The 139682-nt window shown below is 47.6% G+C and overlaps 7 protein-coding genes across 8 annotated transcripts in view; 3 read left to right on the top strand and 4 right to left on the bottom strand.

The window, feature by feature from the left end:
- Positions 1-14897, top strand: part of DZANK1 (double zinc ribbon and ankyrin repeat domains 1) — a gene marked incomplete at its 5' end in the record, with an annotated part of 23548 nt that extends 8651 nt beyond the window's left edge. The window contains 11 exons of the mRNA XM_082481304.1: positions 1323-1445; positions 2472-2636; positions 3276-3504; positions 7240-7343; positions 9467-9541; positions 10475-10571; positions 11769-11857; positions 13092-13172; positions 13753-13880; positions 14355-14429; positions 14687-14897. Of these exons, the coding sequence (XP_082337430.1) occupies positions 1323-1445; positions 2472-2636; positions 3276-3504; positions 7240-7343; positions 9467-9541; positions 10475-10571; positions 11769-11857; positions 13092-13172; positions 13753-13880; positions 14355-14429; positions 14687-14852 (1332 nt within the window). The 3' untranslated portion in view covers positions 14853-14897. The remainder of the gene's footprint in view (positions 1-1322; positions 1446-2471; positions 2637-3275; positions 3505-7239; positions 7344-9466; positions 9542-10474; positions 10572-11768; positions 11858-13091; positions 13173-13752; positions 13881-14354; positions 14430-14686) is intronic.
- Positions 14898-15122: 225 nt separating this feature from the next.
- Positions 15123-16919, bottom strand: BIRC5 (baculoviral IAP repeat containing 5). The gene is made up of 4 exons (XM_082481303.1): positions 16783-16919; positions 16575-16684; positions 16251-16368; positions 15123-15976 (listed from the first exon to the last, which is right to left on the bottom strand). The coding sequence occupies exons 1-4, from the start codon at positions 16906-16908 to the stop codon at positions 15893-15895; spliced, it is 438 nt and encodes a 145-aa protein (XP_082337429.1). The 5' UTR covers positions 16909-16919; the 3' UTR covers positions 15123-15892.
- A 3147-nt stretch (positions 16920-20066) lies between these two features.
- On the bottom strand, positions 20067-39643 carry KAT14 (lysine acetyltransferase 14). Its single transcript, XM_082481253.1, has 10 exons — positions 39347-39643; positions 36752-36870; positions 34501-34622; positions 31833-32014; positions 30838-31257; positions 29299-29870; positions 28628-28764; positions 27948-28123; positions 24549-24739; positions 20067-21928 (listed from the first exon to the last, which is right to left on the bottom strand). Exons 1-10 carry the CDS (start codon positions 39600-39602, stop codon positions 21755-21757), a joined length of 2349 nt encoding a protein of 782 aa, XP_082337379.1. The 5' UTR covers positions 39603-39643; the 3' UTR covers positions 20067-21754.
- Positions 39644-39681: 38 nt separating this feature from the next.
- On the bottom strand, positions 39682-45711 carry PET117 (PET117 cytochrome c oxidase chaperone). The gene is made up of 2 exons (XM_082481250.1): positions 45567-45711; positions 39682-40024 (listed from the first exon to the last, which is right to left on the bottom strand). Exons 1-2 carry the CDS (start codon positions 45660-45662, stop codon positions 39875-39877), a joined length of 246 nt encoding a protein of 81 aa, XP_082337376.1. The 5' UTR covers positions 45663-45711; the 3' UTR covers positions 39682-39874.
- Positions 45712-59576: 13865 nt separating this feature from the next.
- OVOL2 (ovo like zinc finger 2) lies at positions 59577-68043 on the top strand (the record flags this gene model as incomplete). The annotated part of the gene is given in 5 exon segments (XM_082480835.1): positions 59577-59792; positions 59794-59902; positions 60655-60845; positions 63091-63280; positions 67733-68043. Coding segments are annotated over 5 exon segments (1017 nt in total).
- Positions 68044-71571: 3528 nt separating this feature from the next.
- MGME1 (mitochondrial genome maintenance exonuclease 1) lies at positions 71572-82228 on the bottom strand. Its single transcript, XM_082480659.1, has 6 exons — positions 82210-82228; positions 80063-80226; positions 76087-76689; positions 74690-74912; positions 74091-74223; positions 71572-72979 (listed from the first exon to the last, which is right to left on the bottom strand). The coding sequence occupies exons 3-6, from the start codon at positions 76622-76624 to the stop codon at positions 72845-72847; spliced, it is 1029 nt and encodes a 342-aa protein (XP_082336785.1). The 5' UTR covers positions 76625-76689; positions 80063-80226; positions 82210-82228; the 3' UTR covers positions 71572-72844.
- Positions 82229-82720: 492 nt separating this feature from the next.
- Positions 82721-126351, top strand: SNX5 (sorting nexin 5). Of its 2 annotated transcripts, XM_082480446.1 has the most exons (13): positions 82721-82767; positions 92104-92208; positions 92708-92818; positions 94435-94556; positions 94886-95009; positions 95662-95757; positions 96641-96746; positions 96826-96901; positions 97731-97770; positions 97855-97941; positions 98998-99157; positions 99865-99950; positions 100985-101528. In XM_082480446.1, exons 1-13 carry the CDS (start codon positions 82735-82737, stop codon positions 101030-101032), a joined length of 1194 nt encoding a protein of 397 aa, XP_082336572.1. In that variant the 5' UTR covers positions 82721-82734; the 3' UTR covers positions 101033-101528. The 2 variants fall into 2 exon arrangements, with proteins under 2 accessions (XP_082336572.1, XP_082336573.1); XM_082480447.1 differs by lacking the exons at positions 98998-99157; positions 99865-99950; positions 100985-101528 and adding an exon at positions 126257-126351.
- Positions 126352-139682: the final 13331 nt, after the last annotated feature.

The following is a 139682-nucleotide window of genomic DNA, read 5'->3' as shown; positions in this document are numbered from 1 at the left end:
TGAAGAGAAAAGTCTTGTATGCAAACCTTACGGTACATTTCACTTCTCCAGGTTGTGATAAATACAGAAATGAGAGAAGAATAATGATGTGCAAGTTAAAATCTTCTGATTAAATTTGAAACATCCTGAATTCTAAAACTGTCAGTAGCTAGAGGCGAAGTCTCTTGTATAGCCGCTGATGTGTCATTTCAAAGTGAATTTCAGCAGGAATCTGTACTTACCTAAGATAAAGATATGTTTAACTTCTTCACTGAATGTAGTTATTAATATGTAGCTGCATATGTAGTTAGGCATATGACTTGAATCGTGAGAACTGTAGTAGCTAAGAGAGGAAGTTAAATGCTTACTGAATTATTATTAAAAGCAATCAGAGATTTTACTGATAATAGTGATTAATTAACAATAATAACTTCTGAATAATTAGTAATTAATATTTTTAATAATGCTGATATTACTATTAATGGTTATTAAATAATTTGAATTTAGAAGATGTTTAGACTTGTGGTCTTCCAAATGAACCTACTCCAAGTTACATCATTCAAATTGCAACGCAGGCCACAGATGAAAATAGGGCTATTTTGTGTTTGCTTACTTGCTGTTGTGGTGTCTGTAATCAAAATAATGTTCCTCTGGTTCTGTTCCTTATCCATATTCCTGACTTGCAGAGAAAATAAACTGCATAAGCCCCGAGTCAAAACCTAACAAAACATTATAAGACCTATTGATCCTAACTAGGATCTGTAACCAACCTCTAGAAGTTTCAGCTGAAAAATCTGTTTTCTTTTGCACATCCATATAAGTTAATTGTTGTAGGAAAGCTAGGTAATATATAACTTGTATGGGGTAAAAGAGTGCAAAAAAATATTTATGTTGCAAATATCAAACTGAGAGGAAACTCATTGTCTGAGCTTACTCTCCCTGCCATACTACTACAAAGAAAGGTACAAAGAAAAATAGCTGTTGTGTTCTGGATTTGAAAAGATACGTTACCAGCAGAGAAACCTCTCTCTTAACTTTGAGTATACTTATACACAGGGCCATATTAATAAATACTCAGTGTAAAAGGACGTGATTGATAAGGATTTTTTTTTTCACTCAGATTTAAAAATCAATTAACGACATGGTTTACTGTGATTTTGTAATGAAAAAAATTACCACTTAGATCCAAGTCAGTCTGTTCCTTATTCTAAGTTGAAATAATTCTTTTAGTCTGAATATTACTTGATGTTATCAAAGTAGCTTGCTTTCCTCTTTCACCTTATTTATCTTGTGAACTCTTCTTCAAAAGTATTTTCTCTCTAACGCTTTTTTTGTTTTATTAGCCCATGTTTAGAGGAGACACTCCCCCGCTTTATCCCAGCCAGCAAAGGAAGACAGTTCCATGCTCAAAATGCAATCGTGTTAACCAATCTGATGCCCGTTTCTGTGACTGGTGTGGAGCCAAGGCAGGTGTTCTTGATGTTTGTGTTGACAAATCTGTTTTTACTCATCTGTGACCTGCAGCAATATCAAACTTATCTTTTCAAAACTCATGTCAGTTAGTACATAGCTTATTATAATCAAAATACTTGCTTAGAGCACACAGGATTATATAAAGAAAAATTAAAGGCTCAGATGACATCCTGACCCCGTGTCAGTCCGTGACTTAAGGGTATAGAGATGTAAACTAATTACCATGGGTCAATGAGCATCAGCTCATTGCATCGGTTGACACGTAATAGCTGTGTGCTCTGCCAAAGTAACTTATCCATCAAAAGTTAAAGTATAGGCTAACCTAATGCAAGTTTTCCCATATCTACTCTGGGCTATGATCACCTATACAGTTAATCACCAGAGATGAGAAGATACATACAATTTTTTTTTGGCTCAAGGCCCCATTAACTTCACTGAGGACAAGTATTTTCTCTTACCTGCTGCTCAGTAGAGCTTTTGCACAGTACAGTCAATGTAAACAATATCCTCTGGCATATATTTTTATAAGTATAGTGTTTCAAGCTTAGATCATACTTGGGGAGAATATTTTTTTTCTTCGAGCTGAATCTACATAAAATTTTCAACACTCCCCTATATGCATACATAACCATTGGTCCTATACTGTACCAGGGGACTTGGGGTGGTGGGGGCAGTGTTAGAATTGAACAGGAAAGAATTGCAGTCAGTATTCAATATCAGAGCACACACGAGTAATGACAGGGCTTTGCTAAAGAAAAGAAATATTTTTGAAAGCGTATATTAAAAAAGTAACATATCAAAATGCTAGATCTGTCTGAAAAAATGTTTGCCTCCATAGCACAGTGCTGAGATAGCTGAAGATTTACCGTCTTGCATCTGCCAGTGTGTTAGCAGTCTGGTATCCTGGTTAATATTTGTAGTCTAATAGCTTTAGGTAGTGCTACTTTAATTCCTTTTATCTTTCCTGAACTATGCATCACATGTTTCTGTAGTGACAAGTGTTTCATTCAACTTTTCAGCCTGGACCTCCTCCTTCCTACTTTACTTGTTTCAAGTGTGGTACAAGCAACCGTCCATACGCTCGCTTCTGTGGGTCCTGTGGTGTCTACATAGAGCCCCCATCAAGGATGGGTTCTCTGGATAGGAGTCTCGTAGATGCTGGGGACTCACTGGGGTTTTCTGAGGTAAGACAAACAGTATTACAAAGCTGGGCTTGAACACAGCTAAAAAGCTAGTCCGCTGTGGGTGTAGATCGGCACAACTCCATTCATTTCCTCTTTGAGACAACGCTGTGATCTGTGAGCATGCTGAGGGCAAAACTGAGGATATGTTTATTCTGAGAACTGCATTCTGCCAAAAAGTAGCCTTAGCCAAAGGCCTTCATCCAGCCTTATTTGAAATAGGAAAGTGAGAAACAATCAGCTTTTCAAGTCTTAGCTCTTTAAGTACTTTTACCTTATTACTTGTGAATTATTTGTGTCCTGCTGATACAAGGTATTCTTTCATGCATATGTAACAGTGCTTTGAAAACTCTGTTTTAAGAAAGACCATAATACTTAGCAAGGCCAGCTTTTGTCCTACAAACGCATACATGTTGTTCTGCTGGCAATCACGAAGAGTTTTGCTTTTGCTTGAACTTTGTGATAAGTTGCTTCATTGTTACAGAATGACAATTAAAATCAAGAATTGTTACTGCTTCTACCCGCTAGCTTTTTCATTCCTTTACAATTTTGTATTCTGTTCTAGTTAGTTTCTGCTTGCAAGCCATTTAATTATATCTAATTATATTACTTACACTTTTCCTTCCCCTCCACTCCCCACAGGCTAAACGATTTCAAGCTCAAGTTGCCTGGCAGCCTCTTCCTATTTCCTTGCCCAAATCAAAAGCAGAACTAAAAGAAAGAGAAGATAAAGGAACCCAAACCATTGGACTTTTTTACCCATCTAGCAAACTGTTGGAAAAGAAGGAGCTCGAGCTGATTTCACAAAAAGAAAAGCTGGAAAAGATGAGCGATCATAAGCCTCTCCTGACAGCCATTAGTCCTGGAAAAGGTTAGGAGTTTTGATTTTATGTTTTCTAAACAAAGCTGCAATGTATGAGCTTGGGCTTTGTTGAAAAAGATTATAGTCTATGGAATATGGCATCAGTAGGATGCTGATTTGCATCTTTCAAGTCTGTCTTCCCACCAGTCACTTGTAAATGCAGTGCCTTAGAATTCAGACCACTGATATCCATCAACAGCTAAAAGAGAGCCGATCAGCAATATCAATATTATGGTTACTGACCCCTGTGAAGCCTTACTAGATTGCTGGTAGTTTGATTTCCTCAGATCCTCCAAGGTCAGGGACAGGTGTCCTATATAGAATTGGAAACCACTGAAAAATCACCCCACCCCTCGCAATGTGAAGCTCAGTTACTACTGCGATAGCACCTGCTGGGAGTATTGTTAAACAAAACATTATTAGCGTTTATAAATATATAAAGGGGGAATGTCATGAGGATGGAGCCAGGCTCTTCTCAGTAGCAACCAATGATAGGACAAGGGGTAATGGATTCAAGCTGGAACACAAGAGGTTCCACTTAAATCTGAGAAGAAACTTCTTCTCAGTGAGGGTGACAGAGCACTGGAACAGGCTGCCCGGGGAGGTTGTGGAGTCTCCTTCTCTGGAGACATTCAAAACTCGCTTGGATGCCTTCCTGTGCAACCTCATCTAGGTGTTCCTGCTCCGACAGGGGGATTGGACTAGATGATCTTTTGAGGTCCCTTCCAATCCCTAGCATACTGTGATACTGTGATACTGTGAAAACCCCAAGACAGAGGGGGTCTTGAAAAATATGATGAGGCTTGCCTACATGAAGAACTTGTATGGGGTGCTGTTGTGGAATAAATTATAGAAGTTTTGGAAGCAAAGGAAACTAAACTAAAGAAAGGGATTCTTAACAGGATTACAAAAACCAGGGTTGGTAGAAACCTTGAGAGCTCTTGTAGGCCCCGTCTTCCAGCCCCACAAAGGTAACAGTACATCTACATTACTTACTGCAGAGACCATCCATGCACAAACTACTGTATTGGTACTGCAAATAATTTTGTTTCACAGTCCCTGGTTTGCTCAGTTAGTTCTTTGTGGAATCACTTCACTGATTGCTGTCATTAAAAAGTTTGCAATTTTTAGAGATTTTAGTTTTACTATCCTGGGAAAACTCCAACTTCAGCTTTCCAGATCCCAAAACCTTGAAGATAGTGCATCTGTGTTAATTAGGGACCTAATAAATGGCCCAATTTGCAAAATTGTCTTTAATCTCACAGGGCAATCCAGCTGTGCAGTCCACAGAATAAGTTGATTTTAAATCACTACAGCATCAAACCATGGCTACTTGTTTTGATCTGCTTTCCTGTCTCTAGCTTTTTTCTACAATCAGAAGGTCAACCTCTCAGGCCATTATCAGAGTTATTTATCTATTGGGTAGAAAAAGTCATTAATAAATGTTAGAATTTCCTGGTTTTACTCAGTATAAATATCCAGGTGATGCACTTTTATTTTCAAAATTATCACTAGGGAAATATGTTTTCCTGCTCCTTTGCTCTGAAATGTAGCGTGTTCTCTTAGACATCACTGTAGGAAATACAATACTTGATTCAACATGTCAGGGAGCTTAATTTAGTCAGAGATAATAAAGGATTGGCCCGGAATAGTGCTGAGAGAAAAAAAAAAAAAAGTTACATTCATATATCTCTATCAGAAGTACAGTTCTTGACTTGTGAGTGAGAACTTCTTTCACTGGGAAAGGTTGGGAAGAGATTCTGAACTGCTTTTGAACTATGTTAATTTTTATCTTATTTAGCAGAGGTAACTTTGTTGAAGTTGCACTGTGTAATGTATTCTCCTTTAGACCCTGCCAAGGACTGAGGAACATAATTCATTCTATAAATCAATAAGTGTCTGTTGCAGGCAAGTCTTTCATGCTGTTTCCTTCCCTTGTTGCTGAGCTGTATATATGGCTTGAAACAACATGTATCAACACGACCATAAACTATCACCCAGGAAAACCTTGTTTATATACGTCAAATATGGCCATTGTTTCTTCAATTCAAATAGTATCAGACATTGGATATTAAATTTTTTAAATACAAGGGTTTCTTTTTTCATTTCTTGACCTACCAGCCATTAACTAACCTTCTTTTCTTTTGTGAAGATAAAAAAACCTCAACAGTTAGGACAGTAAATAACATCAGTACCAAAACACTAATCCTCTGATGTGTACTGTATTTCTTTTTTTTTCCTGTACTTTCAGTCTGTTTTGAACAGGAACCAAGTAATTTACAGGGTAAACTTGACAAAGAAGCCTCCCCTTTTCTACTGTAACAAACAGTAAATCAGTGTGCTATAGGTGTAATCAGCTATTGACAGCATGAATTCCATCAGTGCTGCCAAAATCCTTTTAGATGTAATAAAACATCAAACATGCGAGAATACGTTCCCAGCCATCTGGATTTTTTGAAATAAAACCTGGGGATCTAGCCTACTTATGAACCAGTTTATTGCAAATAATACCGACTTCTCTGGAGGGATCACTCACCAAGTGAGTCTAGCTTAGATTTTTTAATTACTATTTTCAACTTGTATTAGCTTTTGCATGTGAGACCGTGGGAGGGAACAATTTATGTTGCCCTGTGGATCCTTCTTTTTATATTTCTTTAAAGCTGCCTAACAAATAAGACTTACTGGTTTAGTTTGTCATAGTTTCTACCAGTTCAATCTTGGAAGAGACCTCCAAGCACAAAAATCCTTGTCCACTTGCCTTTTCTTGTAAAAGTCAGAGCAGCACTTTTCTTCTGACTTGGCTTCTTTTCACTCTTTTAAGCTTCACTTAATATAAAGGGAAGGATAAGATCAGAGCAACTTCACTGTGTAAGTTAAAGAAGGTTACCAAGCCTACACAATTTATTTACAACAAAATATATCATACTCTGTATTTCCATAATACTCTGTATTTCCATAAGTATGCTCAAAAATAAAATTAGCCAGATCCTGATAACAATCATTTAAGAATGAGAACAAGTCCTTTTGTTTCTTTCTCTGATGAAAACAGAGCATTGCTTTGGAAATACTTGGAAATACTGCAAAAACTCTCAATGGCTTAAGATGAGTTTTGAATCCAGGCGCATCCAGCCCCTCAAGTTTCATGCCCTGTAACAGCATAAAGGAATGCTGACTCTCTCCCAGAGATCCTGACAGGCAAAAGAGCAGGGAAAAGCTTAAGCTTTTAATATGCTCTCCCATATGTAATTGAAAGGCATTTATTTGGGGAATAATTTACACAGACCAGAATGCTGTGTAAGTTGAGTTACTAAATCTGCAGTTTTCAGATTTGGCTTATTGTTACCTGTCAGTGATCTCAAACCAAAGAAAAATCAGTTCAATAATGCACAATTGCTTAGTTGCAATGTTGTACTAATATTTTTTTTTTCATGATCTGGAATAGTGCGAGATTCTCCTTCACACAGGGCCAGTTTTGATTCCACAGGACAATTCCAAGACATGTTTTTGTTTTGACTAGAAGTGCCCCAAGAATGAATTATAACCTATGGATAAGAAAGCATTTCACCTTTTCTAGGGTATAACTTGCTGCTTCTTTTCTTGATCAGATGAATTTTCTAAAGAAAAATTCAAATTTTTTTGTCTCAGTGAAAATATGCTACCTTTTAAATCATCCATCACATGAGTAGAAGAAATGTTAGTCACAGTTTCAGGGATTTTCCTGCTGCTTACCTCTCCTCTGATCAGGTTATTGGAGAAAACAACTGGATCATGTCTGCGCTCACCTTCGAAGCTATGCTCAGAACAACCTTGAATTCAGAGCACTGATTGGAGAACCTCGAATGGGAAAGGTAGGAAGGAGCTTGAGAGTTATATCTTCCTATGCAGCCTCATGAAAAGATTATTGTAGCTGCTAGATAAACACTGGGAAGATAGATGTCTCCCTTTTCTTTACACCTTGAGCTGTTTGTGTGTGTAATTTGTTTTGTTTTGTTGTTCCATTTTTTTGTTCAGTCTTTTACTGAAGATTTTTTTTCTGCTTTCTTTCCTATGGCAGTTTCTGTTCATCTCTCACCTCACAGCTATAAGAGAAGTGATAGAAGCCAGGAAGCCCTTGTTCAGCTGTTTCTATAGTATCCCACAGCAGGCAATCAAGAAAAAGAAGAGATCACTGACATCTATGTAGTTGGTCAGTTAAATAAGCCCTGCTAGAAATGGGATGTAATGATATGCTTGCCTCTGCTCCAGGATGGATTATACCAGCAGACAGCAGCAATTATCTTTGGCTACATACATAGTCTACTTCTAGTATAAACTACACCAATATTACAGGAACAGGGTATTGCTTTTCTTACTGGAGATGTAGTCTTCAGGATGTCACCAAACTGCATTAAATGATTAAAGGGGTCATAGCGAGAAAGTGGAAACTGGAGGTTCTTCCAAAAGAGTGCTAGAAGATAGGGCTGGTACGACAGAGATCATTTGGTCCCTGTCCTGAGGGAGGATCAACTCTGCCTAAACTGTTCCTGACAGATGTTTGTCTTGAAGCTTTTCAAACTCACCAACAATGGAGATTTCACAATTGCCCCAGGCAGTCCATTTCTGCGCTCAATTATCCTTGCTGTTCAGCTGCAGTACTGTATTGCTTTCTTTGGCAGCCCTGCTGGGTTGAGGAGTTGCATCCCCTCACCCTGCTTCCCAGGTGCTGCCGGCACAACTGCTCGTGGCAATGTGCTGTGGACTGGATCAGTGACTGATCAAGGCTAAAAATAGCTCTGGAGGGAAAAAAGGGCATCAGTGCTAGTATGAAAGTAGGTTGGCAGTAAGCCAAAGTGGGATGCAGGTAGAAGTAGGGTTGGGAACTTATTGAACTGGCATAGCTACTGGGAAACTTTCCCAGTGTCTGACTTAAGTCTCACTTGTTACAGTTCAAGCTCACTGTTTCTTAGCCTGTCCTGACTGATGTGACACACCAGTCAAAACCTCCCAATTTTAGCATGTAAAAACAACTACAGAAAAGTTTGTGAATACTGGGATTCAGAAATCTAATTGTTAATTGGCAGATTACACTTTTGGGAGGTATGACAATCCATCAGATACTTCACATCTAAATTCTATACCCACTGAGACCTATTGGGTCCACCAGTATGTTCAGAAGTTGTACTACAAGTATGAATATAAAAGATACCTGCTTGGTGGAGAAGAAGAACAGGTCCAGTGCAACTTGTTTCCTTTGCTAGAGGATTCAAAAGGATATGCCTGAAAAATACTAAATTGCCTAGAGAAGGCTATTCCTGCTGCTTCTTGGCCTTTTGTCATCCTATTGTCTTGAAACCACTGCCCTCAAAAGTAACAGAAGTGATTCAAAGTAGATGCCAATTATCTGGGCTTAATACTGCTTTTTCAGTTTTCACACAGATTAGAACTATAATCAACCTTATCTCAAAATTTTCAACCTGCTGCAATATAACCTTGTCAGCTTCATTCCACTTCTTTATAATCCCCTGTGCACTTATTTATACCTAACTTCAATAGTCTTCTTGCCAGCAGTACTGCCTCAATGAATTGATATAGAAAGTTGCGCCCATGTTTTACTACAGACTGTGCTTCTACAGCCTGGTGCAACTAAAGTGGCAACCAGTTCTCCTGGAATAGGGAGTCCTAAGGACAACACAGCCTTTCACACAGCTGCAAAATCTGGGTGGAGAACAACTGAACTTTCAGGAAACGTAGCATTATTACATCTTTTGGATTCATTTGGCATTTCAATCATTCTGATATTTCCAGTAACTCAAAATACCACCTGCCCCTTGCTCAGTTAGATGGGGAGTGTTGGTACAATATCACAAGTAGGCAAAGGCCACATGTGTGATTTTGTGTATTGGCTCCAAAATAAACATTAGCAAGACTTACTCCTAAAACTATTTCTGTGCACTTTTTCTAAGAGATACTAACTGTTGCCCTTTCCCTCTAGATTAATTCTGCTGCCATCCATGAGGATGACTATGAAGTCACCATTACATTGAATTACGCTCTTGCTATTAAGAAGGTCAGTTCGGGGGATGAGGCCCGTTATTAGGCAGCTGGTCTAAAGCTGTCACTAGACCAGTCAGTGTAATGCTGATATATTTTAAATTCAGGTCTAAACAAGAAATTCTTTTGTTCAGAGGGTGTTAACTCATCACTTCAGAGAAAGGAATCTTTTTCTTTTTCTGTTGGAGCTAGCTGAACAGGTATCTTCATCTGATTAAGCCATACTTCATGGTTATGTTGCTATCATCTTGCATTTCATTAGTTTGCTATTAATATTAACATTCTTCTTTCAGCTGATGTTGTTTGATCATTCTAGCACCCCTTAGCTCTTGAACGTAGAGACTCCTTTTCTTCAGTCTGCATATTGTGCTCTTAAGAAACAAGCTGGGTAATTTTCAATAGTTTGGAGATAATGTTTGCCAGAGCTCCTGTTAACTGTATTCAAGCACTCAAAATACCTCCAGAATTACCATGTTCCAAAAAACACCCACATATTCATTTCCAGTTTTTCAATGATTAAAATCTACCATTTCAAAGATCCAAAATTCAGACTGTATCTCTTGTGAAGAATCTTTAAGAGCTTACCTTGCCAAGGGGTGCCTGGAAGGGTGTATCACATCATATCACAAGTGAGGAGTTTATCGGATCTCTCAAGTGGTAGACACATTTTCATTTGGATGAGATTCTTCATTTCATTAAGTGAGGTTGTGTCACTTTTTTCTTTTTTTAAATCAAAACAAATACCTAACACAAGGTTTAGAAAAAAAGGATACATTATTTCTGCCTCAAAACAGTTTAATTATTATAATAAATTGTCTTCTGCTAATTTGAGACTGATATTAAAAGCCTATGTATTTTTTCATATGCAATACCACTGTTTTGTGCTACTAAGATTATAACAGCATTACATGATAATCTGATTAACTGGCTGCATTTGATGATTCTACAGGGTATTCATACTAATAAACCAGTGAAGTTCAGCAGTCATTACCTGAATACCGTAACAGAAGTCAGAGGTGGACAGGATGGCAGTCAGACTAGTTTTGGTGAGATTTACGCCTCCCCCCCGCCCCACGTCTTTATGATAGACCATAAATATACTAGTCAAGAATACAGGAGCAGTGCTTGGGAGGTTAGACACCGAGATAGGCAAATGAATATATTGACACATTCTGCACCTACTTAAATTGATCTTTAATTCTCAAAACGTGGCTAAGTTGAGATTTAAGCAATGTACAGACTGTCAAAAGCTTCATCCCTTGAGGACAGTTGGCGAGGCCAGCAAACTGCAGCCACAGCTCATAGCAGTGTCTTTCTTATAGCGATAAAATGTTAGATGCTTTGCATATTCTTTTAAAATAGGAGCTGTAAATGTCAGTATTATCTCTACTTTTGAGTTTTGCCAGGGACTTCATCTTCAGCAGATTTGGCAAAGATAAGAAATGATGAAATACATAGTTTTCAGAGATGCTTAATTTGCATCTCCCATTGGTGTCAGTGACAGCTCAGCATTTTAGGCATCACATATTGGACTTAGTTTTTCATTAAATCGACTAGTTGTAAAGTCAGCATTAGAATTCAGAAATTCCTGTAGTATAATTTGACATACTTCAATTCACGTATAAATTTCAACCAGTTTGTGCTTCTAATCTGAAACTTGGCAAGTGGCAGCCACAGCACTAGGAGCTGGTTTTCTGGAATGTCAATGATGTGACCGATTCCAGGCACTCTAGAAGCACCAGCTCAAAGGGTCCCTACATGCTGTGTAATTTCCTTAGCAACCCTCCTGCACACTGGTGGATTACGTCTCTTAAAAATAATGGACGTACATAACATACCTACTCGAGGTCCTTTAGTCTTGTTCTTAAATATTTGGGAGCTAAACAGTTTTGAAAAGTTGTAAGGTTTTTGGTCAAAACAATTAATGAATCTGAGTCAAGCCTGTTGAATAGCTGCAGCTAGTTAAAAAAAGACTCAAACCCCCTGAACTCCACATTTCATTGAATCTCCATTTCAAAATAGCAAATTTTTAAGTCTGCCTGAGCATAAACCTTTTGTTAAAACCAGTCTGATCTGCAACAAATATTTCATCACTTTCTCTTGTAGAAAACTGATAAATATTGCTTTCGTTTCAACACAAAATAAAATATTTTTGTGGATAAATTATTTCCAGAGCTCTCCCCCAAGTTCTTGTTAGGATACTGACTTTACTTTCAATTAACACTTGTTTCCCTTTCTGGTAGGCAAAGATGATCATAATATTTTCCATTCAAGAGGCAAAATAAAGAGAACAAAGTCAAGAACACTTACAGAAAAAGAAGATAAGCTCTCCGTACGTATCTTCTGCCAGTACAGGAAAAACTACCTCTAGAGCAGCACTAACATGAAGGAGGGCATCCGAGGGTAAAAACAGAAAGCTTTTAATGCTGACTGGGGTTGGGGGGAGGAAAGGGGACAAAAGTCCCACTTAATATAAAACCTGAAAAAATGTAACTGACATTACAGAACTGGAAATAACCAAACTTTGTTCCTACTGAGAGCTCAATTAGGTTGCTGCTTTCATTTTTGGACCCATTCTGCTTTACTGACACAGCATTAGGGCTAAAGACTGTTGCAGATTGATTTTGTTACAGGTTTTTCTCAGAAGCAACATCAGATGGACACATTGCTATCTTCCCTTGACCCTTACTACCTGGTTTGACTCCATAGGACATAACCTTGGCTGTGCTAGAACTACTATTTGCACAGTCAGACTGTGACCTAGACAGGGGAAGATGATCTACGCAACAAGCTTTTAAATCAACTCAGTTTTCCCATAAAGCTGAGATGTTAGCACCACTGAGGGCTGGCTTAATGCAAGAAGCAAGGCTTTACTTCCACTAGAGAAATATCCTGGAAGCACTGCTTACTAAATGGATCATCAGTAATAGCACAGAAAACTTCAAAAGGGAAACATGCCTTAATCTCAGGTTGGATCACTTAGCCAACAAAATGGGTAGGAGAAGATACAGAGTGTTGTGGTATGAGTCCAGAGATAAAAATGCTTGGTCAAGTGATTGGGCTTTCAAAAGGGGAGAGGAAAGAGGTGGAAAGGTGGGAAGAAATCAAAAAAAAAGAAGAGTTTTGGGTGGGTGGGTTTGTTTGCTTCAAGATTTAGTTATCAAACTTCTGCCAGGCAAAACATACTAATTTTCAAAATAAAATACTTGCACAAGTTCTGGAAGCTTCAAACTTTGATTCTACAGCAAAGGACTTGTGCCCATGTTTGTGGTGGTGAACAGATCTTTGTACAGTCCTGGAGAGCTGCACTGATGTAAAGCCAGTCACTTGCAGACACATTTGCTGAATCAAGATCTCAGTAGTGAGATATTTGCCTGGGTTATCCAACACTTGCTCAGATTCAGAAAGAAGTTCCCACAGAAGCGTTATGAGTTAGCAATGCTGAGGCTCAGCTACATTCATGCCACCGTGAGCATTTTCCACCTTTACTCACAGGCAGAACATGGCCCACCTACTTGTATTTTCACTATGTGAAATGTTACTAGCTGTTTTCTGTGTTTACACAGCCAGAGTCCAGACAACTCCTAAACGAACTGGGTCCAAATGGGAAAGGAAGAATCACCTTGGTAGAACAATTGCTCAGTGAAGTAAGTTATTACTTGCTGAAGTTTCCCTTTCCAACTCTTTGACCATTTACTGCAGGAGTATTAACCTGGTACACAACTAACTTCATGCTTAAGAGGCAACATCCTTGCCATACAACTGTCTTCAGGTTGAAAGAGCATTTTGGAGAAGAAATAGTCTGTTTTCTGTTTATATATGTTCTCCCCAAATTTCTGTTTGGCCAGTGTGTAAGGCATTCTCATCTGGATTTGCCAAGGCCATATATATTTCTATATAGAAAGAAAACTATATTAATTTTATTATTTCAGGTCAAGTCCTCTGTATAGCAAAAGAAAGCATAACCTCTACCTTTTTGCTGTGTAGGTCCGTCCTGACTGCAAAATCTAGCTTGACTGCCCTTGTTACACACATCTACTCTGGCTTCAAGCTAGGACAAGCATTTTCAGAAGAAACGTTAATAATCAATACCACAACTTGAACATTTCTCTGTTTTGAGCCCAAAGACCATATGCCAACTTAAATTGGCATAATATTAAAGCAAGGTGGAAGCTGAAGAATCTTTATGGCTTTAACAGCTTACCTTCCCTCTCCTGTGCGCCCTAGGGAGCTGACCCAAACTGCATCAGCGATGAGCACCAACCTGTTCTCACAGTTGCTGTCCTTAACAAGCATGTGGAAGCAATCTCGCTTCTTGTGGAGAAAGGTGCCGACATTGACCAGCAGTCAGGACCGTAAGTGAGCACCGATTCTCTGCCTCGGGCCTTTTGAAGCTTTATCAAAAAAGCGCTTGTGCTCCAATTTCAGAGAGAATTGATTAACCTCCCACCTCTCCTCCAAAAATCTGTAGTCAAGGAGCTACTTTCAAAGCCAAACTAAAAAACAAACAAACAAACAAATAACAACACAACCTGCAAATGACCAAAGATAATAGTATTCACAGTCCTTCTTTCAGTTACCAGTTTTGAAGATTTCTCTTAATTTGTTAGAAAAGCTGCTGTTCTATGCAATTGCTTCCCCTATCAACTTCCCCCACTTCAGCTTAATACGATAAACCACATCAAAGCCTACCCCATAAAAATGACTGTGACTCCTAGTGTATTCTGTCTTCCTATTCACTTTCCTTAGTTTAATTTGCTAAACTATTTCTCCATGTACCAGGACAGTTTCCTTAGGTAATGAGTACATTACTCATTCCTCCCATGCAGGCACAAGAACACTGCTCTCCATGAGGCAGTTCTGCTTGGATTGGAAGGAGAGGAGTGCATCCGAGTCCTGTTACAGTAAGTACTGCAGCTGGGCCTCTGGCTCAGCTACAGGCTGCCTACCCTCTACCCGCACAGACGTAGTCGGCAATATTGAAGGGCCAGAGCCTGGCTGAGGCTCAGCATTCTTATCTCACTGTTGTGCCTCTGCAGGAAGAGGCATCCAGAAATTCTGGAGTGACTCCACATCAACACTTACCTACAAGCCACTTCACTAATTCCAGTAACTTGGAATGAATTTAAGTAGCTTAAAACAATCTGTTCTTTATTTACAGCTGTGATGCAAGCATAAAAAAGAAGAATGCAAAAGGGCAATCGGCATATGATTTGGCTGTTACAGCTGGAAATAATGAAGTTATTTCATTGTTTGCAAGTAAGCTTGGACAGGGAACGTCGGACAAACTTATGAAACCCAGGAGCGTTGGTCTCATCAGCGTGTGATTGCAATCGCCTTTTCCCCAAGACGGAGCTGGAGGTTCTTTGAGTTTGGGAGCACCTAAGCACACATATGCCGTTCAGTCTGTGGACTTCACAACCCCATACAATCAACTCAGACCCTGTAACAGCCAACTATTTTGTACTAGGTTCCCCCATTCCTTCCCAGCAGTTCCGAGTACAATTCTTCACTGGCTGTGCTCTGTTCTGCAAGATTTCTTTTGCTTTCCAAACTTGTGCAAGGAGAGGGACCAACCAAACCTTTCAAGGCAGAAGGACATTTTAAGGACACCTGATGAACACTGCTTAAGACAGTTTAACACTTGAACAATAGCACTGCAAGCTGTACTTTGATTAGCTTATTTTCCATTTGAAGTTGAAACTGCATTCAGTGTAGCTCATTGCATTAAAGGTCAGATTCTTTTCCTCCAGGAAACTGAGAAAAACGACTTTGCTGTTTTGCCTTCAACTTTTATTTATAAATGTATTAACATGAGGCAGCAGCCAACTACAAATAGAAGTTTACAAGGATACCAGGCATACCAAGATTTGATATAATTAGACATTATTATTATCCTAAGTCCCTGAAGGAGTTTTAAATCTCCTTCCCCTTTTTATTTCCAAAAGTATCCAAAAGCATTGGTATATTCAGCATAAAAATGGAAGTGCCTGTCCGCTCTTGCAAGAAACACAAGTTTTTGCACTAGAGCTACCATCTCCGAAATGGAAACAGCTAGGTTTAAAAAAAAAAAAAAAAACAACAAAAAACAGAACAAACAGAACAAATAAAACCACAAGTAGTAATCCTTAATTAAACCAACAGGAAGAACAGCAGAATGCCTGCAGAAGAAGATTACATATGCAGTGCATCAAACCCCTGTTACTTCCCCAACAGACTCGGGTGAGTGAAGGAGAATTCAGTCTGTTTCTCCCAGAGAGGGCCATTCTGAAAGCAGTCTCAGGAAACGCAGTCATTCCGTCAAAGTGGCAGCGCCAGAGCACACATACAAGACAGATGTCACCGGCAAGTGAGAAGCTAGAGTAGCCTAGGAGCCCAGATTCTCTATTTCACGACGCACAGTCTTGGCTACATCTTCAACCTCCGTCACCTTCTGAGAAATTTCTTTTTTCTGCAAAATAATAAAAATAATACATTACAGTCTACCACTAAATTGAGCATTGTTCAGCTTCAAGGGAAAAGTGGGCTACATCTCCCACAAGGCAAAGGCCGGGAACGGACACACCATCTGATCCAGCACGAGTCAGGAAGCAACAAACCCTTTTTTCTCCCTGTGTCGAGGAACCATGAGGCCAGCTACACAAGCCCAAGGCCAGAAACTAAATAACTCCTCCAGCAGCACAGGCGGGGGGTAGAAAAACATCACAGTACCGATGTGTACGTACCATTGCATTTTTCATTCGCTCTCTGTCCAGCTTCAGGAACTCCTGCAGTGTCAGGTTAGTAGGGACTTTCTGAAGGGAGAGTAAAGCACAGCCCGCAGAGTGTTTTTTGTGTTCCTTCCTGAAAATAAAAGGAAAAAAGGAAAAAAAGAAAAAGAGAGAAAGAGGCAGCTCACAGTAAGACACACACAGCCGTTCTTCCCTGCCGGGCATCTCGGTGGCCAGCAGCGGTTCCGCTGTTCCCCCGCCCCCGCCCCGGCTGGAGCGGAGCTGCCACCGGAGGCGCCGATCGGGGGCGGGGGGCGAGGGGGACCCGCCGCTACTCACAGGGGGTCGTCGTCGGGCTCCCAGCCCTCCAGCTCCTTGAGGCAGAAAAAGCACTGCGCCACGTCGGGGCCGTTCTCGCTGGGGCAGTGCAGGAAACCCGCCGCCGCCATCTGCGGGCAGAGGGAAGGCGGGAGGGCTCGTCAGCGCCGGCCCCGCTCCGCCGGGCCCCGGCCCCGCTCCCCGCTCCCCGCTCCCCCGCCGGGCTCACCTGCTCGGGCGTGCAGGCGCAGCCCTCGGTGAAGGGCCAGCTGCGGAAAGTGTTGACGCGGTTGAGGACGAAGTAGAGCTGCCATTCCTCGGGCAACAGCACCGCCGCCTCCGCCTCGGCCGCCATGGCTGGGTTCGAACGGTGGCGGTTGGGCGCGCGGAGCAGGGCGGGAGCGGGGCGGCCGCGAGGGACGACGGGAGCTGTAGTCCCGCTGCCGAGGCCCGGCCCGGCGCGGCGCGGCCCTCCCTTCCCGTCCCGGGCGGCCGGTGCTCCGGGCAGGTCCCGGCGGGCGGTGCCGTGGCTGGGTGAGGGCTACCAGAGCCACGGGGCCGGCGCGGCGTCAGCCGTCCCCAGCCCAGCAGCGGCTCACTCGGCCGGCCCGAGCCCCAGCCTCCGCCAGGGCTGGGCCTGAGGCCGGCTCCCCTTCCCTCCCTGTGACGGGGGACCGAGCCCCGCCGCCGCACGCCACCCCACACGAAGGGGGTTTGGCCGGGGCGCAGACCGGCAGCGGGGCTGGCGAGGGCGGGCAAGAAGCACCCTTGGGATTCCTGAGGAGCCTGAGGTATGGCGTGAGCCAGCAGGACTAAGGATGCTTTTTTTTTTTTTTTTTTTTAAAGCCTCCAGCACAAATCCAAGAGGAAGGAGGACAAGTTGGCCAATTTGATCTTTTTTTTAAAAAAAAAATTACTCCCATAAGAAGGTGCCATGGGTTTCCGTGTTGACAGAGCTGGTAGAGAAGCACACTGGGAAGGACCCTGTTGAGGCAGGAACCGGCACAGAGATGCTCCCGCTGCTCTGTGGCAGTGGCTGCCTGTTCTTGCCGCAGGCAGCTGTCCTTCCCCTCCCGCCGGCAGCAGGAGCGGCTCAGCTCACCCTCTCCGCCTGACTTAACGCTGCCCGCGCCTGGAGAAGGAAGCAGGACCCGGCCATGTGGCTGGCTGCCACAGGGGCAGGAAGCAGCTGGTTTTGTGGGGAAGAACCAGCTACTCCTCCATCACAGCGGCAGGGGCTCCGCTTCCTGCGGTGCTTGCTCAAAGTCTCCTCCAGAAAATAACACAAGGGCTAGAGGGAAGTAACCCCCCAGACCAGATTACCTCCTGGAGCAAGCTGATGTAAGCAAAGCAGACAGAGACAAGGGATAAAAAACGGCTTAGCTCAACCACTCACTAAAAGCTATCAGCACAAGCAGATGGGTCTGCAGAGAAACACATCCTCACACCATAGGTAGCAATGAATGGACCAGGCAGACTTTTCCTTCTTCCCCGAGGCTGGATCTGAAACTTGAAAAGAAGCATTCAGCTCATATGTGTGCAACATCAGGGCTCTTGGGGAAATAGACTTCTCTTTCAAAGTAAACTGCCAAGTATTACTTCTATGAAACTACTGACTGCTATGCAGAATGATCCCAGTATTTACCCAGCTTAGCCACTTAGATCAACAGGCACGATAAGCTGACCACAGCAGGCAGCTTCCTGATTGTCAAGTATCAAAGCTCAGACAAGCACGTGGTAAGGTTCGGGCTTTGCTACCCTATTAGGAAAGGGTGAGGTTCCACCTTTATTCTCCAGGAAAACTTTGTTCTGTTAAACTGGGCTGCGTTTGGCAACCGCAATCACTGCTACAGTCACTGCACAGCTCAGGGAAGCGTGGAGTAACCGTGTCATTAAGCGGAGTGGATGCTGGCTTTCTAATCACAGCTAACATAACTCATCACGTTGGTCTCTGAGGCACAAAGAGGCAAGCAAAGGGCTAAGAGCACACAGTTCGTTTCAAGCCTTGGAGGACCCTCATCTGCTGCAGAGAAAGCTAGATGCACGTGACCATTCAAGCCATAGCCTTAAGCTGCTAAGCTTAAAAGCCGTTGGGGCTTCTCATTATTCAAGATTTTGGGGAGGAAATGTTCTTGAGAGGAGGCTGGAAGTTGTCCTTGTGCAGGCACAAAAGAGAGATGGAGCTGCAGAGGCTATTTTATAGGTACTTCAAAGGCTGCTTAATTCTGGTGCTGACCTAGTGAGGGCAGGTAGAGCTCGCTGGCAACCCCGGCGCTTTTCCCCAGGGCTGCCAGCCCCTATCAGATTGCACACTTGATTTCACATAGTACCTGTTAAGGAGGCTGGCCTCAACCTCCTGTCCTCAGAAGACTCTTGCTGAAAGCAGGGGGTGAATTCCTGCTCGCCAAACAGTCCTTCCATGCTCTGTGCTCACCCGTAGAGCCAACAGAGTAAAAGAAACTGTCTCTTAGAGACAGCTGGAGTTGCTAAGCGGAAATAATGCACAGGTACTGCAGGCTTCACCAGTGTCCTTGAGGTCAGGTTTGCTGGGATCCCTTTGCAAGTCAGGAAGGTCTTCTTGGGTCACGGCTATTTATCTTTGCCCAAACCATCAACAAAATGATGCTCCAGCCAGCCATGCTTGCACCCTGTTCTCACCAAAGACATTAGGATCAACAGGGAAGGATCACAGTAAGCAGTTCAAAGCCACGCCAGATTTTCACAGGCAGCACTAAGGAACAGGGTGGGGAGTGTCCTCTACATAAGATAATGCCAAGGGATCAAAACTCAAGCCTACAGTTCCGGGAATGTGGGATATAATAGGTATAGCAGTTAACTGGCTGATTTTCCAAGAAATATGGGCAAATTAGCAAGAAACAAACCACGTCCACATAAAGGCAAAGTGATTTTGTGTTTCTGCAGCCTGCAGAACACCAATATTGATCTCCATGCCCTGTAACCTTTAATAAGCTCATTCTTACCAGTCTCCCTGAAGAAGGCAAATGATATTTCTACTTTTCCAGGTGACAGACAGATGCAAAATGGGTGAAGTGCAAAGGCTCAAAGGCACTTTATTGCCTTTGAGGATCTGGGGTAAATAAACCACCTGGATAAAACAAGCGGGCTGCAGCACAGCAGGAAGCCCAGGGCTGTTCTAACACCTTCTTCACTTCGCATCCTCCCTCTGAGAGACAAAGCCCCAGAGGTGTAAGCACAGAAGAAGCAGCTCCTCAAAATCTTAAGAGTCACCTTTGAGAACATGATGCAGAACCGGTCATCTTCAGATTATTTTTTATCTCCTAATTCTGACTGGTAAGGAAAGAGCCTGCTAGGGCCTAGGGCCTGCATGCATGTGGATGCCCAGTAGAGAAATAAAGTTTCTTGTCTTGCTCCATGGCCCATACATGTGCTTTGATTCCTCTATTGGGCATGCTTGAGTTAGCTAGATTTCAATGAAATAAGATGGTGGAGAGACAGTTTAACAAACAGTATGACTAGAGAGAAGCATTTCCAAGGGAAGGGCTTTAATTCCATTCATAAAGACAGATATTTTTTTTCTTTCCAAGTACAGCTAACTCATAACATCAGTAACACTGAAAATTTTCACAGAGTCATGAAGCAGGCAGAAATGTGCACAGATGTTAGGGCACACAATGCTTGGATGGTTTTTTTTCCCTCCCACTAGAACGGTTTTTGTTTTGGTGACGATTTACATTGGCTATACAAACCCATACTTTGTGTCCATCTCTCTGCTGTTACCAAAATGAAGACTCCATTAAGGCAACTACTACTATAGCCAGGTACCCAACAGGTATACACAGCGGATTAAGAACAAAGAAGTCACATTTGTTGTGTAGCTCTCTGTGGGACTTGATGTGAAAGGAACAGCACCGTGGATGTGATTTGTGTTTAAAATGCACGGACTGACCTTCAGTCAGGCAGCAGAGCAATCTGCCAATTTACTGTTCATCTGCAATAAAAGTCAGGGAGAGAGAGAACTTGCTAAACTGTGTAAAAGGACCAGACCCCAGTACCACATAAACTGTTTGGGGTTTGTATTTTTTTTTAATTCTTGGTTCTTCCTATTTATTCTTTGCTCTCATCTTTACTTATACTTAGAGCCATGAAATCACAGCCTAGATGCTCCCAAGAACTGGAACTGACCCACCTCTACCCTCTCCTCCCTCCAAGCTGCATAAAGCTTGCTTCCACAAACCAGAGCCTGCGTTTCAAATGTCACCACCGACTTTTGTTCTGCGTTTCTTCTAGCTAGAGCATCTGTAGCAGGAGGAGGTGGATGATGGAGCGTGCGAGGTGGGCTCTGTGGTTAGAGGTGTGCCCAAAGGGCTGATCTGCAGGATCAACAACTGGCAGATAGGCTGTAAGATTTCAAAGAGCTGATTTGGCAGCTGTTGTGTCCTACCTTGCCTAGCTACACACCCATTTGACATCTTGTTTCTGAACACAAAACACTGTGCACTACAAGAACTTCACATTGAGCACAAGGGCAACGAGGGGAAAGGGAGGCAGCAGGGAAGGAGCAGAAGACAGACATCTCCTCTGAGCCTTGCATTCGGGACCACATTAGTTCACAGGCTCTTCATTATTCCTAAAACATGGTTCCAGTATTGCTGTTCTGGCACGTGTAGAGCTTTCCTAAAGTTAGCATCCAGCTAGATGCACCAATATCTTATTTCCCTTCACAGATTCAAGACACGGTTCCTAACAAAGCAATCAAATCACAGAAACACCGTGGATGATTTAAGCTTAGATGTTCATTTCCCATAAACAGAAACAAAAAACCCGCAACTTTTTTTTTTATAGGTTTCAAAATTTGAAATCCATGGGCCCCCTCTGAAGTGACAAGTATTTTTTTGTTTGGGCTTTGTTTTGTTTGTCAATGAGGCTCTCCAAAGTAACAGTGGCAGGAAAACTCCCCATAAAGAATTTCAGTCTTCCAGTGGTTTCAGCATGTCCCAGTTGGCATTTTCCAGGCCTCTCCCCTTGGAGCGTAGGAATCAGTCCTCTTTGATTGTACTTTCAGCACACAACATAGCACTGTTGATGTCTGAAGTCCTAGGGATAAAGGCGTTCCAGCTCTCACGTGGCAGCCAACGTCCTCCGCTGAAAGCCGTGGTAGTTCTTTAGTACTTTGCTTGACAGATTGGGCTTTTCACAGACCCCGAGACAGCTCCAACAGATCAGCGCCGCAGCCTGAGAAAGAATGCGTGCTTGCACTCCTTGCTGTCCAAGGGATAGTACTTGTCATAGAAATCCAAAATGTATTCTTCAGTCTTAAATCCAAATTTTTGGTAGAGCAGCATAGCAGGGTTGCTTGCAGAGACGTGAAGGGTTACGTCTTTGCCCATGCAGGTCTGCCAAGGGAGGGGGAGGAAAAAAAGGAAAAAAAAAAAAAATAAAGAGAGAATCACAGCAAGAGAATGAGACAGCCTCTGGGGGAATGCGGAGGTGAAGAGATTCATCAGTAGGCATTCAAGTTCCTGAGGAAATGTGAGAAAATCGCAGGCCTCGACACAGAAGTTACCACACATAGCAACAGCTGAAAGGTGAAGAGAGCCCCGCTCTTTCTCAGAGCCTTTGTTTCTGGGAAACATGGACTCTCACAATGAAAGCAGGTTTTGGATTATAATTTGTCAGCTTTCCATTGTCAATTGCTAAGTAATTGTTAATTAAAAGTAATCTTGGTGTACAGCACTGATCTCAAATACTTATTAACAATGGCCTGAAGAAAAGACAAAACATGCCAGAGGATCAGGCGCTGCACTCCTCCCCATCAGCAAACAGACCTGAGCGCTCTGGGACCGCGCAAGCAGCCCCAGCGCACCTCTGGGCTGCCACGCTGGAATTCCTGTCTATCCCACCCAGCTCCTCTCCCATCCTTCAGGGCACAGCACTCTCCTCCTGAGAAGGCAGGGAATTCAGTTCAGACAGCAAACGGCATGGCTGAAGTTACCGTAAAGATCCAAATTATTCTAACCAGCAGCTCTCTAATAAAGTTGCTAATATAACAACTTTTTCCTGCTTTCATCTAGTTTGTTAATAGCATTCTGTATATACTGAATGCATTGTAACTCCAAGTGGGAACAGTAGCACCCTTTAGGAAATATCCAAGGTAGACCATTCAAAGGGAAAGCGCTCTCAGAGATTTAAAAAAAAAAAAAAAACACACACAAACAAAAAACAACCCCACACAACAAAAAACATCATCAGGATTCATTTTTGGGAAAAGGTAGTTGGAGTGAGAAGATGCAGTTAGTTCCTCTCGATTCAATGCATTAGAGGGTAACTTCTGACAACAAACCCATCATCAAGGCACCATTTGCATCAAAGCGTTTTCTGTCATATTATGCCATTCCCAACAATCCATCCCCAAACTCAGCACGCTGATCCAAGAGACAGGGAATTACCCTTAATCCAAACAGTGTATGAAAGCGGCTGTAGCTACAGAGAGCAGACCCCGGTGTCAGCCCAAGCAGGCTGCGAAGCGGCACATACGATCTGGCAATTGAGGAACACGAGTTCACAACCACCATTTCCTCTCCTATACGACTAAATGCCTTCTGCCACTGACAAATAGTCAGCAATGGAAAAATAAATCTAATGCGAGCTGAATGTACAATGTTGATGTCTCATTGCTAGCGAGCCTAATCAGCCTCAAACCTGCCTGGCTCTCAACATGATAATTTTACGCTAGTCTACCTGCAAGCAGAATTAGGTTAATTGGCTGTGATACGTCCTACAAAAAGCTGCGATGATTTTTCCGCAGCTGACTTGCCAACACATCCCGACTCCGCTGGAGAGACACGAGTCCAGCTGCTGGATCTCTGCAAACCTTGGCACATCGCTTGCGCCTGTTCTCACTAGGTGTTGACATCTCTCGTCAGCAGACTACACTTGAGAGCAATTTACTTAAACACTTTAAACAGAGGTGCTCGGGAACTCTAAGGGGTGAATTTAAAGTAGACTAGTTAACGGCCTGTGTCAACACGTAGAGCAAACAGAGGTGGACATTGCAGAGAGCTGCGTAGGTAGAAGAGCTACCCTCAGTGAAAACTACTTTTCCAAGGTACAGATCACGGTTCCCAAGGCTCTGCCAGCACTCCCTACCTCTCTTCAGCCAAATGAGAGTACAAGGGAAAACAGTTTCAATGGTGAGTTTTTGCTAGTGCTGCTCATCTTGACTAAAACAAGTTAAGGAATGTTTCACATCACCAGCTCTGCCAAGAGACTTCAGGGAGTGGTAAAACTGTGGGCCCTGGTGAGGTGCAGCTGGGCTCTCAAAATGCCATCTGTCTGCATCCTCACCCAAAATTAAGCTGGCTTTCCTGCAATTTAATTCAAGAAAGTGAATGGAATTAAGGCCACCTGAATAACAGTATTCATTCAGGGGTTTAATGAAGTTGAACTACTTTAATACCACCCATTTAGTTAGCTCAGATTAATTTTCCCAAGTGTCCCTGTGGAACAAAGCCCAGTACAAGCTAGTTTGAGCAAATTTGAATGAGGTTGCAAACACTTATTCTTTATCTTCAGTTCAGCTGGATTTGAACCAGCGTATTAGAAGTGAATGATTAAGATCAGTAAGTGATTTAATGCAACGGCCCTGGTCACAGAATAAACCTCCAGGTGTAGCCAAGAAAGCTGCAACAGATTCTTACTGAACCTCCCCACTATTATCTCATCTTCTCCTTTAAACCCCAGATTTACGGTATTACTGTTATGTGAATTATTGACCACTGAAGAACACAAACTTAATCCCAAGATAGTCAAATTCTACAACATCTCGCTAATTCTGAGGATCTGACCAGTATGGTTATTCTTCTAAATACATTTTAGCTCCTGCTTTTGAAGTTATTTCCCCCCCATAAATATTCACACGGGCTGCTGACAGCCTGTGCGGGTCTGTAAGCAGAGAAAGGGCAAGGGGAAAGGGAGAGCTAGTTCTTTAGCAGAGACATGGGACTTTTTCATTACCTGGATAAGATGGTAAATCATGAAGGTTGCAATCCCAGCTCTTCTCCACTCAGGGTGGACTAAAAGAAAAGAGATGTAAGCTTCATTGTATTTCACGTCTGGCACCATAAAGCCAAAGGCGATGATAACTTTCTTGTAAAGGACGACAACACTGAAGTCTGGATACTGCAGGCATTCTGACAAATCTATTCCTACAGAGAAAGAGAGAAACAGCAGCTGAAAGCATTGCAAACCAAAAGAAAAGCAGACTATACCGTGTCACACTTGCATGGAAATTCAGAGTTTTAAGTCCTTTTAGAAACACTCACTTGATCCCTTCCCTTTGCCTTCATTTCAAAGCCCTGAGATCGAACCAAATCTACTTCAACCAACCAAACAAAACAAGATCTTGCATGGAGAAATTAACAAAGCTGATTTCCTCCCAAATGACCCGAAGATGAAACTAAAACTCAAAAAGCGGGTTCTCTAAACCAGAATGGTTTTAAAAATAAAAATAATAATAATAATAAATAAAAAAAAAATCACACAGCCTCAGCACCCAACTAATATTTCCTCGGTTTGTGTTCTCAGCCGTATCAGCAGACTCTGCTGAGGACCCAGTTCTAAATACGCACGGGGATAAAGATACTTGCAGGAGCAAATGCTTGCTGGATTGGGTCCTAGTAAGTATGTGCCCCTTGCCTAGGGCTCCTAAGGGCTGCAGTATCATTAATGGATAAGGCTTTGCCTCTTCATTCCACCTGGGAATGCCAGGCCAGCACCAGGCTGGTGTATGCTGCTCCTATTCCAGTCAGCAAATGCTGAAGGACTTGTCTGCAGACAAGCGAAAGGGGGAGATTTAGAGCCTATCAGCCAGATGCACCGAGTGAGCCACCCAGCTCTTCCTGCAAACTCTCTCCAGACACTGCGGACACGAAACCGGGCTTCAGCTTTGGTAGCATTACTTGCCTAAAGTTCCTATCTCTTTTCTCTGCCTGGCCTGGAGCTCCGTGCTGCTTCCTCTGTTGTGCTTACTCAGCTGTTTGTGGAGCTGCACTGCGAACCTGACCACAGCTTTCAACGCTATCAAAACATTTGCTTTTAGCATGCAAATTCTCTAATCTGGGGCGTGAAGCAGCCTCGAAGGCAGTGGTGCTTCCATGAGTCAGAGGCTGGACAGAAACGCCTGAAGCTGGTAGCTTCTGAGTGGAGTTTGTTACCTCGCCTAATCCCACTGCTGCGGCAGCCTAAGAGCATCCACGCAGCACGTTAGGGCCAAGCAGTGCAGTTCACGGCCCAGAATAATTTGTGTGGACAGGCCCTAAACGAGGTGCAAGACGTAGCGGTTCTGTGCCATAAATGTTAGTTTCAACCTCAAATTGGCAGTCGCAGATATATTTGGACTGTGGGATAACAAAAGAGCAGAGTGTGTTTTCCAGTAATGTTTATCACTCTTGATGAGATGCAAGACTTCATAAGGTGCCAGGCACAAATAAGCGGGTGAATTATTTTCTTGCTCGAGAGTAAGCTGGGTGGAGTAAGACGTGGGAGGAATCGATTGGCAATAGGGAGCCGTGTTAATTATCTTAAGGCTGCAAAGGACTGTGAAGTGCCTTACAGCGTGTCTGTACAGGAACGCTACATTGCCCTGAGCACACTGGCGTCGATGAAATGGTGCCGTCCCCTCAGCACGCAGTTATTCCTGTAGGAAGATGCTTAGCTCAGTACGGTTTACCACTCGTCTGCTTGGGAGATGTTTCCCGTTAGGACATGAAGGCACAAGATACCGTGAGAGACAACAAGGAGGAATCTTGCTTCACATCTGCTCATTTGCAGTAACTACCTGCAAACTTGTTTCTCACAAGGCAGAAACAAGAGCAGCTCTGTCCGGAAGGATACGGAGAGGTGGAAGAACTCATAGGCCTGGGCTTACCCAACCTGGTGAATAGCTTAAGCTTAAGAACTTGGTCAACGAGAGCATCACTATTAGAAGGCAACTGAGCACACCCAAGATGTCATTTACTGACCATGGCATCCCCCAAGCATACATGCTTCGTATGTCTAAACTTAGGTGCAATTACAGCTGTTTTTCCAAACTACTAGCTTAATGATGCCCTCACAGCTGCATATCCCACCACCCCCAGAACTGCACCAGCCTGTTGTGAAGATAAACCCTTCACGTTCACAAAAACACTGTACTTTATCTCCTGAAGTATCACCGTCTACCTCTCCTGGTAAAACAGAACCAAGGTGCAATAATCGTATAATCCCAACCTCAGAAAATTTACACCATGGAAGAGATTTTGATTCCTGTTTGGAGACCGATGGGAGTGTCAGCTTTCTGATTTAATGATGAACAGTTCACAGTCGGGTGGAACACACCCACGCTCCTTATGTTAAATAAAACAGGGTGAGTCCTGAAGAACTTAATGAAGTTGCAACCCAACTTGGCCAGAACTTCAAATGCATTATCAGAAGAGCAGAGACAACGACAAAGGGGTTCAGCCTCTGTCAGGATTGCGAGTGTCTCTTGTGAGCTCCAAAACAGCTTGTGAAAGGGAAGGCATGCCACGTTATCTCCCCCTGAATTGTGCAATTTGCACAATGAGTAGCACAAAGAGCTCCAATGCTGACTGTAGCGTATGAGCACTGCTGAACTAGAAACCTTGTTGAATCACTATCTGCAAATCAAAACATAAAGCAAACAGTTACTCGGAATAAAGGTGTGTACTGTTTGTACTGGGCTTTTCTAAATTAGTCTGCTGCGTTGTTTACTGATCAGAAGCTGATCCATGCAGTAGATGAACATCACAATTATTATTTCAGAAGACCTAGAGACTAAAGTGTCATAACTGCCCCCATAAAGGGCAGTCACTGTCACAAAGAGCCTACAGTTCAAGAAGTGACACGTAAAAAATCAATACCCAAGCTTTCCCATACCTTGCAAATACTGAGGCTTGAAGAAATAAAGGACACCACAGTGAATCTTGCAGTTTTAAGTACAATTCCCAATTTCACTCCAACATATCCAGTGGCTAGGAAGAAACTTTCTTATGAAGTTAATGAGCAGTAGATCTCTAGTACAAAACTGTTTACTTCAGCCCGATTCTGCAAAACGTTTCACTGGATGCTTAATTTTAGTAACTGACTACTCCTATTGGCATCAATGATGTCACTCAAAGCAACCTATTTCTTTAAGTGCTGTGTTAATTAGGGCCTAATTGCTCAGTTCTAAATGATCTTGCAAGACAAAGACACCAAACCCATGTCTCCATCTCAACTTGCGTTCCTATGACATCAGATAATTGTTTTCTAAGAACCCAGCCAGACACCAACTGAAGAAAAGGTTGGCCCAAGAACATTTTTTTTCTGAACAAACCCACTTCTTTCTTAGAAAACCAAGCGCTGAAAGAACCTTACCAGGCCAGAAGAATTCGTGGCACATGGAGTTTATAGTGGGGATGTGATTAGGGCGAACGTAGCAGTAATCAATGGGTGCTTCTGGCTCAGCCTTCCAGTTGAGATCATTCCTGTGTGGATACGCCCGGATTTCTGCCAGGAGCCTGAGTTTTGGGGGCTTTGTCTCATAATCGCGCCTGCCAGTAACATGAAAAGCAAACACAAAAGGCGAGTGAGCAACAATAACTGCCACTGCAGCTGAATGGGTACTGCCCATAAAATATATTTCTGACATGCTCAACTTGGAACAAAAGAACAGAGTCTTCCATTCATGTGGGAAAACAGCACCCAGCTCAGCAAAAACACCCTCGCACCAGAGGCCAGGATGCTTCCCGGATCCACAGCACGCCAAGCCAGGCTGGAAAGCCAGAACCAGGAAACTGCAGTTCTGACCCAAGAGCAGGTGCAACTTGCACTGAATGACTACAGCGATTCCCTCTCCGCCCTGCCCTCTCTTGGAGATTCCCCTTCCGACGCAAAGCCAGTTTAACCGCTCAGCTACCTAATTTAAACACTATCCTTTTGGGGTTACCATAGTATACTGGGTTGTACTCCAGGGATGAGTGAGGAGCACTGCTTAAGAAAGGTGTCCTCTCTGTGGGCTGTCGGTTCACAAGGCAAGAGCAAATTCAACCTCTGACCTGATGTAAGGTTTCAGGACGCGGGACGTGTAAGGACTGACAATACTGTGGTCTGTCAGCAGGTCTTCTGAGCCGACCAGTCGATACAGAAACTTCGTTGAATGCTGTCGATATCCCTTCATGGCAGGTAGCATTGTCTATATGTACAAAAAAAATGCAGAGCATTTCGGGAAGATTAGTCAATGACTTAACACAGGGGAATCACATCAACAGAGGGAGAATAAGGGCCTTTCAATCTGCCAGGATGGACTGGACCCACAGTGTGACAGTCACACCTCACAGTACTTTGCTGTGCACTCTCAGATTTAGCGCCCAAACCCATGAGCCACACACATCACTCTGAAAAATGCCTCCTATACAACATGAAAGAGCAACCGCCTGTTTGGGTACTTCCAGGCCTCCACCATCAGCGTTTGGGCAGGGCTGGAGTACAAATACATAGACATTTGTGGCGCTGACACTGACAGACAGCTGTGCTGTATGAGCATGTCCCAAGAAGAAAGGGGCTTGTGAGAGCATTGGTGGGGACACAGCCCCAAGTCAAAATGAGTCTTGTTCGCATAATCTTTTTCACTTTGGGAGTCAGATAACCTCACGGTGACACTGCTGTCTGCAGCAAAAGCTCTAAAATAACCAGTGCCAAAAGCTCACTTAGATTTGAAAACACTCACCTGGTATCTATCCAAGATCCTGAAGTCCTGGCTAGTAGTTCTGTATGTTGCTTGCCCTACTGGGGACCTGGAAACACCTCCTTCTTTGGCTCCGTAAATCCCATCAACCAAGAGCAGTGCAGCGTTCACAACTTGGTCCAAGTCAAAGAGCGGCAGTCCTCTTTCCCTCTTGGCCTGCCTCACTATCAACTTGCGCCTCAGTCTCCGGGCCTCTGGGGTCATGCTCATGGCATTGGGACAGGCTTCCAGTCTCTTCAGGAGCAGTTTTTCCTCATAGATGCTAACAGAAGTATGCTTGGGAGCTCTGGGTTTAGCATCTTTCTCCAGCTGTGGCTTCCTCTTGTCTCGCCCCCTCACCTGCAGTGATGCATTTGACTCTTCAGGATCCTCATTATCACCTTCCATCCTTTCCGTTTTTTCTTCTTCACTCTCCACCTCTTGCTTGATCTGCTCAGCTGTCTTCACTTTTTTTCTACTTGCTATCATAGTGCCAGCACCAGCTGTCCCACTGGGAGGGGGCACGTACTCTATTCCAGGGTCTATGACTCCATCTCCTTCCATCTCCTCATCGTCTGTTCAAGAGATCAAAATAATCCAGGAAAAAAAAATATAAATATCAAAGCCCCATTTCGAAAAGGGTTGTCACAGGACTTTTCTGCTAAGGAGAAATAATACGGGTTTACTCAACACACTCCATTTTCTATACACTTCTGGACCTCCTGATTTTGGATGGGAGACACCATAAGGAGTCCAATTTCAGGACCCAAATGAATCCTGCTCCTAAGGTGTCTTGTATTTTGGCATTCAAAAACATGGCACTCCTGAGCTGCAAGCTCATACTCTTTGACAAGTGTTATATTTTTGAAAGTTCCTGAAGACTGAGGATCAAATGGTCACGTTGGTGAGCTCTGTCTTCAGCTAGCATACCCTGGAAGAGTTCTGTTTAAACTGAGGCAACAGTTAGGAGTCATAGAAGCACAGGATTTGTCCCTCTAAAGAACCTGACTATCCTTCCAACAAGAAGTGCTTTATTCTCAACTTCTCCAATTAGATTGAGGTCTGGCTCCTACAAGCCTTCAGCACCACTGCTTTGCAACCTGACTGAAATGTAACATTTGTCGATTGGGATGCTTGAACTTATAGAACTACTGGAACATTATCAGAATTAAAATTTCTCTCATTTAAGAAACAGTTGAGGCAAAATTAGGAGTTGCTATCTAGCATCGTAATCTGTGTTGCCTATGCTGAGTGGTGCAGCAGTTGCTAGGTGAAATCTATGCGCTGTTTATTCAGGATCCCTCAGAAGACCATAATGGTGGTTCCTTCTGGCCTTAGAAGTTGGCAATACAACTATGGAAAACTAATCAAGATTTACACACAACTAAGACAAACAGAAGTTTACCAGTTACTCTCCATCTTACCTTGAAAAGATCCTGCAGCTCGTTACAAGTTTCTTTTTTTTTTTTTTTTTTTTTTTTTTAAACATCTTCCTTGACAACTATGTACGGCTTATTAAAGAAAAACCATGGCATCTCTTACCATGAAACAGAGCCTGTGGTGGCATGACATCTGGGATGAGATCTGCTTCCGAGAGAAGGCTGGGAGTAGCTGAATGCGAGGCTGGAGTGCCAGGAGCAGAGAAGTCCAGAGATGGGGAAGGAGAAGGGCTTGTCAGAGGAGTGCGATCTGAAGAGCTCAAGGAGGAGAAGTCAATCACCTCTCCTTTCTCAAGGACAATATCAGGACGACGGCCTCGACTGGTGAATTTAACGGGAGTGGAGGAAGTACTCCGGTCTAGGAAGCCGGCTGCCTCCTTCTGGGCTCTCCGAATATCCTTGGCTTCCTGAGTGCGAGATCTCTTCTCCTTCAGCTCCATGGCCGATTCGACTGGATTGCGGCTTACCCGCTTCCTGAGTCCTTCCACAGTAATGATAGGATCCAGAGGTGGCTTTGAAGCTGCTAAAGGAGTAGTTTGTTTATTCTAACAGGCACTGAGCTCCTGCAGTCACTGGATACATACTATACAGTCAAAAAAAACCCACACTGACTTCAAATCTTAGAAGACGTATTTTCAAAATATACAAGAAAGTCACTCCAGGACATGTAGCCAATGCACCACTGCATTGGCACCAATGCACAAGACTCATTTAAGCCCCAATTTTGCTCCTCTGCACAGAAGGGAATTTTCATCTACTATGCACAAAACATAAAAAAACATTCCCAGGGTAAACAGGAGCAGAGAAATTGTAGATTTCAGCTACAAAAAAACTGAACAAATTTCAAAAGCCTTTAAATGGGTTGGCACAATGCAAAAAGGCAATAAAATATAACAGGCTTCTCATACTACAGCACATGCAACACAGTCCTCTTAAATCAAGCATTACAGCACAGCTAAACTAAGAAAAAAAAAAATCATGCCCTGTAACTGTCCATACACACAAACATATTGTTTTAAATAAACTTTTCTCATGTTTTCCAGCTCTGTCAGCGCTGGCCCTAGCTAGGAACCTACACGCCATCAGGGAAAGAGTTACCTTTTGCCTTTAGTGCAGACGCAGACAACTTCTCTCCTTCAGGTTTCATGGTTGGGGGTTTATTATGAACCAGTTTCCACCACCCTGGTTCTCCAAATTCCTGTGCCCCTGAGCGGAAAAACAAGGGGCTCCCCACAGAGAGACAGCCAGCGACTGTGCTCCACCATGTTGAAGTCTTTTTCCTATCGTGGGAGAGGGGAAAAGAAGTGTTAGGTCCCCACTCTCCAGCTGTGCTTTCATCCTGAAGCTTCCTCCCTCTGCCAGGATGGAAAGGGCAGAGTGCTTCTGCCACTGATGCCGGGGGACAACGTATCCCCTACACCCCCATCCTCAAAGAGGCTAAAATTAATTAATTTCTTGTCATAACAGAGAACCCCTCTGAAGGGCAAGCTACAATGTACTGGTGGGCTCTGATGCACAAAGCGCTGTGTACATATGCTCCATAAATGTCACGCAAATGCAGTAGGCAAGATGGAATTTTTCTTTTGTCAATGAGCTGCCACAAGCTGAGCCTCCAGAGGAGAGGTCTACCCTGCCACTGGAACCCCCAGCTTTTAAATGCTGATGTTGCTACCTTGGTTAACAATTTGATGATGCAAGAACAGGAACAGAACCCTAGGGATAGCTGTGTCGACCTGACATTGCAGAGCCATATTCCATTACTGAAGACGGCAAACAGGAGTCTGGGTGTGCAGGACGGGAGAGGCAAGGGAAAGGTAGAGATAAAGGCGTCACTTCACAGAGAAGGAAAGACAAACTTAATTTAAATGCCTGCCTTGACTACTTTGAGATTTCATTTAGCTCCCAGAGCTGTAGGACAGGACCCCTAAGGCTGAATTCACAGAGGGACTTCAGGTCTGATCATTCTAGCAGAATAGCCGCAGCCTTGTCAGACACTGCAGAGAAGCAGAGTTAGGGATCAGAGAAATAAATCTCCGAGGACAATTTAGCTGCAGGGAACGGCAAGGTAACACAGTATGTATGCTTGTCCCACAGACATATCCATGCCATATATACTGGAGCCCTATCTCTGCTTGGAGATTTCTGCCATAAGAGTTCTGCAGCATGGGGAAGAGGATCCCTACTAGTCAACGCACCAGCCAGCCACACTCACTGAACTATTTTTGAAGCACCTTTTTGACCACTTGGAGGCAGGGAGCTCATTTAAGCCTTTCTCTCTGCAGGGCAGTGTACTCTACTGGGCATCTGAGCACTTTTTGTTCCTCTAAGAACTGGTCACAGGGCTAACTAAAACATTGCTTAGGGAAGAAGCAAGAAGAAATATTAAAAAATTGCCCTGTAGCCAATAACTCCCTTGGCTACTGGAGAATCAGGTGTAGAGTCTAAACCCTTATTTGCACGTGATCTCGGGATTCCTCCTTGCCTTTGCACGCCTCCACTGGCAAAAACTTCAGTACTCGGGCTAGGCTAGGCCAACCAGGTATTCACTGCTGTCTGAGCGTTGCCAGTTACACACCTTGGGGTACTGACCCTCAACTGTGGAGGGTTAAACCTTGCGGCCCTCCAGTACCTAAAGGGGACCTACGGGAGAGCTGGGGAAGGACTTTTTACCGGGGCATGTAGCGATAGGACAAGGGGGAATGGCTTTAAACTGGAAGAGGGCAGGTTCAGATTAAACATTAGGAAGAAGTTTTTCGCTCTGAGTGTGGTAAAGCACTGGAACAGGTTGCCCAGAGAGGCTGTTGAGGCCCCATCCCTGGAGGTGTTCGAGGCCAGGCTGGACGTGGCCTTGGGCAACCTGGTCTAGGGGGAAGCGTCCCTGCTTATGGCAGGGGGGTTGGGACTCGATGATCTTCAAGGTCCTTTCCATCCTAAACCATTCTATGATTCTATGAAACTCAGGTGCCCCAGATCAGAGTTGGGAGCGTTACAGTAAGTCTGGATAAACTGTGCTTTAGTACGCCAAAAATGTAAAGCATGGCACACCTCGAACCGCTACAGACAGGGTTCAGCTGTCCCTGCTCCATCAGTGGCTTGTCCGGGCAAGTGAGGAGGCTACGTCTGAGGCCAGTAATCACTTCATCTGAATTTAATCAGAGCAGGGAGTACCCAGTTCCCAGGGCAGGTCTCAAAAGGCAGCAGCAAACCCTGGGAGGTGACGTTTCCCTGAGTGAGGGACAATGGGCCATCAGCTGCCTTCCTGTCAGGGTCTCCCTAGCTTCCAGAGGGGACCAACACTAACATTTCTACTAAGATCCAAACCAAGCTAACAGACAAGGCACCATTTTCCCTTTTGGAGAAGTGGGTCCATGTAAGCTTTACAGCCAAGTAACATGGTACTTTGCTGCACCTCTTGGTTTTGTTTTGTTTGTTTGTTTGTTTTTCTTTTAAGCCCAGTGACAAAGGCTTTGCAGGTTCATATGCTGCCTACAGGAATATAAGAAATAACCCCAAATAAATACATTTACATTGCTTTTGTGTGACATTCTTTGGGTTATTTTTTTCCCCACTAAGAAATGCTTATTCTTTCTCAAGAGTACCCCTCATGCTTACGAATAGGTTCTCAATATTAAATCCTCCAATTTTTTCACTAGCGAGGCTCAACAGAGACATCAACAAGTTAACCAAGATTCTTTTTCATCTTTATAACAGGTTTTAATTCCCTTGGCTCACCAACCAGATGGGCAGGGATACATCACTTCTTTACCTGTTCCCTAATAAGAAAGTCCAGTGTTTCTCAATAAAAGCACAAATATCTTCTTTCCATCTGAAGTACCCCTGACGGCCCGTTCCCTCCAGAGACAAATTGTACATTGCCAGCATGACAACCTGGAACAGAAAGCGTTGGATACAAGTGAGTCTTTTTCTGTTTCATCTGCTGAACTGCCCCCCGCAGCTGCCACACACGCACACAAATCTTTGCTCCCTCATAAATATCTTATTTTTGCAACATCTCATAGGCAACTTCTGCAATCCATCTTCTTCCTGCTTTCATGCTGCCCGTTCTCGTCTTTCTATTGTTAGATGCACATTCTCCCAGAGATTTCTCCATCCCAAGGGAATAACAAGCTGCCTAGTTATGCAGGTTTATGCTGAATACGAGCTTTTGCAATGGTTGTATAAATGAATTATACCACAGCTGGAGTCTGAATGTAGAGTGGAGGTAGGGAAAAAAATATTAAAAAAAGTCACAAGTAATCCCACAATTTCATCCATCTAGTGACAATGGTCCTTCTAAATACTTACTGTTATGTTTCAAACGGAACTGACAGTAAACTCTCTGTTCCATGATAACTCCTAATTTTTCTGGGTATACAAGAACTAAGTTTGTCTCCCAGTGATCTTCATTAAAGACAATCCATTTACAGCTCATTGACGTGCTTCACACCCAGATTTAGTCTGACCTATTAAGTGCCTAAACTAAAGGGCAGGTTTGAAAAATATCACACCTCTTTGTCAGTAAATGCTAGGTGGCTAACTTAATTATGTTTATCCAATTCATTTGAATACAACTCAAATCGTACAGCTGGGCTGGGACCATCCTTCAACAATCACACAGCCTCAGTTGGATGCTACTTCCAACAGGAATTTATTCTTCACTGTCAGGGAAGTTTGAAATGTATTTTTCTTAGGGAGATGGGTCTCCTCGCAGTGTGCCATAGCTTTCTGGAATACATTGCTGAAGATGCCAAAAAGAGGAAATACAGACAGCTTTAATGTCCCCTGTACCCTATTTCCGCTTCACAGCCCCTCTTAGACTGATAACTATTTGCCTAGGACTTTGTGTTTTTTAAGTTAGGTGGGACAGTGTCTCAGGACTTCGAAACCAATTCTCTTTTCAACTGGCTAAAGTTAAGGATCTGTTGAGGCCACATACTCTGAAAAAAAAAAATCCAGAAATCGCTGTCCCAATTTTTCCTACGTCAGGTAAATTTGACCACTTCCCTCAATTTGACTTACCCAGAAGCAGCAGCAGCTCTGGCTGCTGGAAGCCTAGGGAGATAGTTTCTTCACTAGTCAAATTTCTTCCTCACCTGTTTTGATTTTGCCTGTCCCTTCCCCATGCCACTCTGAAGAGACCTAGGCGTAATGCTAGCAGTCTTTGCTCTCCAGATCTGTAATTTGGTGAAACTCTGCCAGTCCGCTAGCCACAGACTGCTACACCAACGTTTTCTCTTGCGCAGCCCTGCACTGGGCACCACAAGAAAGCACTGCAGGAGATACAACTGATGCTTTAAAAGATCTTATTATGAGACAGCACACCACTACTGCCCCAAAGGATGCAAACAGATGTCTCGCACTTACTGCCCGATGCTCAGCACGTGGAAACACTTAAGCTACTGCTTGATCAAATTCATTTTATGCAGAGACAGCCAGCACTGCCTGCCCGCCCCTCCAGCGCCCTGCTTAGAGCAAAACGGTGCGCATCAGTTTACCCACATGGTCGCTGCTGTATAACGCAAATTATGTTGATTGCTCAGGTGTGCAAGTGACTGAAATAGCAAATTCCAGCAAGGACTATTGCTGGAAAGTAAGCAGCCAGGTTGGAGCTTTGCGTTCAGGGAGCTGGCAAGCTTTCTGGTTGTATGTTGCCACCTCACTGGTTTTACACTTGCTCTTCTACTCAAAAAGCTGTTCATACCTAGCAGCCAAATTGCATTCGGTTTGCTTTTCCAAACCAGCCTGAAGCTATGAATTCATGAGCAACATAAGGGGAAGAAAAAAAAAAAAAAAAAAAAAAAAAGAGGAATGTGGTTTGTACGATTATCTTTCAATTTACCTGCCAAATGCCCGAGTTCTAATATGCAGGCAATCCTTAGCTAATTCATTTCTGAAGTTCATGCATACGTTTCTTTGTTACCTATACCTGATCCTCCATTTCTAGGTAGCACATACACAACAAACAACAATTTTAGAAAGTCCCGTGGTTGTTCTGCTGGCACAAACGTTTCACTTACTTGTTGCCATGTTAATCTCAGCCGTTCAAATTGCTCCTTCCCATCTTCCGAGCAATCGGAGCAAGTAAATCTGAAAAAGTTATCTCCTTTGAGGTAGCTGAGCTGTTCTCTCAGTTGACCTGAAATGAATAGGCAAAAATCAATTTTTTTGTCCTTTTATAGGAAAAAATGTCGTAGGGAATGCAAATCTCCTTTGCAGCATCAGGCAGAAAAGTACTTTTTGCCTTTTTTTCCCCAGAGTCCAGAGACTTAGTTCCCAGGAAGCATCAGAACTGGCTGCAATGGAAGGCACAGATTCATGTCACAGCTGCAGCAGCCAGAGACCAACTGAAAAGCACAGGCACAGAAAAGGGGCGTTCTACTTAACATGTGAATGCAGGTACAAAACCAAGGATTTCCTTGTTTCCACTGCTTTTCTCATTCCGTCTTTCTTTCCCAGGATAACCTATATACTTCAATAAATAACTGTTTTCCCACTCTATTTAAAACAAAACCCAAACCTGACCTGTTAAGAGAAGGTATGGTACTGTAAAGGCTATCAGAATATACAAGCTTTCTCTTCCACATCACCTTTCCAGTCACTGCTAAGTCTTTACAGCTCTCTCTTTCCCTGTCCACAAACTGTTAATAAAGTAAGGCTGCCAGTCCCTGTTTACAGCAGCCTCTAGGATGCACTGCAGCAGACATGCTGTGAAGCTTTAAGGTATTTATTTATCTTATCAGGGGAAGATTTTCTGTCCTTGAGATGGAGAGACAAAAGAACAGCCCAACATTATCAGGAAAGAGTTCTTCTTTACTGCAGTTGATGCATTGGCTCCCAAATCAGCAAAGCACTTCAGCATATGCTTTGCTGTGTAAAGCTAACTCTGCATAAACATTTGTCTGAACAAAAGTGATCCGCTGGGATAGAGCCACCTGTAAAACCCCATGCATCCAAAGTTACAGGCTCTAATTCTATGTTTCTGCAGCAGAGGAAAAAAAAAACAAAAAAACAAAAAAACCACCATCATATGAATCAGAACTTATAAACTCACCAGAAGTTAATTCACACAAATATGAAAAATTAAAAAATAAAATCAAAGGACATGGAAACAGCTAAGACTACAGCATTTCTGAAAAGTCACACACAAAAGGTCGTTCTCTAAAAGTATGGCATCTCTTTTACTGTATAATGACACCAAATCAAACATTTGTAATATACGGATGCTGTTTCCGTAGTGAATTGTAGAATCTCACTATTAAAGTTGCACCTATGTCCGATGGGGGGAAACACCCCCACACTTAGTAGATTAACAGAATTTCTACATGGCAATTTAATATAAAAAGTGATAATTTGTCTGAGCGTGTTGATGATTTTCACAAGTGACAATTGATATCCATATAACTGAACAATTAGCAAAGAGAACAGTATTGCCCTTTTCCAGCTCATTTACTTTGCACATTTGTATCTAGTTACTGTTGCTCTGGGATTGGCTTTTTCTGCTCTTTGGATTTGTTCCACAGCAACGAGAGAGAGGAACATCTTTGTAAAATAAAACAAATTGAGTGTTAAATCAAGTATTCCAAGATGAGATATCTCATGCTACCTTTAACTCTACTCCATTTTTTCATTTATCAATACATTTCAAGTTAATATGTCCCTTTAACTGCACACTACCTTAATAGTAGGATGCTGGTTCCATTACATTAACATCAAGACACACCTTGAGAGGAAATTTCTACACTGCAACTTTTGGCAAATTCTAAGATGGCAAAAAGGCCAGCTCTGACATATCTGCAGGGCAAGTGCCACCTGAAAAGTTTGCTATTTCTAGCCACAAAAGTAACAAAAAAACCCGCCAAACACACCAAAAAACAACCAGTTCTTAGCAATATCTTGCTTTTGGATCTAATAACAGAATAATCCAGAATTTAGAAAGTAAAGTTTAGTCTGTTACGTTGCTAACAGCATATATCTTATGTCAAGCAGCAGGAGCAGAGGGATCAAGTTCCACAGCTTGCTTCAAACACCTCCCAAAGTTAGCTGCTACAGGCTGGACACGCTTCTGTGAAAGCTAAATTAAATTCACATTACCCAGAAACCATTAAGGTTGAGATTTAGCCATATGCTCCACAGATGTGACAAACTGACCAGGAAACAAAAAAGAAATAAAGAAAAAGTATCACTATCCCAAAGCTCTCTTCCTCCACAGGAAGAGTTGTACAGCAAGGGTCGTTATCTTTATCTGAGCGAGCAGAGAGGCCAAGTTGTGTGGGCAAAGTCCCCTAAACACACCAGGAGCAAGACTCGGGAGGGTGTGTGTGTTTCTGAAGTCATACCCTTGTTCTTTACTAATCAAAGAAGACGGTCCCATTTCTTTCCAGGAAATGCCAGCTTTGGACACCCATGCAGTTCATGGACCAAAGTCCCTAACACACACTGCTGGCATCAGGCTGCTGGGCTCCAAGCAATGCCGAGACCTCCTTTCTCCTCCAACATAGGATGGGATACAGCTAAACAAGGGGTGCCCCATAAAATATGCAGGACAGCGTAACCACCTGGCAAACAACCACCCCAGTGAGGTAAGCAAAACACAACACAACCATCAGGCTTACTTGCTGGAATCCACTTCTGGCACTTCTCGCAGTAATAGGACATCTCCTCCATCCAGGACACATCACCTTCGTCGCTGTTCAGAGAGTCCCCACTCTGGTCATGCGATAAGTCCACCGAAGCCTGGTCCTCAGATTCGACAATCAGGAGGGTCTCCCCTTCCACCTCACCCTCCTCCAAGCCCTCTGAGGTGGAGGTCCTGGTGGCTTCATCATCGTGGCGGCTCAGCAGCCCACTCATGTGAACGTTATTAGCCATCCTAGATGGTGTTTGCAAAACAAGGAGCTGTTCCTCCCCACATTAACAAGTCCATCCACGCTGGATGTGCTGGTCAAGTCTCCACAGTCAAAGTACCGATGACAAAGGAAATATTTTGTGTCTGCCCTACAGCTTTTGGAACTGGATTATAGCCTATACAAAAGAAACAGTCTTTCACAGATTACCTCTGTTAGCTGAAACACCTGCAAGTAGTTAGATACCAATTATCACCAAACGTCTTTAATCAAACCTCTAATGACTCAGGACTGTGCCTAGGACTGCTGGGACCCTTTATCCATTAGCACCTTGTCTCTTTCTTCCATAAGCCGCTTGGTCAAAGCAATCTGCTCTTCTAGCAGGCGAATGTTCTCCTTTTTCTGATTTTGACGCTCAAGATCTCTGAGAACTCCACTGTGCAGCCTCTGAAAACACAAGGGACAGGGTTTATCACAGCCTGTTGGGCGCTGAACGGGCTTAACCCCCACCCAGCTGTAATCCCTCCTGCAGAGCTGTTCACCATGCTGCCTTTGCAAGTCCTCTGCCACCACCTGGTAGCCACGGCCACTTAAGGTGGTTTAAATCTAAAACTACAGGAGCTGATATCCGATATCGATAAGCTAGTGGTACTACACCAAAAAGCACTTGATTTCTACTCACTTCAAATGGGTGGGTTTACTAAACAGCAAAGCTATTGAGAAAATAAATGCTATGCGCCTGTTATACCTGTGCCATGCAGGATGGACATCATCTATGAAGTCCTGTTACCTCTGCCCTAAATCTTTACCAAATCGAACTAACCTCCCCCAAACTTCTCTTCTGCTTGGAGAAGCAGTTTGCTTTGGTGGAAAACTGGAAGTGATTTTAAGAAAAACTGTCATGTGTCTTCATCTGCTTCTTTCTGCTCTGGCGTTACTCTTAAAGAAAATACCTTGTAAACTCTTGCTGCAAGGCTGACAAAAGTCCCACAGCCTACTTATGCCAAGGTCTTGAAAAAGCAAGGCGCTCGATTCAGAAAATATCCCCTTTACCTAACACGTTTGTTATAAATAAAATGTGCAACACAGACCAGCCGTTTTCAAACTAGTGCGTAAGCCCCGCAATGGGTGTAAAAAGCTCTAAGAAAATCCCATGTTCTCTTTGTTTCCTCCATTTGCTTCTCTCTCCCTGCTACCTGGAAGATTTATTTTTTTTTCCACTCTGACAATTAGGTGAAACGTTTAACCTTTACCTCTCACCAGGGGAATGCAAAATAAGTGAAACCAAAACTGGTAATATGGATTGGGGTGGAGAAAAGGAGAGGAGGGACTAGCTGGGAACCAGCTGCTCTACTCCAGACGTGCAGGTAAGGAGCAGAGGGGTGATGAGATCAGACAAGAGATGGAGGAGATGGCAAGGCTGACGCTAACTCTGGAAGGAAATGGGGACCACGTGAAGTGGTCGGTTGTGCATGTGATACAGTGCCACTGTAATACAGTCCCCTGGCAACTTCAACTGACCAAAGCTGGTGCTGCTGCCATCCTTCCAGCCCCACGCTCCCCGCACTGCTTGTCCCACCCCAGGGTCAGCCCGTCCGGACAGCTAAGCCAGCCAAAAAAAAACACTTTCTTTTTCTTTCCTTCACAAAAGCAAGTCATACTCTGCCGGTTTAACTCCCTGAGCTGGCTAACCGAAGACAAGTGCCAGTGCAAAGGAGAACATGGGATGCATGGTCCAATTTGGTGGCTTGAACTCCTGGGGCAGGCGCTATGACTTAAGATAGTCAGACACCGATGAGAATTCAAAGCAATAGTTATAAGCTTATCAGAAAATATGATATACGATGACAGAAACATTACAAGTGAGTAAAACCCGTGAAATGATTGTTGAGAGCCAGTCCTGGCTCACATCTAAATCGAGCTGCCTGATTGCAGTAGTGTTTTAGCCCAACTAAAGATGAGAATTTTAGTTGAAGTTAATTTTAGTTAAAGCATTATCCACCTGCCTAATTTACCAAATCATGCTTAGCTTGGACTCAGGAATTAGAAAGTTTCACAGGTACCAAGGTTAGCCACTGGATACTGGAGATATGAATAAATTATTTAGCCTAATGGGAAAAAAAAAAAGATTAATAATTTATTTGACCTGTTTGAACGATGCCAAAATGCACCTGCAAATAATTTATTTGAAAGCTGACCCTGAAGTCATTTTAGAAGATGTTTGCGATTATTATTTGACAAGTTATCACAGGGTTTTATCCTTCATCTAGAATGGCAATAACTGCACATTCCAAAGGCAATTATTTCTCCTGTCAAGTTCAAAATAGAAAGGTTTTGTTTAAGAAATATTTTATCTCGTTAAGAAAATGCACAGACACACATGTCAGCCAATAATCAAAACTGTCTCTGGAAACTAATCTAATAAAACCAGTTCCTTCCCTTTGGCTTCAATCAACTGAACAAATTAGTAATCACTAAAGACAAAGTTCATAAACTTATTATTTCATTACTATCAGTTAATAACAATAAAGAAAATATGTGGGGAGACACAATGGAATAGAACAATTACATGGAAAATGTGATTCTTTTTCCTTCACAAAACACAGCTATTCTGCAATCTTTCTGATGGTGAAGGTATTTACTTTGAAAATGCACAGTTTGCAAAAGACACCTTTATAGTTTGAGTATCATGGGTGACAAAGAGCTACGAAAAAAGTTAATCTTCTCACCTTCCTCTGTTCTCAGAAGTTAGGCCTGCTTGTCTTCTGCAGCAGTTTAGATAAACGTGTGCAAGCTCAAATCACTTTGGGCCTGGCATATCAATTTACAGAAGTCAAAATTTTATTAATTTGCATAAAGATAAACCTGAAATAATCCCTACACCAGGACTGCAGAATACCCGTGTTACTTATTTGCATTACATTATCTAAGTAACTGGGTTTCTTAAGCCTGAAGCCATTATCCCTTGACTTGAAGATGGAGAATTATAAAGAGAAAATCTCAGATTTCATTTATAAAAGATAAGCTTTGAGCCTTAGTGCTTCTGAATTGCGAGTTAAACTACTGGAAAAAAAAAGAAATGATCATTTTGGCTTTGCTTCTGCAGCAGCATCATCTTGAGGAATGCTAATATCCCTGCAAACATATACAGATTATCATAAAATCCAGCTTTTGGGGAGATCACTTCAAATTCTAGAGGACTGGTTTGTGAACCCATCCCCGTACATCCAGGTCAGGCACCTCTGAAGTCATGAGTTCCCTGTGCAGAGTTCACAGGCTGTGCCCATGCCTGGGTGTTAGGGTGGACAGCAAAGAATAGATGCTGGTTGTGTCCCCCAAAACCCCAAAAAGGTTTTGTCGCTGACCAAACCTGATGGATCCTTTGACCCCGCCATCTCTAGGACACTCAGCAAAACTGCCAATCTTGCCGGCAGCCTGACAGTGGTGACACCAATATCTTTCACAGCAATGGCTGATGCAGCTGTGGAAAAATGAGTTAAAACAGAGCCACGGGGAGACAGCTGCCCACCATTGTCTCCTTTGGGAAACCTAGGATCTTCTCAGGCCGAAGCTTGCAGCAGCGACCTCGGGTGTAACAACCAAAGCATTTTAACATTATTTTGCAAATCAAGCAACAACGACAGCGTAGAGCAACAGGAACAAGCAAAGGGCAGCATGTCCACTATCATCAGAAATATATGAAGCAAGCAGAGGGCATTAACCATATCAACTCATTTGGTGATCCACCACTCCTTTTACTAGAGTCATATTTCACACACCGGTAGAATGCACGCCGTAAACTTGCCGTTGTGCCCTTAATTAACCTGTGTTTTGCACACGAGTTATAGCATGGCCTCTACATACTACGGGACCGCTGTCTTGTTGAGTGCTCAGCACGGATCCTGGCCAGGGACTCGGCCTTTAGTTTCACATTCCTTCTTCAGCCTGTTGCCCGAGGCTTTACTTAATTCATGATACACAGACCCCACTCTGACGGTAGCGTTACTCATGTACCTGTGGTCCGTTTTATGCCTGTTGCCTCTATCGAATATGAATGTTGTGTAAATGTTAATTTATTTTCATAGTCTGTGAGATGAAGGAGAGATACCAGCCAAAGACTAAGGTCAAAAACATCCATTCAGTTCAGGTGTCTCGCCGAAACACCCAAGGGTGATTTTTTACAGAGCATGTGTTGTCCCGCAGCACAAAATACAGCTCCCATTTATTTCAGCTGTAGTTTAGGAGCATTTAGCACGGTTCCTGCCAGACCTTTGGTGACTCAAGGCAGGCACCCGGAATTAGCTAGCAACCACCAGGAAAAATCTGAGCTTAGGTGATCTACCCAGCATCTACGTCAGCTCCAGCTGAAGCAGGACCATTACCCACCACCACTCCGAAAGATCAGCCTTCCTCTTCTTGCTGCTGCCTGAGCCATTCAGTGTTTTCCAACTTCTACAGCAAATTAACCCGCCTCTTCCCTTACCCAGATCAGTCTCATCCTCCAAGATCCACCATGCACTGACAGAAACAACCTCTTGAGGGAAAAAATATAACCCTGTAATTACAGACTGCATCGTAAAACCCGTGCAACAGACAAAACTGAGCTGGGGTACGGACCAGCAACTTGAACTGTGATGTTTTGTAACTTCTGACTACTTCAGACCTTTAAAAATAGTAATTTAACATAAGATTTTTGTGTCTGTGCATTTTCTGGACTTTTTGTAAATACGGTGGTGAAAATCAGATGTGTCCCCTCATATTAGTACCTATTTGGCTTATCAGCAGGGTCTAAACTTGCATACTCATTGCCCAAACTTCTGCCGTGTGCAATTTATCCATTCTTCAATCACACACCTTTTAGTCCTGGGCAGGCCATGGACTCACCATCATCTGACCTGACACTTTTGGCTGTGGGGCTCTCTTGCACGTAGGGTGCCTGCCAGGATTTTTGTAAAGGTAGCACAGAAAAACTTCCCTGTTTCATTACCGCATGGTTATCTCCGTTAGCTTGCACTCTGCCTGTCCTGTCAGACCAGGATGGGAGCCGGGGCAGGCTGCACGGCACGGGAACAGTGCCATTTGCCCTTTAGCGGGAGGCATTTCTGGAGCTTGGAAAAAGCAGAGCGCATGTGCTGCCAGAGGGACAAGCACCAGCGGGACAGCACTGCAGGACAGGGGAGAACCCTGGGAATGCTGCCAGGGCGGTGCCCTTGGGCCCAGCGGGTGCAGGATTGCATCCTTCCTGTGCCCCAACACCCCCAGCTGCTGCAGAGGCTGAGGAAACCTCCTCCACTGAGCCTGTCCTGCCTCCCCCTGCAGCTCCCAGCTGCCGCTTGCCCCCGTAGGCGAACACACAGGATGGGATACGAGAACGGGTGCAGCTTTGTGAGCACGGAAAGGGCAATGGGGAAGGGGCAGATGGTAGAGAGACAAACATCAGGGGCAAAGCAGGGGGGACAACACACAGGCAGGGCACTGCTGTGCGGGCACGGCCCTGGGCTCCAGGCTAGGCACAGCCGAGCACCCGCAGCCCCCAGCTTCAGGCAGGGGCACAGATGGTGGCAGGACGCTGGGCACAGGAGGCCTGTCTTCGGGTGCTGGCAGGGCAGGGCGCTGCGGGCAGGAGTGCGGGCAGGAGTGCGGGCAGGGAGCAGGAGGCAGAGACACGTGGAGAGGCTGCGGGGTCCGGAGCGGGCAAGGGGCGGGGCTTGACGCAGGCAGGGGCGGGGCGTCAGGAGAGGGGCGGGGCTCTGGCCTGGCACCTCGGGCCGAGCCCACAGGTGAGGGGCGGAGCTACCGCCAGACACCTCAGGCCTCCAGATGAGAGGGCGGGGCTGGGGGCGCCAGGGGCGGGGCCTCGGGCGCAGGGGCGGGACCTGCCCTGCCGGCGGGCCCATGGGCCGCCATAGGGGCGGGGCCCCGCTCGCCCCCTCCCCCCCGCTCCCCCGCCCCCCCTCTCCCTCCCTTCCCGCGGCCACGGGCCACTCACCTCCCGCTCCCGCCGCTGCTGAAGGTGCACGGCCACCACGGTGGCGGCGGAGAGCAGCGCGGAGACGGCCAGCACCGCTCGGGAGCTCCGCGACATCGCCGCCGCCGGCGGCGAGGGCGGGCGGCGCGTGCCGGAGCCGCCTGCTCGCCGCGGGGGAAGGGCCGGGCGGCGGCAGCGGCGCGCGCGCGCGGGTGCGCGCGCGCGGGGGGGAGACGGCTGGGGGGGTGGGGGAGAGAGGAGTCGAGCCCCGCCCACAGCCGAGCCCCGAGCGCGTCGAGCCAGGCCAGAGCAACGGAGCGCCGATGCGGGGTTGGGTGGAGCGACGCCTCGTCCCGCGGGGCGGGCGGGGAAGGGCCGAGCTGCGCTCCGGGGCGGCGGGAGGCGGAAGCGGTCGCTCCCGGCCGCCTGTCCCGCACGTGGAGCAGTCCTCGGGGCTCCCCGGCTTTCCTGCTGGGGTTTGAAGCGCCCTGGCGCCTCCGCGGGCCAGCCCCGGGCCCACCCCAAGGAGCAGGCCGCGGCCTTGGGCCTAGTGCCTGAGGTGTGGCACCTCGGCCTCGTCGTGGTGAGACGGCAGTGGGAACGGCGTCCTCAACCCAACCCAACCCAACCCAACCGAACCCTTACTGACAGGCCGTGGGCTGAGCTTTTGTGGGAGGGTCGTCACCCTGCCGTGGTTGGGTGCTTGCATCCTTCTGACCAGGAGCACCAACAGGAGCTGCTGAAAAAGGGCCTTTGCCCCATTGATGCGACTACTGGGGGGAGCCACCCCGTGGAATGGGGTGCAGCCAGCTGGTCCAGTGCCTCCCGGTGCCTTTCCCACCGGAGGGAGTGTTTTCTGGAGCTTCCTGCCGGCGTGCGCTTGCATTTCCACTGTGGTTGCAGCTCTGAAAAACAAACAAAAGGAGATTTCTTCTGAGTTCTAGAAATATTTTTGCTTTTATTGCATGAAGACCTCCAGTTCTGCACTTTCCTTGCCCAGAAAACCCAAATTGCATAGGGCAAGCAGCTGGAGAAAGCAGCTCTTCAATTGTTTGGTTTCTTCTCATTGTTCAGTGTGTGGCCTTAGGCCCCGTGTTTGGCAGTTTTCGTGCTCTGAAGACAGCATTATTCCTCTCCCTGGGGGCTTTTCCCTGGCACCTCCTCACTAGAGTATCTGTTTTACAGAACATAATTTACATTCCCAGTGCTCCTGAGTGAGGGCAACAGATGGCTATCGTGAATGACTTTGATCCACCATGTTCAGATGCGCTTTGGCTGGAGGACTTCAGCCTTTCAGGGCACTTTCACCCTGTAACACTTTAAAGCAAACTTCCCCCTGGCTACTGTGGAGCAGACAGAGGCTCTGGTCACGCTCCCGAAAAGCAGGGAACTTGTCAGCAGTCACTATTATCTGCTGCATTACAACCCAAATGAGAACATCGGAGGTGCATATTAAGTGACTCTTAATAAATACACCAAACAAAAGGATGTCTAGTGGGGAGGTGGGATATACCATGAGGTATATAAAACCCTGAGGGAGGTAAGGGAACAATCATGCACCATTTCCCTCAGTCCAGGGGTAACCAGTGGGTGTGTGGGTTCAAGCTTAAACCAAGCAAAAAGAAGGTTGCACCATGTGTGAGTTGTGGAAGTCATTGCCCCTGGTACTGCAGAAGCTGAACTTACCTGTGGATTCAGAAAGGAACTAGATGCATTCCTGGAATGCCCTCAATGTCTGGGTGCTGCTTTTGTCTCATGAACTCCTTAAACCACAAATGAACGGGAAGGTGGGAGGTTTATTGTGAAAGGTGTAGGCTTATTCCCAGCTCCTTTCTGTACTTTTCTCTCCAAGCATCTGCCACAGCTCACTGCCAGGCAGGATGGTGGGGCATAAGGAATCTCAACCCTAGCAGGTACCACAGTCCCTGTCTCAGATATTTCCAGGTAAAACATGGAAGAGTTACAGAGCGGTTGCTGTGAGGGGATGGCAGGGTCGCACCCTCAGCCCTGTCCAGCGTGGAAGAGGAAAACCAAATGCGGGAAGCCAGTCCTTCATCATTATAATCTTTTTCATCTGTCTGCTGAATGAATGTGATTAAAATGAAAGGCAAAATTAGCGGGAATGATAATATTTCAATTGAGTCTAATAGTTTTGCTCACATCGGTGTGTTTACTGTTATTAAGTCTTATGCATAAGTGCTTGTAACGCGGCCAAGGCCACTGGAGTGCCAAGAACAGGGTCGAGCCAGATGCGCAGCGGATGTGAGCCAGCGCAGTGCCCTTGGCGCCGTGGAAGGGCGCAGCTCACCGCAGCTGGAAGCCAAGCACCTCTACCCAAGCCTGGCATTAATCACTTGAGGGGCTGAAACCCCAGGCGGGAAACGTTCAGGCTGTGTTTTCACAGCCTGAGTTTCTTCCGTGGTAGTTCAGGTGTTCCCACCCTTCTCCCTTCCCTCCCGAGGGCTAGGGCTTGCTGAAGTGCTCGCCTGCCCTGCGGTGGCCCTGCTCTTCTCCTGCTGTGGGTGGTTGTCCCTTTCCCACACTCGGACCGAGCTCGTTCAGGGAGGCAACCTTCTGCAAAGCCCATCCATAGACCGGACTAGCACCTGGGTCTGACTTAAAACCCTGCAGCAGTAACGATGTGCAAAATCCTATTTTGCTTTTTATGAGACACTTTTGCAGCTGGGTTGGGGAAGCCCAGCCAGAGGCAGGCTACAGAGGCAGGGAAGCTGGGGGTGATGGAGGAGGGAAGCAGGAGCTCCCAGTGGTGATATCGCTGGGGAAGGCCTTTTTTGCCAGCAGTTGGCAGAAGGACAAGAGAGAAGGAGACTTCAGAGTTCCCCCCCAACAAACACAACCTTGACCGCCCCAGGCTCGTTTCAGAGACGTCTTGTATGGCCGATGGGGTGTGTGCGACTGGCAAAGCACTGGTAGCTCCTTGCAACGAGATGAGTTGCGTTGCTGATGCTCTCAAACAGAGAATGAGGCAGAGGATGAGCTTGTGCTGAGGGAAGCGTGGCTCAGGAGGGCCACTTTTTTTGCTGGCTCTGCTGGTTGCTCTCCACGTGAGGTTTTCTTAAATGCACCTCTTGGCTGCCAGTAGCTGGTTCCTGGTGTGTTATACCAGTACCATCCTGTGATTCCCTCTTTCCTGTGCCTTGGTTCCTTCTTTGCTGGCCTGGGCGTAGTGGCACACATTGTCTCGTCGAGACGGGGCTGAGCACCAGTCAGGGAAAGGTTGACTCACATGTGAAGGAGACTGTGAAAAGCTGAAGGCCATGTTCCCCCTGGGCAAAGAGCTCAGATCTGTATGGTGATCTTGGATAACGTGTCTGAAGTCAACGCTTAGGGGGCATTTTTATCCCAGTTTCTGAAGAAAATGAAGCTTGTGCAACCTCTGTGCCTCATCCACCCCCTCCCTTCCCTCCACGCTTTTAGACGGGTGTTTGCCAGCCGCCTTGGTAAGGCTGCATTGCAAGTCCTGTCTCAGTAAGACTTCCACATTTGTTTGCCCGTTCCAACCATTTTTACAGTCGTGGAGGAGTTCTGGCTAAGCTTTGTGTAATTGGTGGTTACGCTGAGCAGGGGATCATCCCATGAAGGGAAGGGGTGGCAGTGTCAGCTCAACCCTATATTAGCCACCAGAGAATCCACAAAACAGGGCGCTCAGTCATGGCTTGCCTTAGCAGGTCACCAGTAGCACTAAAGCTTAAGGAAAACCTTGCAAAATCATGGCAGGGGATGGAGAGAAAGTTTGAACTAAGTCCGTTCACAGGTTCACGGCCCGAACCACAGTCCCCGTCCCATTCCACTTCTATGTAAGATGAGGAACCAATCTCTCTCATCAAATAGCAAAATAATAATAATAATAATAATAATAATAATAACAATTTAAAAAAATCCTGAAGGTGTGTTTTGACAAAGCTTTCAGGTTTTGTTTTTTTTTTTTTTCCAGGCTTTTTGGTGAGCTAGTTGTCCTTCCCTCTCTGCAGAGCCGGCTCTTCCTCCCTCCCGGCGGGGCGTGCACATGCAGGCGTGAGTGCTCACACGGGTGAGTTTGCACGCACCCGGAGCGCTCCACCGAGACACAACGGCTACACCTCAACTGGAGGAAAGGAGACCAAAAAAAAAAAAAAAAAAAGGGCCGAACCCAAACTAAACCAAATTCCCCATCTGCTCCATGAAGGCACTGCCATTGGGAATTTACCCCGGAGAGCCCAGCTCAGCCCGGCCCTCCCCGGGCTCTGCGAGGGGGGCTGCGCCTGGCGCCTGGACACCCTCTCCTGTAGGCTCAGTCGCTGGCCGGGGGGGTCTGGGCATGTGGCTGGCGAGTGTGGCTGTGCGTGCCTGTGCCTGCACGCCCTCGGCCAGGGGTCTCGGGATAGACATGGAGCTGAGCACACGGGAGAGCCTGCCAAGGAGGGGAGCACGCTCTGCCTTGCTGTTATCAGCATTGATTTTCTTCTTACAGCAGCACCAATAATAGCAGCAAAAAAAATATATATATAATTGCTGTGTTGTAGGTACTTTTTTTCTCACTGTGTTGCCTTTTCCACTTTGAGAAGCGGAATTATTTCCCCCCCAAACAGTGGCAGACCTGGTTGTGGCAGCGTAGGCATCGATCGTCCAGGTGCAGCCACCCTGGTCGGGCAGTGAATGCTTCTGTCGCATTTGCTGGGGGGACCGTGTTCTTGGTATTTAAAACCTTAAGAAATGCAGAGGAAAAAATGGAAATGTGTTAAAGTTATTGTGTCCCTCCTCTGTAATTAAGAGGCAGGGTCGCTGGGGGCTTCTCTGTACACAGACTCAAAAGAATAATTTAAATTCATGAAAAGTATATATTAAAAATGCCTTATTTTGACTGGGTTAGCCTCCTCTCCAGGCAGGCGGAGGTAAGCCTGACTTGGGCGAGTTTTATTTTCTGCCGGGTATGTATGAAGTGAAAGCTGCCGTGGCTCACCCCTGCAACGTTTGTACGTGGGCTTCACAAGCCTCTGACCCTCTCTCACCATCCATTCAGGTGAATTCTGCTGCTCAACCCCTGCGGACGAGCCCTGCGTCCCCGACAGGTCTTCTCAGCGAGCTGGAGGGAAGTCCTCCTGAGATTTTTATGATGGAGAAAAAACAGTGGAGGGGGAACCCTTCTTTCACTTCCTTGTGAGCAAGGGAGCGAGGAGGCTTCCCTTCCCTTTGCAGGGCAGCCTGCGAAACAGTTACTTTGGATTTTTATTTCCCCGTCCACTTCCTCCTTCCAGCGGGGAGGGCAGAAACCCGGGGCAGCCGCTACGCGAGCCCTGCCGGTTTTATAGCCGGGCGACGTATGGTTACACGTTAGCCAGCCGGCCCCAGGGGTGGCTGTCGCCAGCGGGTCACCTCCAGGTAAATAAACTAAGGTGTGGGCTCTGCTGCCGCCGCTCGCCCCACTACGGCCTCATTTCGCCCCGAAGGAGGGTATGAAGGGGCCCCCCCGTGTCCCCAGCCACCCCGGGCTCTTTCCCTGGCATCCCCGGGACGGTGTAAAGCGAGGAGGGTGGTCTGGATGCTGCCTCCCCACACATGCATATCTCGCCCTGCTTTTCCTACGGCGCGGCTTGTCCCATGTCCTTCGTTTTGGGGAGCCGCAGTGAGTACCCGACGCAGGGAGCTGCACCCCCGGCTCCCTCCTGCACACTCTTCCCCGCTGGAGCAGGGACGGGCGGTTGAAATGCAGAGGCGGAGGCCAAAGTCTGCCTGTGCGGCAGCGGGGGAAGGATGTAAACCCAGCGCTTTATAATTATATTGGCGGCAATCACACAGACCCTTGCCCGTGGACGGCGGGAGGCAGGTCTTGCGGCAGCACTGTTGGGAATCGAGGGGCAGAGATGCTTATTGGGTGTGGGGTTGGGTTGTTGTTTTTTTTTTTTTTTTTTTTTTTTTCCTGGCAAACATCATAAAAGGCACTGGGAGATAAAAACCCTTGTGCAAAAAAAAAAAAAAACAAAAACCCACAACCAACCCAACCACGTTGGTGGAGTAATTCTGCAAGCAATCGCCCCGCAGCTTGCATGGCAAGCGTCACCCTGCCCCGGCACCAGGGCCGCTGCAAGGCAGGGAGGTGTGCGTGTTCCTGGCCCCCAAAACGGGGTGAGCCCTGCGGGGTGCAGGGTCCTGCACCCCCTCCCTGGCTCCCACCCTCCTGGGGGCTCCCCCAGGGAGGAGGAGAGCTTCTTGGTCTGCGGCGGCGGTGCGGGGAGCGGGGAGAGGAGGGCTGACGTCGGGGTTTGGCATGAGCTGGGTGGGTGAGGAGGGGGCAGAGGCACCCATGGGTGCTGCAGCCAGCACTGAGTCGTCGTCCCCCCCCCCAAGCTGTCAAACTGCAGCTGTAGGGAAAGTTTCCCAGCTGGAAGCAGCACCGCTGAGCTCCCTGGGTGATTTTGTAGGCAGCGGGTGCATATCCTGACATTTAACTCATCCCGGGCTTGTTGGAGCACATGCTCTGCCTCGGCGCAGGAGGGGTGGCCAGGGACTCGCCAGCAGCGGCACTGGGTCCCCGCTGGGAGCCAGCCCACCGCGTGCACCTGCGGCGCCAGGACAGGGAGCGGGAAAGGTCCTATCTCTAACACAGCAGTGTTTGAAGAAGGGTTGGGACATCCCGACCCGTCCCCTGGCCCAGCTTGCAGCAAGAGTTGTGCTCCCGCTGGCAGCAGCAGTGCCAATGGCCAAGGCTGTCCTGGCGGTCCTCCTTGTTGGAGAGGAGCTGAGAGGAGTCCAGGTGGACCTCATCATCTCTGTCTATTGCTGTCAAAACCCCCAGGGAGCTGCACTGCAAGGGTTCTTGGCAAGGGGTGGCAGCGGTGGGACCATCCCAGAGCACCAAACCCAAGACAGTTATTCCTTCTTCTGGCTCATCACTGACCCTCTGTGCCTTTATCACTGTTCCTTCATGCTATTAATCTTCCCATTCCCCCCAAAAAAGAAGAGGGATGGCAGGGCCAGCACCTACGGCCCCCACCTGCCCCTCTCTGGCCCCTCTCGGAGGTTTTTGAAATGGTAAAGAAATGCATAAACCCAATATGCATACAATGGGGTTTATGGCGGCAGTCATCTGGCAGGAATGAGGAAGCCTCGGGGGCCCCAGAGGTGCCATTTGTCCTTGGGGAGGGGACAGGGGATTTTCTACCTCCGAGGTTTGAGCTTGGAGGGGGCTGGCAGGGCTGGCAGGGCTTGCGGGAGGGGGGAAGCGCAACCCCCTACAGCCCCCCGGGTGGTGCCGCAGCTTATCAGCCTGTGCCAGCTGCGGGAAGTGGGGATTTCAAAGGCGTTTCGAAAGTGCGCTCGTTATTTTTAGGAGCCCGGGAAGGGACTGACTGGCTCAGACACCAGTTGTGGCTCATCCAGCTTTTTTTTTTCCACCAGCACCTGCTGACACCTGCCTTTTTGGGGAGAGCATTCCCAAGCGAGCTGGGCGACCGACGGCTCCCTAGTCCCCGATGAAAGGTTGTGGTCCCAGTCAGCTAACGGGACGGGCTGGTCTTGCCCAGCAGCCGGGCTTCGCGCTCCTCGCTTCAACTCTCAGCCTCCGTGAGCACGTGCAGCGCATCCCGACGTGCGGCATACGGTGACGGCGATGCATCACAACAGCAGCGCATCCCGATGGCAGCGCATCCTGATGTTGAGCGCATCCCGACAGCAGCGCATCCCAGTGCGCAGCGCATCCTGACAGCAACACATCCCAGTATCCCGACGGCAGCACATCCCGACGCCAGGGAAATTGTGTGTTTTGCGGGGCGATGCCTGCCGTTTGCATGGGTCATCCCGCTGAAGCAGGCGGCGAAATGGGAACGTGGGGGTAACGCGGGGAGGGAAAACATCTCTCTGGAGGATAAAAGCCGGGACGTGGGATTTGGGCAGACCACCCGCAGTAGCCTTCCCACTGCATTCGAGCAGCAGCTGGGGCCCCCTCGGCAGATGGAATTGGGCTCAGACAGGGAAGTTGTGCATCTTCGTGGGTACCCACACCTGCTCTGGCCAGACCTGCCCGGCCAAAGCTTTCCGTGGCCTCCTGCCAGAGACAACCCCAAATCCAAACCACTGCTCAAAAAGGGTGAGTGGCTGCTAACCCGTGTCTCTTGTGAAAACATCAGAGAAACCCTGTGGATTGAGGACCACCAGTGACTGGTTGCTGGAGGGGCTCTGACTTGTGTGGACGTGTTTTTTGGAGGTTAGAGCCCATGTGGATTCGCTGGTGTCTCATAAAGTATGTGTGAGTGATGTGTTTTTAAGCACAGCAGGAACGTGAAGGGGGAGTAGCTTTCTGTCCTCTATTTAGCTATTGATTTGTGGGAGACTCCTGGGATTTTACTACCTTTGCAACTTCTGCTGCTGTATCAGACTTGGTAAGAATGCACCGAAGTTCCCACGGAGGAAACACTGGGCAGACAGTGGGATTGCAGGAAACTGAGCAACAAACTTTAGGCAGTGCGGGCAAAGCTGGGGAAGGGGCTTCAGAGGGCCTCCAAAGACAGGTGCTCACATGGTCATGTTTCTGCGGCACAGTCTGTGAGCTCAGGTCTCTGTTGACCACCTTGTGAGAACGGACACCTCTCCAGGGGGGTCTCCCTGTCCTCCCAGGGTGGTGGTGGACCGCGTGTGGGGGACATGAGGGGCATGGGTTCTTTGGCAGCCTCTTCCCCCAAGCTTCAGGGCCATGGGTGCCACCGTGGAGGATGCTCGGGGGATGCTGCTGGGCTCCGACACCCAGCACGGGCTTCGCAGGGGTGGCTGAGTGCTGCTTCCACGAGCAGTGGGACTCGGAGGCTCGGCGGGGAGCGGCCGGGCAACCTGGGGTGACGCCGGGCGCCCCAAGGGAGCGGAGCCGCAGCGAGTGGGCGGCCGGAGAGACAGCGCCGAGCCGGCGGGGGAGAGTGGGAAGGAAGCGGAGGTATCGGTGGAGAAAGACAGGGAGACGCTGGGAGTGGCAGGGGCCGTGGGAGGCAGGGAGCCGGGAGCCGGTGAGTCAGCCTGGTGGGGTACTTTGAAACCCGGCGGGGAAGCACACGCGAGGCAGGTTCTGCCGCAGCCTGGGGAACCATCTTCCCCTGGCTGGCACCTTCTCCATCCCTCCTTCCCTGCTCAGCCAAGGAAAGCAGATCACCCTCCAAATCGGGGCAGGTCGCAGAGCCGCTGCTCTCTCCTTCTGAGATAACGCTGGCGCGGAGCCACCGTCCGCAGTGGGGAAGTGGTTCCTCATCTAACCAGGGGAGCTGCCAAAACCTGGCTTGGAAGCAGAGTTTTCCAGTGGTGAGGCTTGGCCCCACGGCCAGTGGCACAGGGTGGGTGTTTCACAGGCATGACCAGGGCAGTAGCTTTGCTCTGTCAGCCTGTGCCGCCCCCAGCGATGCTCACATCCCCCCTCACCTCCAGGGGACCAGGGGCCGGTATTCACCCAAATGTTGGCATTGGAGATGCCACGCTTTGGGTGGGAACCTGCCTTCGGAGGCAATGGCAACCCCTCCGGCAACGTATGGTGTGTGCGTGCAGGCGGCTGCCGAAACCCAGCTGAGTCACTCCTGGGTGCTGCAGGTGTGCGATGGGGCGCGGGGCAGGGTGGAGGGGAGCATCCCGCAGGAGCACGTCGGCTCTTCACAGGCAGATGCTGAGCTGCGAGGCCAAGGGCAGGTGTCCAGGTGGAAGGAAAGTTGGGGCTGGAAACAGCGTGTGCCCCAGGAGAGGGTTTTTTTCAGAGCAGGTGGGGGCCTTTTCTCTGTGCTCTGCTGTGGACTTTGAAGCTGTGGTCCGTAGAGGTCCCTGCAGTCCTTCTGGGAAGACCCTATGGCACGCTGGACCTCCACTGGATAATCCAGGGAGGCAAGCAGGCTGGGAAAGGCTGCAGATGAAATACTCTCGCTTGTTCCCAACTTGCCTTGGCTGCAGTGGGAGCATCTTCCTTCTGCAAATCCTCTCCCTGTAACGTGGCCAGGATGCAAGCCTGGGGCTCCTGGTGGCCTTGTGGTGCCCATTCCTGGGTGCTGGCATGGACTTCATGCTCACTGTCCTACCTCACATAGGGAAACGTGAAGCGTTTCAAGGAAGGGGGCGATCATGACAGGATTCCTGGGATGTTCCAGCCTCCTCCTCATCTCTCCCAAAATGCCTCTGGGAGCAGCATGGGGGTTTGCCAGCTGGGGGGGGTGTCAGTTGGGTGTTTGGGTCACTTGCAGCAGCCCAGATGTCCCAGCCCTATTCAGACGCACCGCAGAAGATGAAGGTTCATCTTCCCAAGGATATGAAGCTGTGGACTGTCTTCCATGGTCAGTAAACTTGGATTGATCCCCCCACCTGAGCTCTGCTGGAATCCAGAGACCAAAGGCTGCGCTGGTCCATTGGTGGGCTCCTGCACCAGCCACGGTCTCATCTCCATCCAGACCAGTTTGGCTCAGAATCGTGAAGGATCACCAGAAAAGGGGCACTGGGTGACTGTGCTCTCAGCCTTGTGGGCAGAGCATCCCCGTGCAGCCCCTGCAGGTGTACCTACCTGCTGGTGTCCCTCCACCTCTGCACAGGAGAGGTGATGGTTGGGTGCAAGATCTCACCGGGGGCCAAGCGTGAAGGTCCTTTTGCCGGACCCTGTGGTGAAGGCCCAGCTCAAAGACATTGCCGTGGCATTGCTGAGGGACTGTGCCTTTCCGCACTGTTCAGCTCTGCCCGGCTATAAGATCAAACCCTTGTCCCTGCCAGGCCACATCCCTCCGCTGTGCGGGCACACGTCTGCCTCTGCAGCTGCATGGTGCTGATCAAGGTGAAAAGTAGCCCAGGCAAGAAGAAGAAAAGGCACGGCTCCCCGAGGTCACCGGAAAGCTAAAATGTTCCCTGGTCACTGATAAAATGGAGTCGATGTCCCATGAGCAGTGGCCATGTACCTTTGCCTACGCCTCCTTTACCGAGCATCTTTCCCTCTGCTCTTCTCTTCTCAAGCCCATCCATCTCCTTCCCTCGCTCCCCTCCACCCAGGTCCTTGCCCCCAAGCACTCTTTCCCCACTCCCTTCTAGGTGCTCTATCAACCAGGGGGAGGCTGGTGGTGAGAGGGAGTCCTCCAGAAGGGACGAGTGCCCTGTGCCCCTCGCATACAGCCATCGATCTGCCCCCCCCCCAACCCGGGGTCGGCTGGGGAAGGAGGGGGGTGTTGATTGCGACAGCGACACATGGCTGATTCATTCTTTGATCCAATCTCTCCCTCCTCACTCCCAAATGATTTGAGTCAAATAAAACACATTTTAGTAGTCAAATCTGTAAGGGTGGGTCCCATTGTGCTTTGACCCTACAGGGCATTTTGTACATTTAATTTGATTTACACCCAAAATGTTAATTTAACGTGCTGGATTTTCTCCCACACCCAAGTAACGCTGAAAATTAAACAAGATCCTACAGCAAGGCTTGTGTGCCATTATCTCGTTAGCGTTGTTATTTGTTGAGTAATTACAGCGCTCAGGCTGTACGTGCAACATTGCTCCAGCGGGTGTATGGAGAAGGACGCCGGCTGCCCGGTGACGTGTCCGTGGGGCTGCCTCGCTAGAGACGGCACGGCCTCAATGATGCCACTTCATGGTGCCACATGTGGCTCCTTGCAATGATGTTGGTGGGACCATGCTGTGAGCACGATCCCTGCATTCCTCCAAGTACCAAGAAACGGTCATTTTGGGAAGGGCAGCACGGTTTTCTTCCGTGGTATGGCCAAGCAACGCTACGGCTTGGTCAACGATCTGTATTTCCACCCACTAGCTCAAGGGGAAGGCAGCCCACGGCCACTGAGATGCTCTACTTCATGTAGATGGTGCCTCTCCATCTGGCTCCTCTTGGCTTGCCAGAGGCTGCAAGACCTTCTCTCCACCCTGTGCCTCCGACGGCGCTGGGCACACCGCAGCCCTGACCACTTGTGTCAGGGCTCCAGAGCCGATAATAATAATAATAATAATTTAGTTCCTGATTCAGCCGTGCTTGTAAGTGCACGTCTGGCTTGGAGCACCCAATTAAAGTGAAGTGTGTGCTCCAGGACCTCACTAAATGGGAACCTCAAAGCAGGATTTGAAAAAGCCGAGAAGACATTAAAGTAGTCACAGCAAACTCTGGTTCAGGAACGTCATGATTAATGTCATTTGCTACCTCTTTTGGCTTAAAAGACAAGGAGTGGTTAAAATAAAAGAAACCTCAAGTTGAAAGCATCGCAAAAAATCAATTAAAACCCGTGTAGCTGCATTTTGACCCGGAGCAAAATCTCAGATGTAACAGAGAAATTACATAGCCTTAAAGAGAAAGAAAGAAAGAGAAGGTTTTACGTGTGGTATTGCTGAGGTATCGCCTGAAGGCGCGCTGAGATGGCTTCTCCCCTGGTACCTGCGGAGACTGCAAACTCCCCGCGGGAGCTGGGGGAGCGAGCGGCTGCCCCCCAGTCCTCGCCATCGCTCCCAGGGCCTGTCCTGTGAATGAGTGGTCGGGGCTCAAAAGCCTTCCTGGAGGAGCAAGCTCTGTGTAGTGGGGTAACCCCTCTGTGCATTGTTCCGGTAGACCCTACCGAAATGGGGTATGATGGGTAGGGCTGCTGCGGCTCCTGGATGGGCTTTCCTGGCTGGAAACACCAATCGTTTTGGGATGCTCAGCCTGGAGGACCTCTCCTGTGGTGCGGCACCTGATGCAGGGCTCAGGGCTGGGGCTCCCACCACTCCCACGGCCCCAGGGCTCAAACCCACGTGAGAGCTCACACCAGTTTGCCCCTGGATGAAGTGCCCAACAGCCTCCCAGTGGTGGTCCTTGCCCCCCAAAAATAGCTAGGGATGTGTGTTAAGCAGAGCTCTTTCATTTGACCACCACATTTGTAGGCGCCTCCTTTCCAGAAGCTCCAGATCCATCCCCTGAAGTAAACTCTTCCTCTCAATGAAACCACTGGTAAAACTGCCTTGGATTCCCCTCTGGCTTGAGTTTTGCTCTTTGGGAGGAAAGCGGTGACCTGAGAGAAGAGCGATGCCATCTGAAAGGCCTCTTCACACAGGGAAACAGCTCCTGGTGCTCAGCTCCACCAGCCTGCACAACCGCTCCAGCCCGGGGCCAGCTCTGCTGCGAGGCTGTGCTGGGGGAGGAAGGCACCGAGTGCGTTTTCACCGCGTTTAATAAAAAAGCAGATTGAATTGGAGGTGCGAGGCAGGAGAAGGCGCCCCTGAATGCTGTTGAATACCCCCGGGCTCCGCCGCGCTCGGAGACTTTTCGGTGCAGTTTTGTGGGTTTTCTTCTGTTTCTTTTGCTTCCTTCCCCCCACACCCCCCACACCCCGTCCTCTTGTCTTTTGTTTCATTTCCACTTCGGGAAGAGGGGGAAGATTACAAGAGGCAAATTAAAAAGAAAAAGGGGTGGGGGGGTGAGAAAGGCTGAGGCCGTGACACGTTTTTCATTTAAAATCAATGACTGAAACAGAATAAAGCCTTTTTCTTCTTCTTCTTTTTTTTTTTTTTTTTTAAAGAAGAAAGGCTTCTCATTAAGAAAAATAATAACAACAACTTTCTCTACCCGCTGCTGCTCCCGAGGACAGCTCAGCCTCTTCCCCGGCGCTCAGCCCCCCCTCCCCCCCCGCCCCCGACTCCGCGGGCTGCCCCCGGGGTTGGGGGCGACGGGACGGGGGACCCTCAACGCAACCCCCCGTGGGCGGCGGAACCCGCACCCGCGGGCATCCCGCGGCGACCGGCGGGGCGGGCGGGCAACGGGAGCGGCGGCGGCGGTGTCCCCGCCGGCGGGGCAGGCAGCGGACGGGCAGCGACGGCGGGGCTCCCCTGCTCTGTTAGGTGTTGGGGTTTTTTTTTTTTTTTTGGTTTTTTTTTTTTTTTTTTTTTTTTTTTTTAATTTTCAGACGTTAAATTCTTTTGCAAACATTCATGCCTTAGGAAGGGCTGGAACAAAGCTCAGCTGCTCCAACCGGTCGGACAGGTAAGCAGACTTGTTGACACCGTTATGTTTGCAGCACGCATGCTCCTTCCCAAGTTTCCTGGTGCATTTTTCTATTCCACCTTATGAAACTTTCCTCCCCCCCCCCCCCTCCTTCACCCCCCCCTTTTCCCTTCCCCTCCCCTCCCCTTCCCCTCCCCGCTCCTCGGCGGCTCTGCCCGGTGCGTGCGGTCCCGCTCCCCGCCGGGCTGCGGGCGGGCGGCGGGCTGAGCCGCCGCTCCGGCTCCGCTCCGCTCCGCTCCGCTCCGTGCCGTGCCGTGCCGTGGCCAGCCGTGCCCCCTTGCCCTCGCCATGCCCAGAGCCTTCCTGGTGAAGCGCCGGAGCCCGCAGCCGGCGGTGCGCAGCTGGGACGGGCTGCCCGACGAGGAGAGAGCCGACACCTACATCCCAGGTACGGCGCCGACGGGCTCCCTCCCCCGGCACCGCTCGCCGCCGGGAGGGAAGGAGGGAACGGGGGGGGGGGGGGGTGGTGGTCCCCGCCGGACCCCAGCCATCGCTCCGGTCCCCGCGGGCTGCGGAGGCGGTGGGTTGGGGAGGGGGTTTTGCCGGGTCGGGAGAGCCCCGAGGGGGCGGGCGGGGGGTAGGGGGGGGTTGTCGGGGACCCTCCTCGCCCAGCGGCGAGGGGTGCCGGGTGCCGGCCCCGCCGGGCGATGCCGCCCCCACGCTTGGCACCATCTCCCACGCCGGGGCGCCCCCGGGCATGGGGAGAGGGGCGGAGTGGATGGGAGGGGGGTGTCCGGGAAGGTGGGAAACCTCGTTTGCATGAGAAAGGTGGCGGGGGGAGGAGAAGAAAGGACCCGGGCGGGGGAGGGGGGGGGGGAGACGAGACGACGACGATGTCCTCCTGGCCTCCCCCTCCTCCTCCTCCTCCTCCTCCTCCTCCTCCTGCCCTTGCCCGGGGTATAACGGGAAGGCGGCGGAGCTGGCTTGTTTGAACTTTGGGACCGTTCGTGTTTGAGTTTCCGATTGCAGCGGGAGCCGGGGATCCTCCCCCGCCGCCCGCGGCCCGCCCGCAGGTTAAACACCGGGGCTCGGCGGCTCCCGCCCGCCGCCGCCTTCCCGCCCCCCCCCGCGCTCCCCCAAACTCCCCCACCCCTCCCCCGGCCCCGCGATCCCCCTCTTTATCGCATCCCCCCGCCGCAGGCGGGATCGGCTGCGTGCTGCTGGGCTACGAGGACAGCTGCAGCCTGGAGAGCAGCGGGAGCAGCGGGACGCGGGATGCGGAGCCCAGCGACCCCCCAACACCCCAACCCGCCCCCGGCGACTTGGGCCCGGCCGGAGGGATGCTGCTGGACCTGGCCGTCAAGCGCCCCGTCGTCAGGTCGAAAATCAAGGTAAACCGCCCACAGCCCTGCCGGCTCGGCCCCAGTGATGGGGTGACCCCACTTCGAGGGCGGCTGGGGACGCCGGGTGACAGCAGTGCCTTTGGGCTCTCTCTGCTGTGGAGGTGACAGCACCCGTCGCACACACCATGATGGAGGCGGCTGGCCGTAGGGTGGCAGCTGGCAGGGCAAGTCTCATAAGCGATGTACCGTAATCTTCCAGTGCCCTTTGCCTCCCCTTATCCCCGCTTTGGGACATGCCGCCCCTGACCTGCTTGGCTCGGGTCCCGCAGGAGCTCTGAAGCCAGCCAGGAAGGACCAGCCCTGGCAGCTAGGAGTCATGCCCCACGGTGCGTGGGTGGATCTCCTTCCTTAACGTGGGGCCTCCTTAAAAGGCCGCCTTCTAGGTTGGAGTCAAGCCTTCGCCAAGGGGGGCTGTGGTGAATCTTTGCACCACTCCCCTACCTTCTTCACTTATCAAGACAGCAGCTAGGAAAAGGTCTTCCTCTGAAGCTGTGAAAGGCCATTGCCACCTTGAGGTGGACCCGCAGGCTTGGGTGAAATGAAGCAATCTGTCCGTTAACTTATCTGTCCATTAACTTTGCGGAAGAGGCTCTCTGCTGTGCAGGCAGGGGCTCTTACTGACTGGGTGTCCCCTGAGCAGGGCCATCAGAGCAGAGCTGTGATTTCCCTCCCAAGGCCGAGAAGGCAAATCGCTCACAGGCTCCTCATAGTACCAGAGAACCCAAGACTGAGCTCCCAAAGCACAGCCGTGATGTAGATGGGGTGGGAGGACCACGTCCATCCAGGATTCCCCTCAGCAGGGGTAGAGCCAGGCCACCCCAGTGCTAGGAAGGAGGAGATGTGTTTACTGGTGGCTAGTTAACACCTCGTTAAGACCTGGCTGTTGCTTTGCTGGATGGAGCTGTAAAAATTCCCACTGTCTCTGCTGGGATGACAGCCTTTCAGCCACCATGTTATTAATCTCATGATTAACAGTAGGTTTTCACCCTGGTTATATGCAGCCGCGTGAGGTGGAGTCCTACCTGTTGCCCAACAGATACTTCCCAGCCGGCTTCCCCTCTAGTTTCACACCGCGTGGTTTCGCAGATGCCTTTTAAAAAATCTTTCTTTACAATTTCAGGTAGCATTGCCTCAGTAGTAAGTGAAGGAGGATGGGAAAAATAAGTGGTTCTTCAGGAAAAAGAAACCCCAGACATGTTCCTCTCTTTATGAAGAGCTTGCCCTGCTGCTCTTTGACTTTAACCTACTTCGTTTAATTTAACCTGGGCTATTAGCAATAGTCACAGCGAAACCCTGTTTTGGCAGAGTTGGGTTTTCTCAGCGTGCCACAGAAACTCCCCAAAAGCGCCACCAGAGCCGATGGACGTGTGTGCGTGGTGCCGCCTGCTCCACTGGCTTTTCCCTGTCCTGAGTGTCTAGTGGCGAGCACGTCCGCTCCTCCGCGAATAATTAAACTAATAGCGAAGTATTTGCATCTTCCAGACATTAAGCCTTCCCTCTGAGGAACGCTCTTCCCAAGAGCTGAATCATCGGTGTCTCCCTTAGTCAAGTTAGGCCATGGTGTTGGCGCAATATTTTTGGTGTTAGGAGCGGGAACGAAGAGTTTAACCCCTAATGACACTCTGCCGTTAATTAACGAGCCAGGGAGACCAACGGGAGGAGATTAGTGCCATTGTCTCAGTCTCTGCTGAGTCAGCACAACATGCCTTTGGTTTAGCTCACCAAACCTATCTTTTTTTTTTCGCCACTGGCTGTTTTTGGAGGGACCCATAGCAGCTGGGAGCATGATTAGCAAAGGCACCGCATGGGTACAACTTTCTCACGCCGGGGAGGGTCTCCCATCTCCATCCAGGATATTGTCCAAGCGCAGGAGCAAACAGACAAGCGGCCCCACGGAAGAGGTGCTGGTGGCCCAGACGTGTGTGCTTATGGACGTAGCTGGACGAGGGTCCCTGCCTCGGGAAGGTATCCAGCGCACAGTCTTTGTTTTAACCCCTGAAGCCAAGCTGGCCAGTGTTGCACCAGTCCCAAACCGAGCACATTAAGTCACCCACCTGATTGCAAGGAAAGCGTGAAGGTATCACCCAGCAAAAATCTCCCAAATGCTTTCACTTTTGGATATCTCCCAAGAATTTTTTAATGCAGCAATAAGCCATCCCTCCTTCTTTTGTTTGTTTTCCGTTGGTCTTTGTCATCTTGATGCCTACTCACCCTGTCCTCTTCCATTCTTTAGTTCACTACCGGCACCTGTAACGATGCTACGGTGCATAGCTGCGAGCTGTGCGGCAAAGGCTTTCGCTTGCAGCGGATGCTCAACCGTCACATCAAGTGTCACAGCCAGGTGAAGAGACACTTGTGCACCTTCTGCGGAAAAGGCTTCAACGACACCTTCGATCTGAAAAGACACGTCCGGACCCATACTGGTGAGAACACGTTCTCCGGGGTCTCGCAGATGGCTCTGGGTAGTGGGAGGTGGGAGAAGGGGTGAGATGGGACGAGGATGAGGAGAGGGTGAGGGTAACCCAGCAAGACAATCATACAAACCCCAGGTAAACAACGTTTGCGAAAAATAGTGGGGATGCAGTGGAGGAAAGGGAAAGACTGGACAGATTAAAGTCCTGGGACTAACGAGATCTGAGGAGAACTAATGAAATCTGTGTGGAGCAGTGTGGGCACACGAGCTGCCATTCAGATCCGGTGTAGACACGGCTGTGTGCTGCCATGGCCGGGTCAGCGAGACCAGGATAACCCACCCAGGATAACCTGCCAGGATAACTCACCCCACGTTATTGCGAGTCCAGCGTGTACCCGTGCATGCGGGCGGGTGGTGGATGCAAATGCTTTGCCCTCTAGAGGCAATGAGCAGCAGTTTCTTGGGTTTTTTTTGCGAACCTTCCCCGTCAGCTGTCCTGCAGGATGGGGTTATGGCTTGATTTTGGCACCGTCTGGAGAAACCAGAATGTGGTTCGTGCTGTGCCTTCAGCTTTTTTAGGGAAACTAGTCAACACATCCGACTTCTGCTGTCCCTGCAGATGATTAGGGTTTTGGAGTATCTTTCTTAGGAGGAAAGGCTGAGGCACTTGGGTCTTTTTAGTCCAGAGAAAAGAAGACTGAGGGCGGATCTTATCAATACTTATAAATACTTAAAGGGAGAGTGCCAGGTAGATGAGAACAGTCTGTTTTCAGTGGTGCCCAGTGATAGGACAAACTTGAACATAGGAAGTTCCATCTAAACATGAGGAGGAACTTCTTTACTCTGAGGGTGGCAGAGCACTGGCACAGGCTGCCCAGAGAGGTTGTGGAGTCTCCCACTCTGGAGACGTTCCACACCCGCCTGGACGCCGTCCTGTGCAACCTGCTGTAGGTGACCCTACTCTGGTGGGGGGGTTGGACTAGATGATCTCCAGAGGTCCCTTCCAACCCTGACCATTCTGTGATTCTCTGATAACTGAGGATGCTGTGATTTGAGCTCATGATGGCACTGGAAGAAAGAAAAACTGTCCCTTTCCCTTCTCCGCTCGCTCTTGCTCCCATATTGCTTCCCCGGCCTGGAGGGATGCACTTGCCGTGGCCACTCTGTGGTGGGCCAGTTCCTGAGCCCACCCCAAATAGTGGAGGTTTTTCTTTGAAGCGAATCGGTTGCGTCAAATCCAGCTCACTGGTCACAGAAGTGCTTATCCTCACCCGAAGCAGGGAGAAGGCCGCCTTTTTGTTTCTCTTTCTTTTCCTTAGTGCAACTGATGGCTTCAATACACGTCAACCTCATCCTCCCCAAGCAAGACGCTTTCTGGCAGGCCAAGCTGGCTGTGCTCAGGAGGCTTCGACTTTGCACTGTAGGGCTCCCAGAAGATGCATCCACTGCATCTCCCCAGCACGTTCCGACTTTCCAAGTTTGTGGTTACCTACGGGACCTGCTGATTATTTGGGCTGGCTCTGCAATGCCCCTTTCTTGGCTTAGGCACCATTAACCAGGCGAACTGCGAGAGGTGACGCATGTATGTTGGTGGGCAGGAGTGGTTTCTTAGCAGTGGAGTTCACGGAAACAATGCCACCCGTTTCAGTTGGAAAACATTGGCCGGAGCCAGTATTTTGGGCTGGTTTGATTTGTTTGCAAAGCTTTCATGTGGAAAGGAAAGCTGCCGGCTGCGAGCAGGGAGCTGCCGTGGGGGTACGGCTGAAGCACGGAGTTGGCGCTTCTGAAAGAAGTGATTTTTCAACCTGTGCCCTCATCCTTTGAGACTCAGAAACTAAATCCAAGAGGGTCTCCGTTCAGAAGCTAAAAACACATATATGCTGTGGCAGGTGGGGTTGAACTTGCTTTGCAGGAGTGGAGCCAGTTTTGTGAAACTCTGAAAGGGAAGAAGGATCTTTGTACTGGATAGGAGTGAAAACCCACTGTCCTGGAAATGTGACTCTTCTGGTTAGATTGGACAGGAGAGGGCACAGCAGAGGGCTACAAAGATGATTAGGGGACTGGAGCATCATTCTTATGAGGAAAGGCTGAGAGAATTTGGTCTTTTTAGTCTAGAGAAAAGACAATTGAGGGGGGATCTTATCAATACTTATAAATACTTAAAGGGAGGGTGCCAGGGGGATGGGAACGGTCTTTTTTCAGTGGTGCCCAGTGATGGGACAAGAGGTAACAGGCACAAACTTGAATATAGAAAGTTCCATCTAAACATGAGGAGGAACTTTTTTACTCTTTTTTACTCTGAGGGCGGCAGAGCACTGGAACAGGCTGCCCAGAGAGGTTGTGGAGTCTCCCACTCTGGAGACGTTCAAAACCCGCCTGGACGCTGTCCTCTGCAACCTGCTGTGGGTGACCCTCCTCGGGCCGGGGGGTTGGACTAGATGATCTCCAGAGGTCCCTTCCAACCCTGACCATTCTGTGATTCTGTGATTGTCCCCAGATTTGCTAGAGGAAATCTGGCGTCACTGTTTCTCCTTTTCATTGTAAAGCCAGGATGAACATCCACATATATTGTATTTGCCTGGTGCCGTGGGTCACAGGGAGGGTGAAGGCTGGCTGGCACAGCGGTACCAATAATGTATTGGCATGTATCATTTCCAGGCTGAAACACTGCATCTCCAAAAGAGGTGGCCTTTTTATGTCAAAGTTGATTGCTGTTCAGGAAAGCCGGGCTGTATTTCAATATTAAAAAGGAGACAAATAAGCTGGAAGTGGTCATGTGGGCTTTATTTTGTAGCCATGGGTGCTCACCGACATCTGCTTTACTGAATTTTGGTGTTCCAGTGGGAATTGCCGTGCAGCGTTTGTAACCAGACTGTGCAACAGCAGGGTAGTGTCAGAGAGCATGCAAGAGTCCCGGTCTAACTTCATGGTGAAGCAGACTTAAACATTAAAAAGTAACTAATATAGACAGTAAAATCAAATTTAAAAATGATTCCTAGGTAATGCAGATGTTCCCACAGCCCTGATGGGCCGTGCCATCCCGGCACGACCCCTCTTGTGCTGGTGTTCATGCCTGTGGAGCACTGTTGGCATCAGGAACCAGGGAAGGTGGAGGTTTAAATTGCTTTCAATGAGCGTGAAAGAGCACCCTAAATACTATTTGTAAAAGATACAGTTTTGTGTGTGAATTCTAATGAAGAGCTGGACTTTCTCTCCAGTTGCAGTTTAATGTAAGTGAAGCAGTCTCACGGCAGCAAGGTGTGAGGAAACTTTAGTCTGGATGGTTTAAGCCAGTGCACCGGAATAACCTCCTCTCGCAACACTTGCAAAAATGCGATCAAGATGCTGCTTATTGGAACTGCTAATTGGTTTGGATGTCTGGTAGAAAGATCAGCAACTGAGTGGTGAACGTAACACAGTCCGATTACCAAGTTACAACTGTCTGTACGGAGACATGTGCTTTGCCCTTTTTTTGCCTGGCTGTTCCTCACCGTAGGTCCAGTCTTCCACGCGCTCGCGTTTCACCTTCCATTGGGGAAAGAGAGGGGTTTAGGTAACTCCTTGCATCAGTTTTAAGGTTGGTCTTTGACTGAAAACTTACTGAACTAGTGTAGTAAGTGAAATCAGAGCTGGTTTAGTTTTCTTCAAGTGTTGATGAACCCTCAGCTATTTCCCATTCAGGTACTGGGAGGCTGCTGTTGTTAAACCGGTGCTGATTGGTGGTAAAACGGGTACTCTTTTCGGCTCAGTATTTTTATAATGTTGGTTGTACCGAACAAAACTGCTCTGGCATTGAAATCACAAGGCAGCCCCTTCTCCCTCCTCTGGAGACACACGCCTTTCATCTGAAGGCACCTCTCTTCTAGACCTTGAGCTTGCAGTCTCCGTCACCGCACCTTGTGATCTCAATCATGTCACGTTCTATGACAACGCTCTCCCTCCTTTGAAGTCCTGTGAGGGCTGAGTGTTCACGTTGGGCTGCCGTTCACCGAAGCCTCGTTAAGCTCTGCTCACTAAAAGAGAAAAATTAACATCTTACGGCGATACAAGATTTCATTCGTTATAAAAGCCAAAACGAAGGGTTAGCTGAAACCGGTAGTTTTACCTAATCGCAGGACTTCAAAAAAGCCAGAGCTCTAAAGGAATAAGTTTTGCAAGAGTCGATAACGGCTTCTTCTTTAGGACCAAAGCGCCGATGGGCACCTGTTGTTCTCAGCATCTGCCTGCATCTTCTCGGAACGTTTCTCACTTCTCTGTTCCTCAATATATCAAGCCATTCCTGAAAATTTTAGCCTGAAAGGAAGACGTTTTATTTAGACGGGTAGTTCCTTGGGCTAGAAGCTCCCTGCCGCTTGGTATTCCCTCGATAGCTGGTATGCCAGAGCCTTGCTCTCAGCCAGTTCCTTCGTCGGCTGTAAGAAACGTAAATCAGAACGGTAATGGTGGTCTTTTAATGTTGCAGGAATTCGGCCTTACAAATGTGAGGTGTGCAACAAAGCCTTCACCCAGCGCTGTTCCCTGGAGTCCCACCTTAAGAAGATTCACGGCGTGCAGCAGCAATACGCCTACAAACAGAGGCGAGATAAACTGTACGTGTGCGAAGACTGCGGCTACACGGGCCCCACGCAGGAGGACCTGTACCTGCACGTTAGCAGCGTTCACCCCGGAAGCGCTTTCCTGAAAAAAACCTCAAAAAAACTCGCAGCGGTTTTGCAAAACAAACTGAGCCCTGTCCTGCAGAGGAACTCCAAAGATGACGACAAGGATGAGTAACACGGTGGATTACAGTGGTCAAAAGGAATGAAGTTTACATGTAGGACTCTATCTCTCTATATATTATTTTTTTAAAAACAGTTTCTGAAAAATATCCCTGAAAGGAACGGGATGCTTTTGTTAACGGGACTTGCTTGATGCTGGTAGAACCTCAACTTGAAAGAAATATTCCCGTATACGATGCGAACATCAGACTTTTTATCTGGTCAAGAAAAATGGAAAGCTTGGAAGAGGCTGTCACCTCTCGGGTGGAATATTGACTGAACTGACATTGGGGCAACCTATTTTCTGTTTCAGCTCTGCCACATGTCCGAGTGGCCATCGACAAATAAGTTCACCTTTCCCCAGTGTATTTTGTAAAGATAATAGCCATTACCTTTTGAGAGGTTTGGGTGAAAAGTGCCGTGTAAGAGCAGCTACTAGCACATTGTTCTATGCAAAATGAATTAAAATGGTCTTAAGAACAGGCATCCGCCGTATCAGTAAATAAGAGGAAATGTGCAAATAACCGTAACTCTGCCCTCCGTGCAGTACACTAATGATTTATGGAAGCATGATCCAGGGTGAGCTGAAACTTTTTTTTAAAGGATGCAGAATTTTTTCCTCCCAAACTTTCCAGGGCAGACTTACGGTCATGTTTAAGGTACTTTAAGCTGTGAACTTATTTTATCATGTTTAGATTTAAGTGTAACCTTAACTCGATATCCTGGACTTGTCATGCTCACTTTGGGGATCATTACCCCATCCTTTTAACATACATCAATACCAGCCCAGAAACCCAAAGAAAACGCTTTAATGACTTGAAGATATGTTTGCTTTTTATTTTTTTTGTCATGACGAAATGCAATTTTGTGTGTATTTTATGGTGTGTGTGTGTTTGTTCGGGGATTTTTTTTTGTTTTTTTTCTTTTTAATGATCAAGTGCCTGTTCCCTGGTAGAACAGAGCAGTGCCATGCAGCAAAGAGGGACATTTAGCTTGTCGGTGCAAAATTTCAGCAGGGATCTGACCTCTCATCTGTAACCCCTGACGGTTTAGAAGGCTCCAAGTGCTACTGATGCCGCAAGGGAAGGGGGTGGCCATGACCCTGAGGGACTGGTACTACATCTCGATGCTTCTGGACTTCCCCTAAAGTCCCGCTCCGGCTCCTGTTGACCCGGGACAACCAGGAGGGTAGCCTAGAGGGATGGCGGAATGTGAATTTAAGGATTTAAAAAAAAAAGGGGGGGGGGAGGAGAGGGATGCCCATAACTGGTGTTGCTAAAACCGCCACCCGACACCGAGACTCGAAAGAAGCTGCTGCAGCCTTTACTGGGCACGTCGGGAAAGACAGGGTGGGGTGGTGACAGACCCAGCAACCACAGGTTGCTCTGGTCCAAGTGTATGTTATTCATCTGTCTCCTAATGGACACAGACGCTAAACAGGTTTTACCTCAATTTAAATGCATAATGATTAATGGATTTAATTTGTAAATTCCAAAAATTCGTTTCATGCTCAAAATAAAGCTGTACACTTGGGGAGGAGACGCTGTATTTTATATATGGTGAAACAACAGCTGAAAAGTAACCCACCTAAAATACAGAGCCACGGCCAGGACCTTAATAATCATTACTACTAAAATGAGATATTCTGAGCGTCTCTGCAAGAATTGTAAAAATCTTCTCAATTTGCCTCAGTTTTGTACAGGCATCTGCTTGGGGTTTTGTGGGGAGAGGCTTCTAGGGGTTTTAAAGCATTTCTAATGATATTAATACATTATCAGCACAACTGTTGGTGCTTGGGACCTTGAAACTGAGGATAATAAAGTCATGCTACTGTGTAAAGAACAAAGTTGTCATCCTATGTAACAGGAAAGTTTGCAGAGTGCTTTAACAAACGGGAAGCCTGGGGGAGGGGGGGAGGGGAGCATCTGAGGTAAATTAGAAGATCCTTTCTTTGCAGAAAGAGCTAAAACTTACGCCCCAATCCCCAGTTCTTCTGAGATCATGCCATTTTAACTGAGGTGGAAGGTCGCTGATGCTGAGCGAAGCATGCATGCTTGCCAATACATCAGCAAAATTGCCTGAGTTAACAGCTGGTTCAGCCAATTGCGCTGGTGCTACTGCCCCAAAACCCACTCGGGGAGGGCTCAGTGGTGAGACAGCTCCTAGGTGGGACTGTTCCGCAGAGTCCATCCGAGCAAAGTGACTAGCGGTCACCTAACCGCAAAGCGTTGGTGTGCTCAGCCCTGTTGCTTCTGATTTCCCTCCCATATCACTGCAAAAACACATCCCGGCTGAAAGAGCTACAGACATTAAGGTGGTCCCTCTGTGCGATCTCAGTCAAAGAAAGCTTTCACAGCAACAGAGAAAAGCCACAGGTAACAGTACGCAGAAGAAAAACCGCTCTGGATAGAGAGCAAAGCTGTGACAAGCTGGATGCCACAGCCGGAGTAACCGCTCCGAGTGCCTGGCTGGTTTTTCTGCAGAGGACAGATACGCCCTGTAGCAGGTGCCTTGGGCATGTCAATTTAACAGTCTGGCAAGTTAGTTTTAAACCGGTCACAAAGTGGGTTTGAGTTTGCATGACATTGGCAAGGGCCACCTGCCAGTTCTGTTATGGGAGAAAACTGCCACCAGCTTGCGCCTCGGCAGAAATGTTCCGGCGCTCACACCAGGGTGGATGCCGGCGGCAACCAGACTGTCAGAAGCGCCAGACACCAGTAACTTCCACCAGTACTGCCTTTGAAGGCTGCCGGCCTTCTCCAGGCTCTCTGATGGTACAGACTTGAAGGCAGGTTTACAAAGCAACGCTGCCAGTGGAGCTGGCGGCCCTCCTCAGGCACAAGGCGTTGGTTAAGCAAATGAAGATAGGTGAAGCCTACAGATGCCCGCGCTGCCCAGGCTCCAGACTTGTCCTTATTTCCTAGGAGGAAGGATGAGGCTGCAATCTTATGTGCCTCAGAGAATCTGATGGCTGTGTGATGCACCCATGAAGGCAGCAATCCCACCCAAACATTGCCCAACTGTTTCACGCTCTCTGGATGTATCCAACCCGAGTCAACACAAGGAATTCAGCACATTCTACCACTTCCTGCTTCCGCCCAGGGGCATCTTACCTCTTGCTTATGACCACCCTCTTTGTATCCATGGTGCTATCTTTCACAGAAAACTGACCGTGTTCAGTGACGTCGAACCACCCACTTGCTAAAATTCTGTGATGTGGGAAGATACTGGTAAAACAGGTAGAACTTCTGAGCGCTCATGCAGTGTCGTCGTGGTTAGTCATCTCTGAACGCGTTTTCTCAGTTGCCATGGTTTGTCTTTTTAGATAGAAATCTAATTAAGCACAGAGTAATCATGCCATCACCAGAGCTGGTTTGAATAAGCAAGCACCACCGTAACTAAGTTTCATTGCAGAGGTTTCCACACCTCAGTACTCTGGAGGAACAGAGATTAAGCACTACAGAGGTTTAAGTTTCTTCAGCAGCAAGCTTGCCCGCTGGGCTTTTTTGGGTATGGTTCTGGCTGATTTTCTTGAAGCTTATGGGTTGGTTGTCTTTTTATTCGTAATCTGCAGCGCTAGTACAAAAACTCATACATACAATTCAGAGAAAACAGAGGAAATGAGGAAAAAAGCTTTCCAGGTGTGGAACACAAAAAGCAATACCACCTGACATCATCAAGTCTTATTCATAAAATCAAGTCTATAGACAGAGAAACAAGCTTCAAAAAATAACTCTTCTCTTTTAGAACACTTATTCACAAACTTATTTAAAAAAACCAAAAATACATCCACAAAAAACCCTACGAGCCCCAGTCAGCAGCTCTTCATTGCTCAGAAGGCTTCAAAGCGACAAGCCTGCTTTTATAGAGAAACTCACGCACACTGGGGAACGCTATAACCTGACACTGGAGATGGTTCCACAGGGGTGGGCTCCCGGTCAGCTCAGACACACCGTGAGGTCAGGAGAGCTCCAGACGGCTGCAGAGCCAGCCCGCACAGCGCCTCACCGCCTGAAGTACAACGCCCCTTTACGGTCTCCCAACTCATTCATGTGGGCTGTGCAGCCCTGTTAAGAAATCTGCAGGAGGAGCCGCTGGAAGTGGACAAACTTCCAACTTTTCAGAGCACTTGCTGGAAATTTCTAAGCGTACCGGTTACAATTCTGCTCCTCTTTTGCTAAGCCACTTCTCTTAAATGATCACTTTGCCTTAGTATTTTAAATAAGTGCTTGTGAGAACTTTGGTTACAATTCTCAGCACAGTTTTTCCAGTTGTTGCTGTAAGAAAAACCACAAACAGTAACCAGCCTGCTAATAGATACCTTTGAGATGAGCAAACTAAGCTGACTGAAACCCAGTCTACTATATTAATTTGTTTATCGTTTGCATTTCTCTCAGCTCAGACTACACAGATGTCGTTCTGCTTTAGTTCACCAACTTCATTTTCAAAGTCTCAGTTCTGCAACAGGTTTTGTTTTGTTTTGTTTTGTTTTTTCCAAAATGACAAAAGAAGGATGATTTGATTGAACAACTTTCCTATCAACCTCAGGTTATATTAGCTCTGTGGGGAAAATCAGATTAACTAAGTCAACTTTGTCCGGCCAGGTCCACTTAAGTCGCCTACAATGTAAGCAAATACACATTCCCCACTTCAATTTTTCTTTTTTTTTTTTTTGAGGGGAGGGAAAACCCCCTGATATTAAGAGATGAGCCAAAGTTACTCAAAAAAGAAAATGTATTCAAATTGAAGATTTAAACAAAGGATTTTTGCTTTGTCTCTGTGCTCAGACCACCAGCTTCGGCATAGCTTAGTTTGGGTCAGTTTTTGTCCACGTACTCTTCAAGGCGCAAAAGCCACTTATTCCAGTACTGCGAGCACAGCTCAGGATCCATGAAATGTGGATGCGCAGGGGAGCCATTCTTGTAGGCAACCACAATGAGTCCACAGCTAACCTGCAGTTAAAAACAGAAGGCTGTCAGAAATTCAATGTTAATATGCAACTTTAATCAGCTACTCTGAACACTAAACCTCACTGCAAAACATCATCCTTAACTCTGAGTATCACTGTAATAGGGTCTGCTTAAGCCTTGCAGATGCTGGTAAAATTCCCAGTGACTGATGATGATTTGCCTGAGGTCATATAACCAGACTGATGCTGCTCCCCAGCATCAGTCTGAATGGAAACGGTTACTTTGGTGTACTCTGACATCTTCCATACTTGACAAACAGCTCTAATCCAAACCCCACTCAGCTCCTGGGGTGAAGGTAAAGTGGTGGGGGACTGAAGGCTAACAGCAGAATTCTAGAATTACTGCCTGTATTTCACTCTGTAAGGACCATGTCTGTTTCGTGCTTGTGTTTACTGATCTCTACAATATTCTAGAAAGTCCTCTGAAGAACCTATGAATTACCTTGCTCTCTTCTGCTTTATATTTTTCCCCTTCAATGCTTTGTATTGAAACAACAATCCTTCTGGCCAAGCAGACGTGGCTAGAATTGCATTTGGAGTCTTTAAAAACATTACTCCTCTCTCTTCTGATTAAGTGACTGACAACACACTGCTTCCCTCTGAGGAAACACTGTAGAGCTTCCAAACACTCTAAGCATATCACTTAGTCCCTCATTTGCTAGTGGGATATAGCAACACATGATGTGAGCAGTGCCCCCACCTCCATGTCCCTGTTTGCAGACTCCTTCGCTTTACTTCCTCTCCTCCCCCTTCCTACTCTTGACACAAGCAAAAACCACACAGAGCAAAGCACTGGGGGTTGCCCAGATGTCCAGACACCGTGAGTTCACCTGACCTGCTAAGATGCTGAGCATCCCTGGGTCCCACTGAGCAGCTCCTTAAAACCAATGAAAATACACTGGCAGCAGGATTAGCAAGAATAGTGGAGTTATTTCACAGTACGCCAGCTTAACCTGATCTAAGACTGGGCTGCTGTATTACAAATCCTCCCAATAGTTCCATGCTGGACAGCAGGTGCTAAAGGCAGTAGGTGGGGAGAAATGAAAATAACGCGGGTGCTGCTGCTTGTCTTGGCAGGTAGCAGGCCTACTGACCTGGAAGTCATAATTGGCATCATGATTTATGGCTCCAATATATGCTGCAACCTGCAATGGGTTGTCAAAAGTATTCCTCAGAGATGGCTTTGGTTTCTCTGAAGTCTTCCAGTCAATCACACACAACTGGCCTCTGCATAAGAGAACAAGACAGGACAATGTTTTAAACTCAGGTTTAGTCATAGCAAGAAACAAAGGATGGGACAGCAAAAACGTTGTTTCACTCTCAGCCTGTTTAACCTTGATGTCACGTTGCTCATTACGATGTCTAAGTAAATCTCTTCCACACTGGTAGTTTAGATCTCAAAAATCAAGACTTATTAATATCTGCTGCAGTTCCTGGCAACTACCAAGGAGCGCTTAACCCTGCCCCGCTTACATCCTGCCCCAGTAAGGAATTCTGCACAAGGAACAACAGCAATTCTGTCATCAGGTTCACCTCTGAGTTCATCCATTTCACCCCTCTTAAGAGATCTCTCCAGCTTGCTCCCAATAGCTCACCAACGCACCCGCTCCAGCCTGAGACACAGCCTCCCACACACCACAGAGCGCCACACAACACTGGCATTATCAGGTTTCTTAGTGAACCAGTACCTCACCGATACTTAGCCACGCAGTCTACCAGGCCCAGATACTGAAGAGTCTCATGCTGAACGGCACTTTCCAGGGCTTTCACTTCGCTGATATCTTTTAAGACGTGTTGCACACTTGATAAGTAGCCAGAAATAGCAACATCTTCTCTCTGCTCCTTAGTTGCCATCTCTTCAGGCAGAAATATAGATTCTAAAGCTGCATGAAAGAGCTCTCCTTGGAGGAAAAGATCTAAGAAACATGTGAAAAGAAAACACATTTTAGACACTACTCATAATACCGATGGACTTGTATTCTAGATATTACACAACATAGCTCTTAAACCATTCCTCGTTTTTGTACTGAAAGCTTGAAGATGTGGGGAGAAGGGAATGAGACAGAAAAGTAAACTAAGTATCAACAGTGAAATTACTCTCTCTTACATTAATGCTTACTTTACTCTTTTGGTCTCACTAATTAGAAACGAAATATGATTTTTAATTTATTGTTTATTCAGAGGCATTTGTGAATTTCTATGAATTAAAAATATTATTCTAGGCTGCTTTTGCTGCATTTGCTTCTCCTACTGTATTGGTTCATTTGAACAGAACTAATCTCCTCCTGAAATGGGTGGGCATAGTTCTAGGAGTAAGGGCTTATGTCAGAAATGATTCTAAGAAAGATAAATTTTAAGTAGTCATGTTAGGTTTGTTATGCCACCTTATTCACTAGAGTGCTTATTAACTCAAAAAGCATAAACACAGGATATTCAGTTTTAAAAAGCATAATAATTCATGTAAGGAGCGCTCAGGTATTTATCAACTTTGCTACAAGAGGCTACCTGCTACCCCCCAGGTACTCCCAGACCCCCTTCAGCTTGGGGAAAGTCACCTTTGTAGGTCTTACGAAACGAAAACCTCTAAGTGCACGGCAATTTCATAGAAGAGGCCATATATACTAAATAGTTACTGAAAAAGTTCAACATAACCAGCAAGACACTAGTTTTTTAACCACTCAGGATGATAGGATTTCAGAATGCTTACTTCCATCTCGTTACAAAGTAGCTTTGTATCTGCAAACAGGCTCAGTAACATCAGCTGGAAAATATCTATTTGTAAACAGATACTAGCAAGTAGAGAAATAAAGGAGAGGCAGACAGGACAGAGCAAAGAATGTCTACTGTCTAATTCTCATTTCCCACACGTTTCTGAATCCATTTTAGTGGTCCTAGAACAAAGATCAGAGCTTAGATTCATTGATAACAGGTGTGCTCATAATACCCTGTCGGCCCTCAAAATGGAAACAACTTAAAGGATTTCCAAAACACTTGATTTGTAGGGCCAGATACTGCAGCTATACTAACACATCCCAGCCAGCTATCCAGGCTATTGCTTCTACTTTGTTATCACGCTGTGGATAGACTTACTTTTAGTATACTCTGCAAAACCATCTTTTCCAAGTTCCTGTATCATTTTCTGCTTCCATCTTTCTAGATAAAAGGCTTGCTGCGGAGACATAGTCTGTTGAAGAATACGAGTAACACTGGGCATTTTTGTTTTCTGTAAAGAGATTTTCATGGGGAGGTTTGACTCACTGTTGAGAAGGGGAATGCTCTTGTTGGGGTTTATTAAAGGAACCCAGTTCGTGGGAGTTTTTGTTTCAGCTTTAACTGGAGGTCTGTGTTTATCCGGTGGCCCATATAACAAATTGTCTTCTTCAAGTATTGTCTCTGGTGTTTGAGCGCTGGTTTTGTAAGATGTAACAGAGTAGACCAAGTTCTTGTATTTTTCTTGGTCAACTTGTTCATAACTGTTCACTTTTTTCTTCTTACTATAAAGACAAGTGGAAGTGGCCAGACACAAATATGGGAATTGCTTTTGGCAAAATGGTATTTGAAAAAGCATTCCCAGTTTCCCAGGTTTCCTGGACAGTAGCTGTAGGAATTTCATTCTGACAAGAAGCATTTGTGAGTAGTTAGGAGTTTTCTTTCTTCTGTTAGGAACGGTCTGTAGGTTACCATATTTCCCCCCTGTGGAAAAAGAAATTCGTGATTTCCAGAGTCATAAAACTCTACCATCAACCTACTTTTGTCCTTTGCTAAACAAAGAACTGATGCGCTCATAAAGTGCCTTCATACACCTCATGCCACCAAAATTCCATTAGATAAATAATACAGTAAAAGCAAGAACCAATAAGCAATGAAAAGAAGAAATGATCCTGAAAAGAACGAGCGCTGGTCTGCAAAATCTGAAACAGGGCAAAGGCATAAAGATATTACAAGTAGCAAATGCAGCAGAAGATGATGCTTTTACAGCAACAGTATCAGAACTGTCATGAAAGGAGACACAAAAAACTGTTCCCCAACAAACACCCCCCAAAAGAGGGAGGGGGAAGTAAAAAAAAGGCAGCAGAAAATGTAGCAAAGCCACTGTTATGAGGTATTAAAACCCAGTAAGTTTATAGCGGATGCCCAAGTTAAGAGGATTGTGGCAACAAAGCACCTTTTGGAGAATAAAACCGTTTTTCTTTTGCATACCTAGAATAAAGCAGACAGTGGCAGTATATACATGCTGAAATTGGGAGACCCCAGACTGGGAAAGCCAAGGAGAAAACAGATATACTGCAAGTATCTTCAGATTCAAATAAATCTTTTAAAGGTCAGAGTAAAATATAGAAGTATTTTTCTAAACTGAGTTTCAAACATAGTTGTGCTCTAAGACACTTGGGAAGTTTAAAAGTAAAAACAGTATACCAGAATTATTGTTCACAGCATAGCTTTCAAAACTGCATTGTAGGGTTTATGCACATGGATAAAATGTAAACACTTTAATAGTGGCATTTAAATCAACAATAAATACTTGCAGAATTGACGCCCTGTTCTTCTACTGAAAGTTATCTGCTTACCATTATAAAGTTCCCTCGCATCCACTGCAAACAAAGAATACAGGCAATGCACATTGCCAACTAACATCAGCATTTTGTTTCTGAAAATACTTTAACGTTACTCTTTTCTTTCCCTATGCTTCTTACACAGCACTTGATACACTGCCCAAACCGTAGGCGCCACAGAAAACAAAAACGTAGTAGGAGGAGTTATTTTGTGCGGACAGATCCTGCACTCATGCAAAACTGCAGTGACACCACCGTGTGGGTGCAGGCATCTGTCACACAGAACAGTTTGCAAAACTGGGGCTGTATTGGCTGCAGCTGATGAGACCAAGGCAACTTGTAACAAGAGGCTGAGACCTTGGACTCTGGTTCCATAAATATTGTTCTTCATCTGTGAAGGACAAACCCCTCCAGCTGTAGACATTTAATCAGGAGTAAGCAGATGCACTGCTTTTTTCTTCACTGGCTTTACATTTTCACGCCAACTTTGTATGGTTTGGGCAAATAATAACTGTTCTGTAACCTGATGGTATGTCACCTGATACAAAATTAACCTGGAAATCTAAAAAGCATATCTGAACCAGGAAAACACAATTAGGTTGGATCAGAACTTTGCGTAATGTAGCAGTGGCATTTCTGACCTGGTACCAGGTGCCCTACAGTGAGATTTGCCATACCGTTGCTAGATGATCTCACTCAGTCTACCGTAAGGGTTTCCTATAATTACAATGCCTATCAATCAAAATAGTTAATGATTTTAAAACTGCTTCATGGTCCTTAAGAGAGTAATGGAGGAAAATTATGAAAGTACCAACTGGCTAATTCTGCTACTGACTTCTTACAGTCTGATTAGATAAAAAGCAAGCTACCTTACAAGGGAAACTTCACTATTTAAGATACTTTGAATGTATCACTTCCCTATTTTAATCATTACATTATACTTAATATTGAACCAAATCTAAATCTGCTTTCCTTATCCAGCAGAACTGGGCTGGATTTGCATTTGTTTTCTCATTTTCCAGTGTTCACCAGCAAGAACGGACATGACTCCTGCTCCGATCATTCTTTGACCTTCAGATTCCTGTCAAAACTACTCTCCTGCCTGCACATGAGAAAAGCACAGTCCGATGCATTACGAAAGGAAAAAACAGACAATTTTAACTATTTTACTGCTACAACAGTATGCAAGTTTTGCCAAAAAATAGAACAACCTGCTTTAGACAGGTTACACAGCAGCAAGAAATTGGATTGTCCTTGTTCTGTAATTCAAGTTCTGCCCTGCTTCATTTCCTGAACATGTGAGGAAGTTTTACAAATTTAGGTGAAAGGTAACCAAAGTTTATGTTACCCTTCATTTCTTGTAAGATGTCAGAAAGCTGTTTCTACAGCTTGTGAGAAATTTGAAACAGCATAAAGAGGTACTTTTTATGAAATATACATGTTTTGATTTTTCAGTTCTCCTTGGGTTTTTGATTGGAGATTTGGTATGTCTTCACCATTACTACCAATTGTTCTAATAAATTTATTTTTAAGAAGATCCCCATGTTTTGTCATTTGACTATCATAAAGCAGCTCACTTCTGCAAAGCTGCTAAGCCAGCATTTACAGCAACTCACTCTTCTCAGAAGACAATCACATTTTTTAATAGATTTTTTTGTGTTGGAATTGGATCGGTTACCTGACAGAATTTGCCCCTTGCTGAAAAGAAATAATGATGTTAGTACATTACAACAGGTGTCAGTTTGCTGCAGGAGGCAACAAAAAACAGTAAAAGCAGCAAAGGGATATGTAAAGCTAAGACTTTAATACCATAAACAAATTGCTTCACTGTATTTTCATCATAAAAAGCAGTGCAGAAAACCTAATTTTTCCTCTCTTGGAGTTCACCTCCTAATAGAGCTGCTGAAGCTGTGATTTAAAATAAAACAAGAAAAAAAAAAAACTCTTATTGCAATGTAATAGTAACCAAGCTTGTAGTTTCTCAGGCTATTGTTTGATGACCATTAATATGCTTACCCAAGTGTATTAATCAGAACAGAACAAACGCTGGGTCAATGAGTGTATATTTGTTACATTAACCGAAGCACAAAAGAAAAAGTTTATTCTGGCTTTGTGTCAGTTGCAGGAAGCAAGATGACACCTGATTCAGCATAAAGTTCACTTGTAGTAAGCTGCCCCCTCAATATTTTTTAAGGAATAAATTCATAACAATGAGTGCTTTGAATCATGGGGCTATTAAAATATGCAATATTATGAGCCCTAGAGCAAATTTATAATAACATTGACGCAGTGTTTCAGCAACGCCTAGTATGAATATTAAATTAACAGCCTATATTGTTCTGGAGTAATATCTGTGGATATGTTTGTGCACTCTATGAACTGAACCACTGAGAAAGGGAGAGTTTGTCAGCTGCTGTGCTGTTCTACAAAAGGAAAGAGTATTGTATCTAGCAGAATAAAGGATCATGTGTTTTTCAATAAATCACAGTGGCATTTCTGTGCAAATAACTTACATTTACAAGAAAGAAATGGAGTTGGAGTGGTCTGGATCTACTCTTGTACATAAAGAACAGAATTCAATTCATATTTCTCTGAGCGGAAGTGTCTCCCTTCTCTCTGAAACAGTTTGTGTTTGAAGACTGGTAGAATCGCATCAAGTATTGCACGATGAGCCACACTGGAGAAGTGAACACAAATAAAATAACCTGGGGGGGTAGGGGTGGAGGGGAAAGGACTTCTGTTAAGTTTCCCAAGCTAGTTGACTCTGCAGCTCCAATGATAACTACACAACACAACTGAATTAGTTTTTCCAGTACAGGAATGAGTGGCCTAAGTGAGGGAAACAAAAAACGGTCACTTAATAAAGTGTTCACATCCAGAAAAACCTTCCTCCAACTATGGTTTCAGACAATAATCAGTATAGCTTTTTCTCAACAGTTACCTATCAAGCAAACAAAAGCACTAGTTTACTTCAGAGATAATAAGAAAGAGCACTACTAAACATAGTTACAGATCTGTTACTCTGTGTCCCCAATCTGAGAACAGCAAATCCACTCATGAAGGTATAATTTAAGTTAACATCAGAGGCTTTTATCCGGGAAGAAGTATTACTATTTGATGTAGAAAGGCAACAGTAACTGGTCTTCTTGGTTGGAATGACCATGTTCTCTTTTGTCTGGTCACAGCTTAATAATGCAGGGCTTTGATGCTATACCAATTTTAGGACTTTGCACACTTGCCTATTCCCTGCCCTCAACCTTGCTTCCTTCGTTCCTTGCAGTTTGTAAGCTAAATCACTGAGGTTAAAAATACACTCCCTCTTTTGGGAAGTTAAGAGCATGGGGAGAAAAAGGAGATTTAAAATAAAGTAATAAAAGGATAAATTTAGCAACCCAGTTTAAAGTACAAGCCCACAGAACTACTGGATCAAAGGGACAACAAGCTTCAGCATCTGGAAGGGAATTCGCAGGAAACAGGGTTGTAACAAAAAGTCAGCATTTCTGGCAAAGCAATCTGTAAAAGAGCTGGCCTAATCTTGGTGATCAGCAAGTGCCCTCCAGCAGAGAACCCTTCTGCATAGGCACCAGGCGCCTGAAAATCCCAGACAGCGCTGGATCACAGAATCACAGAATGGTAGGTTTTGGAAGGGACCTTCAGAGATCATCTAGTCCAACCCCTCTGCCAAAGCAGGTTCACCTGGAGCAGGTTGGACAGGAATGCTCCCAGGCAGGTTTTGAATATCTCCAGAGAAGGAGACTCCACAGCCTCTCTGGGCAGCCTGTTCCAGTGCTCTGCCACCCTCAAAGTAAAGAAGTTTTTCATCATGTTGAGACAGAATTTCCTGTGTTCCAGTTTGTGCCCGTGGCCCCTTGTCCTGTCGCTGGGTACTACTGAAAAGAGTCTGGCCCCATCCTCTTGACACCCGCCCTTTAGACGTTTCTCAGCCTTTCCTCATAAGAGAGATGCTTCATTCCCTTGATTATCTGTGCAACCCTCTGCTGGACTCTCTCCAGTAGTTCCCCGTCTTTCTTGAACTGGGAAGCCCAGAACTGGACACAGTACTACAAATGTAGCTTCACCGGGGCAGAGTAGAGAGAGCTGGCCACACTCTTTTTAATGCATCCCAGGGTACCATTGGCCCTCTTGGCCAAAAGGGCACATTGCTGGCTCACGGTCATCCTGTTGTCCACCAGGACTCCCAGGCCCCTCTCTGCAGAGCCGCTTTCCAGCAGGCCAACCCCTGGATAGCCTACAGTTGTGAAGGGCTTCCCTCTCCCTCTCTCAGGGAGAAGTCATCCCAGACAAGAAGCCTTGCCCGATGCCGGCCTGCCCCACTGCCTCAGCGGGCAGTGCCCACGGGGTGGGCACACGTTTGCCTAGGCGTCTGGTTGGGGCGCAAGGGTAGGCCAGGGGAGGAAGGAGCTGCAGGCCCAGCTACCGGGGCAGGCTGCTGCTCTCCCTCAGCTCACCCAGGCCTGGCGGAGAGGCCGGCGCTGAGGGAGCGCCCTTTCGCCCCCCCACCACAGCCCCAGTCCGCCTCCCCCCGCAAGCCGAAGAGGGCCGCAGGTGCCCCCCCGAGGCGGCCACCACCGGGCCGACCCCGATCCCAGCCCCATCACCACCAGCAGCCCCGGAGAGGGAGACCCGAGGCCACCATTACCTCAGGGCCGCGCTTCCCGCCACCACCGCCGCCGCCGCCACCTGTGCGCAGGCGCGACCCGACCGCCGCCTGTGCCATCACTGCGCATGCGCGCCCTTCACCGCCGGGATTTGTAGTTCTCCCCCACGCCGGGAGATCTGGTGGCGGGAGCGCGACAGCGGTGGCGAGGGGGGACATGCCTTCTCTCTTTCGCTCTTTTTTTTGAGTGGTCTTTGGAAGCCTCTAGCGAGAATAACCCAAATCTTTAAATGCAAGGAGAAAAAAAAAAGCCCGGAAAAAAAAAAATTATTGGGTCGCCATCTTGGGTAAGGGCAAGAGACACCCTGCCCTCACCCAAGATGGCCGCCACGCCGAGGGAGGCGGGCACCGCCGGGCTCTGTGGGGAGCCGGGCCCGCGCGGGGGCCGCCGGGACGGCGGGGGTGTGTCACTGGCGGCGTGAGGCGGCCGCGGCCCCGCCCTCGGGCTTATATGAGGCAGCGGTGGCGGCGGGGAGGGCGGTGAGCGGCTGGTCGTGCCTGGGTGACATGGCTTTGCTCCGTGAGGACGCGCAGAGCAAGGTGAGGGAGGCGTCCCGGGCCCGGCTGAGGCGAGCTGCGGGGTTGCGGCCGTGCTCCGCCGGGTTGAGGGCCGCGCTCAGCCCCGGGTTGGCCCCGCGGGCTGTGAGGGAGCTCCCCGCCCCCACACCTCCGACTGCAGCACCGGGGCAGTGACAGGTTTTTATTTTTGTTCGGTTTAGGGTCTGTTTTTTAAGTGTCAGTTTTCTTAAATGTTGGTTTTCTTAGCGGTCCCTGCCCTGCTCCTCCGTGTGCCCAGGGTGCTCTGAGGGGAGGTGATCGGGGCGAGTGCGGGGTGCTGCCCCTGAAGGAAGAGCTGCCAAGGGAAAGATGAAAAGGGGGAGGAAAAAAAGGGAAGAAAACAGGGTGGGAAGGAGGGGACGGTGAGGGCTCTGTGCTGCCCGCAGGCAGTGCTGGCTGTGAGCGGAGCACTTAGTTCGTGGTGGGAGCAGGGTGACAAGCAGGGCCTTGGAGCTGTGGGAGTGGGGCCTGCTGGGGGGGATGTGGGAGCTGGACCTGTTCGTCAGGACCTGTGGCTAGGTGCTGGCCATGAAGTGCTGCAGGCACTTCTGCTAGAGTTGCTTAAACTTGCTCTTCCTCGGTGGGTCAGCTGCCTTGTGTGTCTGTGACCAGCCATCCTGGTTGTGTGGCCTGTGATAGTTAGGCTGTCAGCTGTCGCTTCAGCTGTGACTCCTCTTTCCTTTGGTTGTCACATCAGTAGCTGGCTTGTTTTTCTTTTCTCTGTGGTAGTGCTTTGTTGAGATGAAGCTTTGACTGCTGAGGAGGCTTATGTTTTGGCTTTGAGGGAGCATGGAGCGTTTCCTGAAATTAGGATGCTCAACTGCTCAGAGGAAGTGCAAATTAAATACTAAAACAGGGACTATATGAATTAGTTAATCTGTGTGTATGTAGATAATGCTTGGAATTATTTCTCATACTGGGCAAGCCGCTTGGATTAATCTACCTTGTTTAATAGCTACTCCCAACACACCCTGAATAGAAGGTAGGACAGCCATGTAACAGTCTGAGCTGTCTAGTTTGCTTTTGTACTGTTGTATCTGAATGTAGTTTTGTGTTGTGACTAAACGGAACTCACTTGCAGGAAGATGACTTGTGTTTTAAGATGTCAAGTGTGCTTAAGAGGTGTTGTCTTGGTCTGTATTTTCTCCAGCTTTTTGGAAGATGTATATTAGCTGACTTGAGGGCTAGAAATATACTACAAATAGAATAACTTTTTTTTACTCAACTTCCTTTCATCTGCCTCTCTTGCATACGAATCTTTTAAAACAGTCTTGGTCCAGTAGAACTGGCAAAAGTTTGTTGAACAGGTGTTTCCTAGTTATTTGCTTTGAGTTGTGAACTAGCTGGTGCTTCAACCTTTTTTCTGCTGCATGTGAAACTGTTGGTATTAAAGTAACTGCCATTTGAGAATACTGAGTGAAAGCCTTTATAGGCTTGCAGGACCTGTAGGTGATGGGTGGAGGGGAAGGTAAAATATCAGCTGTCTTGCAGCAATTGGTAACTTTTGGTGTTTGTATGCCCTTTCTAACTTAGCAGACAGGAATATTGGGGGGAGGGGAAAATGTTCCCACAGTGAGGGCTGGAGCAGCTTTAAACTCTAATGCTTGGTGGCCAAAGATTAACTAGCTTGTTTCGGTTAGTAGGGCTGTCTTTGGATTCCAGCAACAGGGAGGAGGATAGAAATACTCCTATCTTGTCTGTTCCTGTTTAGGTAAGGAAACAGCAACATGGAACTGGTGTGTGGCCAGTAGATAAAGCCTATGCCTATAAAGGAAGATTCATTATGTATTAACCTTGACTAGGAATCATTGGTAAGTATAAACTAAAAACTGACCCTGAGATGGCGAAGCAGGAGAGGATCAGGATATGTAGGAAGAGGAAGGGAGGGTAGGATAAGGGTGATTGGAAGTGCAGTGGGAAAGACAGTGTAATCTGTCATGGGGAGGAAAAGGCATTTCAGAAAGCAAAGTGAGTAGTAGGACTGCCAAGCTAAGCTTGTGCAAATAGCCTGGTATTTCTTAATGTCAGTGGCTTGATAATATTTTAAAGGCTCCGGTCTGCAGCTAAACTTCTAGATCAAAATACTGGGAGTGAGTATTGTAGCCCCTCTTTCTCAGATCAGTCAGTGGAAGACAGGATGGTATGTCATAGCCTGAGACTTGCTGTTATCACTCCTGAACAGTGGTTCTTGGTGCTAGACAATTTCTGCTATATGTTCTGGAAAGAATGAGGGCCTGTTAGATCTTGTTTATGCTTTGCCAGGAAACTGCTTTTGCATGCTGCTGGGCCCAAAAGCAAGCAGGGAGATGAACTGTTAGCAAAGTGAAAGCTACTGGATAAGGATAATGTACTGTCAAGGATGTATAGCCTCCATGAAGCTGGCCTGGTTTGGGCTAATGACACAATTTCAAGTCCATGGGAGGTGAAGAGAGCACGGGAGACTGTATTGCTGAGACACCAGCTCTGGCCTGGCTGCAGGAGGTCAGCAAAACATACTTGTAGATGCTGACTGTGTCTTAAGGGTTTGCTTCTGTGCACATTTCCACTTTAGCTGGGGATGTTACAAGTGGCATATGGGCTAAAAGTGCTTAGCCATAGGCTGTGCTCTGCAGGCAGACTGCTGCAGCAGAGTGGATTTGGCCTGTACTGCCAAAGCTATTGCTCGACTCCTCAAGCTGAGGAAGTGGTGGGTTGGGTGGAGGTGTCCTGTGTGCTGTTAGGTGGAGCAAAGTGAGCTGGAGAGACTTTTGCTCTGGATATGGGATCCTTGAATGTTGATAGTGTCCTTCCCACAGCTCCCTCCCTCTGTAAGGAGGTGTGTGACCACTTGGCTTCTGCAGAGAGTGATGCAGAGATCCCTCTGACTGGAGAGCTAAGTGATCAGGCCAGCTTATTGCACAGCCAGTGGTGACAGGTGCTCTGGTTATAGAGGCTGCCTTCTGCTTGCTTGGCAAGCACTGCACTTGGTGACGAATGCCATTTCAATAAGACTAAATTGAGCTGTTATTCCCTCCTCATCTTTAAGCAAAATAATAAAATGATTGCATTACTGGAGTTCTACAGTCCAAAGCATTTGGGAAAGCATTTCCTATAGTGTAAGATGCAACGTGAAGACTGTGTACAAGAAGATTGGTTCAGTTTTCCTGGTTTTGTGTAACTTGGACTACTTCAGGACTGTTTCAGCTGAATGTCAGAGAGCTCATTGCAAGTCTGTCATGAAGGCTGCAAAATCAAAGCTTCACATTTACTGTATTGGCTCTTTACCGCTGTATGTGTGCGGTGTGCTTTCAGACCTTTTTAGTATTTTGATTAAAGGGAAACTTAAGCAATTAAAGGAAAACTTAAGCTACTTGTGCTGAATATGACTGAAACGTAGTTCCAGCGACTAATGCCACTAATATCTGCTGGCCAGATACTGTGGAAGTCTGCTGGTTAACTCCTGGGTGTCAAAACAAGGCCTTCTGGAACTAAGAACTCTGTATAAACTGCCAGAAAACATAATGATCTTTTACTATTCTCTAGAGAGCACTTAAACTGGTTTAATTAGAAAGACTACTCTGTAAAAAGTAATGGATGCTGGGTAGTGGCAGGTGTAATTACTATTGAAGTCTTGTTTGTGGCTGTTTCTTGAATGACAGCAGAGAGGTGATCAGTAAGAGGAGAGGCTTTTTTATAAGGTAGCTGTCAATAAACAGAAAGCTCTGTGACATGTAAACCCTTGTGGAAGAAGGGCTCATTGCTCCTTCTGGGAACCCAGCTGTGTGGAAGGCCCCTGGATTAATTTGACTTCCAGGACAAATAAGGATTCTTATTTTGCTGGTGATTGGATGTTGTATGCAGTTGCTTGCACTGGCAGATTCTTTTGTTAGAATGCAGAAGTAACACTGAGTCATCTAGAACTGATGCAAAGCTGCAAAGGGCGTAATTTTAAAAGCAGCAGTTCAGGCCACTCAACAGAATGAAGCAGCTTCAGTGGCTGAGGGCACTTCCTTCCACTGGATGCCTGCAAGCATGAAGATGTGTTTGCATTGGGTGAGGCCTGATCAGAAACTCATGTCTGTCAAGCTGAAGCCTGGGTAGCTGATGGTCATCACTGGATTGTACTTCAATGATCCAACTCTTTTTGTTATGTGTGGTTTTTTTTTTTAACATCTCTAAGCAATAGAAAAAAGCAAGTGCTGTAAAACTCTACCTGGATCAGTGACAGTAATGTTCTCTGCTGTCTCTTCTCTTGGGCTTCCAGATCAGGTGATTATCATAGTGTCCTAATTAGTACCATAATATCTATTTTTAATCTTCTGGTCCTGAAGCCTAGAAACATTAATCAATATGATGACTGTCTGTTATTCTGGAGGGCTCTGCTTGATGTCTTGCTCTAATTTCAAGGTAAGATAGTTCCGGTGGATGGTATCTTTATTGAACAGGAAAAGTTTTTCTTAAATCCTTAAGAAACCCCGATGATCCCAACAAGAGTAACTAAAGAGGCATGAGCCTAGAGGTGGAAGGCATCAGAGCAGCTGTAACAGTTGCTGTAGTGATTGCAAACCAGAAATCTCTGAGCTGTTTCTGAGAAAGGGAAATGAGAGGCGAAAGTAGGGCGCTGTGCTGGGTTTGGGTGAGTGTTTCAGTTTACAGCCCAACCCAGTTGTTTCCCCACTGTGCTGCTCCAGGAGTTACCATCCTCTGTACCTCTTTGGGCATGAGCTGCAAGTAAGGAATTATCTCTTACCAGCTGCTGAGCTTGGATTATATCCCCTCGAGGGTGTAGGGTGGCAGACCAGTTTCTGGTAACTGGGATGGGGAAACTTCAGTTCTCTTGCCCACTGCCTGGAGTGCAGGGAAGAAACAAAATGTCTCAGCAGAGAAATGCCTCCAGATATGAAGGAGCTGCTGGGCATGGCAGGCCAGAGAGCTAAGATGGAGTGTTTTCCTGGGAAGGCCTTGGGTTGGGTGCCTGCTGTGATAAAGGAACAAGCCTGGGGCCTGGAGATGAAAGCAGAGGAATTACTTTGCTCTGCACAGCCTTTGTGTGTCCATAAGCAAGTTGGTCCTCATTCCTGCTTGTAGGATGGGTGTAGGAGGGATGGTGCAATGAAAGGGCCTGAATAATGAGCTGCTAATGTTGCAGGAGGGGGTGCTTGTGTTGATCAAAGGTTGGTGTGGAACATCTGCTTTAGGTGCACTGGGTTAGTGCCTTATAGAGCTGTGGTAACAAGAGGGGGCTTCTTGCTTCCAGTTCATTGGATAAATGCTGCCCCGGCCCTTTCTGTAGGGGAAACAAAGTACTCTGTCCTCCTGAAGTCAGATGGTGTGAATGCTCTCTTTGTAGTCTGAGCCTTGCTGCTGTGATTGTGTAATTTTAAAGGTCTCTGGCCTGGAGTTAGGAGCCCACAGTGACCTTCACAGGACAAGAGCAGACCAGTGGTTTTATAATCACACAGAATCACAGAATGGTCAGGGTTGGAAGGGACCTCTGGAGATCATCTAGTCCAACCCCCTCTGTTTCATATGGCTCCAGGTCCTTTACTAAAGAGCAAACTCCTGAAGGGCAGAGGTGATAATACTGTGCTGTCTTCAGCAGTGATATGCTTGATGTTTGAGCCTGCAGTGGCCTTTAAATATAGGATGGGTCACATCCCTTTACAGCAGATGTTTAGGGCAGGAGAGGTACAAGTTTTCTTAGCAAGTGGCTTCATATAGTCCTGAGGGGCAGAATCCCACCACTGTATGCAGGAGTGTTATTGACTCTTGTTCTGTTTCTGGGCTGGTCTCACACTTTGAGCCATGATTATAGTACACACTGCTCTAGAGTGCACAGCTGAGCACTGCTGCGGACTTGGTTGCTTCTGTGTAAATAAGGCCCTACTGGGGCACTAAGCTCTCATGCAGTAGCATTTCTGGGGTTTGTTGAAGCTCTAGGTTATGTGTTCTTGCCCCATTGCCTCTGCAGTTTATGGTGCTAGTGCAAGGGAGGAATGCTTGTGGCATGTGAACTTTTTCATCTGACAAAGCAGTACCATCTTGTGTCCCTACCTGCTCATCTCTTGTGCAGGCAACTACTAGACATGTAGGTGTGTGTGGACAGCATCTAATCACATGTTACTTTCTTCACAACACTTAATAAAAAACTTCACAAATTCAGGACTGGCTGATTTGTGTAATCCTTTCCTTAGTTTAGCTGAGAGGAAGCAGTTTCCTTTGGCTTATCATACTTTCCAGACTCAGCAGTTCATATTGTTAGCACTGCTGATCCTGTTTTGACAGTAAAGAAAAGTAAGCAGGATGCAAAACACTGGGGTCTGCATCTTGCTGCTTTGGCCACAAGTGTTACCTGTCTGGGAAACACTGACCAACTTGCCTTTCATTCGGTTGGCAACAGACAGCAAGCTGTGCCCCCAGTGAAACTAATGTCTGAATGGTGGCCTTCTACCTATCTTTCCTCCAGTGCTTGAATGGGGCAGCTTCTGCCTCAACCAATGTCAGTGACCTCTGAACCATGCATCTTTGTGCTGTTTGGTCTGTGCCTTCCTAGCAAGTATCAGAATCATGTGCCTGTAGGGGAATATAGTAATCTGTTCCATAAAGTGGCTGGAGAGAAGCAGATGTAGTGTTTGGAGTCCGTTTGCATGCATTTGGATGTGAGCAGTGCTGGGACTGCTAGGGACTGTGTTTCAGGGCATGCTTTGTAAGCTCAATCTCCTTGCTTGCTGCCAAAGCAATACCCACGATGGGATAAACGCATTCTGTCCTTCAGAAGTCAGAATTGGAAGCTCGGTGTGCTGCATACAATGTCTTTTCACAGTCAAAGGTTTAAAAAGGTGTACCTACTTCCTTCTAACTGCAGCTGACAGCTAGTATGCAGCAGATAGAAGTCTTTTTAGCATGGCTGGAAGGATGAGGGTACAGAGACTGGGGTACCCTCACTTATGTGTGAGAGCCTGATCACAGATGAAAGCAGTAACCATCGGCGGTAGTGGGAGTCTAGGCAGGGGCAGGCTGGCTAGAGGCAAATGCGTGCTATAGCCTGACAGCTGTGTCCTCTGCAGGCAGCCGGAGAGACTTGTCATCTACCAGATCTGGACTGCAGTACACAGATGGCCAGACTAGGCAGAGGGAGTTTCCAAAGCTTTTGGAAGCAAAGCTTCACCTTATAAAGGGCAACCTCTCAACAGTTCTTTATGCAGCTTTACAGAAGCTTAAGGCAGCATTCAAGCTATCTGTGATATGACAGGATTGCTCAGATGCAGTCGGGCACTGTTTGCTTGTGGGCTTTGGCACTGAAACTTGTGGTTAGCAGGTGGTCGGGGCAAGCTCCTGGCTGGTGGCATCTGTGCGGTAGTATGCTGCAGGGTGGTGAAACAGTGTCAGTTGTGGCCCAGTTATCTAGCTTGCTTTCCTGGGAAGGCATTCAGATTTATCTCAAAAGGATAACCTTGGGATTCAGCCTGGCTCTGGCGGTCACTCTTCAGCAAACTTCCTGTGTTGTGACCTTGATCTCTAGCAGTTTTTCCCGTATGCAGAGAATAAGAATGATTTGTTAGGTTGCAACACTGAAGGGAGGGCCTCTTAGAAAGGTTTCATAGCACAGGAACCACCATAATGTGATAGGCTAAGGTTCCTGCATGCTTCTGGGATACAGATGACTGAAGCTGGTGATCACTAGTGTCTAATAGCTTGTAAAAGCCTGTTCTTTGGTATCTAAATACATGATTCTACTTGATGTAAGAACTGGATGTATGCATTAACCTTAGTAACCTATGCTGGATATGCCTAAACTTTTTTGTTGCTTCTGAGGTCATGTAGAGAATTTATCATCAATGGTTGGGTACATGCAGTGAAGTATGACTTGGTAAAGGAAGTTCAAATTGTAAACTGGAGAGAGAAATGAGCTGGTGGCCATGCTGAATCTTACTGCTTATGAGTGCAGCCTGGCTTCTTGCCTGGCTTTCCAGAACAGGATGGCATGCCGAGCATTAAGGCCCTGTCTGCTCTGAGTCAGCAAGCACTGTCCTTCTTGTAAGGAGTTTCAGTAGGACTATGGCTTGAGGATGTTAGTGGTACATAACCTAGAGCATTTTCAATTGAGAAGGCTATTCTGCTGGTCTGGAAAAGTAAAGTATGGTTGAAACTGTATTCTGGGTGTAGGCTGTTGGAATGAAGAAATAAGTCCCTGAAGGAAGATGCTGGCTCTTTTTAAAGCCTGTCTGAAGCACTGGGAAGGCAAGGCTTGTCTTTATTGAACCTGGTATGCTCTGAGGTTTTCTGTAAAGGGTTCCTCACATAGCATGCTCAGAAACCTCTGCTGAGCTGCTCTGAGTGGAAATAAATGGTGTTAAAATGTTGGCAGACACAAAGCTCTGTCTAGGAAAGATAAAACAAGACCTGAATTGGGGAGAGGAAGAGACTTGCAGTTAGAAGCAGTAAATAGCTTTTTGTAGAGCAAAATATCTTTGAGGCTAGTTCTTGTACCAGCTTACTGGGGCTTTCTTTAATAGCAAATGTGCATTCTACCAGCAATGAATAACATGATGCCAGGTATCCTGAAAATAAGATTAAACAGATGCAGTGATAGTGCCACAGTGGTTTTGGGTTTTGGTCCTGCTTCTGGCAAACAGTTGGCTCTTAGATTTTATGGGAGCCTAAAGAGATTTCATGCCCCACTTTTCCCCAAGACCAGAGAGAATGTAGCCTCTGTAGCTGTCAGAACAGCTACTGGAACATGCGCAGTAGTTTTGGGAGATCAGAGTGGCAGTGGTGACCAGTCTGGACCTGGTGAGAAAGCATGAGGCTCTTGCCTGTGACTTGCTATTTGTAATAGATAAGCGCTCCATTCTTCTTGCCTTAGATTAAAGCAGCTCTCTGATCTAAGGGTGAGGAAACAGGTTACAAGGCTAGACTCATAAGAACCATCCTGCCACATACTGTGGAGATGCAGGATAATGAAGAGAGAATTATTAGGGTTGTTGCTATCTTCTAAATGGTGTGATAGGCTTTGGCTTGATGTGCTTCAAGTGAACAGGCTGGAGAAGTACTGGAAGGGGGATGCTTCTTTTGAAAGAAGACTTCCCAAATATCTGTAGTGTGAACTCTAACAATTGGTTCTTCAGACTTTAAGCAAACAAGCCTTTTTAGTTTCCTGTGTTTGGAAGGGAAGGTTGTCACAATGATGTGCAAGTAGTGTCAAGGCTGTCATGCTTGTCCATATGTGCTGTTCTTGGAGGCAGCAGTTTAGTGTAATGTGGTTCTTGTTGACAGCTGATGACCAGTCTAGCTTTGCTAAACCTACTTGATGCTTAACCAAGGCTTATTCTGTTGCAGCTGAGGTCTGTATCTGTAGACCTGAATGTCGATCCTTCTCTCCAAATTGATATACCTGATGCCCTAAGTGAAAAGGACAGAGTTAAGTTCACTGTGCACACTAAGGTAAGATCATGGATTAGAAAGTGGTCTTCATAAGTGTTATACAAGTAACCTGCATATTTGTTATACATGTACCTGTAAAGATGGGCTTGGCAATGAAGGAAATCTAATTAGATGGAGCTTTTCCACTTAAAGGCCTGAGGGTATATACATGCAGAAGCTTCAGGTTTCCTAAGACTTGAACACTCTCTAAATAGAGACAAGGTAGCTGATGCACTACACTGGCTTTGCTAAGGAATCCTAGCTTGGCACCAGAAGGCTGGGGGGTAGGGGTGGGGAAACCAGCTACTGTGAAACTTCACAAAATAAGCTGCATTAATGCTGTTCCACAACAGTGCCTTTTCTTTAAATAGTAGTAAGGCTCTGGAATGAGTGCCAGCTCAGCTAAAAGGGAGTAGGCGAGGCTCTTACTAGGCAAAATAGCTTCCTTTGGAAACGGACAGAACTGTTTCAAAAAGCACTAATTTACAAAACAGTAGGTCTTCTATATCTTCTCTTCCAGACTACACTGCCAGCTTTTCAAAGCCCTGAGTTTTCAGTTACAAGGCAGCATGAAGACTTTGTATGGCTCCATGATACACTCACTGAAACTGAAGAATATGCGGGACTCATTGTAAGTACTTCCTTAAAAAATGTAAATATAAATAGAAGACTATGGTGATTTAAAGTGCATACTAGTAAGGACATGAAGTCTGCTTTACTAATGTTACTAGTAGTTCATGACTTGGGTATTCCCTATGCTTCCTTTTGCCTTAATTCCCCCAAAATTTGAGTGGTATGGCTCTATGTTAATTTTCTATATAGTCTGGAGCAGCAAAAAAGCTCCAAGTTCCTGACTCTACAGTGGTAGAGTGTCTGCGTGTTAGAACTTAGAGGGTTCTGATCAGCAGCACAGAGTCTAGTTGGAGGCCTGTAACCAGTGGTGTTTCCCAGGGGTCAATACTTGGTCCAATCTTGTTTAATATAGTCATTAGTGACCTGAATGAGGGGACAGAGTGTACCCTCAGCAAGTTTGCTGATGATACGAAACTGGGTGGGGTGGCTGACAGCCCGGAGGGCTGTGCTGCCATCCAGCGTGACCTGGAGAGCTGGGTAGAGAAGAACCTAATGAGGTTCAACAAAAGCAAGTGCAAGGTCCTGCACCTGGGGAGGAAGAATGCGAAGCACCAGTATAGGTTAGGGGCGGACCTGCTGGGAAGTAGCTCGGAGGAGAAGGATCTGGGGGTCCTAGTAGACAGTAAATTATCCATGAGCCAGCAATGTGCCCTTGTTGCCAAAAAGGCCAATAGAATTCTGGGCTGCATGGGGAAGAGTGTGGCCAGTAGGTTGAGGGAGGTCATTCTCCCCCTCTACTCTGCACTGGTGAGACCACAACTGGAATACTGTGTCCGGTTTTGGGCTTCCCAGTTCAAAAGGGACAGGGAACTGCTGGAGCAAGTCCAGCAAAGGGCAACTAAGATGATTAAGGGCTTGGAGCATCTGCCTTATGAGGAAAGGCTGAGAGAGCTGGGACTCTTTAGCCTGGAGAAGAGAAGGCTGAGGGGAGACCTTATTAACGCTTACAAGTATCTAAAGGGTGGGTTGAAGGAGGATGGAGCCAGGCTCTTTTCAATGGTTCCCAGTGACAGGACGAGGGGTAATGGGCACAAGTTAGAACACAGGATGTTCCGTTCAAATACACGGAAAAACTTCTTTACGGTGAGGGTGACAGAGCACTGGCACAGGCTGCCCAGGGAGGTTGTGGAGTCCCCTTCTCTGGAGATTTTCAAGACGCGCCTGGATGCAGTCCTGAGTAATGTGCTCTAGGCACTCCTGCTTTAGCAGGGGAGTTGGACTAGATGATCTCTAGAGGTCCCTTCCAACTCTGAAAACTCTGATTCTGTGATTAATATCTGCCTGAAGATGACACAATTAAATAGTCTATTAAATATAGATTTTTCTTTCCTATCGTGATTCTTTAGGAGGCCCTGTAGGCCACAGAAGATGGTTAACTAAAGGGTGGATTGTAGAGGTTGTTCCTCTTGGTTGGTTGCCCTCCTGGGGCAGGGGTAGCACAGAGCTGGGAGGGGCAAACAGAGGCCTAGCATCAACATACCTCTAGAATTCCTGGGTGCGGAGTCTTGCTGGCTTGCCATGACCAGGCAAAAGGACCTCCTTCCAGAGAAGGCTAGAAGTAATTTTGGGGAACTTTATTTGCTACCACCTATCACTAACCAATTCCTTGGCTAGATACCTCCAGCACCTTCAAAGCCCGACTTTGATGGTCCCAGAGAGAAGATGCAGAAGCTAGGGGAAGGAGAGGTGTCCATGACAAAAGAAGAGTTTGCCAAAATGAAGCAAGAGCTAGAAGCGTAAGTAGAATGAGTCTACTGCCAAGAGCTGCACTTAGAAAAGCCTCCAGGGAGACCAACTTATTTGGTGGCAACTGATCTTGAGTGTGACTGTTCTGAAGGGAGTCTGCTGCTGCATAATCTTTAAAATCTTGGAGCTGGGGTTTTGCCAAAAGTTTCTCTCAAACTGGAAAACTTCCTAGCTAAAGAGATTGAAAATAGCTTGTGTATCACTAGCTAGCTATTTCAGAAGCATGTTTAATAACTTCACTGGACAAACTTAAAGCAATTCTTTGTATATTGAAGAAGGCAGTACAAGAGAGGATGCCAAGTCTGTTCTTTCCTTTCAGTGAATACCTCGCTGTATTCAAGAAGACTGTATCATCACATGAAATCTTCCTTCAGCGGATTTCTTCTCATCCTGTGCTCAGCAAAGATCGCAATTTTCATGTTTTCCTGGAGTATGACCAGGATGTAAGACACTTTTTTTTTTTTTTTTTTTCCTTCCTCCTTTCTGAGTGAGGCAAGATGTTAGGAGTGCTGTTACTTTTTCTGGGCACAGTCAGAATGTTATTAAATCTATGTGCAGCATTAGGGAGCAGATATTGCCTGTACTTCTGTGATATGATTAAAGGATGAAAGCCTCTTTCTGCTTTTTAGACCTCTTTCTGCTATAAATCTCAATGTTTCTTAATCCTAGTCAAGTTGGTTAGGAAGCCAACTTTGTATGCCTTTATCTTAGGAACAAGTATGGCTCAGGTGTACCTGTGCTGTGTGTTGCATGGTACTAAAATGGAAGAATGGAAATGTATTAAAGTTGGTACTGCATCTGTTTTGTCACACTTAATTATGAGTGATAGATGCTGATCCAAGATATGGAAGGAGAAACTGAGCTGTTTCTGGGAATGGCAAAAATCTGTGGCACAGAATAGTTGAACAACTTCTACTGAAGCAATTTGTTACATGAGCCATCTTTATACAGCTTATACAGGTATTATGGAGAGCTTGGAAATCGGCCTGCTCTGTCATATGCTAGATATAAATGGTGTTACTATACTGCAAGTGTCAAAATAGTCACTTCCCCGCTCAGCATAACTTTAAAGCTGTCTTGGCCTCTCTGTTGCAGCTGAGTGTTCGGAGGAAAAACACAAAAGAGATGTTTGGTGGCTTTTTAAAAAGCGTAGTAAAGAGTGCTGATGAAGTTCTCTTCTCTGGAGTCAAGGTAAGGTAGTTAGTTCACCTCTTACTTAGCCTAATCTTGATTGTTTATTGCTTCTTGCTCTGGGGAAGTTAGTTATGTCTGCTCCAGGCTTGATGTGTGTGAGGCTGTTACAAGGAAGGTTGGTTAGCATTAGTTACTGCTATACTAAGCTGGGTGGAGTAGACTATATTAATTTTGACTTCTGTAGTGATAAGACATTGAAGCTATAGGCTGTTAAGAATTTAAGTGTACATTTAAAGCTTCTGGTGGATGCACAAGTGTTGCCTTAATAGAAGATACTGGTGGGGAGGAAGGAATTACACCTCTAGCAAATGTGCTTGTGCTTTTTGTCTACCTGGGAGCTCTGAACAAACATGACTTATGGGTTTATGCTTGCACTAGATGAGATCAAATACCAAAGACTCTTGTAATGGGTCCAGCTTCAGGTTTTCTATCATGTTTCCATGGTAGCTTTTTCTAATAGACTTGATGTTTCATGACATTGTGTTTAGGACATTACAGTACATATAATGTTTGGTGCGGATGTGAAGCAAGCATGTAAACTGCTTAGCTACTGTGTTGCAGCAGGCCTGGGAAATAAAATTCTAACAGCTGGTAGTCCTAAGGGCTGTCCTATACCAACTTACTGATTGCTTCAGACAACCTGCGGTGTTGAATAGTGAATGTCAAAGCCATCTTCACTTTATTGTGAAAAAGAAACTTGCCAAACAGTCTGGTTTGTCAAATCCTTGCCTCAGGATCTTGTCTTGAACTCTGCTCTTCAGTAGATATTGATGGGCATAATGCTCAGGTGGTTGTGGTTTTCTTTGGCCTTTCCCAAAATAGGGAAGAGCTTGTATTCTGCAGTAATGTAACTGACTTAACAGGTCATACTCTCTTTCAGGAAGTGGAGGACTTCTTTGAACAAGAGAAGACTTTTCTTGTAAACTACTACAACAGAATCAAGGATGCGTGTGCAAAAGCTGATAAGATGACAAGATCTCATAAAAGTAAATCTTTTTGAAGACCTTTAGAAAGACCTTGCAGTCTTTCTGATTTCATTCTGAAAGCCTTGTCTTGTTTTTGCAGGTGTTGCAGATGACTATATTTATACTTCAGCTTGCTTGAACAGCCTTGCATTAGAAGAACCTACAGTTATCAAAAAGTAAGCAATTCTGACTGTTCATAAACATATCCTGAGTCTGAGAATATCTAGTTCCTTCTGTAAAGTCCAGGGGGTTGAGTCATTGCTGGCTTGGGAGTCTTGAATTGCAAGCAAGTGGCATTGAAACTTTCTATCCTCTGGCACGCCTGGTGCAGCAGACCTGAAACTATCAATTGCATCTGACTCTTAACTAGCTGATCTTTTGCTATTTGTGCCCTAGAGCTGAATTGTACCGGTCATCAAAGCTCCTTCTAAACGGAAGTCTCCAGATTTTTTTCAGGTCGCGATCCCCAGAGAATGTGTGAGAAAGGGGTTTTGCACAGTGTTCTAAAGTGCTGTTAAATATAACCACTGCTTACACTAGGCCTGTACTATCTTCTGGACCTTTGAAGAACAGTAGAGGTTTTTAAGCTATGTAAACCTAGTCCTCTTTTCTGAGGTGTATTCTTCCACCTCTCTAAACTTGGCTATCAATTTACCAAGACCTTGTTAAAAGAGTATGTAGCTGAATAAACAAGACCGATCATCCCTCCTGGAGGGTAGCAGGGGGGAAATTTTCCACAAGGCCTTCAAGCTCTAGAGATCAGTGTTTTTACTTTAAATGGTGTGTAGCTGCTCAGCTGTACTCATCTGTTAGGCTGGAATCCAGCACTTCTTGCATTGAACCTTTTGTCCAGGTCTCTGCCTAGATCTGAGTTCTTTTTAAGCCCTTGTCTGGGTCTGTATACAGGAGTAAACTCCAGTCTCTGGCTCTTTAGTTTCCTGTGAATTTATCAGACTAAGAAGTATCTAAAACTTATTTATACATTTTTATTTTTTCCCCCCCTAGGTACTTGTTGAAAGTCGCTGAGCTCTTTGAGAAACTCAGGGTAAGAGAAACTTTTTTGGGAAAAGGGAAACTCTGAATCTGGATGTTGCTGTTTTCTGTCACATACCAACTCTGTTTTCTGCAGAAGGTAGAGAGTAGAGTTTCATCTGATGAAGACTTAAAGCTCTCTGAACTGTTGAGATACTACATGCTCAATATAGAAGCTGCTAAGGTGAGAATAGTTTTCTTTTTGAAGCTTAGTTTTATTATGGGCATCATGATTCACTAAGTTGTCTTTGCTTTAAGAAGACAGGAAGATGGGCACTCTTTTTGCCTAAGAAACCTGGTATTCCTAAACCACAGCAGAATATAGAAACTATATATTGGCTAGCTGCTGTTCAGCCCACTTACAGAAGGGCTGTTTAAGATCTCTGACCAGTTTTTCTTTGGCATGTAGTGAGGAAGTAAGTTAGATCAAACTGAATTTGAGTCTGCAGCAGCATTCTAACCCTTCCTCTGCCTGAGTACTCACGACTTGTCAGTAAAACCAATGATGCCTAATTAGTAGTTAAGACTTACTTCAGGATTTTTAAAGTACTTTATCATGAATATGATGGTAACATGTGAAGTCTGTTGGAGTCCAGACTCCAAGAGGAGTTTGGTAGATTGATGTGACTACAAAAGCCTTGCCAGCAACTCTTCTAAGCAATACTTGACTTGGCAAGGGGATGACTATGCTGAGAAATGGTATCTGGAACATTCTGGTACCCTGGAACATTCACTACCAGCTCCCTCTGTGTGGTATACTGCTATTTAGACATCAAGACTATACTGCTGCTAGATTAGAAAGGAATTGGTGCCAAGACCTGTACTGCTTTTCATATCTAGGTTAGTATAGTGCTTCTGTCAAACTGTCATATCTTCAACAAATTAAATTACAGTGTATCCCTTACTAGAGGTAGACTAAGGGAATTCAGAAAGTGCTATCCCTCTTTAGTGGAGAGGCCCACCTTATAGAAGGATAAAGCTACTTTAAGGGAAGAAGCAGTGCCTACAGTAGCCCTCAGACTTCTGTGACTACGGCACAAGTGGCTGTCCTGAAAACTTGCCACTGCACTGGTGAAAGGCTCCTGTTGCTGTGCTAAGAGCATAGCAGGTTATAATAGCTTGTTGGAAGAAGCAGAACCTGATGCTGAAAGAAGTGAAACCTCCTGGTGCTAAGGTAGTTGTAACCTCAATTTGGGAACTAGCCCTCTTAAGGCTTTGCACTGTTCCTATCTACTTTCAGGATCTTCTATACAGACGTACAAGGGCTCTTGTTGACTATGAAAACTCTAACAAAGCTCTAGATAAAGCCAGGCTAAAGAGCAAGGATGTCAGGCTGGCAGAGGCACATCAACAGGATTGTTGTCAGAAGTTTGAAAAGATTTCAGAATCTGCAAAACAAGGTAAAACAGTCTTTGCTGTATTTATGCTGAAGGGTGATCCTAATGCACTCCATGTCTCCATCTGATGTTCAGCTGCTGAAGGCTTCTGAACACTGTCCTGAAGCAAGTAGTCTGGACATCCCAAGGGCAGTGTAGATGCCTGCAAGATTAATGCAGCTAAATATTTTAAAGAATGATTGTCTGAAACAGAGCAATGACCAACCTTAATTATAAGCCCCTAGTATTTGCTTTCTGGTTTGAAGGTGACTATTCAGGCTTCTGATTATCTCAATTAGAACTGTGCAAAGAGGTTTTGGCTCTGTCCCAGTACAGCTGAGTACCTCATACAGAGCTTCAAATACTGGTTCTTAGTAGATACCTTTGGACAATATAAAACAGAAGGAACATGCTTTCATGGTACATATGCTGCTCCTTTAACGTTCTTGGTTTTTAAATGTTCTGTGTTCTCACAGAGCTTGTGTGGCTTCTGTTTTATTCCAGTTGTCTGCCTACAAAACCAGTCTTAGACAAGCTATCTGTTTCATCACCAAGATGTCAGTGTCATGTGATGACGCATCTCTGGCTAGAAAGAGCAAGACTAACTCTTGAACCTTTTCATGGTCAAATACTGTAACTAGAGCTGTACAACAGCTCATGAAACATAAGGGGCATTGCTGAAACTTCAGTCACACTTTGTATATCTATCTTATCTTTGTTCTTCCCTGCAGAACTGATGAGCTTCAAACAGAAGAGAATAGCAGCATTCCGCAAAAACCTAATTGAAATGGCAGAACTGGAAATAAAACATGCAAAGGTGTGTTCTTTTTGGAATTTAACAGGCATAGCTTGAGGGAAGTGAGTACTGTGTAACTTGGAGGATTTGCTGGGTTTCCTTTAAAACTAGGAAGTGTAAAATGGAACAGCTGGGCTCTTTAGCTGAGATCTGAAGAGAGGAAGGAAAGGAAGTGGAAAGCTTAGGTGTAGTGCATACAAAGAAAACTGCCAGCATTTGTTAACTGTCCTGTGCAGAAAGTCTGTTTCTAATCTTGTCGCTCCTAAGACACCAGCCTATTGAGCTGTAAGTGAGAAGCTTCAATTTTGCAGGTAGTACACAGCTCACCTAAATTCCCATCAGGCAGTCTCACCTGTGGGGTTTGATCTCTTCTGCATCTAGAGGCAGCTGCTGCCTCCAGTATTCCTGAATGCTGTGAGCAGATCTGGCAGTGTGTGATCTAGCTGTCAACCCTTCTCACTTGGTTTGTCAGTGAAGGGGAACACTGGCTTTGTAGCAGCCTCTGCCAAGGTTTACTGAGCAGGCTTGAAGTAGTCTGTGGAGACCACACCACATACTGCCAGCTTAATCCAGCAAAGCGTACACTTGTTATAGGGTCTGTGTACTTACTGTAGAGAACAAAGCAGGAGGACTCGGGAAGAGGTAACTGTGCATCCTCAGCTTTTGCAGGAGGAAAGCCTAATTTCCCACACTCTGGGAGTCCTGGACTTCATCACAGGTAGCTACTTCAGTGCTGAGCTTGAACATGATATATAAAAGGCTTAACAATACTGCTCAGTATGGCCCACTTTTAAAATGTACTACTCTTGCCCCTCTCCATCTCACAAAGTGAGTCATGGTTGCAGGCCTGCAGGAAGAGGCAGATTGCAGACTGTATGATCTGGTTTTGCTGCTCTACTGCTTGAATGCTTGTCTCTGCAGTATAAGCTCTTCAGCATTGTCACAGGCTACAAAATTCTGGGATGGACATACTATTTTGGAAGCTACTTCATTGTGGAAGGCAGGATTTAAATTGTCAGTGATACTCATCTGAAACTAATTCTCTTCCTTTCCAGAACAACATCTCTCTCCTTCAAAGCTGTATTGACTTGTTCAAGAACTAAGGCGCCTTATTCTGAAAATGTGAAAAAAGCATCAATTGCACTCAATAGCCAGGGGCAACTTATTGGCTTGACTTCATTAGCTTAAAATAAATATTGTCACTGAGATTCTGTTTGACTAATACTTAAATATGTTGATAGTGATGCATTGTACATTGACTTTCTTGGTCTAAATGAGCCGAATTGTGTATGAATTGTCTGGATGTAGCTAACATCCTGTTGGTTGATAACTCAAAATGAGTCAAATATAAGAAATCAATTTGCTGTTGACTGACTTCATCTAGCAGAAAATGTTTTCTGAGAACTCCTTTTTTGCAGGATCATAAAGTAATCTGTCTCTTCATAGCCCTGATGTATTTAAAACTTGTAAGTGGGAATGACTTATAAGTGTAGTAATTTTATAAAGTAAATATCTTAACATTCCACTTCCCAGACAGATTTCTACTACAATATATTTTGAATTTCTTTAACTACATTCAGTATTTGTACACTTGGGCAATACAGCAAATAAAAATGTCTGATACAACAAGCTGTTGTATGGCAAGACTTTGTGTGGTATGTAAAATGACAAACTGAGGTTTCAGGCACCGAATTACTCATCACCTGGAGCTCTTGATTCAGAGCACTAGAGATAAATATTTGACTCAATAGGATTGTTCTTGGAATGAGTGTTGGCATGAAATGTGGGGACTTCAGGTCATGTTGCTGTTTGAGTAGTACTCTTAAACTTTTACTTCCTATATGCTGCACACAAAGGAAACCAGGCCTTTCAAAAGCATTGATACATATGGATGGCTTCAGACTACTTTACAATGCTTCATATTTTGTCAATCTTTATAGCTCCTGCTAGCAACAAGAGGCTGTTTAAAAATCCAAGGCTTCTGGAAGTACAGCCGTTGCCAGTTTTCTGTAAGATAAACCTCTTTAATCTTAGTATGGACAACTGGGCATACACTGCCATGGCTGAGGCAACTCAGCCTATGAACCCCAAGGTCATCTTTCTACAGGGTAGCTATCATTTGGCATATGGGGATATATTCTTCTTTCTCAGAAAGTTGCCTTTAAAAGAGTATCTGAGCCTTGCCTAATTTCTTGTGACTAAACTTGTAATCATGCTTGAAGTATAGGCTATGTGGCTGTGCGCTGAGAAGCCTGCCTGAAACAGCTTCAACCAGAGAAGCTCTGAAAATGGGCAGCTCAGTGGCAGTATCTAAGGGCTGTTCAATAGTTTACTTTTCTGTGATCTAACGCTTTTTCTTTTTGGTACCCCATGAAAACTAAGCAGCTCTTACCAGTCATGCCATCCTGTAGCAGTCCAGCTGAAAAATGTCTGAATTCTGTCTGCTTTTACATTTGTTTGACAGAAGCAGTTTCAACTTGTGGTTGATAAGGTTTCTGGAGTTCCTGCTTGCTTATGGCCAAATAGCTCAATTCCAGCAGCAGCCCCATAAGTATATTGTGTGTGGATATGTGGCCCCTATATAGAAGAGAGCTGGTAGGTTGCATTACAGTCACCTATGACAGATGTCATATAATACATAGAATCATAGAATCAGTGAGGTTGGAAGGGACCTTTAAGATCATCAAGTCCAACCATTAACCTACCCTGATAAAAACACCACCACTCCTAAACCATGTCCCTAAGCACCTCATCTACCCTTTTCTTAAACACCTCCAGGGATGGTGAATCCACCACCTCTCTGGGCAGCCTATTCCAATGTTTAATAACCCTTTCAGTGAAAAAATGCTTCCTAATATCCAATCTAAACCTGCCCTGACATAACTTGAACCCATTTCCTCTTGTCCTATCACTTGTCGCCAGGGAGAAGAGGTCAGCTCCCATCTCTCTAAAACCTCCTTTCAGGTAGTTGTAGAGGGTGATAAGGTCTCCCCTCAGCCTCCTCTTCTCCAGGCTAAACAACCCCAGATCCCTCAGTCGTTCCTCATAAGGTTTGTCCTCCAGACCCTTCACCAGCTTTGTAGCCCTTCTCTGGACACGCTCCAACACCTCAATGTCCTTCTTGTAGTGAGGGGCCCAAAACTGAACACAGTACTCGAGGTGAGGCCTCACCAGTGCCGAGTACAGGGGGATGATTACTTCCCTAGTCCGGCTCACCACACTATTCCTGATGCAGGCCAGGATGGTGTTGGCCTTCTTGGCTGCCTGGGCACACTGCTGGCTCATGCTCAGCCGGCTGTCCACCAACACCCCCAGGTCCTTTTCTGCCAGGCAGCTTTTGAGCCACTCCGCCCCCAGTCTGTAGCACTGCATGGGGTTGTTGTGACCCAAGTGCAGGACCCGACACTTGGCCTTGTTGAACCTCACACCATTGGCCTCAGCCCATCTGTCCAGCCTGTCCAGATCCCCCTGCAGAGCCAATCTGCCCTCAAGCAGATCAACACGCCCCCCCTAGTTTAGTGTCGTCTGCGAACTTACTGAGGGTGCATTCGATCCCCTCATCCAGATCGTTGATAAAGATATTAAAGAGAACGGGCCCCAGCACCGATCCCTGGGGGACACCACTCGTGACTGGACACCAACTGGATTTAACTCCATTTACCACCACTCTCTGGACACGGCCATCCAGCCAGTTTTTTACCCAACGAAGAGTATACCTGTCCAGGCCATGAGCAGCCATGCTTGTCCTTGTCCTGGGGCAACTAGTGGTCCCAAGCTGGACAATTCACACTGGCAAAGCTTTGGCTTTTCATAAAATGTGCACTGTGCCTCTTGCCCTCACTTCTTCTGGCTGCTTCATTCCAAGAAGAGCAGGCTGAGGATCCTAGGCTCTGCTAGTGTGCCAGGATGAGCTTCTCCTGGTGTGCTGTGGCTCTCGGAAGCCATGGTTGCTTCATGTGCCTTTGCACCTATTGCCTGTGGCATAGCAGAAGTAGCATCTTGCTTATGCTGTTTGACAGTGAAATTTTGTTATGCTGGGACTTTCTGAACCTAGCTCCAGTAGCAGGGTGGACTTTGTGAGTCAAAGTCAGCAGCAGAGAACTTGCAGCCTATAGTGAATCGCCTTTGGGCTGAGTCTGAAGAAGTTGAGCTCTGAGTATGTTTATCATAAACCACTGCAACTCAGTTTAAAGGCCTTTCTTACTTTTCCCAGAGAAAGGCTGCAGCTAGTATCAACATGACAAACAACACTTTATGTCCCTTCTTAAGAAGCGGTCTAGACTATTGTGAGCTTCATGCACTGCCAGTAACAGTGTTTGAAGCTAAGTGAGACACTTTTTTTTTAATATTCTTTTAGAGCTTTTTCATGAGATGTTTGCACTCTAAATTCTTTGCATAGCTTGACTCAGACTAAAGTATTAATCTGATCAGATTAAAAGTATGCAGAAGACTTTGAGTGGATTTAATTATGGCTTTATATTGATGTTGTAGTTATTGCAGTTATTATAAATTAACTGTAACTACAAGAAACGGTAGCTATAAAGCAGTCTGCCAATAACACTTGCTCTGTAGGAAGCTGTTTTGTGTCTGCTATGCCAGTAGAGTGCATTGTAGTCAGCTTCAATGTCTGAAACCTGTTGACTTGGAAAACACTAGTCACAGCACAGATCACAGTCCTGGAGGCCAGTGGGTGGCAGTCTGGGACAGCTGCTGATAACTAATGGTACGTGTCTAACCTCAGACTGAGTTGTAATGAAGTACTGGAAAGGCTGCTGCATACCCCAGTTTCTTACCTGGCAGCTGGACACATCTTGATATTTAAGAGAAATTAGCTGCATATGTGAGCAGTCTGCTTGTAAGGAAGAACAGAAATATTTCTTTAATGTAAGATGACTGGACCTGACTTCCCTTGCAGCAGGGCTTTGAATAGAGCCTCAGCAGAACAAAGATCAGCATAGGCAAATCGGTGTGATAAGGCAGGTTATCATCACTATGAAAACAAGGTTTGTTTTGTGGTGTGTGTGGTTGGTTTTTTGTTTTTTTTTTTTTTTAGAAATATTGCTGAGACTTAATTTGAAAGGCTGGTTGGGGTGGATGAGAGCAGAATTTTACAGATGCCCTGAACAAGGATTCAGTCTAGTGTACGTTTACTGATCACATCTGTAAAGCAGTTTACAACCTTGTTGCTCTGGTTTATGGGTTGCAAATTGGCTTTTAAGAACAGGCACAAGCCTCATCACTGTGGTGGTAACTGTGATGTGTGGTGCTTCACATCAGATGTCAGTTCTTTTCTGTCTGTTTGAATGAGATCAGAGAGAAGACTAATGTTTGATTAAGTTTACTAAGGTTTGTTAGATATCCAGCTCTAGTCTCGTTGATGAAGGCAGATGCTGCTACAGAGAAGCAATGATGACTGTTGGGATGGTGCGGGTAAGGTGGGCTAGAACCAAGTCCTTGGGTGCTGCAGGTATCTGGCTGGATGCTTCCAATGGAGCAGAGCTAACAGTTAAGATGGGCACAGAGCAGTGGACCTGGATCACAGTGCAAATCTGGGAGAGGCTAGCAGCAGGAGAGCTGGGTGCAGACAGCTGCAGCCTTGGTATGGTGTTTGCAGCAGGTCAGGCATACTAAAATGAGAGTATCTTTGGGGTGGGTGGAACAGGTGGTGATTGTACTTAGGAAGCTGGCAGTATCTGGATATTGGAAAACTGCAGATGGGAACCGAACCAGTTGCATAAGAGGGGCTCATAAATGTGTCTTGTTTCACAAGACTGTGATTCCAAGTGGTGCAATAAACCAGGATTTTGTAGCCATAGAAAGGGAATTATTAAGGGTCGCATGTACTTCAAGAAAGAGCTGGTTTGCCCTGGTTTATGAAGTACTTATCGTTCTAGGAAGAGACATCACTGACGCTAAGGCTGGTAAGTCAAGCAGAAAATAGTTCCTGTGCCTGTGGGATAGAGAAAGCCTCGACGAGCTATGAGCGTGGACTCTTTGTGCTAGTTGTGGCTAGGTCTGCACTTCCCACAGTGGTTCTGCAGCTACGACCAGCTTCACAAGTCTGAGAAACTCTGCTAAACACCCTGGCCTGGCTGGGGGCAGAAATTCAGCTGCAGTCTGACTTACCTTGAGATGATTAGTGATGTCTTCATTAGAGATTCATCATGACTAGTTTTTTTTTTTTTCTTAACATGCTCCCAATTTATTCAGCTCCTTTCCGTTCCATCCTGTTTCTTCTTGGCTGTGCGCTCTGTAGGGGAGCTCTGATCTGAGGCCCTGACCTCTGGCAGTTTGGTAGCCTTGTGCTACACTTCTAATAGCAGCAAATGTGAATTTCTCAAAACATGGAGCTGGGAAGGCTTTCTCCGCAGGTATTAATAGCTTCTGGCACTTGCAGTCTCTCCCAAAAGATTGGGAGGAGCTGTTTGTTTATGCTGTGAAGCAAAGAGCTCTGCAGAGTTCCCATTCTTGGATGTAGCTTTCAGTACTTTGCTGCTCACCCAGCACTTGCTGCTATGTCTGAGAGTGCAGGAATGAGTTATTTCAACTAGTGATGTTAAGAAACATCTGCGTCATCACTTGGTGACAGTGGAATATCTGTAATGGATTTTACATCTGTCTGTTGCAGCTCACTGGTCACCAGTGAATGAATATAGGCACTGATGATCCATTTTAATTCCTCAGATTGTTGCTTGGCCCCAACTTTGGACCTGCAGCTTACTGTTTTTTTTTTTCTGAAAATTGTGGTTCTTTTGCTATCAAAATGCTGTCCAGTGGCCGAGCTGTGGTGTGGGCTCAGCCTTGCTTTTTGTTTACTTTTTGTATTACGAAGCCAATGAGAAGGCCCAGCTGAGATCAGAGTCCAGCTCAGCTGGGTTTTCGTGCTTGCGTGCTAAAAATAATCCCTGCTAGGACTGCTTTGGAACTTGAACAGACAAGCAAGAATTGTGCCTATTTTACAGGGGAGGGGATTCAGGTAGAGTGTGGAAAAGGTGACTTGCCTGTTGCCCACAGGGAAATTTTTGTCAGAGCCAGAAATTTAACTTAGATCTGCAATTCCACTCCGGGGCTCCTGCTGTCTCAATCCGCCGCTGTTGGAAGCGGTCAAATGCCTGCTTGTGATTTTAGTTTGGCTGTCCCTTGGCTGTGGTTTACTGCTCTTCTGTGGAGACGTGGTAACTGCTAGTATGACTGTTCTGCCTCCACTCCAATGCAGTGAAACGTGTCGGTTTAAATGACTTTTAGTGCTCTCTTTTGTGGGTCTGTTTTACTTGGCAGTGGAATTGCAAGGTCACTTTCTGCAAGAGAGGGTAGTGGAGTCCTAGGCAGGTGGAAATGCATTGTGAGTGCTCCTCTGCTGACACTTTAGCTTGTCAGCACTCAACGGTAAAGTGCAGCGTCTGGATCATGTGCACTTACTGCTTGCAGCACCTTAACTTCTTTTAGGTAAGGCTGTAGAAGTCTTCCCCATCAGTTAAGGGATTCTCATTCCATTTATGTTTCTTGGGTTCAATGTTGCTTTGCTGTTACTTAGAAACTTTCCTAAGCCTGGTCGGTGTGGGAAAACACTTGAGAGTCTGATTCCGTGGTATAAAACAAGGGTTAAAAAGAAGTTTAAGGTTCCTGTTTAATGCTCGCCTACTACCTGCTTTGAAGACAACATACTACTTTATTGTATCTGGTTTAGTTTGGATCAAGTTTGTTCTGCTCCCTCTTGGGGTTTTTAAAGGGGGGGGTGGGGGATAGAAAGCCTGGTTCTTTAAACACCACAGGTTTATGTTGCAGCTGTAGCTCAGCCCAAAAATATACCTCAGGTTTGGTATAGTTTAGTCAGGGGCTTCCAGCTGTTTCTTGAACTGCTCTTCCTTGAAGGCCTTGCTAAACAAAACCTCTTTAGGGAGAAGAGGTTAATGAACAGGTTAGCAGAGATGTTCTAGTAAAGTTAACTTGTCTGGTTAAATTTGAGACAGCAACGGATGTAGTTTCATCATGAGCTTGCTGCCACTGAAAGGGGATGGCCTCACTTCCCCTCCTGTTTTGTTCCTATTGCATCCCTTGGGCTGGTCCTGATGTTTGTGTGGCCTCATGCCAAGCTGATGTAACTCACTAAAATGGCATGAGATGGGCCAAAATGAAGACAGGCTTTTTGCCAAGTCAGTGCACTGAATCTGTGCTCGTGGAGCAGAGAAGCATGCAGGCCTGTGGAAGGACAACTTAGAGGGGAGACGTTGCTGGGGAGGCTTACCTTAGCTCAGCTGGGTTTTGAAACTGTTGGAGTAGCACTGGTCTAGTAAGTGCTTCCCTTTTAGGGGAGAGTTGTAGTCATTACTTCTAAACCTGCAGCGGAAAGACCTGGGCCATCTAAATCCAGGGCTGTCTGCATGATGGGGAGCACCTCTGAATTAGGAACTATTACGTTTTAGAAAAAGCTTGTCCTTTGGAAGGTGCATAGACACCTCTTGCTGGGAGGTGGTGGTGGTTGGTGACTTCTTCAGACAGATTTCCATCTCTAGTGCTTGAGAAACTACAAACTCCCTTTGCGTGGGCAGTGCAGCCCTGGAGATTTACCCCCCACTTGCAAACCTTTTAAGGGAGGGCAGCGGAGTGGTTTTGGACCATAGGTGTGGAAAACATCAGCGAGTTGAAGCCCTGAGTGAAGAGGCAGTGCCACTTTAAAATTTTTCATTCTGCTGTGGAGATTATTGGCACGGCCTCCTTCAGTAAATGCAAGGTTGTTGCCATGGAGGACAGGAAATCCCTCGTCTGCACGGAGAAGGAAAACATTGGAAACTGTCCTACTGTAAAGCACAGCTGCCTCTGTGCTGGGAGAGGGGTGCTTGCTTCTACGGGGTGTTTTCCAAAGGTCTCATTTCTTGTCTGCGAATCTTTGCACATATTTGCTCTGTTTCTTAGTGGGCTGCTTGTGCGTTTGAAGAAGAGCTGGACAAAGGAAGTGGGAGCAGCTGGTTAGGACTAGTTTTAAGTGCCCTGATTAATGTGAGAAGCAGGAGGGATTTTCGCTTGGGAGTAAGATACTTAGCAAATTTACAGTATCTGCCTCTCCTTTTAACTCTGCAGCTCCTCTTGTTCCTGTTTCCCTCTACTGCTTGCGAAGGAAGGTCTCTGCCTTTTCTTCCCTTGGACTGCTTAGAACAGGAGGCATCTCTGCTGTGGTGTGTCTGTGTTTCCCACCTGGCAATCTGAGATGTACCCTGGCTGTGTAGCTGGAGGTGGGAACAGCAGTTCAGGCTGTGTGTGCAGCTCTGCTCTGTGTGAGCAGCTGGTTAACTGTTCCTGCAAACACCTAGATGCTTAGAGCTGGCCTATCCTTATGAGATGGGGAAGAGGTGAGATTTGAGGAACATCTTCCAGGACGTGTTGGTGCCATCTTTCCACTGGAGGCTCTGCGAGAGGACAGAGTTCCCTCAGGGGCTGAGACCAGACAAGCCTGTGGTGGGTAATTGGCTTTGTCAAGCCATTGCTGTTAACATCGTCAGATTGTATAAACGTTGAACTGCTTGGTTGCTACTAGGCACGAATACCTAAGCCATCACCAGTGCTTGCCCTTCTTCCCTGCGGTCTGCTTCAGAGGCCAGATTACCACTGATGCATGCCAGCAGTTATCGATCAGCTGTAGGTGGACCGCTGGATTGGGACTTTCCCTGCCTCCAGAGACAGGTTTGTCAGTTGTCTACTTCAGGTCTGGTTCTGTCCCACTGCTGTCCTCTCTGTCCATGCTGTTGTGATCCTGAGTTGTGTTAGGTGCTGAACAGAAACAGAGAAAGCCATGTCTGACTCAGTGACTCTGCTTGGCAGTATTTTCTGGGCCAAGTTTTTGTGCTGATGCTCATGGAGCTGAGCTTGCTGTTTTAAGGCTCTGGAGGATAGTCCTGCATGTAGACCATGGTGTTATGGGAGGTGTCCTGGCTGGAGAGGAAAGGGAGCTGTGCTGTTCAACTTCTCATTGTACACCAGTTGTTGCTGCTTTTAACATGGTGTGGTACTTCCTCTACGTTTAACTGAGCTGAGCTGTTCCTAATGCTGCACGCTGTTAAATCAGCAGTGAGGCCTCTGGGGGATACCTCTTGGGAGCTGCTCATAGGGATGATGTGGGTGGATTTGAGGCACCTCTGGCACACAGTGTAATGGGAACAGCGTCAAAATCCCAGGGCTCTGGTTGTTTTGGGGGGTTAAACTCCTGGATCCTCCCTGAAGCTACTCCAGGATTTCTCTGGCAGCTGTTCCCGGACTTGCCACAGCCCGGCTTTTATGTAGTGCGGAATGATGCAATCCTAGTTCAAACAAGCTTCTTGCACTGCTTCTTCTCATGTTGGGAGAGTGTCTTCTGATGTAACCTGGCATCGTTGTGTTGACTTGCATGAATGCAAGGCTGACTTACACCAATAGGACTCTCCAGCCGTGTTTGCCTAGCCCTCAATATGGTTGGTTATGACGTGTGTCTGGAGTCAACACACTGTGACCCGGTTCACATCTCCGTTTTATGACTGACCACAGAGTGCCACCTCCTCCTTGCTACACCAGCCCTCCCTAGGTATATTTGCTCAAGTCAAGTCTCGCCCTCTCTGCTGCTTTGTTTTCCTATCGATAGCTGATGCTGTGTGTTAGATATCTTCACCTTGACGTGATGTGGTTCCTCTGCCCTGATGTGAGACTGGGCTTCTTAGGCTTTGTGTTTGTTTATGGCAGGAAGCCTGCTTCCATGCTGGGGCTGGCATTCTGGGGCTGGCTTTGCCCCATTTGACTCTTTGGTGTAGGGCCTGGCTGGGTTTCTTCAAGGCTGGCTGGTCGTCATAGTGTTTCTAGTCCTATGGCCTGTAAAACTCGCAAGGTGACATGGAAACCAGTCACTGATGTCAACAAGATGATGCAAAAAGGATTTGTCTGTCCCTTATGTGTGCAAGGGGAAAATCAAAAGGAAGGAATATTGCCTGTAAGGCAATACATGAAAATGGAGATGGTCTCACTGATCTTCAAGTCGGTTGTCAGTGACAACCATCTGGCAACTGTGTGCAGCATGGAGTCTGTCTTTTGTTTTCTAGAGGGACCAGACCATCCTTTTGTTGCAAGAGGAGGCTAAGGGTTGGGGAGAGCAAATGAATCGTCTCTCCCAGTAGGCTGCAGGACAGTGTCTCCTTCATCTGCGGCAAGGACTGGCAAAAAGGACAGCCAGAACTTGGTCTTCTGCAGGAGGAAGGAGGAAGGCAATGCCGAGGGAGCCAGTGCTCCAAGAAAAGGACTGATGGGTGTGTATGTCTGCCCATCATTTGCATTATGGATGCTCACACCTATGAGCCTTCCTTTGTCAGACCCTTTGAGAGGTTCTGGAGAGGGTGACTTAGAAAATCCTTTGGACCGCATTAAACCAAGTGCAAAATGTGACGTGGCACCTGGGTGCTGCCCGGGGCTCAGCCTTGAGTAGAGGAGAAGGAAAAAGCAATGTTTATTTGCTGTCCTTGTTTGCCTGCTTGAATGAAATTGCAAGCTGGAGGATGTGCGCTGAAGGAAGAAAGATGATAGTTGGCTGAAAAACTTTCCTCAGGTGGGGTAATTTAGTCGACAGAAACTGGTTAATCATAGAAGCTGTGTAGCGTGTGAGTACGCAAGCCTTCGACTGCCAAAGCTTCCTTGGTGCACACAACAACCAGAGGGAGGTACAGTGCAAACAGGGAGCCGTCTGTGGGAGACAAACATCCCTGTGTCTTAGTGGAGAAATCTTTGTAAATAAACCACCTGGCTCCGTTTGGTTACAGAGGAGCTAAAAAAGGAGCAAGGACACTGGGAGGACAGGCGCCCTGAGTGATAGCTGGTGAGACATGGATTGCTTTGGTGAAAGATGGAGGTGCTGACAGCTTCCTCCTCTCTTTTCTCCCCTGGCTTCACCCATGGCAGGAAGGATGTAGGAATCACGTTATCGTGCTATTGAATATTCCTGCTTGGTGTTCAGTAACCTGCTGTAAGGTGGGTTGTGCAGATAAGAGCCCTGCAGCGTGGGCTTGGGGAGCAGGCAAAGCAAATAGCCCATCTGAGTGGATAGTCACTCTGAGAGAGTTGGGGCTGTTCAGCCTGGAGAAGAGAAGGCTCCAGGGAGACTTTATTGCAGCCTTCCAGTACCTAAAGGGGGCCTACAGGAGAGCTGGGGAAGGGCTTTTTACAAGGGCATGTAGTGATAGGATGAGGGGGAACGGCTTCAAACTGGAAGAAGGTAGATTTAGATTACATATCAGGAAGAAATTTTTCACTGTGAGGGTGGTGAGGCACTGGCATAGGCTGCCCAGAAAAGCTGTGGATGCCCTGTCCCTGGAGGTGTTCAAGGCCAGGCTAGATGGGGCTTTGAGCAACCTGGTCTAGTGGGAGGTGTCCCTGCCCATGGCAGGGGGGTTGGAACCAGATAATCTTCAAGGTCTCTTCCAACCCAAACCATTCTGTGACTCTATTTCCTCCTTGCTCCTTTTATGCTCTGTAAGAGGCAAGGCGGAACGACGGGTCTGTAGTCTGCCAGCAGCTCCCCTGTGGGCTTTTGGGGACACTGCAGGAAGTATGCAAAGGGATGAATTATTTCAGAAGCACAGCAGGGAGATGGAAATGGGAGCCTTGAGGGCACCCCTTGCCCTCTGTCTGCCCCGATATGCCAGTGTGTGCGTAACCTGTGCCTACCAAAGCCGCAAGATAAGGCAGTCCTGCAAGGAGACCTGTTTGCTGAGTGTGTGACTGAGCTCTCCGCTGAAATCGCACAATCTTGTTTAAGCGGCCGTTGTGCAGCTCTGCAGAGGCGTAACAAAGCAGGCAGGGTAGAGGTGGGCAGGTGGGCTGTCCACCAGCTGGGTGCAAGGTGGGGCCAGCATGCCCGTGAGTGATATTGGGGTGCTGGTTCCTCACCAATTTGGCCAGAGGTGTGGTGGTACCCCCCCAGTTTCAGCACTCCCCAGCAGCATAGTAATGTGACTTTTCAGTGCTGAGACCTGGTTTCCCTTGCTGTCCCAAGGAGGTTAGGGAAGTGCTGTGATGGATGGACACACTGATGTGCAGGCAAAGGTTGTCTGAGCTACTTTGCCCAGGGTATGCAGTGAGGAACTAGGCAAGAAGTCAATGCCCTGGGCAGATCCATGGGTTTGAGAGCAGGCTGAAGCCTGCTGAGCTCTACGGAAGAGGCATTTTCTGTCCCTATAGCCTCAGCCTGGATGCATTGCGTAGCAGAGATACATCATGACTACACTGGCTTTACAAAAAGCTTGCACTCTCTCGGCCGTCTCTTCTGCAAGCTGCTTACGACAGGCAATGGCCTCTACTAGTGTTTGTGTAACGTCTTGCGTGGAGGAGTCCTGATCCCAGCTTGAAGTGATCGCCCCTGGAGTGGGTGCTTTTCAAATCCTGTGAACCTTTGGCGCTCTGCGGGGTTCTGTAGCCAGATATGTGCCGCGAGTGCTTAGAGAAAGGAGGAGGCTCTGCTGGGGTTCCAGCTGTCCACAGACAGTCTCCGTGCTGGTTACGGGAAAGACTTCTGTAGAGCTGGGTCAGAGAAAACAGGTTTATCCCCTTGGCCTGGAATTGAAGGGATGCTTGAAGGAGAAGGGTTGCAGTGCTACGGAGAACGAGTATAGATCAAAGTGGGGGAAATGGAGGGGAGAGAGACAGCGAGTGCTGCCCACAGTGTTGGAATAAATTGGGGATCCCCTGGCTGCAGGAATAATGTGTTTTAAGCCCTCCCATCAAAGCATAGAGAGGTGGGTGTCTCCCTACCCGCAACCTTTGTGTTTGCTGATGAGTGTACGTGCGCAAGCCACTCGGTGCCCATATGGAGCACAAGCTGGTGTGGCTTGGTGGGAGGAGAGGGTAAAGAAAACCTTTGCTCTGCCCTCCACCTCCCCATGGGCGCCCCGTGGCCTGTGTCCGTCCCTGCTTGGCTGCTCGGTTAGGTCTCCCGTGCCTCCTTGTTGGGCTACGTGGGATGTGTTCTCGCCATATGGTTTCTGTTGCCATGAATGAGCGAGGGCAGAAATCTGATACGCGACAGCAATATCACGGCTGATTTCCTGGGGCTGGTAAGGACGGGAATTGGAAAAATAACTTGGCGTGTTTCAGTGAGGTGGTGCTTGTAGTGTAGCGCTAGGCTGGGGAATGAAAAGCAGAAAGTGGAGGGTGATCAGCTGTGACAAGGACACCGCAGCAGGTAGGAGAGTTTTTTCTAACGTGCGTGTTTCCATACTATGAGCTCCTGCTGTAAATTTGGGAGGAATATGCTCCTTTGCTGAGGCAAGGCTGGGTGAAATTCTCCCTGTTGAGCATCAAAGGCAGGCTCTGCTTCCTAGGCCAATGTTCCCCTCATCACCGCAACTTGCTTTCCAGCCTTGGAAAAAGGAAAAACCCCAGAAAACTGGCCTGAGGCTTTGGATGACTGAAAAGGTCAGATCAAAAAGGAATTTGCAAATGAGCTGGTGAAAACTAGAATGAAAGGGAGTCCACCCAACCCGGGATGCTCATCCTTAGGTCTCCAAATGGAGAAATGAGCATGTGGGGGGCTACATTGCTGCAAGGAAGTTAATGGGGTGCAGGAGTGCTTTGTGGTTGGGCTTGGCCAAGTCTGTATGTTACTAAATTACCTCCAGACCAGAGTAGCCACGTCCATGCTGCCTGCTGTAAATGCTGCCTGGCCTGCACTATCTCCTAAATCTGGGATATCTGTAGCATGAAGCTACTGGGCGTGGGCTGAAACCACACCAAGGACCACCCTGACAGTCACGGTTCTACTTCCCAGCAATGTTCCTTGGTATGTTTAAACATATTATTCCTAGGATATAGAAACTGTCTCCTGTTCCTTTGATCCAGTGGGTGGCTGGTTTGTCCTGGTTTGGTCTGCATGAGGGCAGGGGAATGTTCCAGCTTGGGGACTTGCCAGAGAAGGAAGAGACTGGACATATCTAAAGGAGGGTGCTTTGGGCGTTTGGTGGTGTCTGGGAGGTGGTGGTAGGGGGTCCCTGTGGCTGCTCGTGTCCCCTGCGGCAGTGCTAGCCTTTCCTGCTGGGCAGCAGGCTCGTGGTGGCACCAATGGCTGGCGTGGGGTGTTGTGGCAAGCTGGCTGGCCCGTGGCGAGGCTGGTGTACTGGAGAACCTTGTGTATCTCACCAGGGCCTGCAATTGCTTAGCAGGTTAACAGGATCACTTTCCCCCTGGCCGTCAGCTGTGTCTAGATCAGTGTCTCTGCTTTAAACCAAATGCCTTGAAATCAGCCCAAAGGAAAAAAAAAAGAAAGCTTTGCTGCTGAATGCGGGATTTCCTGGGTCTATCCCTGCAGCAGACAGACACCACAGGCAGCCTGGCAGCTCTGTGTGCTGCTCAGCAGCACCCACAAGCACAACGTCTGGCAGAGCTCCCACCTTTGCCTTGTCGGTAAATATTTGTATCCTTCCCTCGTCCATCAGCAGCCTGGTATTTGCTCAGGGAGAAGGTAACAGATGTTTGAAGAATTAATTTTCTGTGCAGCCCATTCATGGGAGCGGTGGAGGAAGGCTTCGTGGTGGGACCGCCGGGTGGCAAAGCAGAGGAAGCAGCGGAACTTCCTTCTGCTGTGTAATGCTGCCGAGGGGCATGGTCTCAGCAACGTTCATCTGGGGATTCACGGGTCACTGAGCTTATCTGGCAACTGCCCGCAAAACAAGAGGCGCTTTCGGCTTGAAGCACTGGTACTTGCAGGCTGCTATGAAGAACGGGGCTCTTGGTAAACTAAGGACGTGTCTAATCTCTCATCTATTAATGCTTTCCTGAGTCAACTTGTTCCAGTGGTTACAGATTTACTGCTTTTTTTTTTTTTTCTGAGACTCACCAGGGGTCTGTGTTAGCCGGATTGCCCAGCAGCAGGTGGGCAGGCATCCCTCACCAGCGCTCCTGCAGAGCCACGGCCCCTCTGGGATCTGCAACCAGTGGTTTTCGGCTGCTGCATGGAGCAAAGGGAGGTGGCGGGGCTCTGATTTGAGGTTCTCCCTGGAGTCTTGGCAACCTTAAACTCCTTGGGGACCTCGCTCAGCAGTCCCTGCCTGAATACCACCTTCTCTTCCATCATGTGTGTAGATTCATTAATGCCGCTTTGGTCCTCCAGTATGAGGGATGTCACCCATGTGATTTCAGCAGCTGTACAGTGGTCTGGACCAGGAATCTGCTCTGGCTGAAGGCCCTCTTCCCTCCTGATGCATCTTCTACCACCTCCCAAAAAAAACCCAGACAAACTTCACTCCACCATACCAAAAGATATTTCATGGCTTTTAAACTGTGGCGGTCTCCTGATCCTGCTGTCAGTGGTGTTAAAAAGGAGAAAGATGAGGAGATGAGCCAGGCATAAAGAAAGTCATTAGAATATTTTCTTCATCTCTAAAATGCTGCAATCACTGTAAAAGTTGTAACATGCATCTTAAGGGCAAGTCTGTGTCGCAGTCTTTGGACAAAGTGGGTTTTGGACTGCTGCTACTACCCTTGCTGCAGCCTGAAGCGCGTTATCAGCCACAGAACGTGTGGCCGCGTGGGGTGGCATCTCCAGGGCTGGCCTTGCAGCGAGGAGCACTGTCACCGCATCCCTCAGAAGCAAAGGGAAGCATCCCTGCTTATGTCCCTGGCTGTTAATGTACTGCTCACTTCTGCCAGGGTCTGCTTGACAAGCTTTCATTCTCAGCCTTTTTCCTGATGCTGTTCAGGGATGCCCGCCCTCTCCCAGCTCAAACAAAAGAAGCTTTTTGGGGAAATGTTTGCCAAATGTTTCTTTTTGCAGCAATATGGGCCTAAGCAATGCCCCCCTATTCCTACCTCCCTGTTTACGCGCAACATCAGTTTGTGGGGCTGGGAGTAAAACAGAGCAAGGAACTGACTAAAAATAACCCTGTAAAAATGATGGCTTAGGTGTTGCTGCTGACACTGCTTGTGAGACCGTGGCTGTGGTCAGAGAAGTTAGGTGGACTTTCTGAGAACTGCTGTAGGTTATGGGGTAGAGGCATGTCTTGTCTGAGAAGCTACAAGGCCCGTATCAGAGAAGGGTTTTGAGAAATATGCTGCTGCTTCTCCTGGCGTGCCAGCTCTTGAAGATAATAACATGTTTCATAGCAAAAAAAGCCCCAAACCCTCAATCACACCCAGAAATGGCCAAAACGAGAGTGAATGATGCACCAGCCGGAGTCTGATGTCGTTCCATTTTCTGATTGACTTGTTGGGGAGATGTTTGCCCTTGTTAGAGGGGTGCGACACTGGCATGGAGTCGGAAACTCTTTATTTTGACCTAGTGAAAGGGGAGGGAGTGGCAGAAGAGGATTAACTGGCGTTAGCCCCCGAGGAGGCAGGAGGCAGCTGGTGTTTTTACTAGTAAGCCCCGACCTCCTCCACTTGCATGTTTTCGCACTGTGTATTCCCACTTCCTCAGGAAGTGCTGGTTCTTTTGACTGTAATAGCAGTTTGATTAATGGCTTTGCTGGGTTGAAAAGAGAGGTACTGGTCCTTCAGAAATAGGCTGTTGCTCTTCTGGCTCAGTACAGGACAGCTCTGTCCTGGCAAGTCTGGCCTCACCTCATGTAGCCATGTCTCCTGCCTGTCTCAGGGCAGTGGGAGGAAGACTTTTTTTTTTTTTTTTTCTTTATTTCCCCATTTCTCACCTTCCTTGTGGGTTCAACCTGGGGGGACCTTGGTGGAGAACTGGCTCTTCTCCCTTGCCCGAATGTGGGGAATGGCAGACTGGCCTGTATGCGAAAGGTCCCCTCTGCGCGTCCTGCTAAAAGAAACAAGGCCAGTTTGTCTCCAGCCTGGTTGCACGTGTGGCTGGGTTTGTAGCCCAGTGAAGCTGAGTGATGCTCTCCCCGACGCAGCCAGGGCATGGCTGGAGGTCCCAGTGGAGGGGGTAGTAGGTGTGTGACTACCCCAGGGTTGGCTCCCTCAACCACCCCAGTGCCAGGGCGATAACACCTGCTTCCGAGAAGGGCCGTAGCCTTCATATGACTTGAGGAAATGGTAATTAGGGCCACAACAGAGGGGCTCCTGCCTGCGGTAGCATGGCACAGCTAAGCCACATCTATGCCTTGACCAGAGGTTGGGCCCCAGCCATGCTTTGCTTTGGATCAAAGGAAGCGTGGAAACCCCTGGGAAGAGCTGGAAGCGCTATTGCCATTCTCTAGCAGGGTCTCCTCTTCCAGAGGAGATCCCAGAGTATACCAGAGGTGGTAACCTTTCCTCCCCTTGTTCTCCAGTAGGAGAACACAATAGTTTCCACCCATGCTGGGCAGCATCTTTTAGTATAATTGAGCTGAGTTAATCCATTGCCCCTCCCTAAGCCATGTACATCTGCTGTCCAATGCAACCACCTCCGGACCAGCCAGACCCACTGAGGGCTGTTGCAGTTTGGTGTGGAGAAGGACTGTGCCTGTCTGTTTTTATTTTCCTTGTTTCTTTCTCAGCTCGGTTGCTCTGTGCCCATCCTTGAAAAGTGGTGGGGACTGGGGGAGGTATGAATGGCTACTTGCATCTCAACGTTCATGGGAGACCTTGTTTTGCTCCTGAGGGGGGAAGTGCTGGGAAAGCCCCTTCCTTCAGCGCGCCACACATTAGTGTCTCTGCATGTGTCCGGAAGAGAGAACTGGGATTTCCCAAGGAACACAAGGTAATTAGGTGCCTGAGCCTCACTGATGGGGACATAGCATCTGCCTCCTTTTGACCTGTTTTGGTAGCTCAGCCATTCAGTCTGTGATATATTTGGAAAACCAGGCCTGCAGCATGGTCTCTGAGCTCCATGGGCTTTGCACCTGGCCAGCGATCCACCAGAGATGCATTCCCTGCCTCTGTTACAGGTAAGGAGTATATTGCTGTGTATTTTCTGCCCTAGTTGGTGTTTGGTGAACATGTGAACGTGTGCTTCTCAGCAAATGCCAAACACAGCTGGCGGTTGGGATGAGATGTCCTCCATTCCTCGGGATGTTGTGGCACCTTGCTACGAGCTGCTACCACCTGCTCCAGCCGTGGCCGTGCCCGAGAGCCCTGCAGAAGCAGCTGCCACACTCCTCCTCGGAGGCAAAAGTATTTCAGTTCTGGGCAAAGAAATGTTGCGTCAACAGTTGCCATGCTCTGCTCTCCTCTGAAGGCTACCAATTAATTCCTTACAACATGATCCATCTGTTCTCAGCCTGTAAGCAGCTTGAGATAGGGGCTGTCTTTGCCGTGCATGCTTGAACAGTGCTGCAGAAAGGGGTCCTGGCCTCGGGCACGGTGACAAGGAGAACATTAAACTTGTGGTGGAGTGGCTGTGAGTCCTGGCACACCCGTAGGCTGATGAAGCTGTCAAGGGAAACGGAGTATTCTTGTCCTTTCGACCACATGCAGAAACCATCACAACTGCAGAAGTGCATCTGCTGGGGTTAGAAATGTTGTGCTGTCCCCTTGTGCAGCTGCTGTCATAGCGTCTTGGGTACCGTTAAACCATGTAGGTATTTTTTTTTCATGCTGTCTTTTTTTGCTGTCACATTATAAGTTTCTTCGGCTCTTCTGCTTTTCTGGAAGCACATTGGAGGAGCTGAGGCTTCTCTGTTCATCTGTGTGGTCCTCACATAACCAGATTTCAAAGCTCTGCTCTCCAGAACGAAGCGAGGATAACGGTGCTGCTCGTCACGTGGTGAACCCTGTGCTGCCTCCTGTCCTTCGTGATGCCTTTCGTGCCCTAGACTGGAGGCTGTGGTTTCAGGGCTCCTGGTAACCACATCAAAAAATATCCCAGCCCGTGACGCAAGGCACTAATGAGCGATGCAAACTCACTTTTCTGGTTCAGATTTTGTCAAATGTTTTTGGCAGGCTGACTTGAGAGCCATGTCCCGCATCGGGAGCTGCCTGTCTCCATGCCCCGCTAACTGCGTGTCGGACCGCGTTACTGCCTGTTCTCCCCCACAAAGGCAGCATGAACTCCATCACCATGGCTAACTGGGGAGAAATTAGATGTTCTGCTGTTCTAAAATGCATGCTGTTGAGTGGTCTGGTGCACAGATGCTGCGTTACTGATGGTTGGACGTGTAGCCTGAGCACTCAGATGCTCCCCATGTCTCAGCACAGCCTGCTGGGACAGGAGACTGGGTCTGATTCTGTCTCGGGGTTCGGCAGTGCTGATCCTTCACGGGGTTCTCCCCACTGCTGGGGATGCAGGTGCAGATACTGATGTGGCTCAGCTGAGGTGTGATATTTCCCCAAGCCCCCCCAATTTGTAGTGTCTGAAATCAATTGTTTCTTTCACTGTAAAATTGTCACTACGTAATGTCACTCTGCAGCCTTCCAAACAGGCGCATCTGTCAGATTTTGACGTTTTCAGTGTTTTGCTATGTGGGATTTTCTTTTTATTAGGAGTGGGGCTTCTACCAAACAAGCATCTTGATCACCATCTCGGTTAAAAAAGCACATCTAAAGGTCAGCTTACCTGAAGTCATCTTGGGGAATGTTTTAACTGAAGTGTAGCATATAAAAAAAAAAAAAAAAACAACCAAAAAAAAAACCAAAAAAAAAACCCAAACAAAAACAAACCTAGCATCTCTGATTGTAAAAATGCGACAAGCTTTCGTCACTCTCTGGGTGGTGGCAGAGAAGCTGTGATCTGCTTTGCTTTCATCCTTGGCTCTGCCTACATGGGCAATTTAACCTGCTTTCAAACACGAGGAAAAAAAAAATGACTTAGATGTGCATCCCACATCTTGTGCTCTGACCTTCCCTGTGCTCTCCAGCTCGGCGATCCGGCGTGCCACATCATCCCGTGGGAACGTGAGGAGGAGGAGAGGGCAGGGGAATCTCTTAGCGGCGTTATGATCATCAGAAAGTCTGTCCCTGTGGCCAAACTTATACCAGCAAACTCTTTGCCAGCCGTGTGGGCAGGCTTAATGCCTGGGTCATGTGGCGTGGATGCAAATTTAGTGCGCTTGAGGACCGAGCTAAGCCGGAGGGCTGTGCAGTAAGCCCGCGGAGACCAGCTGTTGTGGCAGCGGATAAACGAGTGGGAGGCAAAAAACACTCTTCCCTTGTTTTGGAGAGAGAAGAGTCTCTCTGAGTTTTCTGCGTCGGGCCCGGTGGTGTGAGGAGCTGCGGGGCTGCGTGTTGGGCCGTGGTTTGTACCACAGGATCGAGGTGGGAGCGACTGTCTTGGATATAGTCCTTGTAGGGCAGAAAAACCCCACGCCTTTTGTTTTCCAGGGTACTGACTACGTGCCCTGGGCTTTCGGGGCTGGGGTGATAGCGAGAGGCTCCAATGCCACTGGAGGAACAGCCAAGGGCCGCTTGGATATGGGAAGGGTTAAGCAGCCTGGATGTGAGGAATGAGCTGTGGTGTTCCTCCTGTGATTCAAAGAGGGAAAAATGTGCCCTCCCTCTCAGATGCTTCCCTCTGTCCAAAAAAGGCTAAATGGGCTCGGTGAAAAACCAGCGGAGGCATTCCTCATATTCTCTGGAGTAACCGGATGTAAAAGTCCGGATTTAAAGGGGTAGCTTGCGGCAAATTAAATGCAACTTTGAAAGGAATTTGCCTTCTGCAGGGAAGCTGGCTGTGGTTTCAGCAACGAAGGACAAGCTGGGCGCTAGAGAAAGACGAGCCTGTGTAGGAGATGGATATTAACAAACACAGACGATCCATTAGTCATCACAGATTATTAAACACAGGAGGCCAGTTTGTCATCTTTATTTTATTAGGGAGGGCTTACACGCACAGGAATAACCACAGGACTCAGCTGGGTTTGCAGGGGCTCCCAAGCACACAGGTTAATTGTACCGACCCTGATCCAAAACCCATCCATGTCAATGGGAGCCTCTCTCCCAACCTTCAACGTGCTCTGGAGCACAACCAAAGTGAGTTTAATAAGCTCTTTTAATATATCCTGTGATCTTTCTGCAGCCAAACGGACTGTGTTGTCTTCTCCGGGCCAGGACTGTGGGCTCTTACTACACCATTTGCTGGTGGCAATCTGCCTGTTGTGAAACGCATGTAAGGGCTGGTTTGCAAAAACACCTCCATGCAGAGAAAAGCCACCTCTGCCTCATCACCTTCAACCCCTGTTCCCCACTGAGGTCCCTCTGCCACCCAGAGAGGAGTCACAGAGGTGATCTGATGCCTCAATGATGAGGGGGGGGTGGGGCAGAAAATCTTTAAAAGAGAAAGGAAATTTAAGGAGGAAGGGAGGCTGAGGATGATTGCCAATGTCAGTGTGACGTGGAAGGGAATGATCAATGGCTGACAGGCACTGTGTTGCAGTCCTTCCTTCCCACCTCCAGCCAGCTGGAGATGAGAACAGCATGGGGCACATCTTCATGGCGGGTGAATTGCTGCCTTCCCCTTCCATCTGGACCAGAGGTGGAGAGAGGTCCACCCCACTCTGCTCGTTGCCCAAAAGCAGGATTTCAAGGAGGCTGGGCTATGAACAGGGCCACCCTTGTCCTAGGGGATGAGCAGGAAAGTCTCTGTAGGCCAAGGATCCTAGTCAGGCTGCTCTGGAAAAGAGCAGGATGAGGTCTATCCCACATCAGGCTTTGTTGTCGGACAGACATTGGACACGTGTGCCATCAGACTCCCCACCCCCTGCAGGGAATATAATGGCTTCTTTTCAGATCGGGGTTCTGCTTGAGGAAGAGTTTCCCATTCCCATGAGAGTGCCTGAGCTGCCATAGAGGTCTTGGTTAGTCAGAGCATTCCTAGAGGACATGGGTGAGACTGCACGAAAAGTAAAGATTAGGGGAGAAAGTGAGGGAAGAAGGGAAACACTCGATATCAGGGTTGGAGGAGGTGCTATGGGACATGAAGAATGTTTTGGTCACTTTGGGTGGGAGTTTCTTATTCCCCTTGGGCAGAATGACTTTCTGGGTGAGTGGGATGCAGGAGAACAGATTTGTTCATCCCTGAGGCCAGGACTGACTTTGCTTGGACGCTTATGTCTGGGAGTGAGCTCCTAGCTGGGTATCCTGAAGAGAGATGGCCAGATGGGGGTGTCTCCCTCCTTAGCTGATAACCTCCTTTCTGGGGTAAGGATTAAGCTCTTCACCGTGGTGGCTTCTGCAAGTGTCAAGCCTGGGCAGAAATGTTGCAGTTTCTCATCATCTGCCAGCAAGGTATCGCTTTTAGAGTGTGTGATGGAGCAGGGTATCCTTGCTGAATGGTCCTACTGGAGCACCTCATGAGGGTCGCAGTCCCTCGGTCACTTTGTGTATGGCTTGCAGATGCCTTGGAAGTGGACTGCATCCACCCGATGTGGGGAGTGCTCTCCCTCCTGGTGCCTCTATGCTCACTAATTGGTCCTGACATCTTGACGAGGACTTCGTGTGAGGCTGTCAGGAGCGGTTACTGATGCTTGGCAGCACTTCCATTGGCTGGTGCTGCGTGAAGGCTGCAGGTCAGGTCCTCGCAGGGGGCTCAGCTGGGTGAAGACTTGCAGGGCATCGGTGCCTGGCGGTTCCCTGAGCAATTTCCCATCTGACTTCTGCGTTTATTGTGTGCCTGGAATTTAATATATATGCAAGCCCGTTTCTAAGGAGAGGTGTTAAAAGTTACTCCCCTGAGCAGCTGGGGTTGGCTTGACTTTTTATTACTGGGGAAATGAAAGAATTGCCACCAAAATCAAGTGCTTTTTAATGTAAACTTGATTACTAAGTACTCACCTGGAGCAAGCTTAAACCAACTGAGGAAACCACCCTCTCTCTCTCACCTAGTAAGTGCCTGGCTCCAAGTAGCGTAGACCACCCTACAAAATCTCCTTGATCATTCCTAGTAGGTGAAGCCTTGCCTGGAGGTGGGAATACCCGCACGGCTTTGCTGTGGAGCGCAGCCAGCCCCGACAGGGTTATGAAGTTAAACAGGAGTACGTTTAAAGGGAGGGAAAGGATATGGTTCGCCTGGGCTTTTCCTTGCAAGGAAATGCTGTTCAAGAGGAGCCCTGGGAGAGACGGATGCCAGGACTCGGGGAGCAGGAGGCAGTGACTTCCAGAGCTGCGGAGGGGGAGGGACTGCAGCGAGGTTCATTTGGACCTTGGGTAAATTAAGGGCTCAGGGCTGATGGGAGGGCGTCAGGGGGTGATGCAGCTGGCGGTTCTGCTCTCTAGTGCCTGCAACTCATTGCAGTGCTGCTGAAGGAGTTTATTCAATGGCAAATCCTGGTTTGGTCTGCCTGAAACTATCCAGCTTGGATTTGCCAGATATGTTTCGGGGGAGACTGTTCCTGGCTGGCTGAGATGGAGGGGCTAAGAGATGTTCAAGCAGGCTTGCTCGTATACCTGCAGCTGGATGGAGATCCCCAGCCAGGACCATTGTCCCCAGGGCTGAGAGCAAGCAGTGGAACTGGGGGTTGGGGAGGGGTGGCTGAGCCAAGAGCTGCGCTGGGAGTCCTGTCCGTCCCGGCGGCTTCACAGCGCTTCCTCCCCATTGTACCGCAGTGCTCAAGTGCATTGTGGGCTGCGTGGGCAGAGCATCCTACTGGGAGCAGGGAATTGCTGGCCCTTGGAAACCAAAGGGAAGCCTGGTTTAAAATAGCTTCATTGGTGAGACCCATTCCGGCCTGCGTCCCTGCAAAACCAGCTAATTCAATTAAGAATAATAATAATAAAAAAAAAAGGTGTGTGTGTGTGTGTGTGAAGGTCTGGTTCCCCAGATCTGAGGGTGGGCAGAGGCACAGAGCTGCCCAGTGGTCACTGGTTGGGCAGTGGAGAAGCAATGCCCTGTGCCGCTCCATGTGAGACTTGCTGAGGGCTGAGTCAGAGCCGTGAGCATCTCCGGGGTGCCCCAGTGTGCTCAAGGTATATGTCCCCTTTGCAGAGGGAACCAGCCAGCCCCGGCAGGGGAATGGAGCCTCTTCTCGCCGCTTGTCAGCAGTAGGTGCAGGGCTTTGCTTTTTTTATGGGGTGGGTTTGTTGTTTGTTTGTTTGAGTCTGACCCCTTCCCTTTATAGTTCTGGAGCTTTTGGGTTGGCATGGCTGAAATGTCCTGTGCTGGCCTACCCTGGCATGAGAGGCCAAGTGGAAAGCCGTTCCAAGCGCTGATTAGGTCTGCTCATCCCTTCAGAGACTTCTGCTTTACCAGTCAAGACCACAGGATTTCCCTGGAGAGCAAATGCACGTTGTTCAGCTCAGCACACATGCAAAAGCTGGAGCTGATCCTCCTGCTGTGACCAGGGAGGTCAGTATTAAAACCTGTGATGTCTGTAGGAAGAACAGGACCTGTGGGTGAGTCCAGGCAGGATCACAGCGTGATTAGCCAGTGTGTTAGATAAAAACCCATTTCTTTGTTGGAGAATGCCCATGATGTCTATGGAGACAGAAATGGGGTGAATTTGGCTTCAGCGCAGGGCGGAGGCGTGGGAAGCCTTCGTCAGCCTGCGCAGCGCTGATGCCAATTTGCAAATCGGTACTTGGCACTTGCCCCGGGTTTAGAGTCTCAAAAGGACATCAGGGTGACACTGGCTGAAGCTCTGCTGTCAGTATGCCTTGAATAACCTGGAAGAGAAAGGCAGAGGAAAGGCAGACAAAAAATAAATAGAAGGGATGAATCTCCTGCCCGCACTGAGTCTTTTTTTTCCTGTGCCGAAGTTATTTTTCTCTCAACTTGTAGGCTTCTAAGCTGTTTGGCTCGTCTTCCCCCTCACCCCCCGTTTTTTCTTTTTCGATCTAAAAAGGCGATTACTAAGCAAAAGCAGCCGGTTGGGACGTATTTAGGAGTGTGACTCAGCCTTGGAAACAGCGAGTGCCCAGGGCTCCCAGCTGTTGAACTCGCACAGCTGGGCGCAGGTGAGGTGCTCAAGGGCTTTATTTTTTTGGCTCCAAGCCTCCTATTTCCCTCAATTTTAAATTGGCTGCTGCTCTTTCCTGCTGGTGCTCCCTGGCCTTTTTAAGGGCGCGTGTACCTGGATCACAGGCACGGGCAAGGTAAAGGAGTCGGGAGTACGTTTCTCCAACCCACCTCGTATCCCTGGCTCCAAGCAGGACCCTTTCCCAGCTTTATCCTGCCTCTTATTTAATTTTAATATTGCTGTGACTTAAGAGATGGTAGACTGAAATCACGATATGTATCTCTAGCTCTCCTCCCTGTCTGCTAATGATATGGATCGCTGCGTTTACCCTTAGGGAACTGGGCTGCACTTTTCAAGGGAGCTAAAGAGAACCAACACTTTGATCCCTTGGGCACCAGTAAAGCTCCTGACCTGTGAGCGTCGCTTTGCTGCCAGCTCAGAGTGTCAAAAAAAAAAAAAAAAAAGAGGGACTCAGATTCATAAAAGTGCTTTAAAAACTTGAAAAGGTGCCAAGACCTACTTCTTACAATTTTTTTTTTTTTCTTTCTTCGTGGGCAGAAGACTCTGTGTCTCTTGTATTTGCGCCGCTTTAGACAACAGCGGGGATTTCTTTGCAGTCCTGTCTCCGGGTGCTGAGTCTTTGAGGGAGAAGCCCCCAACGGGAGAGTCGTGAGCGTCGCAGGATGGAAAATATCTGCCACTTTCCCTCCCTTGTCTTGTAAAAGGCAGCAGGTAGAAGCCCTTGCTTTTTCTTTATGTCAAAAAGAGATTTGAAAGGCATCTGCGGCGGAAGGTTAAAAGCCCGAGGAGGGTTGCACGTGACCCCTTCCACGCGGCTGCCTCCTTCCCTGGCAGACCCAGGTCTTTTCCACGATATTGTCATCTCTGGGGAGAAAAAAGCAACACCTTGGGGCGCAGGTTTCGGCTGCGGCAGCGGTTAGCAGGGCAGGCTTCCCCTCTCCCGGCCCTCTCGCCGGCGCTGGGCTGGCAGCCCCCGTCGGGGGGATGACTCAGTGCCTGGCAGAGGCAGGGAGGGCCGGCGGCGGCGGCCCCCAACCTGCGGCCGAACAGGCTCAGCTTTGTGCTGGCCGGCTTAAAAGGAGCTTTATGACTCCTCTCGGCACGGCGTGAGCCCCGGCTCCTGCACAGGCCCCTCTTTGTGGGGAGGGGTGGGTGACGTGGTCCTGGGGTGGAAAAGCCGGGCGGGCGGCGGGGAGCAGCTCTGCCGGCGGGGTCCCTCGAAGGGACCGAAACCGGGAGAGGATGAGAGCCGGGATGGGGAAACGAAGTCCTCAGGGTGCTTAATTCTCATCGCGTCCAAGGGGAGGTAGGTGCCCGAAGGGTAACACTAAGGGTCTGGCTCAGTCCTCAGCTGATGGTGGTCCCCAAATGGCACTTCAGGGTCACCGGACACATCGTTAGGCGCCAAAGACTGCAATTCTTGCAAGCTGGTGTCAGAGGTCCCAGAAATGATGGGGGAATACTTGGTAACACACACCTTGACGGGAGTCTCCTAATTACATGTAAATATGCAAAATATCAGGCCCTGCAAGGTTTTTGTTCATACTTCCACTGCTCGGTTTCACATTAAAAAAAAAACCAAAAACACCAAACCCTCTGCAGCTGCTTTCTCTCTGGGTTGTATGGGCAACTGTATGAACAATTGTTTTTTACAGTTTGGCTCTCAAACCGAAATAGCAATTTTTGGTTTGCCTGAGCTGAATGGTTTCTGGATCACTCTTTCTGGGGACGTTTTTTTCACTCTTTTCTCATCCATTTACTTCTGTGGGTAACAAAAGCGGGAGGTGTTCTCCCATCTCTCCACCTTGATGCCTCTGCCCAGGTGGCACGGCTCACGTGTGTGTGTGCAAGGTGCCTTGTTGGGAAACCCGACAGCCAGGGTCCCCCTCGCTGCCTCCCCCCTTGGCCACGCGCATGATAATCTCTCCCTCAGCCTCACCAGACGGACATCTGCTGCTGTTTTTCCCGGTCGCATCATGCCAGGGTGATAAAGCACGGAGGCTGCCTCTACAACTAAGCTGCTTCTTAAGACCACCTAAGACCTAAGCACACCACCACAGAGGTAGCAAACGCTGAGCCCCGCCATGCAGCCTGTGTTACGCCGTGCCACGGTGTCTCCGGGGGGGAGTAGCTCCACATCGCTGCATATCAACTCCTCTCCTTCCTCAAGGGCTGGATGGCATCAAGCCAGGGTGTCACCCCCTCTGTTGATGGGGCTCATCGCAATGTGTGTGCTGGAGATGTCCCTTCTGCAGATTTTGTCTAATTCTGCTTGAATTCCGCTAAGCTCCACAACAACTCCCAGGCAAGGAGCTGAAACACAAGAGTTTTTAAATACTGTTTGCAGCTGGCTGGCTCTCCTCGCTGCATTACTCCGGTTTTAGCGCTCCATCACTTCTGCCTTGTCACCTCAGGCACTGCGGTGCGTTCGCATGGCAGAAAGCCTGGAGTGACGCAAGATGAACGTGGCCTTAAACATGCGTAGAAACAGCTGAGATTGGGTAATTTGCCTTCTAGGTATGCCACCGAGCCCGGAGACGGGGCTGCCAGATGCTATGGCAATACTTGTGTGATAACAGCAACGCTTACAGCAGCCATGCTGAGGTCTGCCGGCGCCGGGCTGGTGCCCGGGTAGGAGTGGGAAGCACCGGTGATCTGCAGGTTGAAATACTCCGACTTACAAATCCCGAGCTTGAGCCAGATTTCACATCCTCCCCGCGCCCTGCAGCTGGGCAGAGCAGTAGTGGTAGCACGGACCTGGGGATGGATCTGCAAGAACGCTCTGAGCCAGCGCCTGCGTGGCATCCCAGGTCCCCCGTTTCAAATGTGAGCTGCTCTGCCAACCTCGCTGGTATGTTTGGGTCGGAGCTCATGTCTGCACTCACGGGCTGGCTGGGATGGTGACATACGCCTCCAGCTCCCAGCCACGCAGGTGGTGTCCTGCTCCGTGAGTCCCTTCCTTAAAACCGAGCATTTCACACAGAGGAAGAATGAATAATAAATATAATCCTGGTATGACTTAAGAGGGAAAGCTGTATGCAGGACTGCCGGAGAAGGTAACAAACTGCCGTGTGACCAGTCGTATCTCCCTGTCCTTCAGTTCCCACTGCATCCTGGATAAGAAGTTGTGGGTGCATTAGGATGTTTGGGGCATCCAGCAGCAGAGGAGGATCAGGACAGTCAGACAGTGCCAGCAGAGGTGGCTGCTCAGGTCTCAGTGCAGCGGCTTGATTACCCTGGTGGTGTCTATGTACGTCTACCAGCAGCTTTGGGGGCATTTTCAGGCCCCAAATCACAACATCTGACTCCGCGGGCCAGCTCTTGCGCCAAGAGAAGAGGGCACAGAACTCATCATGCTGCCGGACTCGCAGCAGGGTGGGAGCTGGTGCCCATCCAGGAGGTGACGTGCAAGCGTGCTTGCAGTCACACAGCTGGACACAGCACCCACACCGTTCCAATTTTGTGCATCCCAAGCCTTGTCAGGAGCAAGCCTGGAGAGGCAAAGCGGCGCTCAGGCTTGCAGGAACAAAACCATACAGGGCTCTTCCCTTCTTTAAGGCCTACCTGGGTAACCTTCCCCAGAGCTGCACCAAGAGCATCAAGCATGTTGAGCTTTGGTTGGACCACCCAGTACACACAGGCTGTAACGTACAGGGGAAATCCTGGGACTTCCTTCTGTCTCGGTTAGTCCTGATGTTTCTGGACCAGACAGGGTCCGTAACCAAAATGTTTGCCTCGAGCCAAGGTTGGCAGGATGGACCACATCCATTTGTAGGCCTGGAAATCCTGGCGCTGGGCCACCACCTTGGCGTTTTTGAGAGAAATAGCTATTATACACGAGCCTCTGCCCAGAAACCCATGCAGCTGTAGCACCAGCAGGAACCGGAGCGCCTGAAACTGCTGCAGAAGAGCACGGTGCTATTTTTTAAATGGCCCCTTCATCATGGATTCTAAGCTAAGACTGAAAGTGAAAAAAGATACGAGATAGCACGCCTCTCTAAAGCGGGAAATAGCTCACTAGCAGACATATGGGGATGCTAAAGCCAGGCCAACGGGAAAATTAACACAAGCGCTACCCGCTCTTTTAGTTCTTGAAAGTGGCAGGGTATATTTTTAGCAGCAGGATTTCAGGTGTTTTAGGTCCGAAACCACCTCAAAGGCTGAAAGTCAAGGCTGCTTCGCCAAGCCCTGTGGCTGCGCTTGGGCAGCCAGGCATTTCAAAAAGAAAAAGCCACGTAGCTGGAGAATTCCAACAAAACCCGTTGCAAACCTTATTTACTAGGAAGATGAGGCAAGGCTGGGGGAAAAAAAAATGGTTAATGGGGCATTTTGCTGCTCTTGCACCTCTGTGTTGAAGAGGGTTTGAGAGGATTTAGTGGGAATAAATGCCCGGCTCCTCCGGTAAGGGGTATTACAGCTCACCAAGGCAAATACTGTCTTGTGGCTCTTGATTTAGGTGGGACACAGGGTGAAGAAAGCTGAGCTCTTGAGGAAGGAGGAGAATTTTAATCTGGCACTGTGAAAGGGCTTGCCTTTTCTAAGTTATTTGGGGGAAATAACTGACTTCTGGATAAGGAAGAGATTTGTGAGCAGGTCCATCTTAGAGGTTCCTCTTACTGAGGAGCAGCATTTGGGCTCACCGCTGTCTGCGGCACAGATCTCAGTTAAATTAATCCTGTAAAAATGCTGCAATATCCTCTTAATTCCTTTTAAACCGGACTTTCCTTAGGATAGCCACAGCAGAGCCCCAAATCCGCACCGGTTGGATGAGCTGCGCTGAGATGCTGGGTGGGGAGCTGGAAGGGCTGGTGGGTCTCATGGTCTCCTGCCATGCTGTGACGGGGCAGTAAATTCGGCTAGAAGGCTTGTGGGATGGCCAGGCTTATTTTTCTATATGAAAATTTACAGGGCAGGGGAAAAAGCAACCTTAAAACTTCTTCTCTCTCCCAGCTTTCCACAAAACTCCCAGCAGAGCAAGCAGCCACGTGGGGCATATGCAGGTGGCCCACACAGGTTTTCTGAGTCAGGAGACAAGACAAACTCCATCCCACCAAGTCTCAGGTTTCAGTAAAACGTATTCTTCTTCTTCATGTCATGAAAGAGATTTCCCTCCGGTGAGAGCACTGTGCCATGCAATTTGCAGGCCTCCTGCAACAAAATTTAGAGGGGAGGAAAATCCCCCTTGTTTCACAGGTCCTGATGGAGCAAAAGGTCTACACCCAAAGTGATGATGTTCCTGCATCGAGATCCAAGGCTGCTGTTTTTTCTTGAAGCTGGGCTGGAAGAAATCCCACAGAACTTGGAAGGAGACAAGGAGGGCAGAGAAAAAGAGAAGGTGGAGACAGACAGAGAGCTGAGTACCAGGAGAGGCCATTTGAGATACTGAACAGGCTATCGAGTGTGTAAAAATCATGTTTCCTGGCACCCTGTACAAACCTCCCATGATTTTACAGGGACAATATCCATAGTTTATCAGCAACAGCAGTTTAAATAGAACCCTGAGACTGCTCTGGTCCCTCGTGGCCCTGTGAGCACAGTCTCATGCATCCTGAGGGCAAAGTCACACATGCATCAGCAGCACAGGTCCATCAAAGCAGGGCTGTCTTCCCATGAGCAGCCGCGTGTCCTGCTGCCATATGGACCAGAGATTTCACCCAAAGGCTCAGTCCTGAATCTCTCATTCAGCTGGTCCACTGCGAGAGCACTAGTCAGAAGATACATTTGCCCCTCAATGCCCTTCAGATGCTTTAAGGAGCTGCGCTGAGCCCGGTTGGACTCAGAAGGAAGGTTGGAAGGAACATGGCCAGGCAAGTTTGTGGTGACCATCCCCAGAGCGGGTGAGATGTAGGTCAAAGGATCCCAGGAGAAGTTGGGCTGGGGAGGAAACATCATCTAAAGAAGCCCAGGAGGAACGTGGCTCCTCTGCTTAGAGAAGAGAGAGATGATAGCAGTATTCGAGGTAAACACTTTGTCTCCAGCTAATTTATGTCGCTGTTTCCTGCTCGCTGAGCCCAGACAGCCCTTTCAGGGAAAGTCTAAACATTAACAAAGCAAATGGTGTGCACACAGCGGGGCAGCTCAAACACAGCGTGGGTGGTATGCTGAAGGGCATTTACATGCAGGCACGGTGGAGGGGGGTCCTCCCCGACGCTGGAGGTGCAGTGTTCAAGGCTGCCTTGTATCGACTCATCAAATATTTGTTTGCATCCCTGACCTTCCGGCTTTCCCATCATGGGGGTGATTTCGGCTGCTGGTGTGCTGGCAGCCACTTTGAATTTCAGCACGGGCATACGAGCAAGGCACGATGGACGAGCTCCTTGCGGGCAACATTCCTCTTGGAGGTTTTAATTCCAGCTGTACATGGTGCCAGGCCCAGGTAAAACTCATCCCTGCCCCTGGGCAAGGCTCTCACCAGCGTTCCTTTTTTCAGAAAGTTTTTCCCGAGCAAAGGTGGTGCCAGGGGAACTTCTGCACCTACGTGATCCAGACTCTATTGCCATCCCTATTGCCAGCTTGTGGAAATCACTGTTGCTCTTCACAGCAGTGCGATGCAGTGATTTATCCCTGCTAGGGACCCCCTCTTTCTCCGGGCAAGCAGAGGGCAGAGTCTCCTTACTGATGCAACCCGGTAGCCAAAGTCCTCTCTGTCAGCTCAGTGCAACAAAAGCACAAACCCTCTTGTGATGCTTTATGGGCAGGTGAACACCTCTACTCCCTTCAGATGTCTTGCTTGCCCCTGAGGGAGAATTTGGGGTGAGACAGAGCTGTTATGGTAAAGGCCCTCTCATTGACACCTAAGAAAAAGGTGTCCTTTCTCCTGAAAGGTGTCTTTCCTTCGCACAGATTTTTGTGCCTTTAGAAGCCGAGCTGCAGGCTTTCACGCCTCAGGGATGTGGCCCCGCTACGCGGAGGTAGCGGTGAGGTACGGGACAGGTTTTTCTCTGCAGTGGCTTCTCTTAAGTGTTGACTGACTCCCAGTGCGTGTGCCTGCTTCCTTTTGTGTTTACCGAGTGTAACTTGCAATCCTCACTAATTATGGCAATATTCCCTGCTGCTTATAGATATTTGGGCTGAACCACTTCTGTGATTTTTCACTAGCTAAATGCTGCATTGCTAACTTAGACTGTTTCCTGTTAATTTTTTTTTTTTCTGTGTTTCTGAGGAAGGTTCCTCTTATTCTAGACCTCTCTTCTTCCTAGCTTAGGACTCCCTTCCCCGGCCTGGCTTGCTCTTGCCCCTGGGCAGGGTGCCCCAGCTCTCTTGCAGGGTGGCCTTGCTGATTTGGCAACCTCCTTGCTTGCAGGCTTGTTTGAACTTGGTCACGTCTTTTTTGGCCACTCTGGGTTTGCCTGTTCCTTTGCAGTACAGAAGGGGAATGAGCTCAGCAGCAGGGGATGGCTGTGGCTACCGGCAGTGACACCGTTCTTGTTTCAGCTCCTGTTTCCTCTTTCCAGAAAGGCGAACTGCTATAACTGGGCTGTCAGCGGCTATGGGCAGAGGCCAGGATTTGGGGTGGCTGTGTGATTATATGAAGGCTCTTGCTCTGTGTGCCAGTTCCTCATGGGAATACCAGCAACAGTGCTACAAATGTCTGGTAGTCAAGACTTCTGGCACTGTTGACCAGAATTCAGGTGGTTTTGTGCTCTGTGTTGAGGTGCTGCTTTCATATAAATACCTTTCCCAACCCTGGAGGGTGCATCTTTCCCCCAGGACTTACGTTTAATGTACCAACCAGGCAGCCATGTGCTGCAGCGTTTTTTTGGTACACCCGCATGAACAAGCGTCCGTCCTGGGCACAGGCTGGACCTGAATCTGGAGAACCTGCGACAGGACCTCTGGATGTGATTTGTTTTGGGCAATGGTTTAAATGACACAATTTGACACAGGGATGTACAGTCCGTAGACAAGTATTTCTCTGTATTTGAAAATGCAGCTCCTCTCCCTCTCCTGCTCCCCATCTCAAGCCGCGTGCTGCGGCTTCACATCAGCCAGTCCCTCCTGGGCAGGGAGGAGAAAAGCAGCTCTTGCCCTAAGGGAAGCTGCTGCCAGCAATTAAAGGCAGCTCCCTGGCTAGTGCAAGGATCTTACCAAAAGACTCACAAAAATATTTTTGATTCAAACTTTTCATGCCTTTCAGGAGTTGCATGGTAGGTGTCATCCTCTCCCCATCTTTTCAGGTGGCTGAATTCCTCTGGATGACCACAGCTTCCATTAGGTGCTTTGCTTTTGTCTCTGGAGAAGGTGCAACGCTACCATGAAGTTGCTCATAGGAGTCCATCCTGGGAGATGAGATCTCTCTGTGGAGAACAGGGATAAGTAAGCATCCGACTACATATCTCCTAAATCACTGTTGCAATATCTTTTGAATCCACCTGCTTTGGAGCATTAGCCAAAAATAGGTTTGGGGAATTTCCTTTGCCCATGAAAACCCACTTGAAACTCTCTACAAAGTGACAATTTTCATGAAAATATATGCAAAAAGTGAGTTGGATATAAAAACACTTTTTCTAGTCCTGCTAGCAGATTTGGATGGCTCCTGTGGATTACAGACTGTACACCATTAGGAGTCACTCATGGCAAGCTTTATCTGATGATGGGAACTTAACATCCTCCATATCACATCGTGATAAGGGATCAGCTATGTCTGACTGCGCCCCTCCATGTTTCACAGGAGTTCCTCTGAAAGACAGGAGGAGGAAGGCAGGCAGGGAAACAAGTGGGTAAAAATCCCTGAGAAGAGCTAGTGTCTTCTTACTTGTCTGTACTTGCATCCCTTTGGAGACAGAGCGGTGCAGAAACATCACTGGTGGGGGGTTACGCTCATTTTTGTGTACTCTCTGTGGCCCTTGATCTTTTTTTTGTTTTAAGCTCTGAACAGTGCCTGCTTGATGGATGTTTCATCTGTGCTTCTAAAGATATCCATGTCAATATGCTGATCACTCAGAGCTGCTGGAAGGTGGCATTTGTGAGGAGCAGGGCCACTCATCCTCTCGGTGACCCACCATCAGCTCTTGCTTCATCTTCCCGTTCTCCATCAAGTAGGGTGTTGTTTTCTGTCTCGTGCCCCTCAAAACCACTGGGCAGTGCTATGGGTGCAATGCGGGTTGGCCGCAGGGGTAGCAGTCAGATGAACTTGTCTCTACAACATCCCAAAATATTGTACCTTTATGGCTGTGTTGCCGTTCCCCTCAGGTCTCCTGGCTGGAGGTCTGTGGTATGTGCCGAGCAGCGTGGCCAGGCTGCGGCAGGAGCATTAGACTGTCCTCCAGCGTGATGGGGTCCGTGCTGAGCCTGAGCCGCGTGCCGTTGTCTCCTGCCACATCTGCAGGCCAACGCTGCTCTCATTCAGCTCCCAAGCCGTTTTCATTCAGGACGTACCATGTGGGGTTTCACTTTCAGGACTGATATCGCAGTTTCTGGTATTGTGTCAGCTTGTGAGCTGAAAGCCAAGATAAAAATTAACTTGGTGGTGTTTAGAGAGGTGTTTGGGTGAGTCCTTCTAGCTGCAAAGAAGGATGATGCGCAAGTCTGACCCCACGCAGATGGGGGTGCACACACACGCTGATGGCTGGGATGGGTCAAGCGTTTTCCCCTCTGGAAAGCTCGGAAAGGCTGTGAGTTCACCCTTTCAAATATCGCCGTGCCGGCCAAAAGTCCCCACGTGTTGGAAAAGCAAATAAAACGGAGCACCAGGGAGCAGGCAGAACTGGCCTTTCGCTGCCAGCTCTTCTTGGCTAGTCGGCGAGGAGGAGAGGATGTTCCCCTCAGACCTACTTTACATCTCCTTCTCTCTTTTTTTTTTTTTTTTTTTTTTTTTTTTTTTTTCCCTAATAGGAAATTGTGAGCGCATGAGTTAAGCAGAGCCCTGGGGGAATGGGAATCTCGGGAGTGGCCTGTGGCTGGCGGCGGGGTGCGAAGCTGGCGGCCGGGGTAGGACACGCACGTACTCACCACGCACTTGGCATCACCAAATTCCTTCCCCTCTCCTCAACCCAGACCGTCACTCCCCAGCTCCCGTCGCTGCAGGCAGCTTGGGACTAATGCCACCACAGCACCGTGCGTGACCTGGGGCAGCTCCTGCCTCCAAAAGTAATCCCCGCTCCTTCTCCCTCCCCAGCATTGACTATTTTTTTAAGCTGGATATCCATTCCCAGTCAGGGACAGGGTGAGCCATGGTGGGCGGCCGGGAGCGGGGAAGGGGCTGGGCTGGCCATGGCAGCACGGGACTGCTTGGTAAGTTCGCTACCAAAAGCCCTGCCGGAGTCAGGCAGGGAGAGGCAATAACTCTCCCCCAGTTGACTGCTGTGGCTGGAAAAGGTGGATGAGATTTGGGGCCCCGCTCTCTACCGCATCCCAAGGCCACCCCCGTTACAGCCGCCCCGCTCCGGCCATCCCGGCTGAGGCAGCAGAAGCCGGTCCACGCCGTCCGTGCGGGAAGGAGGTGGTGGTGTCTCTCACCCCCGGCACGAGCCCCTAAAATGGCTTGGGAAAATGGGCACTAGACATAGTGACCGCTGCTGGTGAAGCAGCGGAGGCTGCGGGAGCTGGCACGGCTGCTGGTGCGTACCCCGGACATCGGTGGGAGGCAGAGCAGCCTGCAGCATCAGAGGGACGGGCCCTGGTTAATACACCCCAGCGACGAACTGCCCTGCGCTGAACCCGACAGCACGTGCTGCCGAGCACACGTCAGCATGGAGAGCTTCCAGGCTGGCCGGGAAAGCCCCAGGAGATGTCAAGATCACGAGATCGATGCTGGAAAAATAAATGAGCCTACCTTCCTGTGATGATGCAGCCTCCCAGCGCGCTCCTACACGGCACTTCTCCCCTGCGGCTTCTGCCCAGGATGTTAACGCTGAGATGTTTCTTGTGTTATTTACCCAACTCTCTGCCGACGTCGCTGGAAGGAGCAGGGGTGGGAGCGAAGCCCGTGCCGTGCCTGAAGATTGACAGCTTCAGCCATCATAACTCAGCTGCCGGAGGGAGCAAACCTCCCTGGCTGGGGATGGAGGGGACGCAGCCTCTGCTGCCTCCAAGGTGATGTGAACAGCAGTCTCCAGCTGCTGTGGGACAGGTCCTCGGCTCGGATCAGCTTCCCGAGGAGTGAAATGTGAAGGGGGCTGTGTGTGCCCACGCACCTGGACAGCAGTGGGCACGACGGGACCTTTCCCCCTTGTTACAGGTCTGGCTGCAGAGCAGCTAATCCAATATTGTTAGTGACAATCAGAGCAGGTGTGACGTAATTTAAACCACTAGGCTGCTCTAAAAGGATTACTCTTAGGTGTTGAGCTGCTCGAGGCTGGTGGGGGGAAAAGCATTATTTTGTATATAGGGGAAACCTCCTGACACTTCAAAACGCCGTGGGAAAGAGGAAATGACTATCAGAAAACAGAGCAGCTCAGGTTTTCCTCTGGTGATGTGGTGGATGAGCAGAAGCACATCAGCTTACAGAGCGGCAGAGACGTAGCTGCAGGCGGTCTGGCCCAAGGCCTTTCCACAGCTACTGGTGCGGCTCCCCGAAACACTACGAGGAGCTGGAAACCTTTGTCCTCAAGCAGGAATGTGCTCGAAAAGCAAACCTTGGAAACCTTGTTGTCCCTTCCCTCTCCCGTGAGACCTGCCATCCAGCCCTCGCTGGAAGCGGGGGCGCACAGAGGCTTCACAGGAAAACCTTACTCTGCGTGTGGGTGCTTTAACTGTCAGCCAAACTTTTCCCGGGAACGCACGGTCTGGTTTGATGAAGGATGGGATTTCTGACTAACGAGGGTGAGTGCGTGCCCGCTGCAGAGCTGAGCGCGTGGCGATTACGGCTCTTCCTTATCAATGCAAGAGCTCAAAAGCCTGGCCTGATGGAGCGGGGCTTGAGACTTGAATCCTTGCCACCCACTTCCCAAGATATGGGTTGTTTTAACCCTCTGGGTTCAGGTTGCTTTGGTGTGGGAATGGTTTCTTTCACTTTTCTTTTTAAACACTCTTGAAATGGTGGGTGACTATTCCCATCCTCTCTCTGCAGGACGTTTGCGCTCACTGGGATCATGTGCTGCAGAGTACTGAAGCTTTCACGCAACGGGAATTGTGCTGCACAGGTCCTCATCTTCATACAGATGGAGCCCAAGACTCTTCCATGGAGATACAGGGAGAGTTAAAGCCGAAAGCCTGTAAACCTAAGCTGCATTTAGAGCTGGTTACAATAGCAAATATAAGCACAAAAAGCTGGAGGAGATGCCATGTTTGGCTCTTCTGGCAAGCAGTTGTCGTAACCTTCTTCAGGGGAAAAAGGGATGGGGTCCTTTGGTCTTGGCCTCCAGAGAAGTTAAGTTCTGGCATCCACCTGATCTGAGCCACTGCTGAGATGGGAGACTCACAGCAGCCTTACTGACACCCGTCTGTGTCGATGGAGAGCTGTCTGACTAGGGAATACTGAACCAAGCCTGGGAGGTGGCTGCTCTGACCAGATGTTTATCTGTTCTCTGTTTCTTCTGGCCCATTTTCTTTAGTTCTAGGTGAATGTCTTTCATTTCTCTGCCTGGTTCCATCTGTATCAATGTAGTTGGGACTTAATTTGCCTCTATCAAACATCAGAAGAAGTTGCTTTGCTTTGGCCAGAGTATTAGGCTAGCTCTGTGCCTTCACCGGCGTGCCTCTAGTCCTCGGACAAAACCCCCAAGGGAGAGCTTGGGAAATGAATCCTTCCAGCCCTTCCTCTAGCAAAAGCTGGGCACCTCTAGCTCTGGGAATGGGCAGGAGGGGAGATACCCCTGTAATGATGATGGGCCTCAGGCATGAGCGTCCTGACCCTCCCTGGCAGAGTCACGAATTCCACTTGTGAATGGAGAAGTCAATAGGAAGACCAGCCCTGACGAATGCCAGAAGATCATACTGTGCCTCAGTAAAGGAAGAAGAAGCCACCCCAGAATCACTCAGCTTGAATGAGAAGAAAGTCAGCAATGTGCCCTTCAGGCTGACTCTCGGAGGAGGTTTGGTGCTGGGAGGTGCTGGGACGAAGGATGGCACGGAGAAGAGGAGTTTCACTTTATGCACATAACCACCACCTTCTGCATCTTCTGCAAAGCAGACTTGGGCCAGACTAAGGAAGATCTGATCTACTGCCTTTGATTTGGTGAGAAGTAAACCGTAGTGGGGAAAAAAACTGGGGAAGGAGGCATGTGAATTTGCAGCAGGGAACGTCCCCTTGAAAGAGCTGTAACCCACATCCTCTCCACGTTGGCAGTCAAGAGTGGCTACCCCCAGCCAGGGCAGTGCATCTGCTGGGGCTTTCTCTGCTGCCAGCCAAGTGATAGTTTCCAGGATGGGCAACTGTGGGCAACAGGAAGAGACCAGCTCTGCTGTGAGGTGAAAGCCTGTGCATCTGACCCGCCGCGTGGTTTTCCTGTGTGGCACTCGGGGAGGACCGTAATGAAGGGATGTTCCTCTGGAGTCAAGGGCCGAGTCTGCATCATTAGCACAACCCAGCCTAGATCTTCACACTGTCGCACAAAGACCTGGCCTAAGCCCAAACCCTTCCAGACGTCCACAGGTCATACCACAGCAGTGGGGGGTGTTACTCTACTGGCAGTAATCCTAAACAGGGCTGAATTTTGGTGTCGGCTCTGGGCCCGCGCTGTTGCCGGCATGGTGGGTGGGAAGCATGTGGGTTGCAACCCACTGCCTGCCCCATTCATCAAGGATGTGACCTCCAGGGAGTGGATGGTAGGCATGGAAAACCTGAGACATCTTTGCCTTGAAGCAGGCTGCGTCATCCAGCCTTAACTTTTTTCCTTGCACAGGCAGACGCCGGCCATGGGTCTTGTGGGTGGCAAAGCTGCACAGCCCTACAGCGCCGGGTGTCCTTGGAACTAAGCTGCCTCCCAGTTGCTTCTAGTGAATAATCTACCAAACCATTCCAAGCTCATGTCCCTTGCAACAAGGACCCATCCCAAATGGTTGTGCCAATCCGACACCTGGG

This window comes from Vanellus vanellus (genome assembly GCF_965231255.1).
Source record: "Vanellus vanellus genome assembly, chromosome: 3".
Classification (NCBI taxonomy): domain Eukaryota; kingdom Metazoa; phylum Chordata; class Aves; order Charadriiformes; family Charadriidae; genus Vanellus; species Vanellus vanellus.
Note: the sequence above shows the minus strand (reverse complement) of the source record. Positions and strands in the feature narration are given on the sequence as shown.

Excerpts from the sequence above, each read along its gene's own strand:
- SNX5 (XM_082480446.1), top strand. The coding sequence starts at position 82,735 with ATGGCTTTGCTCCGTGAGGACGCGCAGAGCAAG. Across the intron at positions 94,557-94,885 it reads ATGAAGCAAGAGCTAGAAGC|TGAATACCTCGCTGTATTCA; the intron begins GTAAGTAGAATG and ends CTTTCCTTTCAG. Across the intron at positions 96,902-97,730 it reads GAACCTACAGTTATCAAAAA|GTACTTGTTGAAAGTCGCTG; the intron begins GTAAGCAATTCT and ends TTCCCCCCCTAG.
- PET117 (XM_082481250.1), bottom strand. The coding sequence starts at position 45,662 with ATGTCGCGGAGCTCCCGAGCGGTGCTGGCCGTCTCCGCGCTGCTCTCC. Across the intron at positions 40,025-45,566 it reads AGCAGCGGCGGGAGCGGGAG|AGGCTGCACAGTGGAGTTCT; the intron begins GTGAGTGGCCCG and ends TTGTGTTTTCAG.
- BIRC5 (XM_082481303.1), bottom strand. The coding sequence starts at position 16,908 with ATGGCGGCCGAGGCGGAGGCGGCGGTGCTGTTGCCCGAGGAATGGCAG. Across the intron at positions 16,685-16,782 it reads GCGCCTGCACGCCCGAGCAG|ATGGCGGCGGCGGGTTTCCT; the intron begins GTGAGCCCGGCG and ends CTCTGCCCGCAG. Across the intron at positions 15,977-16,250 it reads AGCGAATGAAAAATGCAATG|AAAAAAGAAATTTCTCAGAA; the intron begins GTACGTACACAT and ends ATTATTTTGCAG.
- MGME1 (XM_082480659.1), bottom strand. The coding sequence starts at position 76,624 with ATGCTTCTTGTCAGAATGAAATTCCTACAGCTACTGTCCAGGAAACCT. Across the intron at positions 74,913-76,086 it reads TTTTGCAGAGTATACTAAAA|ATCTTTTCCTCCAAGGAGAG; the intron begins GTAAGTCTATCC and ends CATGTTTCTTAG. Across the intron at positions 72,980-74,090 it reads ATGCCAATTATGACTTCCAG|GTTAGCTGTGGACTCATTGT; the intron begins GTCAGTAGGCCT and ends TTTTAACTGCAG.
- KAT14 (XM_082481253.1), bottom strand. The coding sequence starts at position 39,602 with ATGGCTAATAACGTTCACATGAGTGGGCTGCTGAGCCGCCACGATGAT. Across the intron at positions 36,871-39,346 it reads CCAGAAGTGGATTCCAGCAA|GTCAACTGAGAGAACAGCTC; the intron begins GTAAGCCTGATG and ends TATTCATTTCAG. Across the intron at positions 32,015-34,500 it reads ACTTTCTTATTAGGGAACAG|GAAAAAGACTTCAACATGGT; the intron begins GTAAAGAAGTGA and ends CTCCCACGATAG.